This window comes from Crinia signifera, chromosome 1, assembly GCF_055691185.1.
Source record: "Crinia signifera chromosome 1, ASM5569118v1, whole genome shotgun sequence".
NCBI classification, from domain to species: Eukaryota; Metazoa; Chordata; class Amphibia; order Anura; family Myobatrachidae; genus Crinia; species Crinia signifera.
In genome coordinates this window covers 335,332,379-335,476,557 of record NC_139217.1, presented here as the reverse complement: position 1 = coordinate 335,476,557, position 144,179 = coordinate 335,332,379, and the positions used below count along the sequence as shown (strand labels likewise).

General features: G+C 42.5%; 4 protein-coding genes across 6 annotated transcripts in view; 1 reads left to right on the top strand and 3 right to left on the bottom strand.

Annotated features, from left to right (window-relative positions):
* The window catches only part of MTMR3 (myotubularin related protein 3), a 70,413-nt gene extending 57,541 nt beyond the window's left edge, over window positions 1-12,872 (top strand). The window contains exons 17-21 of one of the 3 annotated variants that reach the window (XM_083145324.1): window positions 2,278-3,598; window positions 4,393-4,503; window positions 6,211-6,299; window positions 6,379-6,486; window positions 10,878-12,872. In XM_083145324.1, coding sequence (XP_083001450.1) covers window positions 2,278-3,598; window positions 4,393-4,503; window positions 6,211-6,299; window positions 6,379-6,486; window positions 10,878-11,034 — 1,786 coding nt within the window. In that variant the 3' untranslated portion in view covers window positions 11,035-12,872. Of the gene's footprint in view, window positions 1-2,277; window positions 3,599-4,392; window positions 4,504-6,210; window positions 6,300-6,378; window positions 6,503-10,877 lie in introns of all 3 variants that reach the window. The other 2 variants (XM_083145326.1, XM_083145325.1) reach the window with 2 other exon arrangements.
* A 15,418-nt stretch (window positions 12,873-28,290) lies between these two features.
* LOC146006621 (acyl-CoA dehydrogenase family member 11-like) lies at window positions 28,291-121,769 on the bottom strand. The gene is made up of 15 exons (XM_083145322.1): window positions 121,648-121,769; window positions 110,079-110,355; window positions 60,858-61,090; window positions 43,035-43,134; window positions 42,761-42,878; window positions 42,531-42,673; window positions 41,661-41,810; window positions 41,171-41,265; window positions 40,999-41,098; window positions 38,117-38,257; window positions 37,946-38,038; window positions 37,755-37,862; window positions 37,299-37,470; window positions 36,221-36,290; window positions 28,291-31,397 (listed from the first exon to the last, which is right to left on the bottom strand). Exons 1-15 carry the CDS (start codon window positions 121,662-121,664, stop codon window positions 31,271-31,273), a joined length of 1,944 nt encoding a protein of 647 aa, XP_083001448.1. The 5' UTR covers window positions 121,665-121,769; the 3' UTR covers window positions 28,291-31,270.
* LOC146030724 (uncharacterized) lies at window positions 63,018-72,288 on the bottom strand. Its single transcript, XM_083158414.1, has 8 exons — window positions 72,185-72,288; window positions 72,009-72,108; window positions 71,603-71,728; window positions 71,260-71,367; window positions 70,856-71,074; window positions 70,616-70,654; window positions 70,003-70,398; window positions 63,018-63,382 (listed from the first exon to the last, which is right to left on the bottom strand). The coding sequence occupies exons 1-8, from the start codon at window positions 72,188-72,190 to the stop codon at window positions 63,018-63,020; spliced, it is 1,359 nt and encodes a 452-aa protein (XP_083014540.1). The 5' UTR covers window positions 72,191-72,288.
* Window positions 121,770-133,803: 12,034 nt separating the features above from the next.
* Window positions 133,804-144,179, bottom strand: part of LOC146030253 (acyl-CoA dehydrogenase family member 11-like) — a 13,912-nt gene continuing 3,536 nt past the window's right edge. The window contains exons 5-9 of the mRNA XM_083158400.1: window positions 142,694-142,769; window positions 138,109-138,280; window positions 136,363-136,432; window positions 134,138-134,162; window positions 133,804-133,896 (exon numbers count right to left, since the gene is read on the bottom strand). Coding sequence (XP_083014526.1) covers window positions 133,804-133,896; window positions 134,138-134,162; window positions 136,363-136,432; window positions 138,109-138,280; window positions 142,694-142,769 — 436 coding nt within the window. The remainder of the gene's footprint in view (window positions 133,897-134,137; window positions 134,163-136,362; window positions 136,433-138,108; window positions 138,281-142,693; window positions 142,770-144,179) is intronic.

The following is a 144,179-nucleotide window of genomic DNA, read 5'->3' as shown; positions in this document are numbered from 1 at the left end:
CTGGAGACTAAACACGAGCCCTCTTACCTATTGTGGAATAGAACATTCACAGCAAACTGAAGCATTTTGTTTTAGCTACAAATTGCTGTATCTACATCTGATGCACAATACTCTGTATTTTGATGCATCTTCTGCTGATAAGGTGACTGTGGTTTATTATTAACCCTAGCAACTACAGCCATTGTGATGGGGCAAGTTCCATTTTCCCTAGTTCACAGTCCAACAGTTTTCTTGTAAATATATTACCTGTATTACCCTTTCCTATCCATAGATTCCTTCAGACGTATCCCGACTTCTAGTGAAAGTACAGTCCAGCCGGACATGTTGGCTCTATTTTAGATGCTATTACCCATTTAAGAGTGACCACATTTTCTAATGGAACATGCTTTCCAGATGTCTACCCAGTAATTTTCATTACTCAGTAATAATTCCTTCATTAATGGTACACGGAACATCCTTCCCCTAGGATTCGGCTCCTCAATGATACCTGCTCCAGGAAGCTTTTGTTACTCAATAAATTCCTATAGACGTGAATGCTTTAGTACAAGTTGCACATAATCTGAATAACGTTTTCGTGGTTGTTTCTGGATTCATCACTAAAGGAAGCATCCAGTGCAGCTGAATAATCCTGTTCTCAGAAGCTACACCTCTAAAGGTCTTGAGTTAAATGAGACACATATCTGATAACACCAACATTTATATTCTATTTTGTAGCCAATGCATTCAGCTCCTTATTTTTACTCTGATGGCTGCCATAAATGTTCCAACACTTGCAGCATAAATCATGTGAAATGGTATCTTCTTCCTTACAGACTCTACAAGTACTAAAGACAAAATACTACTATGCTGTCCAGATTTCATAATAGTAGGACCACAATGGGCCTTGCCTTGATCGGTTTACCATCCAGGGGCATATCTAAAACTACCTGTCTGTACCTAAATAGACCACAGCTGCCATGGAGTATGAAGGAGAAATTAAGGAATAGCTGAAGTTTCTTTTAAATTAACCTTTTCTACACAAACTCATGCTCCACACTCACTGCCCGTTTTATATGTACCACTTCTGGTGTTCTTTTCTATGTGGAACAACTCCAATGATTTTCCTGGTTAACACCAAAACCCAACATATCAATTACACCCGTGAAGCTTGAAATAGTGGCAAAGGTGGACGTAGTGGCAAATCGGCACACAACCTTTACTAGGTTTATTTTTATTTATTACGTTTCTTGTATAGCGCAGCATATTCCGTTGTGCTTTACAATAAGAGACAGTGATGCAACAAACTGGGTATTTACAGTCAAAAGGTAGGAGGGCCCTGCTCGAAAGCTTTCAATTTATAGATTCACCATGCTAGTGAATTTCCTATGTTTATCTGACATAGTACAGGGAGGGTGAGGAGGACAGAAGACACACAGGTGGTAGAAAATCACAATGATGTTTATTAGTAAACATGAACAACTCTGGAATAATAAACACAGAATTATTCGACAAAATGGCACCCTAATTGGCAACTCAGAAACAGACACCTGCCCGAAATGCGACAGTCCTAACGCAACATTCCATCACCTCATGTGGGATTGACCTATTATCAAACTTTTTTGGAAACCGGTCCAGGGATTTTCCACTACATTCTTACGAAATCTTCTTTCCCTGTCAGTAGAATGGACGCTTTCCCGACGGGAACCCCAATTCAACAGGAGAACAAAAAAATGATGCTCATCATATCAGTAGTAGCCCGCAAAAGTATCCTACACCAATGGATACATAAGAACCTTCCTTCTATACCTCTGTTGTTGAGCTAAGCTATTCCATAGGGTGGAGTCATCCCTCCAAAAAGAAGAGCGCACAGAAACGTTCTTCCAACTATGGGAGGGTTTTATTGACTCACTGTCCAATGATCTGAAGTCACAAATTCATAAATGCTTCCGTTCCACTCAGTGGTACGAGACTCGTGTCCTCACTGGACCCAACCTAATAGACCTCCCAAAGAGCGTGACCGCAGGAGGTGCAGGTATATAGTTTTAGGTTGTGTCCACCCGCAGATGGCAATGTTTTCAAACTATACACCTTGTCACTGTTTATTGTGTTCCAACTCGCATACATTTAAAATTATTTGTTTTGACTGTATTGATTTCGCAGGTTTCACTGCAATTGTAAATGATGTTGTACATATGCGCAATCCTTAATAAAAAGTAATTATAAAAAAAAAGAAAATGGCACCCTATTTTAAAAATGTGGCAAAATTAATTATTTTCTTATTTGTAATTGTCTCCTTAGGCTACCCAAGACCCGATCATATGATGACCTCCCCACTTCCTGTGATATAAGTGTGCCCTGTGTGAACAGGCGCAGCAGCGATCCCAGCTTGAATGAGAAGTGGCAGGAGCATAGGCGGTCTATGGAGCTGAATGGCTTGGCAAATCCTGCAGAAGAATTGCAAGAGGGGGAGAAACTCTTAGAGGCACAGCTCTCCATGGCTGCTGGTGTTGGTGAAGGGCAAATAGAAAATATTCTGCAAGAGGCTAGCGAGGAGGGAGTAGGTGAAGAACAGGGAGGGAAACTAGTGTGTGTGGAGGAAGAGACTGAGTTTACAGGACAAACACAAAAAACACAGGAAGAACCAGAGAAAACAGAGAATGGTGAGGAGGGTTCTTATTTGAACAGCGAAGCAGAAAAGGGTGAGAGTAACCAGGAGAAAACCAATGGGGATGCTGAAACACTGAGCCCAATTCCAGGGCACCTGTGTGCAGAATCTATCCAACCAGATTCTGAAATTAGCATCCCCATCCAGGTAGTACCAGAGATATGTGCTATTCAGGTATGTGAGGATGAAGGAAAGTCTAGCCTGGTTGCTCAAGAACAGTCCTCAGATTCCTCTGAACCAAAAGAGAATGAAATAAAGGAGTGTGACTCAACAAAGGAGGCAAAAGAGAGTTGTCCCAGTTCTGATGCCCCTCATATTTTGCCATCCGAGTTTGGTCTTGAAGGCTCTACAGACACTTTAACAGATGACCTTTCAGTTTCATGGCCCTGCAGACTGGACCATGTGACTGCAGCACTCGAACTATCTCAGAAACCAGAACAGGGGTCTGATGAGGGCCTAATTATGGTGGGCTTGCAGGGTTTGCAGAGCCAAAATGAAAGGACGTGTTCTTCTCCCCCTATTCATAGTGCCTTTACCCCTACTGAATGCAACTCACAAAATGTGTATAAAATGGACCAATCTTCTCCCTCTGTCTCTGATGGACCATGTCTTAGTGTGGATAATAGTCAGAAGAAGCAAACTCTGTCACGGCAGAATTCTAGCTCAAACAACCATCAGGTCCACCTCAGAAACCTCCAATACAAGTGCCCATTGCACAATTGTGGACGACACCGCATAGGGAGCACCCCAGAGCAGCCAGCCCGCAATCACCTGGATGATGATGGGATGCCCTTGTATGTGGATGCTATCCAGCAGAGATTGAGGCAGATGGAGACTGGTCATCAGCAGGAAGTGGAGACTTTGAAGAAACAAGTGCACGAGCTGCGCTGTCGACTTGAAAGCCATTTTCATAACCGCTCATTGTGTTTCAATGGGGAATTTGCAGATGAAGTGGTGAGTTCTATTTATCAGATTAGATTTTCTGTCTTGTCAATTTAAGAGTGAAATATGTACATGAGTGGTATAATTGAAACTGTCGCACATTTTTTCCCCTACAATAAATGACACGACTGTATGCAACAGAGATTATTACAATGCAAGGGAAAAAGTGAAAGAATATAAACCCTGCCACCTAGATGGCAGAGCCTATTGGGTGCTTGAGGAGATGTGTAAGAATTGCCAAGCTGCTCACACCTGGGGGTGGTAGGTCCCCTATATGGCTATGTCTAGAGAAAATAAAAAATGGATGGTGGAGCGCTAACTATTTTTGGATATACTTGATTTATAAAAAATTATATTAAATTAAAAATGTTGACCAATTGGGTATTACAATAATTATTTTAATATATTCTATCTCGAGAAATTACACATGACACAAATAAAACACATCTAAAATACAATGTGATTAAAATTCAATAGGACAATAATCACCCCAACATGGGACCTCAGTGGGGAAAGTTTTGAAATGTGGATATATCTCACTTGTTCCTGGTGATACTCTCCTGTGGGATAAATGAATATACTGGATTGGCGGGTGTCCATAAACCTCGGGATAGAATATATTAAAATAATTATTGTAATACCCAATTGGTCAACATTTTTAATTTAATATAATTTTTTATAAATCAAGTATATCCAAAAATAGTTAGCGCTCCACCATACATTTTTTATTATTACAATGCAGGTTATGGATGATGGTGATGTTGTCTTAATTTATGAATGTTCTCTCATGTTCTTGCCCCGTACAGACCTCCATCCCAGATTCTGAAAGTAACAGGGATCCCAGCTGTTTGTCAGGCTGCAGTACAGAACTGTTCTCTGAGGCCAGCTGGGAACAGGTGAACAAGCGGGACACAGAGGTAAAGCCACATACTGCTCTCCAGACTGATCTCCATCATCACCCATCTGAGAGAATTCCAGATTGTATTATATTCAGTAACACTACACTTTATGTACTTTCTGTTTGTTATCAAAAGAAAACACAGTATTGAGGGTTATCGGAGTGTCCAGCATACAATGTGTACTAGTTGGGATAGACTGTTCTGATGTTTAGCCTATCATGTTGATAATCTTAGAGCCTAGACTCACAACTAACTCCTGTGCCTGATACATCCCAATAACAGGTACAGGTTCTTCCCTAGAAACATGAATAATGGCATGCATACGTTTCTAGGGAAGAACCTGTACCTGTTATTGGGACGTATCAGGCACAGGAGTTAGTTGTAGGTGTTGTGAATAATGGAATGCATACAACACCCACAACTAACTCCTGTGCCTGATACGTCCCAATAACAGGTTCTTCCCTAGAAACGTATGCATGCCATTATTCACAACATACACAACTAACTCCTGTGCCTGATACGTCCCAATAACAGGTACAGGTTCTTCCCTAGAAACGTATGCATGCCATTATTTACTACACCCACAACTAACTCCTGTGCCTGGTACATCCCAATAACAGGTACAGGTTCTTCCCTAGAAACATATCCATGCCATTATTTACTACACCCACAACTAACTCCTGTGCCTGATACATCCCAATGACAGGCTCAGATAGCGGGCCAGATGCACTAAGCTTCAAAAAGTAATAAAATGCAGAGTGATCAACAACCAACCAATCAGCTTCTATTTGACATTTTTCAAACACAGTCTGTGACACGGTAGTTAGGAGCTGATTGGCTGGCTGTTTATCACTCTCCATTTTCTCACTTTTTGAAGCTTAGTGCATCTGGCCCTGTGTCCTTAGTCTTCAAAGATTAGACCTACATCGATCAGGAATTGTTTATTCAGCAAGCACAAAAATTAGCTCAGCTGTTTTTTTTAATGGGTGATCCTCCTACTTTGGGTGTCTAGTTGTGCAGGCATTGTAGGGTTGCATCAGCAATACAGACGTGCACACTTGAATCAATTGTTTTTTAATACAAAACAGATCATCGCTAAACATTAACCAGCTACATCTAATTAAGATGGCTGCAATGTTCTGTGACGGAGTAGATAGAAGGAAATGATTACCATGTTTTGCCTGCACATAAATACATCTATACATAGGGAAATCTACAGCTCTGATACAGCCATTTGAATGTCCACGCTGCTTGGTAAAATGAACATACCGGCTGCATTGTAAAATGTTTAAGTAACCTTCTCAAATGCTGCTATCATTACTTTTAATCTAATTATGTTATACAAGATGGGTTATAGAAGTTTTAAACTAGCAAATGGTGATTTGTAAGATAAAGATTATGCAGACTAATATGCAGACTAATGCATTCCACTGTGTCAAATTGTGCAGTTTCCGTTCTTTATTGAGATTAGTTCTGTATTGAGCTAATGGAATGTTACAAGTGTTAGCCACACCAACTGCCACTCCATACGCTGCCAAACATCACCAGCCGGGACTCCCTGGCAGTTGGTAGGGATCCCCTATTTGAATTTTGGGAATGCTGTAGCCCCACCTCTGGAACCACCACTGGTTACTTACATGTTATCAGTTACAATTGCAGTTTGTCTCTGACAACGTAATGTTTTCAGCAGGCTTTGAACAAAAGATATGTTTTCTATTATTATAGGTGACCAGATGGCTTCCAGATCACCTAGCAGCAAATTGTCATAACTGTGACGGCAAGTTTTGGTTGGCAAGTCGGAAACACCATTGTAGGTAAGAGTAGAAGTATGGTAAATTTTCTGAGAGTCTCTTCTCTCCAACCACTGACTTCTCATTCGTATTTTAAATATAGCTCAGTTCCCTCATTCTCTAGAACAAATATACAGCAGCACTGGAACCTTCCCCCATCTCAGCCATGTTACGCTGCTTGCAGGAATACGGAGGCCGTGGCCAAAACGTGGTGAGCTTTTGTTGAGGTCGGTTTGTCCGTTTGCAACCGCCAAAAACTAACAGTGTCTACCCCTTAAACCCTACACTACCACCACCGCCACCACCTTATGCCCAAATAAAAGATGGAGGAAGCAGAATAAATAACACTGGGGAATTTGCACCTCCAGGGTAACAAGTGCATGTAGAATTATAGAAGGTTAGGCTATGAAGATGTATACCATGGAAACACGAAACAAAATAATGGCTGGTAATAGCATGTCCCTAATATGTTATATACATTGATTATTTTATTATCCTTCAATTGAAAACCTTATTATTCTCTTATGATGACAGAGATACCTTTTAATAATATAACTAATGCTATCTAATGGTAATTATCCCTGACCAGGGGTTACCTAGCTAGTTGTACTGTTAGGTTTGTAGTGTAGATTACTTTAAAGGACGATTAACTAGCATTGCTCAAAGGTGCTGCAGTGACTAAGCAGTCAACCAATCAGGCATATTCTCCCATTAGCATTGATGCAATATTTGACAAAACCCAAAGCACCATATCGGCAATTAGCTTTTTTCGGACTAATGTATGCTTTAAAATGAAAACCAATATCTAATTGGTTGCTATGGTTTAGTAGAAATCTTGCACCGAAGTGCAAGTGATTAAAGAAGGCCTAGTGCTTCTGGTTGCGTTTACTGGGTCACTGCATATGTGCCCCAAAGTAGCCCTCAGTGTTTTTTAGTTCAGTAAAACTGAGTAGATGCATTTTGTGTGTTGAGTGTCCCTTTCCTTTAGCTTAGTATATCCATGGCTCAGCACAGATGGTAAAACCTCTGGCTTACTGTATAACAGACGTTGAGTCAAATGTAACACCTTTCAATTTGCCAAAAAAGGCCTTTTGTTTGCGCTGTTACAAGAGATTAGTAATTTTTTATAAGGAATGGGGGTTGTTCGTACACCCCTCCATTTTCCTTTGTGTCCATGGGATCTCCATACTGTCATCCCTGAAAACAGTGCGGTCCTTTCTATGTTTCCATCGTTTATCTCTTAAGATTTTCCCATGAAGAAAGAGCTGGCCATTCAGTCCTTCTGTCCTCCCATCATTGCCAAGGGTTTGTGTGCACGTCCAAGGAAGCCGCTTTTCACTCCATGTATGTAGAGCAGTGTCTGCCAATATATCTGTCCAGGATTAGGAGTTCTGCTATTCCCTTGCTGTATATGGCATGTGCTACACACTGCTTTCTTAACTCACAACATATTAATAACCGTATTTACTGTAAAAAACAAAATATGCCAAAAGATTACCCAATTTTAAATAATTTTGTGGTGGCAGTTATGCCTGTTTAGCCCTAAAGAACACTATTGTGGGCACAAAGTAGAAGTCGTCAACACTCCGTCTTTTGGGCTTGCATGTGAGAACAAGCAAGCTCTAGGTATGTCCAACCTGCTATTAGGGAAAGTTAAAACAGGTTGGACATGCATGCTCTAGCGCATTCTCAGTGAGCCCGGGGAGGAGAGACACACAATGCATCAGCAATAGGCTAATGAGTTGTTGTGGCTGACAGGCATTGCCAAAGGATGATCCACTCCACATGCCGGTGTATGGGATGTAGACAGTCACAAAATAGATGCCGGCATCCCTACTACCAACAAGAGACTAGTGGCGGAATGCCAATATTGACTAGAATGCCAGAGCTGGAATCCTGACTGTTTTCATCCTAACCATAAATATGCAGGGATTGGAAGTGTTAGGCACTAGGTGGGGTTTCTAAGGGTTAGGCTGCGGGGGGGGGTTAGGCATTGGGATGGCGGCATCAGTATTCTGACTGCCAGTTTAACCACATATGGTCATCTGTATTTATCCCATCATCCATCGGCAAATCTATTGGTATTGCTTCCTGCTTTGTCTTCGTGAGAGGCACAGCAGGAAGAGAAACCCTGGCATGTTATGTGCCTGTATGATACATCCACCCCTATGTCTGGAAATTACATATGGCCATCAGTTTGTGCTTCCTATATTTGCAGTACACAATACAAGAAATATTGCTGCTAGCTGTTTTGTATCGATATAAAATAAAGGTTAGAACTTTCGGTACTTGTTTCCTAGCAGGGCGCCCAGATTTCCTACATACGCTCAGTAGTTAATTTATTCACTGCACCCTGAGTGAAATCGCATCACATGGCCCTTTTTTTGTGGCGTGAGATGAGAGGTGAGATGAGATGTGAGATATGCGATCTCAGTAGTTCATATGGTAAAACACCACCACTCTCCACGTCACCCCGAAGTGTGGCGAGTGCAGCGGAACGCGTCCTCCGACCTTTTCATACCCCCACTATCCACGCCGGCGTGGAGTTTATTTTATATAGTGTGGAGAGCGCAGCGAACCACCGAGCCCAAAGCGTGGCGAGCGGACGCTGAATACATGTAAAGTAATCCGCGTACCCTCGCGGGGATCGCTGCGCTCGCCACACTATATAAAATCAACTCCACGCCGACGTGGATAGTGGGGGTATGAAAAGGTTGGAGGACGCGTTCCGCCTGCGCTCGCCACGCTTCGGGGTGACGTGGAGAGTGGTGCTGTTTTAGGTATTTTACCATATGAACTACTGAGATCGCATCTCTCATCTCACGCGATGTGCGATGCGATTTCACTCAGGGTGCATTGAATAAATTAACTACTGAGATCGCATTGCACAGATCGCAAGGCACAAAAATCCATGCGATGCGATTTAGCTTAGTGCAGGGGTGTCAAACTCAAATTCATCGGGGGCCGCATCAGCAGTTTGGTCACCCTCAAAGGGCCGGTTGTATCTGTAGGACTATGTGTCCACTCTTTATTATCACAATAGTGTCCTTCATACAAGTATGTCCCAAATAATACCACTGTAACTCAGCAGTAGCATTCCCTCCTGCTTTTGCTGTGAATTGCAGTTCATTAGGGCACACGCTGCCTGCATAGGGGGGCAGCACTCAGTCTTAGGGCACATGTCCTGCTTATTATCATGGGCTGCAATGTGCCAGTGCACACACACACACATAGGCAGAGAGTTTGACACTTACCCGCTCTGATGCGTCCACTCCAGTCTGAGCTGCTCCACCACCAAGGACACAGCTGCGCTCTCACACAGGCGCATTTCCCCCTCCCTCCTGGGAGTAGCGCTCCTCGCACTATCTATCCAGGAGTGGGGGGCAGCGGGCTCCTGGTCACTGTGCAGTGCACACTCAGCAGTAAGTGACCTGGAGCGCACAGCAGCAGCAGCACCATTCACCACGATGGACCTGCTCTTTCCTCTCTCTGGCTCCTATACAGCAGGTGGGAGCGGAGGAGGGGTTGACGACCGGCGGCACTGCGCTAGAGGGCAGACGTTCTCTGGCTTGAAGGCTGCCGCGCATGCGCTGAAGAGGCAGCTTTCTTGTTTAAAAAAAAAAAAAAATCGAGATTAAAAGGTGAAGGCTGGCGGCGGCTACGCGGGCCACATGAAGAGGTCTGGCGGGCCGGATTTGGCCCGCGGGCCTTGTGTTTGACACCCCTGGCTTAGTGCATTACTATAGACTGCATTGTGTGCAGTCTTTCACCTTCTACCTTGCATTGCCCCGGTGTCTGTGTTTATATGTCATAGGTATCAATGAAATGCATATAATTAAAAATATCCTGCATTAAGGTCACCAGACTCTGCTTTAGTCTACAGGTGGACTAAATAGCAAAGTCGCTGTGTATTCTGCAATTCTACAGTGCTCCCTCTTATTGTTCACCCTTTATAAGTCCACTCTCCGTTGTAATAGAGGCAATCTGATTGGTTACTATGGTTCCGGTACATTTTTCACCAACGTTAATGGTCTGTTTTATTTGGTTTGGGAAAATGGGTCTGATTTTAGTTTCGCACCATTCTGAATGTGACTGAATCTAGACCATTGTGCACAACGATCTGCAAAATGGAATGGAAGGGCATACCAGCATGTGCTGTACTTTTCCGAAAGCTTTGCTACATAATTCTGAAGATAATTTGCTGAATTTCTATATAACAATAATAACATGCTACCATTACCCATAGATGGAATATTAGTAAATAATGCGTGTTTTACAGCATGCACTCAAGCTAAGGGATTGTGTGTGCTATTTCAGTGCATGTGCTCTGAGCCCTGTACTTGCATGTATACCCTACATCTGCATGCTTATAAGACTGTTCTGTTATCTTGTGCAATCCACAATCTGCCGTTTTCTCCTGTTATGGATAACACTTCATACGACGTTTATTATTCCCTACCCTTAATGGTTTGTACATGAGTTGATAGAAACAATTTTTGATTTATTGTATTTATTTTAAAGCTTTTCCTTCCCATAAACAAAGCATGTGTTTTTATAAATTGTAAGGGCACCTTTTAAACTTTCTCTTTCCCCCGATGACAGGAATTGTGGAAATGTTTTCTGCTCAAGCTGCTGTAATCAGAAGGTCCCTGTTCCAAGTCAACAGCTGTTCGAGCCCAGCCGAGTCTGCAAGTTATGTTACAGTAATATTCACTCCAGCCTGGAACTGGAAACTCCAATTACAGCTTCATCTAATTAGGCAATCATCCTCCCAGGAAAACGAAGCAAGGCTGGACTTGTCCACACTTAATCTGCTGGAAGACGCTATAGAAGATGGCATACGAAGACAAATCTGTTTATTTTCCCCCCTTTGTATATTTTCTCCATTCTGCACACTTAGATTTTCTTTTGTGTTGGAGCAGTGTTTGGGGTTTGGCGATGAGACGCATCCATATAACCTGGCCCTCCATTCTGGCTTGGAAAGCTGCGGGAGTTTTACTTCTCAAAAGATTGAACTGATGAAAACTTATATTGTTCATATACGTGTAATATATATGACTTGTATGCACATATGGGGTGTTCAGTTGTATATGGCAGAGGAAAATCACGCTAAGCATGATATCAAGGTGCCCAAAGCCGGCTTTTGTTCATTGTGTCCCTACTTATCCAGCAGATTACAAGAGTCTGGTATGAAGTAGGGGCATTCTTCATATAGAGCTAGCCTAATGCACTCCCAGGCTGTGCTGGTTCAGTCATGTTTTTCAGGACACAGTACTAGGCTCACATATGATGTACTGTACACATTGTATGACATAAAAATGACCAAGCTTATTGTCTAATTTTTGCAGCCTTTTCAAGTCATTAAAAAAAAAAAAAAAAAGGTCACTAATTGGTATATATTGATCCAAACACGGGTTCTAAATGGTCCTGTGTGTTTACATTTGTTAATGCAAAATGTCCGATCAGGCTGCACGGGGTACAGGAGGCTGAAACAAGGCTTGGCATCATTTTGTGTGTCTGCAAATACATTCTGCAATCTGGCAGTTTTGTTTGTATACTTTTCCGACCTGGAAATGAACATTATATAAGTGAGATAACGAAGAGCTAATGATAAACTATGGCCACATCCCTGCCCTGTGGAGTTTGTGTTACACAAAAAATACCTTTAAGCACCTTTTAACATAGACTACTCCACAGAGGGATGACAATGGAAGCCATTTAATCAATAATACTTATTGTCCAATGACACAACCCTATGCTTGTGTTTTTTCAAAATAGTCCAACCTGTATTCTAGTCACCGGAGCATACAGCGCAGAAATACTATCTAGAACTTACTAAATATAGCTCTTAATCTTTCAGCGCTATATAAATTAGAACACATGGACATAATATAAGTATTTGATGCTAATACATGAAGCTTTTTAGGGGATGTGTTCTGAAAAAAAAATTTTTTTTGCACTTTTTCGATTTTTTTTTTTTTTGTACAAATATTTATTTTTGTTCTCTCCCTCACTCGAGTGCACTTAATTAGCAAACCCGCGTGGTAATTTTCCCTAGGAGGCAGCCTAAGGGGATGCGATGGCTAATGAATTATTGAGTGGGGCAGTAAGGTAATGTTGTAATCTCTACTGCAGTGCAGCAGGGGCCCAAATGGAAAAGTTCTTTTTTAAAACAGGGGAGACCGTGACCAGAAAATGTGCTGTAATAGTTGTTAGAAATAAGAAATTTCAGTCATATGTAGTTCATAATAAACTTCCAGAACTGAGGACTAGATATTATAGGTTCTCTATAAGAACATCTTCAAGTTTAGTAGCTAAACATTAAAATAACATGGTGCATTATGAGCGAAGAGTATGTCTTACGTTGGCAGCAGCTCTGATGGTAGAACACAGCCAAGAAGGTACTAAACATCAGAGGAAGTTCTCAGAATATTGGGCAGCAGCTGATCTGCAGAGATTTTAAATCATGAATACTTTTTTTTCTCTGAGAGAAAAGGAAGACCTACTTGGTCTGGCTATACAGTGCACCATTTATATTTTTTAAAGAATAAAGGATGTAATTGTGAAAATAGTAACAATAAAAATGTTATACCTCCAGATGGTGGTAAGTTTTTGGAAACATCTGATGAACGTTGGGAAGTACAGTTTAGTTCTTCTGTCAAGACCAACAGCAGTCATCAAAAGGCTGCACTGGTCGCAATGAGGCTTTGTGACGCTCCTGCTGTTCTCTCTCTCCTGTGAGTAACATCACTGGTGTCGGACTCTGGTCCATAAAGCACTTTTTTTTTTTTTTTTACCCCTTTCACTGTTCTTTTCTTTGTGCTGTATGGGAACTGATTTGTTACTTAGATTGTGTGTATATATATAAATATATATATAAACTCTATCCCTTCTAACGAAGCAGATAAAAGAGCTTCTATATTTTTCTTTTTGTCAAAGCAAGAAGTAAATAATTTTAGCATTGTTAACTATATAAATAAACGTAAAATAAAGTTCAGCGTTCACAGTACTGTTTGTAATTAGATCTTTCGGATCACTGCACAATTTATTGCTACTAGCTTTGGTCATTCATTTACATGGGGATGTTCATGGTACAAGCTTATCACTGACCACTAGAGGGTGATAGATTTGCATTTTTTTTTTTGCTTTATATCAAAAACATTGAATGACAAAAATGAATTATATATAAAAACGTGGGTACTTATGTAATATCTGGCTCCCGTTTTTCTGATGAGACCGCGTCCCCTCGCGGGGCTCGCCACGCTTCGGGCACGGTGGCTTGCTGTGCTCGCCACACTATATAAAATTAACTCCATGCGTAGTTGGATAGTAGGGGTGTGAAAATATGGGGTGCATTTAACATGGGAGCCCAGATAATACAGAAGTACCAAAACGTGTATTGCGGCAAATACTGATACATGGGTAACATTTACTGCACTCATCTTGTAAACACTTTCACTAGGTTTTTGGAGCGAGGGGGGAATGGTGTGTGCGGCCGCTAAAACAGTGAGGCCCACGGCTAAATGCCGAGGATTCCCCCGGAACATTGAGTACGGTGAGCGTTCGGCGCAGTTGTTAAACAGCGAGGATCATTTGTTTTCGGCGATCGCTGCCGTTTAAACCCCCTCACTGGCCGCATTGAATACATCACTATGTATGCAAAATCTAGTTCTAAGGACAGGAGTATAATCATAGTAAGCCAAACCTACTGAAATGTCAATAAGGGATATGGTCTGTCAAATAAATATAAATGTAATAGAAACTAGGGAAAAGAAAAAGGGGATGGAAAGAGTAGGAAGGAAATAGAAAGCAGAACGAGGATGTTGGGTGGTCAAGGCCTGCCAAACCAATATGAAGGCCTTAAGAAACCATAAGGTAGTTTATTGGGGCTCAGCATGGAAGTGGTTAGTCCATGGCGACCAGATTCTAACAAATTTGCATTGGTGTTATGCAGCATGAGACAAGGCATGATGGGACGTGTAGTTTTACAACAGCAGGAGGGCCATAGTTTGGACATGCCTGGTGTAGAGGAAGGCATAAGAATACCAGTAATAGATTCAATAGATCAAGTTGTGAACCTCTTGCCAGAAAGGGCAGGCAATTGGTCAAGACATCAAACAAGCAGGAATGCCCCTCTTTGGCCACATCCTCTCCAACAGAGGTCAGAAGTTGTAGTCTATATCAGGGTTGCCGACCCTCCCGGAATTTGCGGGAGTCTCCCGAAAATCGGGTCCTTCCTCCCGGCCCCCGGAAGGGTGGGCAACCCTCCCGGAATCAGGGGGACCCCCACTGAGCCCCGATCGCGGCATTTATATGCCGCAATCCGCGGGTCTCAGGGGAGGGGGCGGAGCTAAAACGGCACGATCGTGCCGTTTTAGCCCCGCCCCCTCCATGGATAACTGTTATTTCGACTATTTGTTGAAATGGGGGCGGGGCTTAATGACGTCACAGTTAAGCCCCTCCCCAAAACACGTAATGCAAGATTCCTCTCCGGGCTTCTCCCGGAGAGTATTTTTTGAAAGTCGGCAACCCTGGTCTATATGGCACAAAGCCTGGTAAGGAACTTTATGCCACTAAAAATATGCTTTAAATGCATTTTCTTTAACCAGAGAAGATATAGAGCAGGCATGTCCAACGTTGGCCCTCCAGATGTTGTGAAACTACACATCCCAGCATGCTTTGCCACAGTTTTGCTATTAGAGAATGCTAAAACTATTACAAAGCATGCTGGTATGTGTAGTTTCAAAACATCTGGAGGGCCAACGTTGGACATGCCTGATATAGAGTATTTTGCAATTGCCAGTTTAATTTTTAGATAATTACTCAGGACCTAGGGGTAGGTGTATGAAGCAGTGATAAGGGAGAAGTGATAACGTGCCTGGTACTTTATCATCAGCCAATTAGTTCCTAACTGTTCCTTTTTAAACCCATACTGTAACTTAAGTCAGGAGCTGATTGGACAGTGATAAAGTAACAGGCACGTTATCACTTCTCCCTTATAACTGCTTCATACAGCTACACCCTAGTCTCTCTCTTCCTCACTCCCTCCCATTAAGTTCATTATTTTATTTTAATGATGGATTATGGGATAGGAGTTTCTGGTAGATGCAGAAATAAGTTTATTGGTTGAGTGGGAGTGTCGACAGGGATTCTATAGGATGACCTGAAAGCGAGGGGGCTGCTGGTAAGATAGTATTATTAGAATGACAAAGCTGCAAATATTTATTAAAGACTCGACGAGGGAGCGAAAATCTGGATTGGATAGAGGCAAAGTTGGAAGATAAGAGGGGCAGTTTTAGATTTCTGTGATTAGGGTAGTGATATGGGTGGGTTAGTCAGGATCTCATTATGTGCATAGGGAGCGATTTTATGGTCTGTGGAACTTAAGGTGCCCACACACTAGAACGATTTTTGGGCCGATTGGCCGATTTTCGATAATCGGTCGAAAATCGGCCGATGCTCGCTCCCGTGGATCTTTTGCTAAATCTTCTGAGGTACTTATGTAGTATCTGGGCTGCCGATTTCTAAATCGGGTACATCGCATCGCATGCGACCATCGGATGCGATGCGATGACCCGATTTTTCCATAGGAATCAATGTTAAAATGGACTGAGTCCATTTTAACATGGAATTCAATGGGAAAAAGGGGTCCTTTTCATACCCCTACTATCCAAGTGGGCATGGAGTTGGATATAAACCTGTGGCGAGCGTAGCGAGGCGAGCCCCGCGAGGGGACACAGAATACCGTCCCCTCGCGGGGCTCACTTCGCTCGCCACGCTTCGGGCTCGATATCGCATCGCATCTGATTGTATGCCTTAACTTAAGGCATACAATCAAAAAATCGGCAGCCCAGATACTACATAAGTACCTCTTCTGATCTTACGTGCTGCACAAAAGATCAGAAGATTTAACAAAAGATCCATAGGAACGCACACGGGATCTTAAGAAAAATCTTTGGTAAAGATGTGCACTTGCCTGAAATCTTTTGTCCAGATCGGACAAAAGATTTGAAGGCTAATTTATGCGCATATCTTATGATCCCAGATCTTTCTAGTGTGTGGGCACCTCTAATAATGTTGAATTCTAGAGGCAAACTACTCCATGACTATTGCAAATAATTAAGATAAGGGCATCCTTAGTAGGTACAGTGTCTAATTTGAAAGGGTTCTAAACCCAGGCCATTTAACAAGACTGGTGATAAGGGATTATGATATAAAGCAAGGATACCATCAAGAAAGAGGCCCCATATAGAGAAGAGTGTGTTGAATAAAAGACCAGGCCACCCTATTGAAGGCCGCCTCGGCATCAAGAGCCACTACCAGGGTTGATTGAGACTTATTGGCCAGATAATCAAGTCATGAATCACCTAGTAATATCTGGGGCTTCACTATTCGTAATAAAGGTGACCTAATCGGGATGGATCAAGGCAAGCAAAAGAGAGGCTAATTTCCATTATGGAAATACCCATATCAGAGGTGATATTATAGAGAAATGTATAAAAAGAGATAAATTGATTAACCATTGATTAAGGGTTATGTGTAGTTGAGCGATCAGAGCATTTCAGATTGTGTATATGATTTAAAGTTCGTTTAGCTTTAATTTGATGAGCAAGTAAAGAGTAAGCCTTATTGGAATTCTCATAAAACATTTGATGGGAGAGATTACCAAAGTTCAGCTGATGACATTGAGGCTTTTCTTTGCACATTTGAGCGCACTGCCACACGTTTAAAATGGCCTGAAGAGGAATAGTCTGATAGACTGGCTCCCTGTTTAACAAGAAGGGCGCAGAGAGCCTTTGTGGATGTGACTGTGGCACGCTCCTTCCCTGGCCTTAAAAAGGCTATACTCAGCAGGGTTGGGGTAACCGGCCCCAGCAAAGCCCAAGAATTTCATGACTGGTGACTGGATGCCTCTGAGCCTCACAGGATTCAGCTGGCCAAACAAGCCAGGCTAGCTAGGGCCTGGTTGCAGCCAGATAAAAAACTATGCATTTCAAATTGTGGAGATACTTGCTTTCGACCAGACAATGTGGGTATTAGAATGGACAGTACAACAATGGACCCCCAAACTTTTGGGCAGTTTGCAGTGGTGATTGAGTGGCACCCTTGGAAAGTTGATGGAAGCTAGACAAGTGTTTGTACCTGTACCAAAGCTCAGAACCCAGGTACCCATCACTAAATCAAAGGCTCCGCCTCCCACTCTATGCTTTGAATGTGGCGAGCCTAGTCCTGTATGACAGACCGCCCAAAACAAGTGGAGATGATCGATTGCTGCTCAGCCTGTGGCTGGCATGGCCGCCGCAAACATATCCCAAACAGGGACAACCCTGTTCCGTGTTCTGGTACATCTGAGAGATTGGCACACTGGTTGACACTGGCAGTGAGCTTACCATTGTTAAAGAAGAGATGATATATTGTGCGTGACACAATGCAGCCCTGAAGTTATAGTTCCTGAAATGTCAACTACACTTCAATCTCAAAAAAATTATAAGCTTACCATCTGCCAACGTGGTTACTCCATGAGCTGACGAGTCCTGCCCCCCCCCCCAGTCAGAATCTTGTGTATCCATGGTGATGTTGAGTGCCCACGGGTGTACCTAGCCCTGATAATTCAAGGACGGTGAATAAAGGTGGTAGCTGCAGTTAGCTCCAGACTACGTTATTTGCTGATCCTGGGCTGTGACTTTCCCATGTTGCCAGAGCTGATTTGGCGACATGATGTCAATAGACACTTGTCAGCCGATGCATCTCAGAAGCCAGAGTTCAGAGAATATCAAAGTTTGGCATCCGAGGGAGATACTGAAACACCCCAGGAAATAGAGGCTGGAGCCCTGTGGGTAAGAAAGTCTCATTACAGGACTTTGGGTGATACCAATGGGAGAATATGAATCTGGTGCATGCCTTTTGATAATGTGAAAGTGGTTAATGGTAAGGTGGTTGAGGCTTTGCCACAAGAGGGTGTACCCTATTTTGTTTTTAAAAATGATTTACCATATTGGGAAACCACTTTACAGGGGAAAAGAGTAGACCAATTGTTAGTTCCCCAAAAACCTGAGCAGTTGGTTTTGGGAGCTGCGTATACGCATCTGTGGGGTGGCCATTTAATTTTATGCATTGGAGAGAGTTCTTCTCCCCTAAGATTCTTTTACCCAAGCATTCATGCCACAGTCAAGAGGTATTGTCAGGTATGCCCAATGTGTCAAAAATGCCACCCGGCCAGAATTTAGGGCTCCAGTAGTACCGCTTCCTATTATCTCTCTGCCTTTTGCGAGAATTGGTATGGATTTGACAGGGCCAGTGGAAAAATCGGCTCGAGGCTATATACTTGTGGTAGTGGATTATGACACCTGATACCCAGAGCTGTGCCACTGTGTAATATAAAGTCTAGCAAGAATGCTAAAGAGTTGTTACACTTATGAAAACTCTATGCTAGTTGTTAAAGGTAGATAACATTACTTCCTCTGCTTATCACCCACAAACAGATGGCCTGCTAGAAAGGTTTAATCATACCCTTAAACAGATGATAAAGAGGATGGTGTCTCAAGAAAAAGGGATTAGTACTTACTCTTACCGTATTTAATGTTTGCAGATAGAGAGGGTTCCCCAATCTTCTACAGGGTTAAGTCCCTTTGAACTCCTCTATGGGAGACAACCCAGAGGGATTCTGGAACTGTTAAAAGAAGGCAATAACCATGCCAAGAACCTAACATTGTTCAGTTTGTGTCCCAATTGTATGGCCAACTATGGCACCACTCAAACATATGAAAGGGCTCAACAGCGTCAAAACCAGTTATGATATCACCTCAGTCAACCATTCATTTAACCCAGGAGACAAGGTTCTAGTGCTTGTACCCACTACAGAAAGTAAAATGTATGCACAATGGCAGGACTCTCATGAGATTATAGAGGCGGTGGGACCGGTTAATTACAAGATTCGACAGGAGGGTAGTACAAATCTACCATATAAACATGTTAAAACCTTGGAAGGAAAGCGCCAGCCAGCCTGTGTTTTCTGCCACTCTGGAAAAAACACAGATCATTCAACAAGATGGTGTGACTCCGCTCGGGGTGGTAATTACACAGAGGCTGTATCGCATACCGAAGCAAAGCAGGCAATGGTAATTTAAGAGGTGGAGGAGATGCTATGCCTAGGGGTCACAGAAGAATCAACCAGCGAGTGCAATAATCCCATTGTCTTAGTACCTAAGCCTTCGGGTGCTTTAGGATTTTGCAATGACTTAAGCTAAATTAAGTTTCTTGCTTTTATTCGTAACCTATGTCCCGGGTTGATAAGCTGGTAGAAGGTTTAGTTAAGAGTCAGTATCATACCACCCTTGATTTGACAAAAAGGTATTGGCAGATTAATTTGACAGACACTGCTAAGGCAAAAACAGCCTTCTCCTCCACAGAGAACATATTTCAGTACAAAGTGTGGGCATTTGGTTTACATGGTGCCCCAGCAAGCTTCCAGAGAGCTATGAACAAGTTGCTACGGATCCACAGGGAATATGCAGCTGCATATTTAGATGACAAATATGGAGGCCAAAGGTGGAGGCCGTATTAAAGTCTCTATGGGCACACAGGTTTACTGCCAACCCTGAGAAATGTGCCATTGGTATGGTGGAAGCAAATATTTGGGGTACATTTGTCTAAACCCATATTTAAATCACAACTTGGAACATTTCTTGGTCTGGTGGGATACTACCATAGGTTCATATGAAATTTTACCACTAACCGAATGTCTTCAGGGTGGTTGAATCTGAGGGGGGAGGAGTGAGGCAGCAGCAGTAAGGTGATTAGATCCAGTCCAGCTTTTCTGATACCCCTTTTACACCAGAGGTTGGAATCGGGATATTGCCTCTCCAGTCCGGGGCGGGGCGTGGTGTAAATGGGCTAAAAAAAAATAACCCGGGTCCTGTTTCACGGGGATCTGACCCGGCAAATGTTCAGGGTCGGACACGGGGCTTATCCGGGGCTCAGGGTGGTGTAAATGGTCATTATCCGGGTTATTTAGCAGGGAGAAGGCCACGAAGAGCTGATTGGTGCTTCTACTGCTCTGGCAGATGATGTCATCTGCCAGAGACCCGCACAGGGCACATGGAGCAGCAGCAGAAGCAGCGTTACAACGCTGTTTGCAGCCTGACCCTACACTACAGCAACATTCTGTGCTGGAAGCACTCTCCCCAGTGAGTTTACAGCCTCAGCTGCAGCAACACACGCTGGCTGTCACACAGTGTGTCCCAGTGTTACAAGTTTGTATTCATACGCATCTTCATCTTTCTTTATGAGAATGCATTACATCTATAAAGATTCCAATGTATGATGATTTTATGCATATTTTCAGCTTAATAAAGCAAAAAAATTGAAGAGTGTCATGTTCCATTTGTTGTGACCTCATCATCAACAGACCAAAAATCCATTTTTTAATGACACCAGCAAGGAAAGGCAGGGCTGATCCGTTCTCAGTGTAAAAGGGCATTACCCGGGAATAACCTGGATTGAAGTGCAGTGTAAATGGGGTCTGAGGCAGGGCATGCCCTGGCAATTTCCCGTGTTCAATTTCCCGGGTCCTACCCGGCATTCTGGTGTAAAAGTGGTATGAAAGAGGTTGTCAAGGTTTGGCTTTCTGTTTAACCTGTGTCCTGGTCAGAGGGTAAAGGCTCCTGATGGTGGAATAGCCCAGGTGCAGGCTACAGTAGGGCCATTGGAAGCTGTGAGGAGTATGGTAACTTTGCTGCTGACACCTGTATGCTGCTGTACTGTACCCCTGTGTACATACTGGAATGCTGTTGCCTGCTACAAATAAACATTCCTTGTCACAATGTATTTATAATCCAATGATTATAAATACATACATACATACATACTCTAGCAACCTCAAACACTGTCTGCAGTATGGGGGCAGCCATTTTCCGAATGTCACTTTTTTTTTTATAAGCAGCAGGAGTCGGGAGAGTCAGGACCCGCAAAACAGAATAGCCGGTGACAGGAGCAGACAGCAACGGCTAACTAAAGCTCCGCAGCCCCCCGGCACCCACACCTTCTCAGCGCCTCCCCACCACTGCGTGGCTATTAGTTACGCCACTGCTACGTCCATAGCGTCTCTAGAAATATACTGCCTTCTGTGTGATATCTGGGCCATTTATGAAAGTCTTTTATCTGTGCTTTATTAGTTGTAAGATATCATTTATGCAGTTTGTGAAGTGTTTGCTACAGATGAATCTGGCCTCGTTGTTGCTGGCGATCCGCCAGCAACACGGCGCCTCTAGCTGACTGAGACGCGCGTGCGTCCCCCACGCACTCGCGTCTCAGTATCCGGGCGGTGAGGCGGACGCAATACTGTCCGCCTCCCGCTCGAGGGGGCTGGGGGGGACCCGAGGCACTGCGGGGGGGGGGGGTGTGTGCGGTCGCCCGGTGTGGGCACCGGGCGACCGAGGGCAGCACCGTCGGAAGGGGACGCGCGCACACACCTCGTGCGCGCGTGTCCCCTTCCGGCATACAGATGGCGGCGGGGCAGGGGATGGCGATGGCGACGCCATCACCTGCAAAGATGAATCCCGCTACATCTGTATCATATTTATCCCATAATGTGTGTCAATTTATTTGTTCTCCTACCTGTGCAACAGGGCAAGGAAATAATCATCCCATAAAGGAGGGAAGCTTGGTAAAACATTTCACTTTCTGGTTGCCATAAGCTCACAATCTTACTAGGTTATTCAGTTAGGATCTCAAAATTAAGTTTGTTCTAAAAATGGGCAAAACCTTGTGCACCGCAGTTGGGGCAGATTAACATGTGCAGAGAGCGTTAGATTTGTGTGGGGTGTGTTCAAACTGAAATCTAAATTGCAGTGTAAAAATAAAGCAGTCAGTATTCACCCTGCCCAGAAACAAAATAACTCACCCAAATCTAACTCTCTCTATACATGTTACATTTGCCCCCTGCAGTGCACATGGTTTTGTCCATTAGAAAAACATTTTTATTTTGAGATCCTTACTAAATAGGGAGCAGTATGCCGGTCCAACTGCCAGGATTCCAACGGTCAGTATACCGACATCGGAATCCCTGGTAGTCCCTGGTAGTCCGACAGAGGGGCGAGCACGCCAAAGTCCCTTGCAGGCACCTACACTGGATCCCAATTGTTGGGCTCTTAAAGTCAGGATTCTGATGTCAATATACTGACCATCGGAATCCTGTCTGCCCTGAGGTCATCCGGCACCCACTGAATAACCAACATAATTTAGTAATAGTGAGAAGAAACCTTCGTATTAAGTGTTAGCTTAGCAAACCTAACATGTTGGCAAGCAACTTAGTTTTAGGTAAGATGTTGTGGCTGGAAAGTGAAAAAATGGGTAATAAATTAAAGAGGTTTTCATCATGTTTATTGAAAATGGTTCAAAATAGATGTAGGAGACTCTGATGTTCTTACACTTTTGGTTACATCACATCTTAATTAAAGATGTCCACACACCATTAACTTTTACCAGACGGGCCCCATACATCAGCAATCACAATTAATGGATTTCCAGATCCAGGGATTTTTTGGCCAGATAAATGAATTCTACAATCTATTTGATTTGCCCACACATTACAGATTTATTTCAGTGATCGGCAGATTTTTCCATCTAAAGATTGCATCTTCATATCTGGAAATTGCCCAATCGATTGTCATTTCAGCTGTTCATAATGTAAATAGATAAAGAAGACTAATTGGGAATGCCCAGACATATAAAAATGATCCGCAGATGATACAGATTATTAAACATGTTTAAAATCTGATAAAGCAATCGATTGGCGATCCCTATTAATTTTTGATTGGGATTGCCAAAAGGGGGATCCCACACATCTAAAATTAATTGTGGCAATCATCTCCAGATCTCAGGATTGTCACAATTAATTGCTGATGTATGGGGCCCATAATGTTCCTTTGTGGAAACTACAGTCAGGCTTCCAGAATCTGGTAGCCCATAATTTTTCATACGCACACAGACTGTAGGTAAAAGTGTGCCCTGTAATAGCCAAGGCTCTGAAGGGTCCCGACCTGTCATCTCCCTGTCCTCCTGTTTCTGGAATACAAGGATATATGCCAACCATATACACCTCATGGACTGCATGGGAGGCCTGAAAAGCTTCTACAGAACCACACATTACCCTTATTGTCCATAAGTTAAAACCATACATTTACTGAAAGCAGTCCCATATCTGTAATATAATTGTGGACAATTGAAACCGTTTTCTAAGCAATAACAAAGAAAGCTGACCATAAAGATAAAATGGGGACCGTGGGCGAAGGTTTGGAAGGCCACCTGGTTCCCATGACTGATCTATTAATAACTTACTTTGTTTTGCTTTGTACTGTGTCCAGATAGAGAGCATGACAGGGGTAACTGCTTGCCTTGCTTTTGTGTACCCTCAGGATATTCCCTGTACTACTATCCACTGCCACATGCATGTGTTACAATAGGTTGGGTAATAAATCTCAATGCTCAAAGACAGTACTGTTCCAGGTTCAAGGGTTCCCAACGCCAATCCGTGAGACACACTACCAGGCCAGGTTTTAAGAATAGCCATACATGAGCATAGGTGACTTAATTAGTACCTCTCTTATTTTGTTTTAACCATTTGTACTCAAGCATGGATAGTACTCAAATTTCAACTGTTAGTGTGCCTTGAGGACTGAGGTCGCGAAACACTGGTATTAAGGCTCAAGAAGCCAAAGAATGGGCCTGATTCAAACCTGATCGCTGCTGTGCGAATTACCAGCGGCCTGCGATCAGATAGTTGCTGCCCAAATAGGGTGTAAGCATGCCCTGTGCAAGTCAGGAAATGAAAATATCTCTGATCGCCGAACAGCGACTCATTCATCAATTTTTATTTTCCTAGTCTGTGCAAGTGTGTGTAATTTTGACCCTTCCAAAAGTCTGCGACAAAGACAGGCTGATCGAGGCTGGAGCAGACATCACATATCCTTCCTGAAAATACTGGGCAAGCCTGCGTTATTTCCTGACACTCCCAGAAAATGTCAGGCTTCCACCCCTAAAAGTCATCGCTGATTTTTTAACGCGGTTTGGCCTCGCGCATGTGCGCTACGGCCCCTATGCATGTGCAGTCATTCGATAATTGATCGCCTTGCAAATTTGCACAACAGCAATCAGCTCTTAATAACCCCAATATGTTAACTCCATTGACCATATGCTCCATGAGAACTTTTACATCTCTCTGCCCAAGTACACATAGCGTGGAAAGGAGCTTATGCTGCTTTCCCACTGCCAAGCCGTTTAAAGAACCGGTATTTTTAAACCGTATTTAAAACGGTATTAGCTTTCACATTGCAGTAGATTACCATTTTAAATACCTTTTAAGTACCATTCACATCACAGTGAAACCGTTTAATCCCCTCGTGTCCCCTGGTACCTGTCCTGCCCCCCCTCGTACCTGCCAGCTGGTACCCTCGCTCCCCCCCCCTGCCCTGGTACTCCCCTCCCCTGGTACCCCCCTCCCCCCTGCCCTGGTACCTTGCTCCCCCCCGCCTCCCCTGGTACCTGGCAGCAATCCATCCGGGCAGCGGGGCAGTGCAGTAGGAAGCCGCATGCCAGGGCTCCTAGTCGGCAGGTCGCCCACTGATGCAGGAGTATGATTCAGGAGGAGGCTGCAGCTGGTGCGCAGACAGCAGGGGGCACTGGGGATCCGGGCAGGTCCGTGCTCAGGAGGAGGAAGCGGAGAAAGGTCTATTAGGAGATTGTCATTTCATTGGTGGGGGTCCCTGCCGCGAATGGGAAATTACATATGCACATATCTAATGAAAAAAGCAACAATCGATATCGAGCGCTGATTAGCTTATTCTACACTGCAGCTGCGCCAAAAGGGGGAAATTACCAAACCCCTTAAAGGACCAAGGCAAGGAAAAAAGAAAAATGGTGCAGTGCTGTGTTGAATAGAATATAATGAAATTTTATTAAAAAATATATAAAATAACAATTATTATGGCCAACATGGACAGACAGGACTCACAACATATATAAACTTGATTAGTCCATTCCCATCTCAACCAACTGGATTTTAGTAAGTTGTTAGATGCATGCAATATTTATAAATATATATGAATACTCCTAATTGTTAGGGATCAAGAGTCAATACTTTGATGTGCACATGCAGATTTAGAATTTAGAGTATACTCATGTTTATCTCCAGTTCTGAGGCAGGGATGGGGCTTTCCTTAAGGCTTTAGGTGGGTGTCGCGCTGCTGTCTCCGACCGTCGGTGTAGATGTTTTTACCCAGTCATATCCAAATACAAGCGCTGAATGTCTGTCGCCAAATGGTGTCCCCTCTGACCTCTCTACGCGTTTCTCCGCCTCGTTATACGTATCAGCGGCTTCCTCAGGAGTTACACCACTCCTGAGGAAGCCGCTGATACGTATAACGAGGCAGAGAAACGCGTAGAGAGGTCAGAGGGGACACCATTTGGCGACAGACTTTCAGCGCTTGTATTTGGATATGACTGGGTAAAAACATCTACACCGACGGTCGGAGACAGCAGCGCGACACCCACCTAAAGCCTTAAGGAAAGCCCCATCCCTGCCTCAGAACTGGAGATAAACATGAGTATACTCTAAATTCTAAATCTGCATGTGCACATCAAAGTATTGACTCTTGATCCCTAACAATTAGGAGTATTCATATATATTTATAAATATTGCATGCATCTAACAACTTACTAAAATCCAGTTGGTTGAGATGGGAATGGACTAATCAAGTTTATATATGTTGTGAGTCCTGTCTGTCCATGTTGGCCATAATAATTGTTATTTTATATATTTTTTAATAAAATTTCATTATATTCTATTCAACACAGCACTGCACCACATATCTAATGAGCCGAGTATTAAATGTGCGCATATTTAATGAACGGCTCCGCTATTTCCCATTCGCGGCAGGGACCCCTGCCGATGAAATGACAATCTCCTAATGGACCTTCCTCCGCTTCTACCTCCTGAGCACGGACCGCGCTGCCCGGATCCCCAGTGCCCCCGCTGTCTGTGCACCAGCTTCAGCCTCATCCTGCATCAAACTCCTGCATGATGCTTTCATGCATCAGTCTGGGACCTGCCGACTAGGAGCCCTGGAATACCCGCTGCCTACCATGCTGCCCCGCTACCCGGATGGATCGCTGCCAGGTACCGGGGAGGGAGTTGCGGGGGGTACCTGGGGGGGGGGGGGGTACTATATGAAAGGTACCAGGGGGGGGGCGGTACCAGCTGCTAGGTACCAGGGGGGGGGGGGGGGTACCAGCTGCAAGGTACCAGGGGAGGGGGAGGGGGGGCCAGGACAGGTACCAGGGGAGGGGGAAGACTAGTGTGGCATCCTAAATACCGTTTCAGAGCCATTCTCACTGCATAGAAAACGGCTCTGAAACGTGTAGGACTCTGCTTTTTAAACGTGTTGAAATACCGGTTATCTTTAACCGGTAAATCAACTCTGGCGCTTTCCCACTGCAGCCTTAAACGTTTAGAAATGGAAAAAAAACGTCAATTTACTGTTTAAGATCTGCAGTGAGAAAGGGGCATTAGACAGCTGAATTACAGAATCCCATTGGCCAAAGTTTTTTAAATGTTTACACACAATGGGACAGATGCACCAAGGTTCAAAGAGTGATAAAGAACCAGCCACCAATCAATTCCAAACTGCCATGTCACAGGCTGGGTTTAAAAAATGACAGGAGCTGATTGGCTGTTTTTTTTTATCACTCTCCAACACTCTAGCCCAACATCCTCCAGTATGTTAGTAATGGAAATACAATTTAAGGACTCTTTATGGTACATCTTCTATGGATGTGTATTTCAGCAGATGATCTCATTAAGATATGGCAAAGGTGCCTATTAGGAGCAGTGGCAGCTTTTATCAATGAGCTGCAGGATTGCAGCCTACTCACAACTGTAGAACTCACAACTTCAGTGAGCTCAGCTGAGCTGGGTTGGGATCATTTGTTCTACAGCATGATGGTCAACAAGCATTAGGTCGATATGGGTCTAGGTCGACAGTCAAAAGGTCAACATGGGGTTTTTCACTTTTTTTTTTACCTGAATTTCGACACAGTTGACATGGACACAGTTGCAAGTACACCACATCAATATCTATGCTTCGGGCACACTAATTTTCCCACCACGCCCTAGTGGATGGTAGGGCATGAAATACCTCCTTTCAGCACGTCGGCTCAAAAAACAGTGAAAAATCCCATGTCGACCTAAAGCCATGTCAACCCAGACCCGTGTCGACCCAATGCTTGTCAACTAAATGACTGTATCCCACTGAGCCAGGTGCAGTCTGTGTGACTGCACTGGCTCAGTGGCTTCACTGTTATTGGTAGCGATTTCTTATTGGATGTCCTACCTGCCAGTCACCCGCAGGACAGGCAGTCCCATTGGTAGGTGTTTTCTCCCTCTTGGACTGCCAGGCTGAGGCAGGGCTCTAATTAGAGGAGAGCTTCCTGTAGGTCGCCCAATCCTGCTTCTATGGGCTGCAGGCGATGTAGGTGCTGAATTATTAAGGCCGGGTAAAGTGATATTGTGGCTGGTACTTTATCACTGCTAATCAGTTCCTAATTGTCATTTTTAAGCCCAGCCTGAAACTTGATAGGAGCTAGTTGGCCAGTGAAAAAGTCTACCCCACAGTCCATAGAAGTGTGGGTTTTGTGCATGCACAGTCAAGCCTCCACTTGTGCCGGTCGGGACTGACTATAGCTTGCTCTCTCCAGCAAGGTAGGGGCAACCACCATACCCAAAAAAGGTCATTCAGTTTACGTATGGAAACATTGATACCTATCCTGTGTCTTGGTCATATTTTGGGGTCCACAGTGGTTATAATAGCACAATATATTTTCTCTATTTGTCTGCACTTATAATTGTACATTTAAAACAGTTCTTCTTATTTATTTATTAACTAACAGTTTCTTATATAGCGCAGTATATTCCGTTGCGCTTTACAATAGCAGACAGTGATACAACAAAACTTCTTGTAGATTAAGTCACATCATTTATTTCTTAGAATCAAGTTGTAGATAATGGACAATGAACAGATTAGTAATAAAGGTTCTCTGACCAAGCAGAGAGTTAAGGCAATTTACAGTATAAAAGCAGCAGTGGTTTATAAGGCGCACAGGGCTTGATTCAGACATGTACACTACTGTACTCCCAGCTGCCGTACTGTACGCAGCAGATGTGCAGAAACATGTTTATACTGTAGCTGCCTGGAAATGGATTGAGACACCCAGCAGCAGCCTTGCAAATATCAGCATCTGCGCACACACACACAGTGGTGCTTGCATATATCCACTATTGTTACGCAGAATGGCTGTGGTAATATGTTTTTTGCGTACGAGCTTGAAGATGTAGGCTGAGACATTTCCCCAAATTGTTCACAACACATCTGCGTTGTTGTTGCCACTTCCAGGTCTCTGACTAACAGTCACTATACTAAAAAGTACCTTCCAGCGTGCATAGTGCGGCACAGTGCATGTAGAATCAGATGATAATTGCTCAGCTGTAGAAGCATCAGCGCTGTGTACATATCTGAATCAGCCTATTGTCCAAATACTGTGTCCCTGTGTCCATTGCCAGAAACATTTGTGCATCTGTGTATGCCGATCAGCAAACAGCAGTTATTATTAACAGTTTGTTATATAGCTCAGCAAATTCCATTGTACTTTACAATTGGAAACAACAGTGATAAAACAAAACTGGATAATTACAGACACACGGAGGTAGAATGACCTGCTCACAAGCTTACAATCTATAGGTTATAAAAAGTATTAAGCACCTTTTTCATATCCAGTTCATTTTCTCCCTGGATTTCAAATTATTTGGGGGAGGGGGGATTTTTTACCACCGATCAACACAAAATGCTGAGTAATGTCAGAAGGCTTGCTTTTGTCCTCTTACAAAATGAGCAGACTGTAGAATATTGTATATGCCTCCCCCTTTGTTGTAATACATGGTATAAGCATCACATGGGATGTTGCTATGGGCAACCAATCAGAATGTACTTATTATTTATTTAGCACCTTCTAGAAGATAATAGATAGTATCTGGTTGGTTGCCCATGTTGGTAAAAATCACTTTAAAAATCCTTTTGAGCCTATGTTGAATGTCCAGTGCTTGCTGTATTATGTGCTATGTGATGAATTATCTCTCAGCCCCATGAAATGTAATCTGGGGCAGTCCCGTGCGCACTAGACCCGACCATGTGGTCGGACCGGCTGGCCGTGCGACCACCCGTTCTGGGAACTCCCTCCAGGAAGCTAGGCGGGCGGGAAGCAGGGACGCATGCGATCCATCACAACGGATCGCATGCGTCCCTGCTGCCAGGGTATCGGGTGTCTGAACACTGCTGCGAGATGTCGCAGCAGTGTATGTACACCTTAACACTGCGTGCACATAGGCACAATATACTATTAACAAGGAGGCACGATAAACTCACTGTGTAGTTTCTAAAGGGAGACAAACCTCCTCCTGTCCTTCTTTAGAAAGTTTGATACATCTCCCCCAGAGTGGCCTATTTCTCTTCTCTGTCAGGACGGCAGTATAACTTTGTAGCCCAGGTTCCAAAGCTTTCCTCAAGATCTATATTTAATATGGGAGTCACCGCTGACAACCATTACTCAGGTTTTTATAATGTCATTAAAATAATTAAAAAAAAATTAAAAAGAAGATGGGCTGGTCTCTTATTTATCAACCTTCTTAATTATCTCTCAACCATACATTATTGGTGGTTATCACTATGCTAGTTATAAAAATGATAACCTGTCATATTAAATGCTCCTGAGACATAAAAGGAGTATATTATAACTAGATTAGCTGGCGCAATGCACACATCTTTAGAGGACAATACAAGTATCGGTACTTGTGTAGTTTCACGGCGGCACTTCCCAGCGGATCGCATGCAAATCGGATACGATATTTGTATGCGATTTGCATACGATTCGATTTGCGATGCGATTTAGCACACTCCCACATTCCACGTCAGCCCAAAGCGTGGCAAGTGTAGCGAGTAGTGTGGCCAATCCCGGGATCGGGATCAGCGGGATCTGGCCTTAAAAACACCGGGATTTCAATCCCGGGATTGGAGTTTCCAATCCCGGGGTTTTGGGATTAGACTGCGCATGCGCAGTCTAATGCCGGGCAGCGTCTGAGCCTGAGCCTGTGCTCAGACGCTGCCCGGATTCTCCCGTTCCGGGCAGCGTGGCTCTGCGTAGCGCCCGCGCTCCCGGCATCCCTCCAGCCCTCCCGGCTGCTGCTGTGCCCGCCCTTTCTCCCGTACCAGCCGCCCTCCCGTACCAGCCGCCCAGCTCCCCGGCCACACCGCCCATGTAAGTATATATGCGGGGCGGACGGGGCGTTTTTTTTTTTAGGGAAGCCAATCCCGGGATCCCGGGATTGGGCATTTTTCAATCCCGAACTCCGGGATTGAAAAAATGCTCCGGGATTGGCTTCCCTAGTAGCGAGCCCCGCAAGGGGACGCAGTACACGTCCTCCCGACCTGTTCATAGCCCCACTATCCACATCGGCGTGGAGTTGATTTATAAAGTGTGGCAAGGGGACGCGGAATACACGTCAAGTAATCCGTGTCCCCTCGCCGGGCTCATTTTCCGTGTCTGCTCGCCATGCTTCGGGCTCGGTGGCTTGCTGCGCTCGCCACACTTTATAAAATCAATTCCACGCTGACGTGGATAGTGGGGGTATGAACAGGTCGGGAGAACGCGTACCACATCCGCTCGCCACGCTTCAGGTTGATGTGGATATTGGGGGTGTGCTAAATCGCGGATCAAATTGTATGCAAATCGTATATGATATTTGCATATGATTTGCATGTGATTTGCATACAATGCAATCTGCAGGGAAGTACCGCCGTGAAACTACACAAGTACCCAAGTATCAATCTACTGTATATGGTTAGAGTGATCATCAGGGATTCCATATAGACAAAATGGAACAGGAAAATATGTTAGAGCTTCCCCTTTACCAAAGGGCTGTTCTCATACACTAGCTGTCTGTCCATGGATGCTGCATGTGAGTCATAGCACCCAGAGGCTTCAGCCTTACTCACAGGACACAGATCCTGTTCACTCCACCTGTAAGAGACCAAAAGCAATGAGGTTAGCGTTACTTATGATCAACACTCTTTTCTACTTCTAGATCTGGTATAAGTGTCAATGGACAGACTTTACTAAGCAGCGGGTTCTAAATCCCAGGGGTTTGGTGGAGTTTTTCTAATCTGACAATTTACTGAGGCAGCACATGGAAGACGCTCACATGGCTAGTGGTGCCGGCGTACGCTTCGCAGATCTTCCTCAGAGCCATATCAGCGCCGCCTCATCCTAAATCAGTGTCGTTTATCAGTCCTTTTAAGCACTCTAATGTAAATTGTGTATAAGACTGTGCTTATTCAGCCGCTGCACAGGGCCCCGATATTTATGGAAACCCCGGTCTGTGACTACTAAGCTGATTGTATCATGCAACCCAGTTTGTAAACCCGCAGTGATCTGCAGCAGCGGGTTATTTATTCCTAACAGCTATCTACACCAGGCAGTGCATACCTTTATAATGCTAATAACATTGTTTATCATGCCGCTATAAAAGCAATACACGGCTGTGCCCGTATTTACATTGTGGTTCTACAAACAATGAATCTTCAATACTGAACTATATTTGCACAAACTGCCCTGTTAGATTTTCATGAATGAATTGCGAAAGCAACAATGTATGTGATACACTACAGATAATTGCCACATAGTAATGTGTAGAATATCTCAAAACCAGCAATTTACAGGATCCAAAACAGCATGGGTTTACTGGGGGAAGATCATGTCAAATAAATTTTATTGACTTTTTTGACTGGGTGACTAAAGTAATAGATCAAGGTGGGGCTGTAGATGTAGCTTATCTAGACTTTAGTAAAGCTTTTGACACTGTCCCACATCGCAGACTGTTAAATAAACTTGAAAGCTTGGGATTGGATTTTAAGATAGTTGAATGGATAATAGCGTGGTTGCAGGACAGAAAACAGAGAGTTGTAGTAAACGGAATACAGTCAAAGGAGGGAAAGGTGGGATACCCCAGGGATCTGTACTTGGACCGGTGCTTTTTAATATCTTTATTGGTGATATTGCAAATGGAATTGAGGGTAAAATGTGCCTTTTTGCAGATGACACAAAGGTATGCAACAGGGTACAGTAGACACACCAGGAGGGGTAAAACAAATGATTGAGGATCTAGGTAGATTAGAGGAATGGTCAAGAGCATGGCAACTACAGTTTAATGCCAAAAAATGCAAAATCATGCACTTGGGTCTCAGAAATCCAAAGACTAAATATAGTATAAATGGCACTATAATGGAAACTACTGAGGAAGAGAGGGATCTAGGTGGCACTATTTCAGGGGACTTAAAAGCAGGTAGGCAATGTAACAAAGCAATGGAGAAGGCAAGTCAGATGCTTGGTTGCATAGGGAGAGGTATCAGCAGTAGAAAGAAAGAAGTAATAATGCCACTGTATAGGTCATTGGTACGACCTCACCTAGAGTATTGTGTTCAGTTCTGGAGGCCATATCTCCAGGATATAAATACATTAGAGACTGTACAAATAAGGGCAACTAAAATGGTGCATGGCCTACATCACAAAACGTACCAGGAAAGACTAAAAGATCGTAATATGTATACGTTAGAGCAGAGAAGGGAAAGGGGGGACATGATAGAAACTTTCAAATATATCAAGGGTTTTAACAAGGTACAGGTGGGAGACATTCTTCACAGGAAGAGGAACAACAGAACACGAGGACATGCACTGAAACTAGAGGGAGGAAGATTCAGGGGAAATGTGAGGAAGAATTACTTCACAGAAAGAGTAGTTGATAAGTGGAATAGCCTACCATCAGAGGTGGTAGACGCAAATACAGTAGTACAATTTAAACATGCTTGGGATAGGCATATTGATATCCTTAACAAAAAAATAAGGATCAAATATGGTTTGAGGTAACATGTTTCAAAAAGGGGCAGACTAGATGGGCCAAGTGGTTCTTATCTGCCGTCAAATTCTATGTTTCTAGTATAATATCAGCACTGTCTTGGTGCACCACAATGTGACAGACCATACCCTGTCCTACTTGATCCTATTAACTTTTGTCCTTGGTAGCACACCTCTGTATCCTCACTGATATCTCTACCTATTATTCATACCTAGCAGGGGGCCATATGTATATGTAACTAATTAAACTCTTATGGTCTTATGGAGACAGACCCCCAAAACCCAATCTGAATCCCTGGGAAAGTCAATACCCCCCAAAATAGGGTTTGACCTCCCATAGGACAACTAGCAGGCCAGGACTATTCCCCACACTCCTCTCCGCCTTGTAAGGTTTTGGGTAGGGGTTCCCATGTTTTTTTGTTTTTTCTTTTTAAATTATTTTTATTGCGTATTTCACATATTAAAATTCCATACATACATCGTACAAAACAAGGGTGTTAAAATACATATTCTTAGGCAGAGGAGGGAGGGCTTATTCTCCACGTTCCCTGCAATTTCCTCCCCATTCCTTTGCAGTTGACCTAAACTCCGTGTATCTTCCTTTACTTACAGCCTCCTCTCTTTTAGCTGTTAATATCGAGTGTCTCACCCTAACATCTAACATAAAACATCACACCACATAACGAACACAATGGGGAAGGGATGTGATAGGATTAATATCCTTGTTTCTTATTTGAGAGTTTTTTTTTTTTTTTATTATTGTTATTATTATATTGTTTATTCTTTAGATTGGGTTCTGCTTACTCTTGTTGTTGCCCATCCAGGTGTGTCATTCGTCCCTTAATTCAAATGTATTCCTATACCATTGAGTTTCCTTAAAGGGGTCTAAGATTTGTTTCTGGGTTTCTCTATCTAACGTATCTATAAAGATCCCCCAAGTCTCATAAAATCTTCTACCCCCCTCTTCCGTTTCCAGCACTGCGTTATATTTTTCCATGTACAAGGTTTTCATCAAGCTGTTTCTCATGGAGTTTAATCTGGGGGGTGCTTTGATCGTCCAATTCTTTAATATTATTTTTTTTGCTATTGTTATAATTATTATTAGTATTGGTTTTACTTTCCTCCTATCCTGGCTTATATTCCACTCGGAGAGATCTGCCCACAATAATGCCTTGTAATCCAATTTTACATGTATTTGAAATGTGTAGTTAATAAAATTTATCACTTTGTACCAATATCGTTTAATTTTTATACATTCCCAAAAATTGTGTTTAAAAAGTGCGTTAGGTGTATTGCATTTTGGGCATGTGCCTTTTTCTTCTGGTGTCATGTGCTTACGTTGGCCTTGTGCAATGTAGGCTCTATGTGCTGTGCGGAAGTGGACCTCTTGCAGCATAGCAGAGGGCATTATTTTTAGTGTTTTCCCTATGTGTGTGAACATCTCTTCCAGTCTAGTCTCTTCTGGAAAATCTTTTTGCCAAGCTTTATTTAGTGTTGCCCATATTTTTTGTGTCTTCCCCGTGAACAAATCCCAATATAGAAATTTAGTTTTATAGGGAGTGTTAATTTTTAATAAAGTCTCTATTTTCCCACCTCCATTATTATTTGTATTTGTTAATTGTGAGCCCATTATACTCTGAACATAGTGTCTTAGTTGTAAATACATGTAGAATTGTGGTTTTTCCAAGTTAAATCTCTCCGTTAGTGCCTGGTAGGTGTACATAATGCCCCCTGGATCGTATACATCTTTAATTTCCATGATCCCTTTCTTTGCCCATTCATTAAACAGTACATTCTCTATTGCAGGAATGAAGAGGGGGTTTCCTTGTAATGATATATACTTGGATTTGGTAAATAGACTTTGTAGGTATTTGTGTGTTTTTATCCATGCTAAATGCGCGTTAGTAAACAGGATATTAGATTTTACAATCACCGGTATTTTGTTCCTTGGTGTGTGTAGCAATGCGTTTAATGTAAATGGTTTTACTAGTGTCTCTTCTAGTTCAAAATTTGTATATATTGATTTTCGTTGGATCCAATCCGATGTGTATCTAAAGGAAACAGCCAAAGAGAACAATTCTATGTTTGGTATTGCCAGTCCCCCTTCTTCTCGTTTTAGCTGGAGTTTTTTTAAAGCTATTCTTGATTTTTTCCCTGACCACAGGAATTTCGAGAAGGCTTTGTTACAACTTTGTATGTCTCCCTTTGAAATACTCATCGGTAGCATTTGGATCAAATATGCTAGTTTTGGGAATATCACTGCTTTGATTACTGCTGCCCGGCCCAATAGGGAGAGCGGGAGATTATTCCAATCTACTAGCTGTTTTATTATTTGTTTAATTACTGGTGTGAAATTATTTTTATATAAATCTGTCAATCTTGGAGTGATCTTCACCCCCAGGTATTTCATTGCCTTAGAAACATAGTTAAATTGTGCATGGGCCTGCTGGAATTCTGCGGCTATAGCCCTTCCTCCTAGGCTTAGTATCTCAGATTTACTCTGGTTAACCTTGTAGCCTGCAAAGGCTTCATATTGTTCTATTGTCTCATAGATTTTAGGCAATGAAACATCTGGGTCCGAGATGAAGAGCAATAGATCATCGGCAAACAGCGATGTTTTAATCTCTTGATTTCATGTTTTTTTTTTGTTTTAAACGATTTGTATCCTTTTGAACAAAAGGAAGCTTGCCCATGTTATAGTGATCTGTTCAGCTTCTAATGTACCATGTTTTCACTAGAAATTGCAGTGGATTAGAACAGGTCATGGTCAGTTGTCATTTAGAAAGCACCAGGGTTGGATAGGGATTTTAAATTAGACATTTTGGAAATGACAGACAAAGAAATCGGCATCAGTTTGTGGCGGTTTCTAAAGGATACTGCCTCTATTGCTTAGTAAATTTAGCCCAATTTTTCAAAGCCTTCTACATAATTACCTTTGAGCACAATATGCTGATGTTACGTCAGTTTCCCCTGCCCATGCCGCGTGGTCCACTAAGAGAGAACCTAGAAGGACACATAACAATAATGTGAGACTCGAAGCTCAGCCACAAACATGTACTATTTAAGGTGGTACTGCATGCATCTGGGGTATAGAGCTTTATTCAAATACATGTAAGCCAGGGTCTGGTACATAATGATGCTGTTCTACAAAATAACAGCAGAGAGCTTTGCAGACACACAAACCATAATGGGGCAGATGTATCAAACTGCTGATAACGGTTTTTAAATAACGGGTCCCGCTTATCCAGCTTGGATGCGCTTTCCTCCCCCCTGCCGGCTAAACACTGGGGGGGATTCCAGGGGACAGCCCCGCCGAGCGTAACTCGGTGGGCTGTCACCTAGTAGGTAGGTGCTCTAGTGATACACTAGGCTAAACATAATCCCCCCAGTTAACCAGCATTAAGTGCATTTCTGAACTTAATGCTGGTTCATACATCTGCCCTTTTTTACTTTACAACCCAGTATGATGGGAATTGACAAAAGTAGGTGTCATTGGGATAGATGATCCCGACAGCAGCGTAATTTTACAAGCCATAATTTTGGCAGTGGGTAACAATTTGCAGTAAATCCATGCTTAACACTTGTACTGTGGAAATATTTATAAGCCAAGCATATATTGTTGGCTGATATGTCATTTAACAGAACCATCCTATCCTACCCAATTACATCCCCTCTATACAGGCCACAAAAAACTTTACATAAACCTATATAAATGTGAAGAATGGCTGACCCAAGAGGTGTATGATCATTAAACACAAACACCCCCCCCCCCCTAACTTAGTAATATTTTTATTTTACCTATAAAGTGATACTACAGTAAGTTGTAGTACATAGTGAAACGCGCTGTCTGTTCCTTGGTTTCAGAACAGATGAGATTAAATCATTCCAAAGTCCTGTATTGCTGCTACCTAGATGCTGTGATATGACTCGTGATTTCCATAGCTAAGCACATAATCAGATAATACTATGTATTGCTTTATGCTCGGGTAAATCTGGTGTCCTTATAGTTACCTATGTAGATTTTGGCCAGGCTGTAAGAGAAGTCTCTTGCAGCCAGCTCCAAGAACCTGCTTCCTCTCACTCCCGCCTGCTGTGTAAAGGCTGTTAGCTGCTGTAGCGCTTGCAACAAACGTGAAATAGGCTGAGACAAACTGGGAACATCAGAGGCGGCTTCCAGCTTTTCCTGCACATAAATAAGCTGCTAGTTAGTATACCAACATTTGAACATTCTTTGACAGTGAAGTTGAAACATAATTATAAGTAATAGACATATGTTATACAAGGCACTATACCAATGTAACTACAGTAGCTCACATCCATTTCTGTGTTTAGCAGTAAATGATAAGACAGTGACGCGCTTCATCCTACACAATGTGGAAAGCTTGGTAATCATTATATGGGCTGCCACCAGCTGTGGGAGTTGGTGGCCCTGATATGTCGCGTACAAGCAGAAATGTGTCAGTTTACCTGAGTGACAGAGAAGAATGCACTCAGCACCTGTCCCTGGCTCTTGGTGACTGAACGCAGGACATCTAGAGACAGGATGTTGGTTGTTCCTTCCCAGATTGTCAGTACCTATGACAATAGTAACACAAAGTGGTCAACACTATGCTCTATGGTCCCTATTTATACGCTGTCCCTCTATATTCAGCTCTTACCTGAGCATCTCTGAGCATAGCTGGCAAACCTGTGTCCTCCATGTAACCCTGCCCTCCGAAGCATTCCAGTCCTTCTGATATAACAGCGACAGCCTACAGTGTAAACAGAGCTACATGAGAGATATCCCAGACTAATGAGCAGGATGGGATGATATATGTGGCTCAGTGTACCTGTTTCCCGGTGTAGAGCTTGGCAATGGGAGTAAGTAGTCGGAGTAAGTGCTGGTCCTGCTCTGTTGCCATATTCGATTCTTCTAATCCCAATAAGCGGGAAACCTCCATTAACAGAAGAAAAGCGCCACGTGCCTCAACCTAAGGGAATCATGTAGAACATGCTGATGGGCCTGCAAAATACTCCCAGTAATGGTATAGAATAGGTTGTCTGTCATCCCAGGGACATCTGCAGCAATGTTTGGTGGCAAAGTATGTTTTCTACAGAATGCAGTCATATACAGTACATGGTCATATAATGGTCTTAACAGTCCATATAGAATGTCTTGGAAAAAATCACATAATGCTCTGGTAAATTTCACCAGTTTCTATTCTCACTAATTTAATATTTCTTTAAAGTCGAACAACTGTGCGTGCGCAGCATTTGCATTGCACAGAACTGTGCCTATTTTTCTCTTATTAGCAACTAGTAGACAGTCCCATACAAGACAGTCCCATAAGGACAGTCTTGTAATCTGATGGGACAGCCATGCTATGGAATTCTATCCTTTGTATTCCTCATATTATCCCTGTAGATTGTAAGCTTGCGAGCAAGGCCCTCCTACCTCCATGTCGGTTTGTATCTACCCAGTTTGTTTAATCACTGTTGTTTACAATTGCAAAGCGCAACAGAATATTCTGCTCCATATAAGAAACTATAAATAAATAAATAAATAAATAAATAAAATAAACTAGTAAGCTCGTGCAAAGCAAATGCTTTGAAAGCTAGTAAGGTAGAAAAAGAGATGTAATCTCACTTGCTGACAACGGGATGCAGTCAATTTCCCGGCGGTCGGAATCCCGGCGCTGGAATCCCAACCGCCGAAATCCCGACCGCCGAAATCCCGAAACTTTCTCCCTCCGTGGGAGTCCACGACACCCATAGAGGGAGAATAAATTAGTGTGCTAAGCGTAGCGAGGCACCGGGCCCGCTGCGTGGCTCCACGTCCCCCCCCCATGTCGGGATTTCGGCGGTCGGGATTCCAGCATCGGGATTTTGAACGCCGGGATTCCATACCGAATCCGCTGACAACACATGGCAGTGTTTTGGTGACACACAGACACTATGGGTGAAATTTAATAGGATGAAAGATTTAGAAAGTGAATCTGGTAAGAAATCTCCAGTTTTTTTTAAAGCGGTTTCATTTTGCAGTGTAAATGATTGCCACTTTAAAAAAACTATATATATATATATATATATATATATATATATATATATATAAATAAATAAATGATCCAAGATAAATTAAGTCCATTAGCCGCAAAAGGGAAACCAGTAATGAGCAAAGCCAGCTAATGCAAAATGAGCTAAAGAAACAATACACTTTTTGAGCCACAGGAGAAGTTACAATTACACTGGCTGATTAGGGTTTTTAATAAAATACAATTGTCGTTGATTTGATGAGACTACATTACCCCACAGTGCTGTATATATACTTAGAAATTGTAGTTGTGCTCTTGAATACTGTCACACAAATGTGTCCATAAGGGGATATGGTCACTAGGTCTACAAGCATTAGGTCGACACCATTAGGTTGACAGGGTCATTAGGTCGACACAAGCATTAGGTCAACATGGGGAAGGTCGACATGTTTTTTTTTTTACTTTTTTTTTTGAGCCGACAGGCGGTATTTACAGGTCTACAATCCACTAGAATATGGTGGGAGAAAGCGTAGCGAGGCACCGTGCCAGAAGCATGGCGAGCGCAGTGAGCCATTCAAGGGGACGTGGTGCTACGTTTCAGTGTCCATGTCGACTGTGTCGAAATTCAGGACATTTTTTTGAAAAGCCCCATGTCAACCTCTTGACTGTCAACCTTCCCCATGTCGACCTTATGCTTTTGTCAACCTAATGACCCTGTCGATCTAACCCATGTTGACCTAACCCATGCGCATATACCCACCATTGGAGCCACTGCAAATATTCTGGTCCATGGGAACGGACCAGAATAAGGCCCCGAATTCTAAACGCAATGCAGGAGCAATTACACACAACTTGTGTTCAACTGTTAGTCACTACAGTAAGTGTGTGTATGTTGGGAGCTGTACCAACTTGGTGTATTATGTGAATTTAAAACACAATCTGTGTTATTTATTAATCTGTGGCTGTTTAAGTACATCTAGTGTATGGTGATTTTTTTTTTGTGGCTAGTTGTTCTAGTGGTTTACTGCAATCCACTGGTTTAAAAAAAAAAAAAACATTTATCATCTTTACGGATTCTCATACATTTTAAGATATGCTTTTTGAAGGGTAGATCTGTCTGCATCTCATATGTCTGGTCCAAGTATACAGTATGTGGTAATGATGATGGCTCTTTATTAAATATCTGGCTTTAAAATTGTGCAGACAATAAGATTTCAGTTTAAGCTTTTTGTGTGCTTACATTTTAGCTATCAACGTTCAGATGCTGTACACCCTTTTGTAAGCTGTATTGTACATTTTGATTAGCTCGTTACAAAACAAATGCGGCTTGATGTGCTTATTTACTCTGATAAATTTGAAAACAGCACAAAGATGTACATCAAATTGAAGTCTTGCATTTTGATAGTATAGCACAAAAAAATCGGCACACCCTTCCAGCAGTGAGAGAGAAAATGTAAAAGTCCCCATGCATTGCAGCGATTGCCCCGAAGAAGCCGCAGGGGAGCTGCCCAGGACTTTTCGTACCCGGAGGGTCCGGTGCGATGCACAGGGGACCGCACATTAAATCGAACCTGCTGTGATTTACCTGCAATTTAGGCTCTTTTCCTGTGTATGGCTGCCCTTAATACAAAGACCCAGTTCATAAACATTTTATCAGTGTCATTAATATTGTGAAACGGAAGACAACAAAGAGCTCTCACCTCCATTCGCGCCAAGGTCTGTGTATGCAGGGGGTGGTCCTTTATCACCTGGCCAAATACAAATCGTTTGGATGCATATTCCCTTGCCAAATTAATTATTCTGCATTGAAGGTAGAAAATATAAATCAGTTATCTAACAGACAATGGATAGAACATAGATTGATTATATTACCTCCTCATGCCAGCTGCTGCACTGATGGTATTGTGAATACGAGTAATTGTTAACATGCTGGAGATTGAAGCAACACCGCGACCTTGAGGTGAAATCTGAAGTTACAAAATTTTTTTTTACCAAATACACTTGTATAAAAAAACCACTTTATGGGGTAAATGTAATAAGGTCGGAGAAGCCAGTGGTAGCGCAATTTGTCTGAGAATTATCGTATTTTTAATACAGCAGTCATTTAGGCATACTGGGAGACAAAATGTCAACACACCGTTAACACAGGAAATATTGCTGCATGACAGGTGAATTAGAGAAGGCCTATTTTCTTTTTCATTCACTAGGGGGCACAGTAGGCACTACAGTGGAACATCCAAAAATGCAGATACCCTACAGACCATAAATTAATTTTTTATATAAATGTTAATGCTACATATTGCTTTTACTAGTCCTTGCTGATGTATAGAATATGGTGTCGTATTAAATCAACCAAAGTTACCTGCAGAGCTTTTACTCCATCCAGCAACAGTTCTGCTGTTGGCACCTGCCGAGTGCCCAATTTATCCTTAAGCCGCTGAACCTCAATTCCATTCAGCTTCCCTTCATCATCATGGACTTCCAAGTAGAAGAGCGACAGACCTTTAGTGCCCTACAAAGAGTACAGAGACTGAGGGGTAAATGTGGGTGCCGGACGGGGTCCCGACAGTCATTTACCCGACGTCGGGATCCCGACTGTTAAAATACCGACGCATGGGTTCCCGACAGCCACCGGCTATTCTCCCTTGTGGGGGTCCAAGACCCCCATAGAGGAAGAATAGAATAGGTAGCGAACCACCGTGCCCGCAGCATGGCAAGGGGCTTTGTTGCGCTTACTACGCTGTCTGAGTCTGGCCAGTCGGGATCCCGACTGTCGGAACCCTGTACCACACCTGTAAATGTATGAAGCTTGGATAAGTGGTATCTATCCCCATAAAGAACATTATGTGCAAGGTGAAAATGTACCAGCCAATCAGCTTCTTATGGTCAATTTACATATTGGAGCTGATTGGCTGATGCATTATCACCTTGCACATAACGTTATTTATAGGGATAGTTATCACTTCTCCAAGCTTCACACATTTAACCCTGAGTAACATCTCTATGGTTGGAGAACTGTTCATGTCAGCATTCAATGACAAATGACAGAATGCTATTTTATAAATTATTATGAGCATTTAGAACCACATAGTGCAGAATTAGTCATTACCTTAGTAAATAATACAAGTGATTTATGACCTTTCAAAGGATATCCTGTGACCAGTATATGGGGTGACAGATATTAGCTAAGATTGCTGGACTAGCTTTGGCATTATACATCTTGTAGACTTACCGGCACTGTGTGTCCTTGTGCACCGACCACTCTGCCTAGAGTCAGACTCATATCGGAGTCTGTGGCTGAGGTAAACCACTTGTATCCATATAGCTTGTAAGTACCATCTGCTTGGGCATGTGCCACTGTCTCTGTGCCATGTGCTGCAGTAAAAAACAATATAGAAATTTTTCTTTAATGTCTGAATTTTGCGCCTACTTAACTAAGGAAGTAAGAAACTTGTCACCCACCCACATCTGAGCCTCCTCTACGCTCTGTCATCCACTGTCCAGAAGTCCAAAAGCTGCTAGGATCTCGGGATGTGAGGTGTTTAAAGGCATCCTGAACTCCAGCTGGGGTACCAAGTGCCTGTCAATGGAAAGTGCTAATAATGGCTGCATCACATTGAGAATCATGCATAACAGAAGTAATCAGTGAATCAGTGATCATGGAGATGCTTAATATTTTTTAATTGAAAGTAAAATATGATCTGGCAATACCAGGTGCAGTCATGTTTTGTCTTACCTCGAAGACCTTGGCTGCACCATCCGTCATAGCTAGAGGGCAACTGAACAACCCAGAGGATGGTGAAAACAGATAGTTCTTAATGACCTGAACTGGGCGGCTATGGAATAAACAGAGAATGGTTGAATTGTTATAAGATCCCCAATGTGTAAAGTGGAGATTTGCAGATCCTAAAATGAACTGATGCCAAAGTTCAGAAGATCAAACCCTATGGATTGTAATTATCAATAAATGCTAGTTACAAAAATAGACTATCTTATTACCAATGCAAAAGCGATGCATCTTAAATGTGAATATCTATATTCCAATAATTCACAATGTAAGCCTAAGGGCCCTTTAAAGTAATTGGCAAAAACTCTGGTTTCTCCTCCGCTATACCCGAATGTTCCACTGAGCTGGTGGTACCAGCTATAAGCCAGATCTATGTTGAAGGATTTGTATATCGCCAAGCATTAATGGGTAACTAGCTGGCTCCCCAAAGTGGAGTCATCGGAATCCTGAGAAGCTTTCCCATTTTGGCTCTCAATTTGGTAGCCTTGATCCATATGGGTCTCAGTTGATAACGCGATCAGTGCAAGGTCTTCTGCAATGTCCCCTTAGCTGTAGATGGTAATGACTGCCACCACCTCTTAAAGATCAAGGAAGAGACATCTACTTATGCTTTTCCAGTTGCAGGAGTTATTAGACTCTAAATTGTCCTCCCAGAAGGAAGGTAAGAAGGTGGAGGGCTTGGACCTTGACATTTACTCATGAACCACCTTTGTTTTGAAACATTTTATGAGGTGGAGTCCAATACCTAGACAATTGCCTTCCTATTAAGTATTTCCTCATCTTCCATGAATCAGGAAATTGTGATTCCGATCTTGGACAGGGACAGGACTCCAGATAAATGACTCTCTTCTTTCTATAAATATTGTCAGAGCATTAAGGACCGAAGGGCCTGATTCAGCGATGGCCACAGTTTATATACAGAAGAAAAAGAAACAAAAAAAGTCTGTTTGTGCGCCACAAACAGACTTTTTTGTTTATTTTTCTTTTGTGTATACTGATCATTGTCTAAGGCTGCTCCCCCTCAGTGAGGATAAACAACCTGAAATGAATTAACACAAATGAGGGGTTCGTATATTTTTCTCTAATCCCAAATTAGAGAAATCAATAAGACCTAGTGCGGTAGCTTCAATCTCTACGCTCACAGTTTATATAGCAGCTATGTCTTTGGACGTGACTGCTGTAAAAAAAAAAAATCAGCAAATGCTGCAGGAGGTGCATTGTGAAATGAGATGGCTCTTGATGTCGGTCTGTGATCTGCTGCATCGGACCACACTGCATGAACATCGGCCATCTGAGTATCCTTCAGGTTACTTAGGATGGATGGAGAAGTCACTCTGCTTGGGTCAAGAACTCTGCATTGGAAGATGCAACCCTTGCCTCAGCACACCTACAAAATGATGGTTAAGGTGCCCATACATGGTACAATATTCCCAAGCATTTTTAACTAGATTGCATTACATGCGATTTTCGTGCGATGCGATCGGAACCTAGTTTAAAATGCATGGGCTGCAGAGAATTCATGTACTGTGCAATGGGATGCCCGCGGGAGCGCGCATCGCACAGCACCCTTGCACCGTGTATGGGCACCTTCACTTGTGTAAAATGTCAGCTGCACGTCAATTATGCTGAGCTACAGTGAGCATTGTGTGCGGCAACACAGGACCATTCCTGCACATGCACTATACAGGTTCTGAACATTCACAATAATAAAAACATTAGCATAATTAATATTTTTCAGTTGATTTTGGCATGTCCTTAAAGATGACAGAAATGGGACATTGGCCTATTCCTAAATATACTGCCTTTTGTACCTTCCACTGTTTTTCAGCATTATCAATGGAGCTAATAAAAACATATAAACGTATGTTTGTTGTATCACGGTCTCCTTTTGTAAAGCGCAACGGAATATGCTGTGCTATATAAGAAACTGTTAATAAATAAATAAATACTAGTGACAGTGCTAATAAAAAACATATGTGTATTAGTATTCATTCTAGCACCGAGTCTTCCAAAATCCATGCAGTTTCTCTTCCGTGCCTTTGGTGTCGCTCTCTGTTGTGGCGCTATTAGCACAGGTCTCGTTTGCATATCAGTACTGAAATATAGATCACTCTGCTAGCAGCACCACAGGAGAGAATGACCCCCCAGGCTGGGAAGAGGAACTGCATGGATTTTGAAAGCTGCAGGGTGCTAGAATGAACACAAGGGGTGAAATGTAATAGGATGAGAGAATCAGAAAGTGAAAGATTTGGTAAGCCATCTCCAGATTTTTTTAAAGTGGCAATCATTTACACTGCAAAATCAGTTTGATATTGCAGTGTAAATGATTGTCACTTTAAAAAGACTGGACTTACCAAATCGCTCACTTTCTGATTCTCTCATCCTATTAAATTCCCCCCTACGTATACTACTTCTTTTAATGCATGTTTAAAGCCATAAATGAAGCTGGAACCAGCAGTATTTCAGAAGACACAAGGAAAAGTCACAATAAATGAAGGTGGTGGATCTAACGTAATAGTCGGCTAGACATTGGAGCGATAACTTTACTCTTTCTACAATGGTTCTACCTAAGAGGCCAACAATCCTGCAACAGAGTACAAATTTGAGGACATTTCACGACTGGAATGTGTATGCTCATAAAGGCAATCACAGGTGCAGAACAGCTCTATATGTGCAAATAGAATGTATGCTCAGATTCTGCATGCAAGTCAGGCCGCTGATTTATATATATATATATATATATATATATATATATATATATATATATATATATATATATATATATATATGAAGAAAGGGAAAAAGAACAGGGTGCGCTTCCAGACATGAATTAACACATTTAAAAGTAACAATCTTATTTAATGATAAAAGATGCTCAATGAGTAATAATAACATACACAATAAAAATGTATTTTGGCACAATTTGTTATCAAAAGAACTGTTGATTGGACTTCCGATCGTCAAAGAGATTCCCAACGCGTTTCGTCAAAAAGACTTCCTCAGGGGCAGTGGAAGCAGCATATTATATGAACAGTTCACACTGTAAGTCACAATACATAACAATAAATGTACATATAATGATACAGATAATTATTACAAATCTATGTATAAGATCATATAGCCAAAAAACAAGGGAGAAAAACGTGCTAACGGTGAAAGAGTTGATATGGAGAGAAGGACAATGGAGAGGGGAAGCAACATGAAATTCAATAGGATCTACGGTGAGTCTCTAGATCATAAGGGCAACAAGTGGGCCATCCATGGGAGAAGAGACCAACAGTTCTCCACCAAACCAAGAGATGTGAACAAAAAAATGGCCTGCACCAAACAAACTCAGTGAATGTACATCATACCGTATTCTGTAACAGGAAAGTACGGAGAATTTTTTTTTCCCTTTTTAAATCAAGGAATCCTAAAATTGTTCCTCCAGAGTGGAATATTGCCACCATTCAGATATAACTGATGATAGAGGAAAAGAAGACCAATTCCCCTTAATCACAGGCTTATAAGATGTTAGACAATTAAATAATGGGTCTAATGACCATAGTTTACATACCATCCAACAAGCATATATAGGGAACACAAGTGGTAAAGATGGCCCAGCGATAGTATAAGGGTTCCACAGACAGTCAATAGAACAATCAGAAACTTTGCCAGAGTGTCTAAGGGGAATCACATTACAGCATATATAATATACATACATAATAGGGTTATGCTACACTGATCAACTGCCAGATAGAGTTTTGAAAGTACTTACAATGGACCACAATAACAGGATGTGCAGTGCAGGAGTTCCAAAGCTGGAATGATGCTCTGGGGATTGAGTGAGCTCTTATAGGGCTCTAAGTCTGACATCACTTCCTATATTTTCAGACTAAGAACAACCAGGTGGATGAGATATCTTAATTCCACATTGGTTCAAGAAACCCAATAATCACATATGCGATGGCCACTAACACTGGCTACAAAGGGCCCGAATCTGCAATTCTAACGACAGAATAAATAGTATAAATTCACTTAATAAGTGCCCCATTATTGAGAAGCTGATGTGAAGTGATGTAATGATTATATTAACGGGTTAAATTTAGGATGTATTATCAAAATGAATAAATAAATATTTTTTTTTTTTTAATAAATAAAAAATAAAAATAAAATAAAAAATAAAATAATAATAATAATTTAAATAAATAAATAAATTAAATAATAAAAATAATTAAAAAAAAAGGGGGGAGAAAGGGGGGGGGGGGAGTAGGTGATCTAACCTGAAAAGTTAATCTTAACACATAAATAGGGTTTTAGACTGCATATGCAGTGTGAGGATATTAATATGTATTGTGAAAAGGGTTTAATATGGCCTATGGATGAATGTGATTACCCGGGAATAATATACCTGGGAATGTTGCTAATTCAGATAAGTGATATTGATAGGGTAACCTACTATTTAAGGAGTGCACCCCTATTAATTGGGGACTGGTGCCAGCAAACTTAGGGTCTGTAAGTTAATCACTGTGGCATTTACAACAAAGTCAAAGTTCAAATACAGATATACATCGTCTCGACAAAGAAAAATTTATAGTGAAAGGGTGGACTGAAGGGATTCATATAAAGAAAGTTTTCGGAAACCAAAAGAGGGTACAGAAAAGATCTCTAGTCGGGAACCTATAAAATCCTAAATAAAGGCCACTATGTCCACTCCCTCGTTCAGACCCTTAGGGGCGAGTGTATTTAACGTAAAGATCCAATAACTTTCCTTTTTAATAAGTTCTTGGCCTCTATTACCACCCCTTGGGTTTAGGGGGACATGCTCAAGGATGGTGAACTTGAAATTTTCCTTAGTTACGGAAGAGCTGTGTAATGTCTGGGGAGACTATGGACTTTCACCTTATTCTTGATGTTCCGCATATGTTCCTGGATTCTCAATTTGGCCTGTCGTATTGTCTTGCCAATGTAGTTGAGTTTACAGCTACAGGTGATCATGTAGACAACATGGTCAGAATTACATGTGACTGCGTGATTGATGCTGTACATCCTTCCATTGGCGAGGGTATGGCTGAATTGTGACTTAAGCAAAAAATGGAAAAAAGAGAAAAGATTGTCTTCTTTTTTTGGCGCACAGAAGAGAAAATAGAGTATTTTAATGTTTGTTATAATGTTATTTAAAATTTAACTTTTAATTTTTCTGTTTTAAAACTGCTTTTTATGCGAAATATTGATGCAGTAAACAAAATTAATAAAATCGGTGTCAGTGTGTCTTTTTTTGTGTTGATTCCTTGATTTAATTCTTATTCAGAGATATGTGTTGTAATTAATCCTTGGGTATTCAAAATACTTGGTTCTATCTCATATATGATACACTGTTTCCTTTAATCATTTATAATTGTATCAAGGTTCCTCTTATTTATTCTTCCTCTATGAGTATATTTTTGTATCAATCTCAGAGGAGTACAGGATAGACAAGTATGGATAGGCAGACTTTTATATATTTTAGCTGTCTTATCTTGTTTTACCCATTTGACAATGTATCAGGTTAGTTTTAATAACACATGTGACTCTGATTTTTGTTTTAGTTGATAATTTTTTTAAAAGGGGATTCGTGACCTTTTTTCGGCATCTATATTGCACCGTCCATCAACTGGTATAGTGTGGTTGCACTGTTATTGTTAGTTTGTAAGGAAAACTGCCCTCATCTGAATTTGCTATCACCAACACGCCATCAATTAATGGTGCAGTTATTACCAGCGACGGGCATAAATTAAACTATGCAACGCCACTAATTAAGGAAAGCTGCCCTTATTTGAATTTGCTGCTACCAACAATTTACAGCGCAGCTAGTACCAGCGACGTGCATAAATTAAACTATGCAACGCCGTCATTAATGACAAAAAGCTGCATCCATTCGAACTTGCCATTAGCATACCACAAGTGCAACACAGCCATAGTGCAGTAATTACCCAGCGGCGTTTGTAAATTAAATTACAAAGCGCCGTCAGCTATTGAGGAAAAACTGCATCTGCTGCTAGTCTGCTGTGAATTAACAACGCAGCAGTCATTCATTAATGTGCATTGAGTGAACTACACAAACACTATTACCTATTGAGCAAATTGCACCTATTTGAACCAGCTAACAGCCCACTGAGAATTGATGGCATTTCTGCTACCAACGGCGTGTATAAATTAAACTACGGCATACACTGCCAACACTATCTGAAGGAAACCTGCGTCTACTCCAAACTACTACTAGTATATGACAAAGCAACAGCGCAGCTATTACTAAAACGGCGTCTGGAAATTAAATTACATAACGCCAACACCAACTGTGTAAATACTCATTGCTAGCACATTATAATTTAATAGTGCAGACACTATTGAAACTAAACCATATAACGTTGCCCTCTAATAGAAATAAGAGTGCACTTATGTGAATCTGCCACTGGTTTGCTACAGATCAACAAAGACAATTGTTATCCAGCGTTCTGTATAAATTAAACTACATTAACGCTGTCACTTACTAAACAAAACTATGCACACTTAAACTTGTTGCTGACACAACATAAAACACATCTATTTAGCGATGTGCAGAAATCAATTGATTTATTAATAATAAAAACTGCACTCACAAATATTGAATAATACTGCAATCCCAAAATATAATCAATAAAGATATACAGCATACTAAGGGATTGAAAGATAATTATTCAATCAACAATTCAGCGTCTTGTATAAACCTAACTATACTAACGTTATCACTTATTAAATAAAAAATTGTGTGTATTAAAACCTGTTGCTGACACAACACAAAACACATGTATTTAGTGATGTACAGAAATCAATTGATCTATTAACAATATAAAACTGCACTAACAAATATTGAATAACACTGCAATCCCTAGATATAATCAATAAAGGCATATAGGGATTAGCAGAAGATTATTCAACTAACAATAACAGTGCAACCACACTATACCAGTTGATGGACGGTGCAATATAGATGCCGAAAAAAGGTCACGAATCCCCTTTTAAAAAAAATATCAACTAAAACAAAAATCAGAGTCACATGTGTTATTAAAACTAACCTGATACATTGTCAAATGGGTAAAACAAGATAAGACAGCTAAAATATATAAAAGTCTGCCTATCCATACTTGTCTATCCTGTACTCCTCTGAGATTGATACAAAAATATACTCATAGAGGAAGAATAAATAAGAGGAACCTTAATACAATTATAAATGATTAAAGGAAACAGTGTATCATATATGAGATAGAACCAAGTATTTTGAATACCCAAGGATTAATTACAACACATATCTCTGAATAAGAATTAAATCAAGGAATCAACACAAAAAAAGACACACTGACACCGATTTTATTAATTTTGTTTACTGCATCAATATTTCGCATAAAAAGCAGTTTTAAAACAGAAAAATTAAAAGTTAAATTTTAAATAACATTATAACAAACATTAAAATACTCTATTTTCTCTTCTGTGCGCCAAAAAAAGAAGACAATCTTTTCTCTTTTTTCCATTTTTTGCTTATAAACCCATTGTCTTTGGCTGCACCCCCACAGAGATTACACACAAATTGTAGAACACTGTCTCGCTTGGGGCCTCATTAGGTGCTATAGCACCAACCAGTGCAGACTTCCCAATTCCCCTTTTCCCTTTTTTGACTATGAATTGTGACTTATCCAGAAATGAACAGCATATCCATTTATTACAAGGTGTTGTTCCTGGTCTTTTATTTAGAAAATTCGTCCCATTAGGGTTAAGAGATGGTACTGGTTTGAGATTACTTGGCGCTAGTACAGATTTGAGGTTACTAGCTCTGCGGAAAACTAAGTTGGGTCTAGATGGTAGGTGTGGGCCCAGAATCGGATCCCTCAGAAGCAGACTCCAGTGTTTCTCTAGAGTTTTTCTGATTAGATGGTTTTCACAGTTGTATTGAGTCACGAACGGCCGACACTTGAATTCAGTTTTTGGTCTATCTGATTTGACCAACAGGCTGTTTCTATCTCTAAGGGAGGCTTTTGATCTGGCTTCTTCAATGGAATCCTTTTTATATCCTCTATCAAGGAACCGATCCCTAAGGAGTAGAGATTGATGCCAATAATCGTCATCATTACTGCAGTTGCGCTTAATTCTCAGGAACTGCACGTAGGGGACATTATTTTTCCAAGGAGGTAAATGACAGCTAGTGGCAGGTATGAAGCTATTTGCATCAACCGTTTTGAAATGAGTTCGGGTGATGATTTCTTCACCGGGGTTGCCTTCCAGCTCAAGGTCAAGAAACTCTATCTTTTGGGTATGAGATTTGAAGGTGAATTTTAAATTGAAATCATTCACATGTATATAAGAGATGAACTCTGAGATGCTCGATTCGTCACCGCGCCAGATGAGGAGGAGATCGTCTATATACCTCTTATACACTACTATCTTCTCCTCAAATGTAGAACCGTAAATGAATTGTTCTTCCCAGGCCCGCATATGGAGATTCGCATATGCTGGAGCGAATTTAGTCCCCATAGCGGTCCCCTGTTGCTGAAGAAAAAACTCCCCGTTGAACTGAAAAAAATTATGTTCAAGGATATGTTTCATACTGCTTATTAAGAAGGAGATCTCAGCCTCTGACTTGTCAGGATCTTCCCGTAGGATATTCTCCACAGACTGAAGTCCCTTATTATGGGGGATAGACGAATACAGTCCTTGGACGTCAATAGTCAGCCAGCAGTATTCAGTTGACCAGATTTTTCCTTTTAGTAACTGTAGGACTGATGAACTGTCCTTCAAGTGCGATTTATTTTGTAAAACATAAGGTTGAAGCTTTAGATCTTTTTCCCTTTCTTCATCTCTAAAAAACTGGGTCTCGTCTAACAGGAGACCTTTCAGTGGTGCTGCTTTTACTTTACCCGGGCGCAGATTGGGGTTTTCCATTCCTATCTATCTGTTTTCTGTTAGTCACCCTGAACTTGCAGCCCCCGCCCTTCATAGGGAAGGATGCCTTTATTTAAAGATAGGACCAAGAGGTCTCTCTATGTAAAGAATATGTTTTCGGAGGAAGATTTCGAGTTGGATATGGAGGACGATGGAGAGGATTATTATAATCATCTTAACACCTTGGAGAAACTGGCAACTAAGGAACTCAAAGGATGGTACGATATCGTCACATTAGAGAAATACCTGGAGGTGGGCCGAATCCCCAGAGGTCTAAGACTACAAAAGACCCCCACGTATGGTGGCGATAATCTGTTTTTTCAGAAAATTGGGAATACCATTCTTGATGAGTGCTCTGGAAAATTAATGAGCGCCCTAATCAATGAACGTAAGAAAGAACTAGTAGCCCTGGATAATGAAATGGGGAAAATTGAGGGCCTTCTAACCAAATTTGAAGAGAGTGAGGAGATCAAGAAAGACATTTTAGATCTACAGACTAAGTTAGATCAACTTGAGAAAGAGATCATTCAAAGGAAACAAAGGAAGTTCATCAGAGATAAAAGAGATTACATCAGTGGCCAGATACATACTTGGCCCAATGACACCAGAAATCAAGATCCATCCCAAAGAAAACCTAGATTTGAGAATCACAGGGAGCCCATCTGGGAGAGAACAAGACGAAATTCCCATCGTTTTAATGACCGCGAAGTTCAGAGGAATAACTCCTACTGGTTGGGTAACCGCAATCCTCAAAATAACTATAGACAACCATACCGATATCAAGGGAGACCGAGGCGGTACGAACATAGAGAGGATCACCCACAACCAAGAAGGAACTACAGAGGGAGGATACCATCCCATTACGATGATTATTACCGCAATCGCGGTGAAGTTTTCAGATCTCCATCTCCCCTAAGAAATCAACATCGCAATTTTTTGGACGAAGGCCAAGACACAGACCCCCCCCCCCCGACGTATAACAAGGGAAGAACTACATATACGGTTAGACTCTCCCCATGGTCACAGTGTAGAGGAGGCAAACAACTCTCCCAAAAAGAAAAAAGGCCCGCAGACTTCACTCCTTCCGGGACAGGAATCATCAATGCTTCCAAGAAAAAAATATCTGCAGCCGAGACTTCGGTATTAACCAAGGGCTTTAAATTCGCACCTGATAGTCATCTTAATCATTTTAATCTCTTTATTGACCTGAACAAATACATCCGAAACCTTACGGTACAGAGGCATTTCCTGAAAAATCCCAACAATCCCAGTAAGATTTCAGAGTCAAAACCCTTAGTCGCCCCACCTTCGCATTTCTACCCAGTAGAATCTCAAGGCAGTCACTTAGATGTTTTTTTTAGGAAGCAGTCCGCGAGGATCTACGCAATCTGAAACCGAAAAAACACTTTGCAATGAATCTGAGTGTACCAGAAAAGGCCATGAAAACACTTAAGATGGATGACAATACCATTATAAAGGCGGCCGACAAAGGAGGAGCGGTGGTGTTACAGGACAGATCCAGTTATCTAACCGTGGCGAACAAAATTCTTAGCGATGAGTCCACTTATGTCAAACTACCTAACAATCCCACCACTGGTTTCAAGGATGAGCTTAAGACCCATTTAATGTCTGGCTTCCGAATGGGAGTGATCTGCAAGGAAGTGCTGGAATTTTTGGATGTGAAGCACCCTATGTTGCCCATCTTTTATCACATCCCAAAGGTGCACAAAGATCAGTCACACCCACCGGGACGCCCCATAATAGCGGAGGTTAACTCTCTAACTTCGAACCTCTCTCATTATCTTGATCTAAAGCTTTAACCTTATGTATTACAAAATAAATCGCACTTGAAGGACAGTTCATCAGTTCTACAGTTACTAAAAGGAAAAATCTGGTCAACTGAATACTGCTGGCTGACTATTGACGTCCAAGGACTGTATTCGTCTATCCCCCATAATAAGGGACTTCAGTCTGTGGAGAATATCCTACAGGAAGATCCTGACAAGTCAGAGGCTGAGATCTCCTTCTTAATAAGCAGTATGAAACATATCCTTGAACATAATTTTTTTCAGTTCAACGGGGAGTTTTTTCTTCAGCAACAGGGGACCGCTATGGGGACTAAATTCGCTCCAGCATATGCGAATCTCCATATGTGGGCCTGGGAAGAACAATTAATTTACGGTTCTACATTTGAGGAGAAGATATTTATTTATTTTTTATTTTATTATTATTATTATTTTAATTTATTTATTTTTTATTTTATTTTTTAAATGTTTTTTTTTTTAATTAATTTATTTATTTATTTTGATAATACATCCTAAATTGAACCCGTTAATATAATCATTACATCACTTCACATCAGCTCCTCAATAATGGGGCACTTATTAAGTGAATTTATACTATTTATTCTGTCGTTAGAATTGTAGATTCGGGCCCTTTGTAGCCAGTGTTAGTGGCCATAGCATATGTGATTATTGGGTTTCTTAAACCAATGTGGAATTAAGATCTCTCATCCACCTGGTTGTTCTTAGTCTGAAAATACAGGAAGTGATGTCAGACTTAGAGCCCAATAAGAGCTCACTCAATCCCCAGAGCATCATTCCAGCTTTGGAACTCCTGCACTTCACATCCTGTTATTGTGGTCCATTGTAAGTACTTTCAAAACTCTATCTGGCAGTTGATCAGTGTAGCATAACCCTATTATGTATGTATATTATATATGCTGTAATGTGATTCCCCTTAGACACTCTGGCAAAGTTTCTGATTGTTCTATTGACTGTCTGTGGAACCCTTATACTATCGCTGGGCCATCTTTACCACTTGTGTTCCCTATATATGCTTGTTGGATGGTATGTAAACTATGGTCATTAGACCCATTATTTAATTGTCTAACATCTTATAAGCCTGTGATTAAGGGGAATTGGTCTTCTTTTCCTCTATCATCAGTTATATCTGAATGGTGGCAATATTCCACTCTGGAGGAACAATTTTAGGATTCCTTGATTTAAAAAGGGAAAAAAAAATTCTCCGTACTTTCCTGTTACAGAATACGGTATGATGTACATTCACTGAGTTTGTTTGGTGCAGGCCATTTTTTTGTTCACATCTCTTGGTTTGGTGGAGAACTGTTGGTCTCTTCTCCCATGGGTGGCCCACTTGTTGCCCTTATGATCTAGAGACTCACCGTAGATCCTATTGAATTTTATGTTGCTTCCCTTCTCCATTGTCCTTCTCTCCATATCAACTCTTTCTCCGTTAGCACGTTTTTCTCCCTTGTTTTTTGGCTATATGATCTTATACACAGATTTGTAATAATTATCTGTATCATTATATGTACATTTATTGTTATGTATTGTGACTTACAGTGTGAACTGTTCATATAATATGCTGCTTCCACTGCCCCTGAGGAAGTCTTTTTGACGAAACGCGTTGGGAATCTCTTCGACGATCGGAAGTCCAATCAACAGTTCTTTTGATAACAAATTGTGCCAAAATACATTTTTATTGTGTATGTTATTATTACTCATTGAGCATCTTTTATCATTAAATAAGATTGTTACTTTTAAATGTGTTAATTCATGTCTGGAAGCGCACCCTGATCTTTTTCCCTTTCTTCATCTCTAAAAAAACTGGGTCTCGTCTAACAGGAGACCTTTCAGTGGTGCTGCTTTTACTTTACCCGGGCGCAGATTGGGGTTTTCCATTACTATATATATATATATATATATATATATATATATATATATATACATATATATACACACACACACACACACACACACAAACACACAAGACCTGCACTCTCACCCTCTCTTAGAGAAAGCCGCTGGGGTGCCGTATAAATAGCAGAGTATAGAGCACACTGCTTTATAAATACAGAAACTCCCCAATTGGGGAAAACAGCACTCACCAGACTTCATTTCAATGTAGTACTCAGGGTTAGGTCCCACTTAGTTTTATTCACAAGGAGAATCTGCCGACATTTCGGTCCCTAAAGACCATTCTCAAGGCAGCAACAAAAGCAGACCGCATCAACAGCAGTAGTATGTGGATAACAGGGACAGGCTAGCGTTTGCCTGGTGCCCTGCTTATATAGGGGAGTGTGACCTCCCACCGCCGATATGCGCTCCAGCTGGTGGAGCGCATTACATCACTTCCGGGTATAACCCGGAAGTGCGTGTCCGCGGGTGTAATTGCAGCACTGATCGCTGACTGACAGGGATCAGCAGGCGGCCAGTGTTGTACTATGGTCCCGCACAGTGTGGTATTGCGGGGACATATGGTGTGGGCACCGGGGCATCATCACACTGAGTGTGTGTGTAAACTGTCACATGTCACTGTCACATGTCACATTCAGCCTCCTAAGCTCATTGGCTGTAACATGTCATGTGTGCTATGTTTATGTTGTCAGCTGTCAAGTGAATCGCAGGCACTGTGCAGGAACCTAGAATTGTACAACACTGCAAGCACGGGGACGGGAGTTATGCTCCCGAAACATGTCGGGAAAAATGCCAATAAAAGAATCTACTTTTGAAAATCTGACGAGTGCCGCCTTACTTTCCTGCCTATATATATATATATATATATATATATATATATATATATATATATAGGGTAGAGAGGTGCGGCACTCGGTTCTTTCATAAATCAAAAAAGACGACAGGACATGTCGCATGTCGACGTGTCAATGTTTCAGTGCTTTATTCGGCACTATCTTCAGATAGTGCCGAATAAAGCACTGAAACGTTGACACGTCGACATTGTGCTTATTTAAAGCTGTGGGAGCACCGGTGGAAATTACTTACAAGCATTTGGGAGTGCCAACATATATATATATATATATATATATATAAAAGTCTAGTGTCCATGAGTCTCGAAACACTGCCATCTGCTGTCAGAGAGTGAAACTACACCTCTCTCACACATGCACAAATACAGAAGGTAGCAGACTAGCTTTCGAAGCTTTTGCATCGAGCAGGCTTACTAGTAGTTTATAACATGCCATGTTTTTTTTTTTTGGACGCTATCACAGACAACAAAAATGTAAGAATTAATGACTATTTTTGTTTTACTCTGCTTTATAAATGTTTATCTTAACAGAGATACAATCTTACGCAGTAAATGTTTGGCATGCTTTTCTACGAAAAACATTCAGTTACTGTTCTGCAGTTATATGATCGGAAGTTGATTATTCTGTCATGTTTTATGTCCAAGATAATGAGATAAGGATTTTTTATGTGTGATAAGATATACAGTATGTTATGGCAACAAAACAACGTAAACCAGGATTGGGCAAATTCCAGTCACCAATACTTCAAAAATGCGGCCTGGTCCCCAGAGCAGACGTTCTGTGTTGTGCTGCAAACTCCTGTCTCTCGCTATGAGCTGCTAGACAACCGCCCCTTCCCCATACATTACTCAGGAAAGGTTAGGACTGATCCCTGAACTGTAGAATGCCTAATAATAGAGCCATAATACAGTTTGCTAATATAACACTTAGACAAGTATTCTTTAGAAGAATTCCTGGTGAGACAGTAACTAACAAAGTACTGCAGCTCTGACCTAGACAAGAGCAGCGAGTCCTATACCACTGTGTCTAATGGCCCCCTCACATTATGCGATTTGGGCACGATTTTGCCCGATTCGGATGAATCGGGCCGCGAAATCGTCCCAAATCGCATATGGTGACATCCCCTCCGACCCGATGCGCGGCCCTGTGCGCATTGGATCGGAGATGGGAGGTCGGACGGGCTGCACATAAGATTTGCTAAATCTTATGTGCTGCCCGGAGCCGTGCTCCCCCACAACAGGGGACCTACCAGAGTCAGGCGCAGGGAGCCGGGCAGCATCAGCGGGAGCAGGGGGGCGGCGCAGAGTACCAGGGAGCCGGACAGGAGAAGACGCTGCAGCAGCAGCACTTAAAAAAAAAAAGGGCCATACAAACGCATAGGAAGCCATTCATTGGCTGAGACCTCTCTCAGCCAATCAGCGATTGGGTGAGACCTCTCTCAGCCAATCGCTGATTGGCTGAGAGAGGTCTCAGCCAATCAATGACTTCCTATTCGTTTGTATGGGGTTTTTCTTTTTTTTTGGAAGTGCTGCTGCTGCATCGTGTTCTCCTGCCCGGCTCCCTGGTACTCTGCGCCGCCGCCCCCCCCCCTGCTCCCTGCCCAGCGGCTTCCTGCCCGGCTCCCTGCACCCCGACCCCCCCCCCTGCCCACTCTCTGTTTGCGGGCATATTCCTGCTGCTGTCCCCCGCTCCCATTGTCCCTGCAGCTCCCCGGGAGTGGCATGTGATAAATCACATGCGATTTATCACATGCAAAACTTGGCACATGAAGTGCCATCGCATGTGATCCCTCCCGGGGAGCTGCTGGGACAATCGGGTCCGACTTGTCGTTATGACAAGTCGGACAAATGTAAGGGGGCCTTTAGAGTCTAAGTTATCAGTTACTGATTTCTTTATTCTTTTTTTAAAAGTTTTTAAAACAGCAATAGAGACAAGCCACTGGTATTTAAAACAGAAAAACTATTAGTAGTATACATAAAATCAAATATAAATCCATGGACAAGAACTAATTTGAACTATATAAAGCGTTGTGCTGTTTCCGAAAGTAAATAACAAAGAAAAAAGGATAAATAAAATAACAGACAATGAAAAAATTATATGTTGGAAGCTTGGGGAACATCAGGAATTTGGGAATGGAAAAAGGAGGAGGGGGGGGGGGGGGAGTCCAAAGGGTACAATTGTCTCTTTAGGAAAGTGCAAGGGCTATAGAAGATCACAGAGCAGATAGTGGGGGTGATTCAATACCATACGGTCCCAATGCGAATTAGCGCTCGGGGCCTATGGTGCAGCTCTGCGCATTTCCGCATGTGGAGGGCCAGTGTACGAATACCTTTGGCGACTATCAGTCGCCGTGACATTCGTATGTGCAGGGGAGGGATGGGGCAGAGAAATGCCCAGCGTTTTATGGGTGTCAGTTCAGACTGACCATCAAATAATTTCTCCTGCTAGCGGACGTATGCAAGGGGATGTGTTAGCGAACACATCCCCTTGCATGGTATTCAGGGGTGGTGAAGCGGTGTTTCACAGCTCGGTAAGCAGGGAATTTCGCTGCTTCCTTAGCCAACCAGAATTATGCCCTATAGGATCAGGCTACTGTGTTGGTCTACTTGTTGTATGAGATGTAATATTTTATGTTGCTATTTATTTAATTGGGTACTAGTAGAGATATTCTAAGCCTTGGAGAGAGATAAAGTGGAGAGAACGCCCAAACAATCACTGAACGCGCCCAATCACCCGAATACCCAAGCTTTCCAACGCAATTGAACAACTGAATACCCAAGTGCCCAAACACTGAACGGGCAAATGCGGCCAAACTCCAAAATATACAACAGCGAGATTACTCCCAAGCTCTACTGAGCATTTGAATGCGCCCAAATAGCCGAGTGTACAAACACGCCAAACACTAGAATCCATGAGCGCCCAAACTTATCCGAACACCTGAGGACGTGAACACACCAGAGCCAACAGAATGCCTGAGTGCCCGAAACCGCCCACACGTCTGAACATCCAACATGAGTGCCGAAACGCGCTATAGTGTGTGGGCACCTTATGAGTGAGCGCTCCACTCTTTTGGTCTAACTTGTCTTCTATGCTTAAGGTACACATACACGGCGCGATGATCGCACCCGTTATGGGCTGATGGGCTGGATCGCATTGCATGCATTTTGCATGCGATGTGCGATGCAATCAGAAGGCAGTACAAAAAGTATGTGCAGCACATACTTTTTGTACTGTACAATGAGATGCCCGTGGGAGCGCGCATCGCATTTCACGGGCAAATGGTGTATGGGCACCTTTAGGCATGTCTGGATGGAAGGAGATCAGTCCCTGCGTTAGTTCGTTGTATGTCGTCTCATGTACAACCTCCAAATCAGGTGGCACTACAGAGATATTGTACAGATGGGTCTTGTCCCATCTTTGCAGGGGATGGCGCTGGCGTCGCCAGCCGCCATCCCCCGCCAGCGCCATGGCGACGGTGAGAAGCGGACGCGCGCGCACGAGAGGCGCGCGCGTCCCCTTCCGACGGCGCTTCGATGCGTTCCCCCGGGTCCCCGCCGGCTTGCCGGCGGTAACCCGGGGTCCCCGCCGCCTGCCCGCACCCCCCACTAACCCCCCTAGCCCTGTCCGTCTCCCTGAGGCGGAGACGGACAGGGTTTCTGTCGCGCTAGCGACGGAGACTGAGACGCGCGTGCGCGTGAGACGCACGCGCGTCTCAGTCTCCTCGCTGGCGAGGCTGCTGGCGGGTCGCCAGCGCGTACGTTCTGGCGACCCGCCAGCAAGGATGGCAAAAGACCCATCTGTATAGCTGTTTCTATACTTGCTTACTCGTTTTGTGTAAATATATGCATGAGACTAGTAAGTGTTTTGATAGCCATCATAGACACCTGCATATGTGATTGCTGCCATATCCAAAAACATTAAAATGTTTTGCTACATTTTCGGACCATTTTCAATAAAGCTGTCTTATGAAGAATGTACAGTGTGTAAGATTTTATCCTCTTGGCAGGTTACTTGTTCAAGTATTACAAGCTGTAACAAAAATATGGTAAAGGAAAGCTCAGGATCTGGGAGCTTGAAGGGAAGGCTCAGAGAGGAGCATGTCACCCATAGGGGCCACCTGTTACCCCTCACTGAGCTGAATTCTGCATTCTATTCCAACAAGAGAGACACAACAAACTCTTATATGAAGATAAAAAAAAAATCCTTCTTAATGACTTTACATTTAGCTCAGTAAATAACAAGTGTTACTAAGTAGCTTGTGACATATTTACCTCCAACTGGAGTATTTTCTCTCATAAGCTTCTGCTATCACACCTTCTTCTGCAGAGATTGCCTTCATTCTCTTCCAGGCAGAACAGGTATGGATGTGATCAACCCTACGGCCCCAGGAGTCATACTGCTGCAGCTGCGGGAGATTTAGTTCACACTCTCTACCAAGGTGGTCAATCTCCTCCACTAGGCGGTGCCCAAAGCGCTCAAGGTCCTGACTAACTTCTTCCAACACCTGCACAAGAAACAGAACTAAAGTGAGCCGCCTCATTTCCTGTGAGTACCTGGAGAGCAGCAAAGTCATATTACTGAGCACATATAAAGAAGGTTCTTCTGGTTGTTTTATATGAACCATGTCAAAGGCAGTGGTATAGACATATAGCTTCGAAATAATATAGAGGAAAGCATACATACATCAATATAATGATTTGTATCCCTTATACCTGGAGCCGGGATCGCGACTTACAGGGCTAGTCTCCCTCTTGGAAGTCCACGGCCCCCAATAGGGGGATAATAGAACCTGTGGCGAGCGCAGCAAAACATGGAGCCTGCAGTGCTGCGAGCTCAGGAAGCCTGCAAGGGGCTTTGATGCGCTCGCTCCTCTGTCGGGGTACCGGCAATCAGGATTCCAACATATGTCGAATGCCTGTAGGACCCCTATACCACACCTGATTCAAACATTTTATTAAGTATATATGTCTTGCAGCTACCTGTGAGCTTGAGTAATGACAAGTAATAATGGCAATTTGCCATTTCACACTGCTTTTTTTTTTCTATTTAAATCATTTTTATTGAGTTCAAATGTAACTTGATACTAAAACAAATACATACAATTAAAATAAATACTTCAAAAGGAACAAAATCCAACAATATGTGTGCGGTCTCCAACAATCATACATTCTAAAGATGAGAAATAAAAACGTGATTTTGTACAAACCTTTTCTCCGGGTTCACAGATGTCACTGGAATTACATTGGAAAGAGCATGGGCACTTTAAATTAAAAGTAGTGTGGCCAACTCCTCCCCTTCTACTTCCCCTCCGAGGCAGTCATAAGGATTGTGCCCGGAGGGAGCTGGAAGAGAGAAACACACTTCCGAAGAGGAGGTTAAGCAAAAACATACAATGTAAACACAGACATAACAATAGAAAAAGTATGAAAACCCAAGAAAACAACACCAAAGACCAACCACACATAAAATATAAGGGAGTTCCATCAAACATAACCGGAACCAACCCTAGGAAGTAAAAATACCCGCAAAAGTATCAAACCATTTAAACCTGACAAAGGTCTGACGGCCTGAAAAAGTGGAGACCCCACGGGCAGTTGCCCAAGAAGGTCACTCAGAGCGTGTGGAATGCGCAAATATAGACAAACCTCTTGCTGTCTCAAAGATTTATGGAGTTGAGCCACTACAGCAAAGAGAGACATGCCTGAGAAGACAGGGTCACTCGTTGATGAAGGCATAGAGGAGAGCTGGACCATTGATGGAGAAGACAGAGTTGGAATGGTCGAGAGCGAAATCTACTGTATTGCACCAACTCAAATGTGGCCACCATCTTCCCAAGAAGCCTGGTGCAGAGGTGCATCGACACCCGCTTGTTTTGAAGAACTGACTGAACCAAGAGTTGAAGGGAGTGGATCTGGTCTTCCAGCAAGAAAACCCGCAACTGCACAGTATCCAGAATCATCACCAGGAACTGCAGCTGCTGTGTGGACTGAAGCTGAGAGTTCGGGAAGTTCAAGATCCACCCATGTTCTATGAGAGTGGACTGAGTCAGATGGAAGTTGCTTTACAGAACCTTTTTTGAGGGGGCCTTCAACAGGAGGTCGTCGAGGTAAGGGATTATCATCACACCCTTTGACCTGAGCACCTCCATTATAACTGCCATGACCTTGGTGAAGATCCTGGGGGGGAGGAGATGTCGAATCGCAAGGCCTGAAACAGACAATGAAGGTCCAGAACTGTGAAGCGAAGGTACGCTTGATGCGGAGGCCAAACAGAAACATGCAGGTAGGAATCCAGGGACATCAGGAACTCCTCCAGGTCTAGACCAGCTATCACTGACTGCAGGAATTCCATTTAGAACTTGACAGATTTCAAATAAGAATTCAGGTCCTTGAAGTTGAGTATGGGACGAGTCCAGCCATCCGGTTCTGGTACTAGAAACAGACTTGAATAGAATCCCTGGGAACAGGCACCGCCTCTCTGGCAGTCTGAAGTTTCTCTTTGGCAGCATGCAGAAGATTAACTTTTTGTGGAATAGCTGCCAAACCTGCTGTGAACAACCGCTGAGGTGGAGGCAGCCGAAAAAGGATTTTGAAGGCTATCAAATCCCTGACCCAAGCATCATGACAAGACTGAAATTGCACGTCTTTGAAGTCCCGCAGACATGCACCCACCCTGGGATCTTCCAGATAGGATAGAAGTCTGTCATGTTGTAAGCTTGGTGGAGGTTTTGGCCTCATGGTGGGCAGAGGAAGCACCTCACCCATGTCCACGGGTACCCCTATGTGAACCAGGACCGCTTTTGGAGCAACCACAGAATTTACTGGTCAGGTGAAAGGCCCGAAAGGAGGGTCCTTGAAAAAGTCCAACAAGGGGAGTAGATAAGGCACACTTTTTCTTCAAACTAATTGGTTTTGACAGGTCCACGCCCCTTTTATACAGGTTGTCCACGCCCCCATTTATACAATTTGATATCAAACTTGATACGATCGTATCGCGTTTGATATCAAAGTAGTATAAAATTAATATTAAACAGTATTAAAATATAATTGGTTTGAGACTGTAACTTCATACACTGATATTGACTATGTGAAATAACACATATATAAAGCTCGCTTAATGTTATCTTAACCAGCTGGAAGAATTTCTAAACATAATGCTAAAAAAGTTGTTAGAAAAATATGGTATACAACAGATATATAATTCGTAGAAATGTAGATCTTGTTTTATATCAAATTTGATTTGTGTAGGATGTCGCGCAAAGCCGATCATCAAAACAGCCGGCTGAAAGCCAGTTATTATAACGTATTAAAGCCGGGGAGTTTTTGCGGTTTTGATAAATATTATAAAACTTTGAAAAATAAATTTAAAAGATCCGATGTGAGAAAATGGTTACAAGAGCAAGACGCGTACACATTGCACAAACCGGCTAGAAAAAACTATAAAAGGAATATGATATGTGTATCGGACATAAATCAACAGTGGCAATGTGATTTGGTATCGCTCATAGATCTGGCAAAGCACAACGACGGCGTAAAATATATACTAACCGTCATCGATATATTCAGTAAGAGGGCCTGGGCTGAAAGTCTGACTGCTAAGAGCGCGACGACTGTCGCTAAGGCTTTTGAAAAATTATTCCAACAGGGGGACGTACCGAGGAAACTACAAACCGATAATGGTAAAGAGTTTCTAAACAAAGTCCTAAAAAAGTTGTTAGAAAAATACGGTATACAACATTTCACAACCAATAATGATGTGAAAGCCGCCGTTATAGAACGCTTCAATAGGACTTTAAAAACACGAATGTGGCGATATTTCACGGCGAATAATACATACCGATATATAGACGTTTTACAAGCGTTCATTACCAGTTATAATAACACATACCATAGAACGATTAAGCGAGCTCCGAATGAGGTGGATGGCTCTAATGCGCTGGATGTCTTCAAGACGATATATGGCGATTACTTTAGAAGTAAGAAAACAAAGGCTTGTTTAGCGGTCGGGGACCACGTTCGTATCTCAAAATATAAGGATATATTTCAGAAAGGTTACGAACAGAGTTTTTCTGAGGAAATATTTGTAATACGCGGCGTGAACACTAAAGGACTTAAGCCGCTTTACACGTTGGAGGATCTCTACGGGGAGGCTATAACGGGTAGTTTTTACCCCGAAGAACTTCAAAGTATACCGAAAAACTATAATAGGATTTACAAAGTGGAGAAGATTTTAAAAAATAAGACGGTTAGAGGGAGGAAACACGTATTAGTCAAGTGGCGTGGATACCCCACAAAATTTAACAGTTGGGTCGCTGCATCGGAGATAAAAGATATATAAACAAAGAGGAAGATGGATGACAAACCCTTCTACATAACATTGCCGAGTAACGCCTCAGCCGATACATTTCCACAAAATAAGATTTCTGACTATACCACAAAGTTAGCAAGGCCGATAGACTTAAGTGGAGATTGGGAAGTAGCTCTTACAGAAATACAATACCCACACACCTGGAATACAATCGATGTGCGTGATTGTGTGTTGAAAATAACAAAGTGGGATGGGACGAGCGGTACAGCAACGAGGGTTTGCGTTAAACCGGGGTTTTATGAAACCATCGGGGCGTTACTGTTTTCTTTCAACGCTGAAATTGACCGACATAAACTGGATGGTTTAAAACTATTGTACGATCCGCTTGAACGAGAGATAATCATCGACAACAAGGCGATGTACAACATCACAGCCGGTCCTAAATTGTCGAGAATACTGGGGTTATACCCGAAAACTAAGTTTTTAAAACCGTGCGCCGACATCAGCGGAGGGCAATATACGCTCTTCGTGTACACAGATATTATCGAACATCAGAGGGTCGGTGATAGTTATGTCCCCTTGTTGCGCACCGTTGAAATAAAGGGCCGTAACAACGAGATGGTCACTATACGGTATGAGAAGCCCGATTATGTTCCGTTGTGCAAGACGCATTTTGACACTATAGCCATAGAGATAAAGAATGATCAGAACGAAAACATGTCATTCAAGTTTGGGAAAGCGAACGTGAAACTACATTTCAGACGCCGCAAATCCGAATTTTATTAAAGACAATGGTGGCCGTTAAAAATTATGGTGACCCGGGGCTCTACGCGCAATATTATAAAACACAGGCCGGTAATGGATTACCCGGTTTTCACGGCAGCGCGTATATGTACGGGTGCGGTTTAGGTGGAATTTTTCGAAGCCTGTTCAGAAAAGCGGTACCGCTTTTCCGAAGAGGGCTGGCGATAGCAAAGCCCCACGTGAAGAATGCAGCACGCAACATCGCGAAAGACGTCATCGGACAAGCCACAGCGGCGGTTGTGAGCAAAATACACGACGCAAATCAAGCGAAGCAAGATGGATCAGGTTTAATCTATGCCAGGAAAGGGGCGGCTAAAAATAAACGGAAGCGGGCAATACGACTTCCGACATGGTGCAGACCCCTTTTAAACAAAAAACGGAGCAGACGCGGCTTAATTAAAAAAAGGAAACCGAAGCGAAGGGTCGGTGATATTTTTTAAGCATGTCTTTCATACACAATGAATCCATGGAATGCGCAAAATCTGAACTTGACCTTTTTGACGTACCACCGACGCAGACCAGCGTAGAGAAAAGCCTCTACGTCGAAGTTCAACCTTTGGCGGCATTATCCGAGACCGCGCCGCTTGAATTCTACATAGCGGCCAGCGGGGAACACTACTACGATCTGAACAACACGTTGCTGTACGTGACCTGCAAGATCGTACGGCCTGATAACACTGCTATACCTCAAGACGCCAAGGTCGCTCTTATTAATTACCCCATAGCAACTTTATTTAGCCAGGTTGATGTCACTTTGGGCGATAGGCTCATATCGCAGTCCAATAATCTTTACGCTTATAGGGCCTACATAGAGACCATACTGAATTATAGCTCAGATGCGTTATCCACAAAACACACAACTGGATTATTCTACAAAGATGTGGCTGGAGAACACAACACAAGAACCCTGGATGGCGTAAACACTGGGTTTATAAAAAGGGCAAGAACAACGGCACAAAGTCGAACGGTTGAATTATTGGGGCCGCTACACTGTGACCTTTTTCATCAACATAAACTAATATTGAACGCCGTGGACTTGAAGATAAAACTCATCAGTCTCCCTCATTTTCTTCCACTCACACCCCCACATCTCCCTTATCTGAAATCCACACCGTTTAAGGAATTGTATCCTTAACTGTGTCTTGTGCCGCAGTTGACCGTAGGTTGTTTTAGTCAGATTGTTTTCATCATCGGCTTTGTAACAGTTGTCACAACCGTGATAAAAACACCCCTGGAATTCAAAAGCTGTTGGCACGCCGTTAATCACGGCGTAACCATCCAGACTGTATCTACCGACTTTCTTCTCACCACCTTGTAAAGCGTGTTTTATACTCACACCTTCTTTGTGTTCTATGTACATTAACCACTGTATGGCTGGTGTTGAGTAACGCTTCTGGGTCTTGTGATAGTTATCACCCGGTACAAGAGCCAATGTGTTTGCCTGTAAATATTTACAACGATACATAGCCATACAAACCGACGCTAAAGTCGTCAGTTGGAATGGATCAACGTGACGTTTAACGGCTACATCTTTTTTCTCAGCAGCTATTACAAACTCCTGTTCTGTCATGTCTATAACGGCTGATCTGAAAGCTGCGCACCCTTTTTGCAATATTCTGACATCCTCTTTACAATATCGTATTAATTCTTTTTGAAAATTAAACACCTTGTGTTTGTTTTTTTCGTACCACTCTGTAACATCAGCGGCCTCCTCAGGCATCATGTGTTGTAGGCCAAAATATTCTATTGAGGGCATGCCCCCTATGTAATTTTGGTTATCGGCTGTGTTAAAAAAATGCGGGAAATGACCTTTAACGCCATCAAATCCCATGGCCTTTGGAAATCTGCTCAATTTCATGGGGAGAAAATTGAGAGAGTCTATAAACCTAATCTTCAGATCTTTTATTGTGATACACATTATGTTTCCGCCATTAGAGATGAGGGATACTGTATACCGTTCTTTGATGATCTTGTTCAATACAAAATACGCATCATACCGCCCAGCGTTATGGGCTATGAATGTGTAATGCGCAAATTTTGGTTTCATGAACGTCTTTACAAAATCGTCGATACAACCTTTGCCCTTAAACTCCCAGGATTTCTCACCCATTAATGTGAGAGCGTAACAGTAGTTTGGTATATGTATACCTGTCTCCTGCATGCATTCGAAATCAAAAAAGATGTATTTGGTGGTGGGTTCTTCCGCTTTGATGGGCTGTATGTAACACAAATGATCCGCAAACCCATCAACATATGCCTTGCAAGTAGAACACTTTAGCCCCTGACACTCATGAGACCTGCGACGGTAGAGACAACACCTGTCGCAATAAACATGTTCAAGACAGGATATTTTGCGATCTAAAGCTAAGGATTTGTGCTCCTCTAAACATTCACGCGATCTGCAAAACACCCTACAAACCGAACATCTTAATGCGGAATCCCCATCATCAGCGCACGCTTGTCTGTGACAAGCCTTACAAAAGAAAAGACAATCGTGGCTATTTTTGCGCTCATAAGTTCGATTACATAAGGAACAGAAAAATCTCGATCCGAGAAATGCGCAGATATTAATCAGGCCATAATAGTGTGAATCGTGATATAATACATACAGGGTATCACCGTAGCGCGAATCTGAAGAATAGTAATGCCAAGAACGATTATTATGATATAATATTGTAATTTTTGTTTTTAAGTGTTTTTCAAAAACAACAACGTCGCTAAAGCTGACTGCTTTATCGATCGATAGTTTCAAATCCTTATGAATTTGAAGCGCCCGATCGTGTATTTCAGCGTCTGTGGCATTACCTTTATCCAGAAGTTTGCAGATCGATGCCGCAAAGCACAAATAATTGTGCGTATTGTTGAAATCATACAGGTGTCTTCTGCGCCTTTCTATAATTAAGCTGTATGGAATGCGTCTAAGGCCGCGACCAGTTAGGGCCCCACCCGCTCTATTTCTAAAAACAGTGATCACAAACCTTAAACCCGTGCCTAATAAGAATTCAGCGTTACTTTGAAGAGTGTTTGTAATTTGATTCAAGAAACTGACAGCGTCTAATGATTCTTGCGGCTTTCGGTGTGAGTAGATGGCGTTGTGTAAACCACCCCCCTCCAATCTTAACTGTACACGATCATTAGGGTCAACACCAACCATGAATTCATCAATCATAACCTGTATAGCGTTGTGTACGGCTTCAACACCCTCTGCAAATGATGTAACTCTTTCCAAATTAACAAATTGAAAATGATTATGATACTCAATAGCTCTGAAATTAGGATGGTGTCGCTCATACCTGTTAACCGCTTCTAAGTACACATCTCGCCGACCTTCACCATCACCGGGTGGCGCTCTCCCATCTATGTCATTATGCCTGGGCGTTGCGGGGTGTTCAACATTGTCAGGTGACGCAACGTCACCCGGTGATGGTTGGTCCGGCGATTTGTCAGCCTGTGCACCCGGGGTTGGGGGTGTGCCTCGCACCCTGTGTTGTTTACGCTTTCTCAGCCTGTATATGCATTTTAAAGCCTGTTTTATTTTCGAACGGCGAAATAAGTGTGAGATTTTGCACGGTACATTTGCTTTAATTCTTGGGGCTTTTTTACACACATGTAAATTACGTTTCAACCCATAACCCACCATGCCTAGTCACGGATCCGTTTCAATTATCTCGGCAAAATGATACATGTTCGCTTTAATAAAATCCCTAGTCCTCACGGTCTCTGCTATATGATTTGATGTTACATTCATGTACATTTCTACAAGTTCTTTAATGATCTCTGGCTTCTTTTTTGAACCATAAAGCTCATCTTTTATACGGTTCAACATGGTATTGACATTTCTACGCATGTACCCTATATGCTCACGCATCCTCCCCATGACCGCGTAGTATTGTATTTCCGCATCTTGTCCTAATTGTTCCACATTCTGACTCCCATCAACTATGTCTGTCGATACCACGGTCGGCGGGGCATCCGCACCGCCCGATGCGGTTGCCTCGCCGACCGTGGTAAAAACACTGGGTAGTTTTGTGTAATCATCACCCATTACTTTATCAGGGATTCCGGCTACAGATGTTACAGCCTCATCATCATTCTGTGGTGTATCTGAGACTGACTCTTCACTAGGGGTGATAAAAAATGTTTGCCCATTTAAGTCCTCATCATTAGCGGATAATGTATCTGCAGGCGTGTTACTGACTACGCTTTGCGTTTCTGCAGTATGATGTTCCTGCGTGTCTGAAATCACGATGACATCATCATCCGTCAGCGGCGTGTATATCTCTCTTGACAGTCGTAAAGTTTTACGAGTCTTCACAGTCTTTGTATTACCGGCAATGTCAATGTCGGTTTCAGTAGGTGTTGCAGGTGTTGTAAATGCGTGCGGGTAATCCACATTACTCACGGTTGGCACTGTTTGTAATGCAATTCTTTTTCTCACGGGTCTACCTTCCGAATATTTCAATTTTCTTTTAAGGTCTGATAAATCGGCCTTGTTTTCTTGACCGGCTCGACTTTTTGTAATTCTCCGCTTGCTTGGCTTGAAATCGTCGCGCTCGGTGGCCATGATCTCGGCCCTTGATACATTTTCTTGACGTTGTGGGTCGATCACCGTTTTAGCTGATTCACCCCCATCCATTTCAGCATTGAGTGGTTGAGCAACCCCAGCCGCGGCTATCATTTTTGCGAATCGTCGCGGATCCGCTGTAAATAAAAAATAACAACGTTTTAGTTACACATTCGCGGACACTAAGACAACCGCTTTATAAAACCTTCAGACCCGCCTCCCAAAACACCCACCCCATCCATGTCGGTTTGCATCTACACAGTCTGTTTAACACCTGTGGTTTCCATTTGTAAAGAACAATGATGAACGCGGTCCTATATAAGAAACTAAATAAATAAACATTACATTACACACCTGAATATTTGCCAGATCTTTCCATCGGCGTGGTTCCTACTGTAATAAAAATCACACCGTTTTAGTTACACATACGCAGCCACAAAGACAGTCGCTTTATAACAACTTCAGGATCACCTCCCAACCCCCACCTTCCTTGTCGGCTTACGTCTACACAGGCTGTTTAATACCTGTGGTTTCCATTTGTAAAGAACAATGGTAAATGTTGTGCTATATAAGAAACCAAATAAATAAACATACACGGGTATTTGTCAAAGGTTTGCGCCGGCATGGTTCCTTTAAACAATGACCAGAAAGCTTGATCGCTGATCTGGGGTCTTTTTGCTCCTTTAGCCAATGAGCTGTTGGGTTGTTTGGCGTTTGATCCAACACCCGATGTCGGTTCTCTGTATCCGGATGGTCCCGCTTCACACGTATCGGCCCTAGGTACCGTAGGTTCATACCGGCTAGCTATGTCATCTGTAATACATATATTATCAATTAACGACACATTCGCTGACTTGAGAAAAAAAAAAAAAAAAAACGTCATTTAAGTCATGATAACAACAACTCCTGTGGACACTATTCATGATTTTGCGGCGATATGCAACATTTAACACAAAAACACATTATAAAAACACCGCTAGCCAATCGTCAAAATTCACCTTGTATAGCCGGGGTCTGGTATAGCTGTTTATAGTGTTTTGCCGATGGTAAATTCCAGAGATCATCCATTATGTGTTCTGCATCAGATTTCGACATAATCGGCGATACTAACAGAGAACAAATAACACATTAATATCACAGGCGGTATAAAAATGAATATAACAGGATATATATATATATATATATATATATATATATATATGAGTGAGAACGTGAGAGTTCGCGCGAGATAGCGTGAGAGAGAGAGAGAGAGAGAGAGAGAGAGAGACATATTTTTGGAAATAATAATATATCACATTTTTTAACATACATCACATTTTTTGACGGCTTATGAACACATAAATTTTTGCGATTCGGACAAATCAGAGTATGCTGCGTATGGGTTTTCGAATGTCGTCAGATCCGGACCGACTGTGAAATCCGAACCATATGATCCAACTTCAGATGCGTCATTTGTGACATCTGAAACTGATTTATGGGATTAACAATTTAATAAAAAATAATATATACATAAAAAATAAAATAAAAATTAACACAACAATTTTGTAGAACGAAAAATACAATCAACACGTGTAACATTAATACCAATAGGGCGCTTGTCTTAACAGAACCTGTGACTAACACATCTGAGCCTGGTAATAATAATTAACACCAACAGAGTAACATTTATAACCACCGTCAATAGCCCCCTGTGCCTTAACAAATCATGCCCTAGCAACAACAATGTGTCTTTGATCTTTAAACTTACATGTATTTGTCTGCTCATTTGACGGCTGTTGGAAGCTGGGTAACTCTTGAAAATCTCTGAGACTTATTTTATTTGCATTAATGGTTTTGTATTCCTTTCTCTGTAATAAATAATAATAAGTTGAAATAACAATACAATAAGATATTGTTAAACTATTGTAAATATCATATACACACCTGCATGTTGATGTTTTGTTGATAGCTTAAGTTCAAAGTCAATTTCTACAACAATCACTGTTGATAATAAAAGATAACTATAAGCAAACATAACGAAATTTGCGTGCACAAAATCACATAAAACTATTAACGCTCTCACAAAAAACCTCATCTATGTAAATTTATTACAGGGGATCCAACAAAGCTACAGCAGCACCCCCATCATATCACATGCGTAGTCCGCAGACAACACATATAAATGTGATAACTAGCTCATTATTTTAAAATCATTATGTATAATACAATGATACAATATTAAAATGAAGCTATTTATAAATATCAAAGCCGTAATACCAAAAAACCACATCTACTGACATTGTATTCTATAGATCATTCAATAAAAATTAATTACAGGTGATCCAACAAAGCTACAGCAACACCCCCATCATATCACATGCGTAGTCAGCAGACAGTACATATAAATGTGATAACTAACTCATTATTTAAAATCATTATGTATAATACAATGATGCAATATTAAAATGATGCTATTTATATATATCAAAGCCGTAATACCGTAATCTGCGATGACTAACATTAACGAACTGTAAATTGTAATAACACAATATACTGTATTTTTAAAAGCAATATGTATAATGTACAGACCACAATACACTAATCACTGCACATACAAATGGACAGTTAAAGTACCATAGGCTCAATATTTTTCTTTCCTAAATAAATGTTTAACAACAAGCAGCCAGTATGCCTGTATGTACTCCCAATACATTACAATACAATGCATGCAGCAACAAACTATATTTAAAAACCCCCACCCTACCACTAAATAAAACATTTTGCTATGTATATTATAAAATATTAAAACTATGCTATTTAGAAATATTGTATATATATATATATATATATATATATTTATTTAGAAAATTAAAATAGACTCACCCCCTTTCTGGAACAAAATCTTCAAGTATTCTCTGAATATTTCTGGAACAAAATCTTCAAGTATTCTCTGAACAGTGTGTGGACAAAAGTTTCAAGTTCTCTGCCTTCAAAATGTGTGGACTGGTTCCTCATGGAGAACATATATATATACTCAGCAGTCAGTTAGCACATCTGTGTTGCATTTGTTTCATTTGAATATTCATGAGTTGTGTTCCAAAGTTATAGACAGGCATAACAAATATATATATATATATATTTGATTTAAATAATATAGCATATTACCCAAAACACAGCTGTTTTCAGAATATATTGCTTGATAAAATAAAACCAAAATGTGATGTATAAAATCCTTATCCTTATTATTAAATAAATGACAGTTATGTTTCAACATCAACAGCATACATAAGACCTATATATACATGTGTATGCTTTTTAATTTAAAATATATACCTTATCCACCACCCCTGTGTAATTTGATTGAGATATATATATATATATATATATGATTTAAATAATATAGCATATTATCCATATTTTATTCATCACATAATATAATGATACCATCACATTACACACATATATATATATATACTGTATATATATATATATATATATATATATACTGTATATATATATATAAGTTAATTCTGTAGTCTCTAGCTCCGTCTGGAACTTGCTTGCAACTGCAATACATGGCCACTAGATGCCACTCATGCTCTGTTGCAAAGATTTCATGGCCTTTCTTTGTACTGTCTAAACTAATTAATCTGCTAGTCGTGTGAAAATGTTTTTTTCAGAGGTATGAGCTTTCTAATGAATATAATTGTTACCAACCCTGCTGTGCTGTCTACGCTAATTGCGTCATACGTAAATATCAACGTCTTCAAAGACTATGGAATCCGGTGTTTAAAATTACTTTTGAAAATTACAATCATCCGTCATATCTGATGTCTTTCTAAAAGTAACACTATACTTCTCACGCTGTGTGTCTTTAAATTTAAATGCCTACAACATGTCAGGCCCAGACTGACTGTCTCCTGTATCTTTAAATGCATAACAGATGTATACCCAGACCTCTTTGTTATCTCTGATATTTCATTTTAAAAGCAAGATGGACCTTAGCTGGTGTGGAAGTTATCGTGTGGAGTATAACTTTTTATTTTTTATTTTTTGATACACGCTTGGTCAGGCACTTCGTTGTAGTGCTTTTTGGATCGTTCTAAGGTAAGTGTTATTATAGTTGGTAATGATATGTCTGTATTATTCGCCGTGAAAGATCTATGATCGATACCAATTACCCGGCTTTAATACGTTATAATTATATACGTTATATGTTTTGATGATCGGCGTTGCGAGACATCCTACACAAATCAAATTTGATATAAAACAAGATCTACCTTTTTTAGCATTATGTTTAGAAATTCTTCCAGCTGGTTAAGATAACATTAAGCGAGCTTTATATATGTGTTATTTCACATAGTCAATATCAGTGTATGAAGTTACAGTCTCAAACCAATTATATTTTAATACTGTTTAATATTAATTTTATACTACTTTGATATCAAACGCGATACGATCGTATCAAGTTTGATATCAAATTGTATAAATGGGGGCGTGGACAACCTGTATAAAAGGGGCGTGGACCTGTCAAAACCAATTAGTTTGAAGAAAAAGTGTGCCTTATCTACTAAGGGGGAGAAGGAGTGGCTGCAGAGGGTAGAAAATGTGATTTTCCTCTCGCAGCTTGTCAAGTTCAGGTCCGAACAAGACATCTACAGTAAAGGGAAGTGCTTACACAGCCTGTTTCAATGGATATGGATCATACCTAATGCTTGGGTCTACAATCATTAGGTCGACATGGTGAAGGTCGACTGCCATTGAAGGAGCCACAAGGCCTTTCGGGTAGACACAGAGAGAGCAGAAATTCAGGCCGCAATGATGCAGATCTTAAAGGAAGTCTCAACCAAGTAATCCGAGGCTTTGCGGATATGCTCTGCCAACCCTGCTAGGTTGTCTACATCAGGGTTTATGCGCAAACCCTTAGTGAATGTGCAGACCAGACCCCATGGCTTTATTCACCCAGCATCTCACAGGATGCTGCAACACACCCCAGCAGCCGTATAAATGGACTTAAGGGTAATTTAGAGTCAGAGGGGTCTCTCAGAAGAGGCCCCTGGGACAGAAAGCACCATTTTTTTTGGAAAGATGTGAGATCGATGTAAGTAGATAAGGCACACTTTTTCTTCAAACTAATTGGTTTTGACAGGTCCACGCCCCTTTTATACAGTTTGTCCACGCCCCTTTTATACAGGTTGATATCAAACTTGATACGATCGTATCGCGTTTGATATCAAAGTAGTATAAAATTAATATTAAACAGTATTAAAATATAATTGGTTTGAGACTGTAACTTCATACACTGATATTGACTATGTGAAATAACACATATATAAAGTACGCTTAATGTTATCTTAATCAGCTGGTAGAATTTCTAAACATAATGCTAAAAAAGTTGTTAGAAAAATATGGTATACAACAGATATATAATTCGTAGAAATGTAGATCTTGTTTTATATCAAATTTGATTTGTGTAGGATGTCTCGCAACGCTGATCATCAAAACAGCCGGCTGAAAGCCTGTTATTATAACGTATTAAAGCCGGGTAATTGGTATCGCTCATAGATCTTTCACGGCGAATAATACAGACATATCATTACCAACTATAATAACACTTACCTTAGAACGATCCAAAAGCGCTACAACGAAGTGCCTGACCAACCGTGTATCAAAAAATAAAAAATAAAAAGTTATACTCCACACGATAACTTCCACACCAGCTAAGGTCCATCTTGCTTTTAAAATGAAATATCAGAGTACATAACAAAGAGGTCTGGGTATACATCTGTTATGCATTTAAAGATACAGGAGCCATTCAGTCTGGGCCTGACATGTTGTAGGCATTTAAATTTAAAGACACACAGCGTGAGAAGTATAGTGTTACTTTTAGAAAGACATCAGATATGACGGATGATTGTAATTTTCAAAAGTAATTTTAAACACCGGATTCCATAGTCTTTGAAGACGTTGATATTTACGTATGACGCAATTAGCGTAGACAGCACAGCAGGGTTGGTAACAATTATATTCATTAGAAAGCTCATACCTCTGAAAAAAAACATTTTCACACGACTAGCAGTTTAATTAGTTTAGACAGTACAAAGAAAGGCCATGAAATCTTTGCAACAGAGCATGAGTGGCATCTAGTGGCCATGTATTGCAGTTGCAAGCAAGTTCCAGACGGAGCTAGAGACTACAGAATTAACTTATATATATATTATATTTAACTGAACATTATCAATGCTGATAAATAAAGGATTTATATATATATATATATATATATATATATAGCTATATACAGTATATATATATATATATATATATATATATACAGTATATATAAATATATATGTGTGTAATGTGATGGTATCATTATATTATGTGATGAATAAAATATGGATAATATGCTATATTATTTAAATCAGATATATATATATATATATCTCAAGGAGCTAGAGACTACAGAATTAACTTATATATATTATATTTAACTGAACATTATCAATGCTGATAAATAAAGGATCTATATAAAGTATATATATATATATATATATATATATATATACAGTATATATATATATATATGTGTGTAATGTGATGGTATCATTATATTATGTGATGAATAAAATATGGATAATATGCTATATTATTTAAATCAGATATATATATATATATATATATATATATATATATATCTCAATCAAATTACACAGGTGTGGTGGATAAGGTATATATTTTAAATTAAAAAGCATACACATGTATATATAGGTCTTATGTATGCTGTTGATGTTGAAACATATCTGTCATTTATTTAATAATAAGGATAAGGATTTTATACATCACATTTTGGTTTTATTTTATCAAGCAATATATTCTGAAAACAGCTGTGTTTTGGGTAATATGCTATATTATTTAAATCAAATATATATATATATATTTGTTATGCCTGTCTATAACTTTGGAACACAACTCATGAATATTCAAATGAAACAAATGCAACACAGATGTGCTAACTGACTGCTGAGTATATATATATGTTCTCCATGAGGAACCAGTCCACACATTTTGAAGGCAGAGAACTTGAAACTTTTGTCCACACACTGTTCAGAGAATACTTGAAGATTTTGTTCCAGAAGGGGTGAGTTTATTTTAATTTTCTAAATAAATATATATATATATATATATATATATATATATATATATATATATATATACAATATTTCTAAATAGCATAGTTTTAATATTTTATAATATACATAGCAAAATGTTTTATTTAGTGGTAGGGTGGGGGTTTTTAAATATAGTTTGTTGCTGCATGCATTGTATTGTAATGTATTGGGAGTACATACTGGCATACTGGCTGCTTGTAGTTAATCATTTATTTAGGAAAGAAAAATATTGAGACTATGGCACTTTAACTGTCCATTTGCATGTGCAGTGATTAGTGTATTGTGGTCTGTACATTATACATATTGCTTTTAAAAATACAGTATATTGTGTTATTACAATTTACAGTTCGTTAATGTTAGTCATCGCAGATTACGGTATTACGGCTTTGATATATATAAATAGCATCATTTTAATATTGCATCATTGTATTATACATAATGATTTTAAATAATGAGCTAGTTATCACATTTATATGTGCTGTCTGCTGACTACGCATGTGATATGATGGGGGTGCTGCTGTAGCTTTGTTGGATCACCTGTAATTAATTTTTATTGAATGATCTATAGAATACAATGTCAGTAGATGTGGTTTTTTGGTATTACGGCTTTGATATTTATAAATAGCTTCATTTTAATATTGTATCATTGTATTATACATAATGATTTTAAATAATGAGCTAGTTATCACATTTATATGTGCTGTCTGCTGACTACGCATGTGATATGATGAGGTTGCTGCAGTAGCTTTGTTGGATCACCTGTAATTAATTTTTATTGAATGATCTATAGAATACAATGTCAGTAGATGTGGTTTTTTGGTATTACGGCTTTGATATTTATAAATAGCTTCATTTTAATATTGTATCATTGTATTATACATAATGATTTTAAATAATGAGCTAGTTATCACATTTATATGTGCTGTCTGCTGACTACGCATGTGATATGATGGGGGTGCTGCTGTAGCTTTGTTGGATCCCCTGTAATAAATTTACATAGATGAGGTTTTTTGTGAGAGCGTTAATAGTTTTATGTGATTTTGTGCACGCAAATTTCGTTATGTTTGCTTATAGTTATCTTTTATTATCAACAGTGATTGTTGTAGAAATTGACTTTGAACTTAAGCTATCAACAAAACATCAACATGCAGGTGTGTATATGATATTTACAATAGTTTAACAATATCTTATTGTATTGTTATTTCAACTTATTATTATTTATTACAGAGAAAGGAATACAAAACCATTAATGCAAATAAAATAAGTCTCAGAGATTTTCAAGAGTTACCCAGCTTCCAACAGCCGTCAAATGAGCAGACAAATACATGTAAGTTTACAGATCAAAGACACAGTGTTGTTGCTAGGGCATGATTTGTTAAGGCACAGGGGGCTATTGACGGTGGTTATAAATGTTACTCTGTTGGTGTTAATTATTATTACCAGGCTCAGATGTGTTAGTCACAGGTTCTGTTAAGACAAGCGCCCTATTGGTATTAATGTTACACGTGTTGATTGTATTTTTCGTTCTACAAAATTGTTGTGTTAATTTTTATTTTATTTTTTATGTATATATTATTTTTTATTAAATTGTTAATCCCATAAATCAGTTTCAGATGTCACAAATGACGCATCTGAAGTTGGATCATATGGTTCGGATTTCACAGTCGGTCCGGATCTGACGACATTCGAAAACCCATACGCAGCATACTCTGATTTGTCCGAATCGCAAAAATGTAGGTGTTCATAAGCCGTCAAAAAATGTGATGTATGTTAAAAAAATGTGATATATTATTATTTCCAAAAATATGTCTCTCTCTCTCTCTCACGCTATCTCGCGCGAACTCTCACGTTCTCACTCATATATATATATATATATATATATATATATATCCTGTTATATTCATTTTTATACCGCCTGTGATATTAATGTGTTATTTGTTCTCTGTTAGTATCGCCGATTATGTCGAAATCTGATGCAGAACACATAATGGATGATCTCTGGAATTTACCATCGGCAAAACACTATAAACAGCTATACCAGACCCCGGCTATACAAGGTGAATTTTGACGATTGGCTAGTGATGTTTTTATAATGTGTTTTTGTGTTAAATGTTGCATATCGTCGCAAAATCATGAATAGTGCCCACAGGAGTTGTTGTTATCATGACTTAAATGACGTTTTTTTTTTTTTTTTTTTCGCAAGTCAGCGAATGTGTCGTTAATTGATAATATATGTATTACAGATGACATAGCTAGCCGGTATGAACCTACGGTACCTAGGGACGATACGTGTGAAGCGGGACCATCCGGATACAGAGAACCGACATCGGGTGTTGGATCAAACGCCAAACAACCCAACAGCGCATTGGCTAAAGGAGCAAAAAGAGCCCAGATCAGCGATCAAGCTTTCTGGTCATTGTTTAAAGGAACCATGCCGGCTCAAACCTTTGACAAATACCCGTGTATGTTTATTTATTTGGTTTCTTATATAGCACAACATTTACCATTGTTCTTTACAAATGGAAACCACAGGTATTAAACAGCCTGTGTAGACGTAAGCCGACAAGGAAGGTGGGGGTTGGGAGGTGATCCTGAAGTTGTTATAAAGCGACTGTCTTTGTGGCCGCGTATGTGTAACTAAAACGGTGTGATTTTTATTACAGTAGGAACCACGCCGATGGAAAGATCTGGCAAATATTCAGGTGTGTAATGTAATGTTTATTTATTTAGTTTCTTATATAGGACCGCGTTCATCATTGTTCTTTACAAATGGAAACCACAGGTATTAAACAGACTGTGTAGATGCAAACCGACATGGATGGGGTGGGTGTTTTGGGAGGCGGGTCTGAAGGTGTTATAAAGCGGTTGTCTTAGTGTCCGCGAATGTGTAACTAAAACGTTGTTATTTTTTATTTACAGCGGATCCGCGACGATTCGCAAAAATGATAGCCGCGGCCGGGGTTGCTCAACCACTCAATGCTGAAATGGATGGGGGTGAATCAGCTAAAACGGTGATCGACCCACAACGTCAAGAAAATGTATCAAGGGCCGAGATCATGGCCACCGAGCGCGACGATTTCAAGCCAAGCAAGCGGAGAATTACAAAAAGTCGAGCCGGTCAAGAAAACAAGGCCGATTTATCAGACCTTAAAAGAAGATTGAAATATTCGGAAGGTAGACCCGTGAGAAAAAGAATTGCATTACAAACAGTGCCAACCGTGAGTAATGTGGATTACCCGCACGCATTTACAACACCTGCAACACCTACTGAATCCGACATTGACATTGCCGGTAATACAAAGACTGTGAAGACTCGTAAAACTTTACGAATGTCAAGAGAGAGATACACGCCGCTGACGGATGATGATGTCATCGTGATTTCAGACACGCAGGAACATCATACTGCAGAAACGCAAAGCGTAGTCAGTAACACGCCTGCAGATACATTATCCGCTAATGATGAGGACTTAAATGGGCAAACATTTTTTATCACCCCTAGTGAAGAGTCAGTCTCAGATACACCACAGAATGATGATGAGGCTGTAACATCTGTAGCCGGAATCCCTGATAAAGTAATGGGTGATGATTACACAAAACTACCCAGTGTTTTTACCACGGTCGGCGAGGCAACCGCATCGGGCGGTGCGGATGCCCCGCCGACCGTGGTATCGACAGACATAGTTGATGGGGGTCAGAATGTGGAACAATTAGGACAAGATGCGGAAATACAATACTACGCGGTCATGGGGAGGATGCGTGAGCATATAGGGTACATGCGTAGAAATGTCAATAACCTGTTGAACCGTATAAAAGATGAGCTTTATGGTTCAAAAAAGAAGCCAGAGATCATTAAAGAACTTGTAGAAATGTACATGAATGTAACATCAAATCATATAGCAGAGACCGTGAGGACTAGGGATTTTATTAAAGCGAACATGTATCATTTTGCCGAGATAATTGAAACGGATCCGTGACTAGGCATGGTGGGTTATGGGTTGAAACGTAATTTACATGTGTGTAAAAAAGCCCCAAGAATTAAAGCAAATGTACCGTGCAAAATCTCACACTTATTTCGCCGTTCGAAAATAAAACAGGCTTTAAAATGCATATACAGGCTGAGAAAGCGTAAACAACACAGGGTGCGAGGCACACCCCCAACCCCGTGTGCACAGGCTGACAAAACGCCGGACCAACCATCACCGGGTGACGCTGCGTCACCTGACAATGTTGAACACCCCGCAACGCCCAGGCATAATGACATAGATGGGAGTGCGCCACCCGGTGATGGTGAAGGTCGGCGAGATGTGTACTTAGAAGCGGTTAACAGGTATGAGCGACACCATCCTAATTTCAGAGCTATTGAGTATCATAATCATTTTTAATTTGTTAATTTGGAAAGAGTTACATCATTTGCAGAGGGTGTTGAAGCCGTACACAACGCTATACAGGTTATGATTGATGAATTCATGGTTGGTGTTGACCCTAATGATCGTGTACAGTTAAGATTGGAGGGGGGTGGTTTACACAACGCCATCTACTCACACCGAAAGCCGCAAGAATCATTAGACGCTGTCAGTTTCTTGAATCAAATTACAAACACTCTTCAAAGTAACGCTGAATTCTTATTAGGCACGGGTTTAAGGTTTGTGATCACTGTTTTTAGAAATAGAGCGGGTGGGGCCCTAACTGGTCGCGGCCTTAGACGCATTCCATACAGCTTAATTATAGAAAGGCGCAGAAGACACCTGTATGATTTCAACAATACGCACAATTATTTGTGCTTTGCGGCATCGATCTGCAAACTTCTGGATAAAGGTAATGCCACAGACGCTGAAATACACGATCGGGCGCTTCAAATTCATAAGGATTTGAAACTATCGATCGATAAAGCAGTCAGCTTTAGCGACGTTGTTGTTTTTGAAAAACACTTAAAAACAAAAATTACAATATTATATCATAATAATCGTTCTTGGCATTACTATTCTTCAGATTCGCGCTACGGTGATACCCTGTATGTATTATATCACGATTCACACTATTATGGCCTGATTAATATCTGCGCATTTCTCGGATCGAGATTTTTCTGTTCCTTCTGTAATCGAACTTATGAGCGCAAAAATAGCCACGATTGTCTTTTCTTTTGTAAGGCTTGTCACAGACAAGCGTGCGCTGATGATGGGGCTTCCGCATTAAGATGTTCGGTTTGTAGGGTGTTTTGCAGATCGCGTGAATGTTTAGAGGAGCACAAATCCTTAGCTTTAGATCGCAAAATATCCTGTCTTGAACATGTTTATTGCGACAGGTGTTGTCTCTACCGTCGCAGGTCTCATGAGTGTCAGGGGCTAAAGTGTTCTACTTGCAAGGCATATATTGATGGGTTTGCGGATCATTTGTGTTACATACAGCCCATCAAAGCGGAAGAACCCACCACCAAATACATCTTTTTTGATTTCGAATGCATGCAGGAGACAGGTATACATATACCAAACTACTGTTACGCTCTCACATTAATGGGTGAGAAATCCTGGGAGTTTAAGGGCAAAGGTTGTATCGATGATTTTGTAAAGACGTTCATGAAACCAAAATTTGCGCATTACACATTCATAGCCCATAACGCTGGGCGGTATGATGCGTATTTTGTATTGAACAAGATCATCAAAGAACGGTATACAGTATCCCTCATCTCTAATGGCGGAAACATAATGTGTATCACAATAAAAGATCTGAAGATTAGGTTTATAGACTCTCTCAATTTTCTCCCCATGAAATTGAGCAGATTTCCAAAGGCCATGGGATTTGATGGCGTTAAAGGTCATTTCCCGCATTTTTTTAACACAGCCGATAACCAAAATTACATAGGGGGAATGCCCTCAATAGAATATTTTGGCCTACAACACATGATGCCTGAGGAGGCCGCTGATGTTACAGAGTGGTACGAAAAAAACAAACACAAGGCGTTTAATTTTCAAAAAGAATTAATACGATATTGTAAAGAGGATGTCAGAATATTGCAAAAAGGGTGCGCAGCTTTCAGATCAGCCGTTATAGCCATGACAGAACAGGAGTTTGTAATAGCGGCAGAGAAAAAAGATGTAGCCGTTAAACGTCACGTTGATCCATTCCAACTGACGACTTTAGCGTCGGTTTGTATGGCTATGTATCGTTGTAAATATTTACAGGCAAACACATTGGCTCTTGTACCGGGTGATAACTATCACAAGACCCAGAAGCGTTACTCAACACCGGCCATACAGTGGTTAATGTACATAGAACACAAAGAAGGTGTGAGTATAAGACACGCTTTACAAGGTGGTGAGAAGAAAGTCGGCAGATACAGTCTGGACGGTTACGCCGTGATTAACGGCGTGCCAACAGCTTATGAATTCCAGGGGTGTTTTTATCACGGTTGTGACAACTGTTACAAAGCCGATGATGAAAACAATCTGACTAAAACAACCTACGGTCAACTGCGGCACAAGACACAGTTAAGGATACATTTCCTTAAACGGTGTGGATTTCAGATAAGGGAGATGTGGGGGTGTGAGTGGAAGAAAATGAGGGAGACTGATGAGGAGCTTCAGGTTTTTCTGAAAGGTTTGGAAATCCCTGACCCCTTGGATCCTTGTGATGGTCTTTATGGCGGCCGCACTAACGCCATAAAACTTTATCACAAGACAGAGTGCGATGAAAAAATACACTATTTTGACTTTACTAGCCTATACCCATTTGTCAACAAGACCAAAACATATCCTATACGTCACCCACGCATCATTTATAAGGACTTTGATGATGTCACAAAGTATTTCGGTTTTGTTAAATTAAAAATTAATCCTCCGCGAGGCCTTTTCTTTCCAGTTTTACCGGTTAAAATGAATGGCAAGTTAATGTTTCCGCTGTGCCGCACATGCGCCGAATCTGGACAGTGTGAGCCGTGTGTTCATGACTCAGAAAACCGCGCCCTAACCGGTACATGGTGCACAGTGGAGATAAATCTTGCTATAGAAAAGGGGTACAAAGTGTGTAAAATCTATGAGGTGTGGCATTTTGATGAGAGATCTGATGATTTGTTTTCAGGTTACATTAAAACACACCTCAGAGATAAACAGGAGGCTTCTGGTTACCCTGATTGGTGTACAGACTCTGTGAAACAACAAGAGTACATAGACGCGTATCAAAAAAATGAGGGCATAGCTTTAAGACACGAACACATAAATGTCAACCCCGCCAAAAGACAAATTTCTAAATTGTTTTTAAACTCATTATGGGGTAAATTTGGTCAACGTAGCAACATGCCCAATACTTGTCTAGTGACAGATCCTGATAAGCTTTTTGAATATGCCTTTCAACCACACTATGAGGTGTCTGCTTTAGACTTCATAGACTCAGAAACTGTTATGGTCAACTGGAAATACGCCAAAGACCATTATACCAGGTCTTCAACAACAAATATATTTATAGCAGCATTTACCACAGCGCACGCCCGCGTCGAGTTGTACAACCTATTGGATAGATTACAAGATAGATGTCTGTATCACGATACAGATTCTGTAATTTTTGTCAGCAGGCCCGGTGACTGGAATCCGCCATTAGGCGATTATCTAGGGGAGTTGACCAGCGAACTACCAGCTGGTACGCATATAACAGAGTTTGTTTCAGCCGGCCCCAAGTCATACGGCTATAGACTAAGCAACGGCAAGACGAGCCTCAAGGTCAAAGGTATAACGTTGAATGTTTGTAATGAGCAGCACGTTAACTTTGACAGTCTGAAAGAACTGGTCTTAGATTATCCTTTAAACCCCAAAGGCGAGGATCAGAAAAAAATTGTGACCAGGCAGCCCGGTATAGTACGTGTGAAAAAGTACTGGCAGATTGAAACCCGTATGCTGCAGAAAACGCAAAAGTGCGTTTACACTAAACGCAACCTCACGGATAATTTTACAACCCTACCATTTGGTTATTAAGATGGATATCCGTTTTCAACACCCCTTCTCCTGTATTTTAGCCGGGCCCTCCAATTCGGGGAAAAGTTATTTTGTGAAAACGCTAATACAACACGCATCCACACATATGACGCATGTACCTGATAATATTGTTTGGTTTTACACCTGTTGGCAACCGATATATGACCAACTTCTGAGTGCTCACCCTGGTATGCGTTTTATAGAGGGGTTGCCCGAGTCATTTAGCGACGACCAGCTTTTTCCCCCTGATAAGATTAATTTAACGGTGATAGATGACTTGATGGATGCAGCGAGTAATAATTCTGAGGTTGAGAAAGCGTTCACAAAGTATGTGCACCATCGTAATCTCAGTGTCATGTACCTTGTGCAAAACATATTTTGTCAAGGTAGAAAGAGCAGGACTATACATTTAAACACAAAATATATGGTCCTGTTTAAAAACCCCAGGGATAAAATGCAGGTTAGCATTCTGGCTAGACAAATGTACCCATCAAAATATCGTTTTTTTCTTGAAGCCTATGAGTCCGCTACGGAGCCTCCATACGGTTATTTACTGGTTGATTTAAGAAACAATGCCCTTGATGATTATCGTTTACGAAGCGGTTTATTTCCCCCCGACACACCAGTAGCTTATGTTGTTAAGAAGCGGGGTTCTAAATAGCTATAACCGCGCATCCTATAGTCATTCATTACCACTTCTAACAGCTGTGAACATGTCGACCAGGATAAGGCGTAATTGGGCCCTTTTAAAAACCCTCATTAAAGCCAAACCGGCCCAAAGAAACGCTATATTATCCAACGCTTCAAACGATTTGGTGACAGCCATATGTGAGATTGCTCTCAATACGCTTAAAGGTAAAATACCCCTGTCACAGCGCCAGTTGAACTACCTTAAAAAGAAGAGGTCCCTTATAAAATCGCTTTGTAATAAGAAATGCGCCATTGGGAAAAAGAAGAGGTTGGTGAAACAGTCGGGTGGGTTTATCGGATCGTTGCTAGGATTTGCCATTCCATTAATTACCGGACTACTGTCTAATCGGTGATGGAATACTCTGAGAAAATGTATCTGGTCCCCCAGCAACAGATAGACCGTTTAAACAACAAACCAACCAGCGATGATATACGCAAAACAGCCACGCAAAGCCTAGATGCTGAGATCATAAGTATACTACATAATAATGCTTTATCAGAGTATGAAAAGGCAAAACGCTACACAGCTGTGTTACAGAGATACCTGGTGTTGAGTAAACAAACTGATAGAGAAATGTCAACTTTAACGCTTTTATCACCCGGTGCAAATGCTGTTGAGGATACAACTAACCCTACACAAGACGATGCTACCGACGCTGTTTACCACGATGTCTTGAACAGTGTTAATGCGCGGTATAAAAAGAACTGTGAAATACTAATGAGTAAAATGGTTCGCTCTAAAGACATTGCGAATTGGGACCGCAAGGGTGTGTTTATGTATAAAGGCGTCACAGTGCCAGGATCCAATGTGTTAGACTTGATAAGGGGTATCACGCAAAATCACAGCGTGACGAGTCATAAAATGCCTAACGGCTGGATTGAATTTATGCGCGCTATGGCTGAGATGAATATCCCGTCCACTGTAGTTGGTAATGCATCAAACAGATTACAGTTAGATCGCTTAAAAGCTGAAATCTACGATGATGAAATTGGCAATGTAAATATAGCCTCCCCAATACACAACATTAAAAAAAGTCGTATAAATGTTTTAAATTCCCCCGGGTTAACAACGCCACACGGATACTTACTACCGAGGAAAAGATCCGTAAATCTGTTTCAGGATTCGCAGTGGTTGAACCTTTAACATATAACTAATTTATAATGTTTTTATACAATGTATTTTTGTGTGTTTAATTTGTACGATGACGTTTAATTTGTAATGTATCATGTATTTATTGTATTGTTTTAACTGTAAAGTTTATCGTGTTATTCGTGATTATTTTGCTGTAAATACATTTTGTCTGTACCAATAAAATATGGTTATGATTTATAAAATGCTGTTTTGTTCTTTGATTCTAACCAGTTTGTCTGCAAAAATATGCAATCACACGATATAAAGTTCAATAAGCAAGATTTTTTAATAGAAAGTAACCATAAGCAATGTACATACAGCATTTCAATCACAACATTAGTTACAAGTTACACAAACAATTTTGTATTACACATTATTTTTATCAAACACATGTTGGTTACTGGTGACACAGGACTGTATACAGTTACCCGTATATCGACTCAAACAATGACTTCTAGGGAGACGTCTTACAAAGTTTGATACATAGCGATCATTACGTTTTGTATCAAAACTAAAACGGACCAACACATCTGTATATTTGTAATTTTTACACATGAAAAATATAAAGTATATACAATATTGTCCACAAACGGTACTGTTAAAACCTTGCAACTGCTTATTTTGGTGGTAAATTCTTTTTGAATTTGAGTTTAAAAAATTTATTATGGCCTTTGGGAATAGGGGGTTGTCAGGTTCTAAACCGTAAGAGTCCAAAAAGTAACACTCGCGCTGGTTGTTAAAATAAATGGCCAACCAATGCTCCCCCGGTTGGGCGCTGGTGTGTGTGTTGATTACAAACGCGCAGGGGTATTGCGATAGTTTACCGCTCGGAAGCATATCACACGGGTAGGTCCCTTTAAAAAACAGGCGCGTCACCGGATTAGCGTACAGTATACAATTTATCTGTAATGTGTTCATATCGCTGATGGGGTGATGAATATTGGTAAATATATGATAAATATAAAAATTATTTATTTCATTTATAGATAATCATACAGCACATCGCGCCGCTGGTTGATCTCGATGATATTATCAAATAATGCGTATATTATTATGTTGACTGTCCGGTCTAGTGCTCCTGCAAACCGGAATTCAGCTCGTAGATTACCGGTTCTGATTAGAGACAGATGCTCCGCGCATTCCTGTTCAGGCGACAGATCAAAAGCAAATAGTGTGTAGCCGTTGAGGTACTCTTCACGGTCAATTAGTATACCCGAATCTGATTTCTGCTTATTTGTGATCTGAATGAGCGACATATACTCGCGAACCGCATTACCGTGTTCAAAGTCTGGTTGAAATGGTTTGGCCGGATGCGGTGTTCCATCCAGGTATAGGGATGCGAAGTTTACATTTTTATGTTCAAACCGTAGAGGGTTTTTGTCATAGGCTCCTGAAAACGCTTCATTATCTACAAAAGCGGCTATAACGGTTTTTGGCACCTGTCCTAAAAACAGATTTTCTAAATTAAATACGCGACTCCCCGTCGGTATGCTATAGATCTTCATGCCCACTCTATCGATCGCATATTTGGCGTTGGTGGTCAGTAAGGCCTGGGCGTGTCCAATCCGGACTGCGGGTGAGACCTGAACCCTTTTCACAAACAGGGACGCTGCAACAATCTGAATTTTAAAGGCCTCCGCTTCAGCAGACATTAAGCAGAAAGCATCTTTGTTTCTGATGAGTTTTATCTTCAAGTCCACGGCGTTCAATATTAGTTTATGTTGATGAAAAAGGTCACAGTGTAGCGGCCCCAATAATTCAACCGTTCGACTTTGTGCCGTTGTTCTTGCCCTTTTTATAAACCCTGTGTTTACGCCATCCAGGGTTCTTGTGTTGTGTTCTCCAGCCACATCTTTGTAGAATAATCCCGTTGTGTGTTTTGTGGATAACGCATCTGAGCTATAATTCAGTATGGTCTCTATGTAGGCCCTATAAGCGTAAAGATTATTGGACTGCGATATGAGCCTATCACCCAAAGTGACATCAACCTGGCTAAATAAAGTTGCTATGGGGTAATTAATAAGAGCGACCTTGGCGTCTTGAGGTATAGCAGTGTTATCAGGCCGCACGATCTTGCAGGTCACGTACAGCAACGTGTTGCTCAGATCGTAGTAGTGTTCCCCGCTGGCCGCTATGTAGAATTCAAGCGGCGCGGTCTCGGATAATGCCGCCAAAGGTTGAACTTCGACGTAGAGGCTTTTCTCTACGCTGGTCTGCGTCGGTGGTACGTCAAAAAGGTCAAGTTCAGATTTTGCGCATTCCATGGATTCATTGTGTATGAAAGACATGCTTAAAAAATATCACCGACCCTTCGCTTCGGTTTCCTTTTTTTAATTAAGCCGCGTCTGCTCCGTTTTTTGTTTAAAAGGGGTCTGCACCATGTCGGAAGTCGTATTGCCCGCTTCCGTTTATTTTTAGCCGCCCCTTTCCTGGCATAGATTAAACCTGATCCATCTTGCTTCGCTTGATTTGCGTCGTGTATTTTGCTCACAACCGCCGCTGTGGCTTGTCCGATGACGTCTTTCGCGATGTTGCGTGCTGCATTCTTCACGTGGGGCTTTGCTATCGCCAGCCCTCTTCGGAAAAGCGGTACCGCTTTTCTGAACAGGCTTCGAAAAATTCCACCTAAACCGCACCCGTACATATACGCGCTGCCGTGAAAACCGGGTAATCCATTACCGGCCTGTGTTTTATAATATTGCGCGTAGAGCCCCGGGTCACCATAATTTTTAACGGCCACCATTGTCTTTAATAAAATTCGGATTTGCGGCGTCTGAAATGTAGTTTCACGTTCGCTTTCCCAAACTTGAATGACATGTTTTCGTTCTGATCATTCTTTATCTCTATGGCTATAGTGTCAAAATGCGTCTTGCACAACGGAACATAATCGGGCTTCTCATACCGTATAGTGACCATCTCGTTGTTACGGCCCTTTATTTCAACGGTGCGCAACAACGGGACATAACTATCACCGACCCTCTGATGTTCGATAATATCTGTGTACACGAAGAGCGTATATTGCCCTCCGCTGATGTCGGCGCACGGTTTTAAAAACTTAGTTTTCGGGTATAACCCCAGTATTCTCGACAATTTAGGACCGGCTGTGATGTTGTACATCGCCTTGTTGTCGATGATTATCTCTCGTTCAAGCGGATCGTACAATAGTTTTAAACCATCCAGTTTATGTCGGTCAATTTCAGCGTTGAAAGAAAACAGTAACGCCCCGATGGTTTCATAAAACCCCGGTTTAACGCAAACCCTCGTTGCTGTACCGCTCGTCCCATCCCACTTTGTTATTTTCAACACACAATCACGCACATCGATTGTATTCCAGGTGTGTGGGTATTGTATTTCTGTAAGAGCTACTTCCCAATCTCCACTTAAGTCTATCGGCCTTGCTAACTTTGTGGTATAGTCAGAAATCTTATTTTGTGGAAATGTATCGGCTGAGGCGTTACTCGGCAATGTTATGTAGAAGGGTTTGTCATCCATCTTCCTCTTTGTTTATATATCTTTTATCTCCGATGCAGCGACCCAACTGTTAAATTTTGTGGGGTATCCACGCCACTTGACTAATACGTGTTTCCTCCCTCTAACCGTCTTATTTTTTAAAATCTTCTCCACTTTGTAAATCCTATTATAGTTTTTCGGTATACTTTGAAGTTCTTCGGGGTAAAAACTACCCGTTATAGCCTCCCCGTAGAGATCCTCCAACGTGTAAAGCGGCTTAAGTCCTTTAGTGTTCACGCCGCGTATTACAAATATTTCCTCAGAAAAACTCTGTTCGTAACCTTTCTGAAATATATCCTTATATTTTGAGATACGAACGTGGTCCCCGACCGCTAAACAAGCCTTTGTTTTCTTACTTCTAAAGTAATCGCCATATATCGTCTTGAAGACATCCAGCGCATTAGAGCCATCCACATCATTCGGCGCCCGCTTAATCGTTCTATGGTATGTGTTATTATAACTGGTAATGAATGCTTGTAAAACGTCTATATATCGGTATGTATTATTCGCCGTGAAATATCGCCACATTCGTGTTTTTAAAGTCCTATTGAAGCGTTCTATAACGGCTGCTTTCACATCATTATTGGTTGTGAAATGTTGTATACCGTATTTTTCTAACAACTTTTTTAGGACTTTGTTTAGAAACTCTTTACCATTATCGGTTTGTAGTTTCCGCGGTACGTCCCCCTGTTGGAATAATTTTTCAAAAGCCTTAGCGACAGTCGTCGCGCTCTTAGCAGTCAGACTTTCAGCCCAGGCCCTCTTACTGAATATATCGATGACTGTTAGTATATATTTTACTCCTTCGTTGTGCTTTGCCAGATCTATGAGCGATACCAAATCACATTGCCACTGTTGATTTATATCCGATACGCATATCATATTCCTTTTATAGTTTTTTCTAGCCGGTTTGTGCAATGTGTACGCGTCTTGCTCTTGTAACCATTTTCTCACATCGGCTCTTTTAAATTTATTTTTCAAAGCTTTATAATATTTATCAAAGCCGCAAAAACTCCCCGGCTTTAATACGTTATAATAACAGGCTTTCAGCCGGCTGTTTTGATGATCAGCGTTGCGAGACATCCTACACAAATCAAATTTGATATAAAACAAGATCTACATTTCTACGAATTATATATCTGTTGTATACCATATTTTTCTAACAACTTTTTTAGCATTATGTTTAGAAATTCTTCCAGCTGGTTAAGATATCATTAAGTGACCTTTATAAATTAATTTATACAGCTGTGGTTTTATTTGACATAGACAATATCAGTGTATGAAGTTACAGTATCAAACCAATTATATTTTAATACGGGGGTTAATATTATTTATTCATTATGTTTAGAAATTCTACCAGCTGATTAAGATAACATTAAGCGTACTTTATATATGTGTTATTTCACATAGTCAATATCAGTGTATGAAGTTACAGTCTCAAACCAATTATATTTTAATACTGTTTAATATTAATTTTATACTACTTTGATATCAAACGCGATACGATCGTATCAAGTTTGATATCAACCTGTATAAAAGGGGCGTGGACCTGTCAAAACCAATTAGTTTGAAGAAAAAGTGTGCCTTATCTACTGATGTAGGAGGAGTCTCACATCATTTCCTACTATCAGCAGACAAAGAGTAAGCAGACAAAAACCTACATGAGACTTTTGTAAATCCTTTTGTAAATGATCAACTAATTACTCAGACAGAGGAAAAGGGAATGTCTGCTTATGTCATTTACCAAATAACTAAGGGCGCGGAGGAGCCTGATCTCCCTCGTCCACATTCAAGTGCAGCTTGACCATCTCAATCAAATCCTCTAAACCTTGAGAAACCCATTCTGGTTCCTCCTGTTCAGCCTCAATGTCTGACTCATCAAACTCGCCTACCTCTACGGCTGGCATATTCCCATCGGAGTCACTTGACTGTATAATGTGAGGAAATAACTTCTTCTTTTGTAAAAGAGGAGGGGGTGTCTGGTTAGCAGGAGCAGGTGCCAGAGCTCGGGTAAGGCCCTCCACAGCCAAAGCTAAACTAGCTTGCTTTGATCTAGAGGCATCTCTGTACCTTTGAGATGCTGATAACTTAGAGGACAATTGTGACATAACCTCAGTGAGCAGTGAGGCAGAGGCAGGGGCATCCCTTTGGGATGTTGACACAGGGGGATCTGGTGCACATTTATCACAGAGCAGAGTCCCCTTGGCAGAAGGTGTAAACTTATTTGAATTCTTTTTGCAAACTACTTTTTGGAGCTTCCACCTGCCATTATACCCACACAAGAGTAGGTATAAATAGCCAGAGACAGAATCACTGGTTAGGAGAGACAGAATAAAAGAGGAGCTGCCACAGGTCACCAACAGTGCTATGGTATATACCCTCAGGGCGCTATGACCTAATTTATATACAGCCTATACTGTTCCCACATGCTCTATACCCCACTATCTGACTCACAGAACCTAGGGGAGCAGCTGCAGCTGAAAAAGCGGTCACATGGAGACCAAGACACGCTGGGGCACAGGATCTGGCCTTGCAGCAGCAGTCAGTAGCCTCCAGTCACATGCAGGGGTGCCAAGTTAGTGTCAAAATGGCCGCCCGAGGCGCATGATAACTGAGGAAGCACCGGGGCCGTTGGGAACAAACCCTGCAGTAAACTCCACCCCTCCCGGCCAGCTTCATCTCCTTACAATGGCACCTCTATTGAAAAGTGTGCCAAGGGCTTCTGTTTTTAAAGTTACCTGACCAGACTGGCTGGTGGTGATATGGCTGGAGAAGGAAAGGCACGCACCGCATGCAGAGGCATCCATTACAGCTCCAGAGACTGCGGTCTTAGCAGCCAGGGACCGGGCGTGAGCCGCATGCAGCTGCAGCCAAGTACCCCGGCAGCTCTAACGGCCGGAGCAGGCAGTGGCAGATGCTACCTGCCCAATCCTACTGATAGAAGGTCTTTCTGTCAGCTTGTCTCTATTAAAAAACCTAGCCCAGTGAGAGAAGCTGGAAGTGTGACCAGCTCCCGCTGGGCACAATCTAAGACTGCCTGGGAGGGGAAGTAGAAGGAGAGGAGTTGGCCACACGAATTTTAATTTAAAGTGCCCATGCTCCCTGCAGTCGCCTTTCTATTCCCCACTGTAATTCCAGTGACACCTAGTGGATGAAGGAGAAAAAAAAAGAAATACGTTGTATGAAATATTCAGATTGAGTATCCTTTATCCAAAATGCTCAGGGCCAGAAGAATTTTGGATAATGGATTATTCTGTATTTCAGAATATTTTTTTATTTCAGTGATGTATCTTGAGGTATATTGCATTTATGTTGTACAAACACATGAAATACACACAAATATATATATATATATATATATATATAGGAACGGATCTAACCGGCACTCTGCTTGTGTAGTCAGATAACTTGCTGCGGTGCCATCCAAGGAACATAGGTGATCCAATATACAGTGGGAAGAAGGCGGCACTCTCACAGGCTTGATTCAAAAGTTAAAAATCCTTTATTGCAGCGGTCCTACGCCGTTACGGAGTTACCTCCGTCATCAGGGACACAATGGCATACATAAAATTCAGACAATAAATACAAAAAACAAACATTTACCCCACCCCCCATGTCACACCCGATTGGTCACCTACTCACCCTCCCCCGTCAGAATCCCGCCGCACACCTGTTCGCCCATGCCGCGATCAGCCCGCAGTAACACACCGGGCGGGGAGCACGTCACTCTCACTGACCTGCTTCTTCCGCACCACGTGACCAGACGGACCGCATCGCGCCATTGGACAACATACGTGCGCGTCATCGATATGGGACGGAGGATGGACGTGGTGCGGAAGAAGCAGGTCAGTGAGAGTGACGTGCTCCCCGCCCGGTGTGTTACTGCGGGCTGATCGCGGCATGGGCGAACAGGTGTGCGGCGGGATTCTGACGGGGGAGGGTGAGTAGGTGACCAATCGGGTGTGACATGGGGGGTGGGGTAAATGTTTGTTTTTTGTATTTATTGTCTGAATTTTATGTATGCCATTGTGTCCCTGATGACGGAGGTAACTCCGTAACGGCGTAGGACCGCTGCAATAAAGGATTTTTAACTTTTGAATCAAGCCTGTGAGAGTGCCGCCTTCTTCCCACTGTATATATATATATATATATATAAAGTGGTGTTGCAGGATGGCACTCAACAAGCGTAATACAGTCCTCCGGTGCCAGGAACTTAAATGGATAATAAAGAGCACTTACCCCCTTTCCTTACGGGTGAGGATTGAACCGGCACACAGATGTAGAAGTGAAGAAAAGACGTTTATTGTACAGGCATGGTATGCACAGACAGTCAGCTGTAACCTAACAGCCGTTTCAACCACTTCCTAGTGGTTTTTTTATCAGAGGTGTAGTCACATTACAGTGTGCTGTTTAAGTAGCATAAAATTGCGCCCAAATTGCTCCAGAAAGAGGCCAGTCAGACCTCCTATGACTTCAGCTAGCGTCACTAACAGTGAGTGACAGCGGGGCTGGAGACTAGGGGAGTGGTAAGCTGGTGAGTCATCAGGGTTCTCCCGCAGCGTCAGCGCTGGGCTGGCTAAGGGAGTTCCCTGTGTAATGTTAATAGACTACAGTGCAGGTGACTGCGGGGTACAGCAGCGGGGCTGCTACAAACTCGCACACCAGGTAAAGCGGTGTGCTGGGGTGACAGGGTGCGCACGAGCGGCTGGCTTGAAGAGTCAGTCGCTAGGACGCAAGCGGCTGGCTGGAAGTGTCAGCCGCTGTGACACACGGAGGAGTGAGGAGGGGGGTGTGTTCCCAAGGAGGTCTGGTTGCCCTGGTAACCTAACAACAGTGTAAAACGGACATAATACCAATGTACAAGTGGGGGAATCATGGACAACAGTATATACACGGGAAATGTAATCACAGCAGTATGTACCAGATGGTAGAAACAGCATGCACGCCAAATTTATGCGCTGTCGACTGGCGCCGGGGTATTCAGCATACAGTGGACATGTCAACAGTTTGTACTGTCGACTATTGCTACTGAAAAGATGCAGGAGCAATTTTGTACATGGTGTGTCAGATAAGCATGCAAGTGACTGATCAAAACATCATAGTGAGCCTCCAGTCCAGTCTGATAGGCACTTTATAATATGACAAGTGTTCCTGTTTATATCAGTGATATGGCTATGTTGCCAGCTGCATCACCCATGTACCATAGCCAATAGTGTCCTATATTTCCCGGGATCGACATGGCTCTATGTCGACCGGGTGGACTGGAGGCTCACTATGATGTTTTGATCAGTCACTTGCATGCTTATCTGACACACCATGTACAAAATTGCTCCTGCATCTTTTCAGTAGCAATAGTCGACAGTACAAACTGTTGACATGTCCACTGTATGCTGAATACCCCGGCGCCAGTCGACAGCGCATAAATTTGGCGTGCATGCTGTTTCTACCATCTGGTACATACTGCTGTGATTACATTTCCCGTGTATATACTGTTGTCCATGATTCCCCCACTTGTACATTGGTATTATGTCCGTTTTACACTGTTGTTAGGTTACCAGGGCAACCAGACCTCCTTGGGAACACACCCCCCTCCTCACTCCTCCGTGTGTCACAGCGGCTGACACTTCCAGCCAGCCGCTTGCGTCCTAGCGACTGACTCTTCAAGCCAGCCGCTCGTGCGCACCCTGTCACCCCAGCACACCGCTTTACCTGGTGTGCGAGTTTGTAGCAGCCCCGCTGCTGTACCCCGCAGTCACCTGCACTGTAGTCTATTAACATTACACAGGGAACTCCCTTAGCCAGCCCAGCGCTGACGCTGCGGGAGAACCCTGATGACTCACCAGCTTACCACTCCCCTAGTCTCCAGCCCCGCTGTCACTCACTGTTAGTGACGCTAGCTGACGTCATAGGAGGTCTGACTGGCCTCTTTCTGGAGCAATTTGGGCGCAATTTTATGCTACTTAAACAGCACACTGTAATGTGACTACACCTCTGATGAAAACCACTAGGAAGTGGTTGAAACGGCTGTTAGGTTACAGCTGACTGTCTGTGCATACCATGCCTGTACAATAAACGTCTTTTCTTCACTTCTACATCTGTGTGCCGGTTCAATCCTCACCCGTAAGGAAAGGGGGTAAGTGCTATATATATATATATATATATATATATATATATATATATATATATATATATATATATATATATATATATATATATATATATTATTTGTGCTTAAACAAAGTTTCAAAACATGAAACAAAGTTTGTACATTATCTCAGGCACTTAATTTAAATGCCAAGCAATCATTTTCTTGCACATATTTGGTGCTAGTTACATATCATGTCCCCAGTAGTGCTGTTACATATGTCCTCAGTAATGCTGTTACAGTCAGATGTCCCCAGTAGTGCTTTTAGCAAGAATTTTTTTTTTTCACTTTCTGGAATGTATGGTTTTTGGAATAATTTGTATAACAGACAAATTAGAATGGCCTAATCCTGGTCAGCCATTCTCATTTGTCTTTTAGATGGGTGAATACTTAAGTGTCCCACTATTGTCTTTTTCTTTTTTGATTCTTTGCAAACCAGTCCACTAGTCAATTAATGTTGGACAAATAAATTGGTTCTGTTAAGGCACCAGACAAAGCTGACATTTGTTATTTGGAGTGTCGGTCCCCAGCAATCAATAAATAAATATAAATATAATATATATATATATATATATATATATATATATTCGAGAAGAAAGATAGAACTCACCAGGGCTTTTATCAATATGCAATTGTTACTGCTGTCTTTATTCCATCAGCAGGGTACACATCAGTACAAGTTAGTCAGGTCGACGTTTCGGCCACAGACCGTGGCCTTAATCATGACCACACCAAAGACAGACTGTCTGTCTTTGGTGTGGTCATGATTAAGGCCACGTTCTGTGGCCGAAACGTCGACCTGACAAACTTGTACTGATGTGTACCCTGCTGATGGAATAAAGACAGCAGTGACAATTGCATATTGATAAAAGCCCTGGTGAGTGCCATCTTTCTTCTCGAATGTATTGCATGGCTCCGACGAGGGACCATTAGACTGCCACCCCAGGCATACACATTTATACAAGCGAGTGCCAGCCTGTTCCAGGATATATATATATATATATATATATATATATATATATATATATATATATATATATATAGATAGAATCCCAGTGAGAGCGCGGCACTCCAAATAAATCATATGGCGGTGGGTAGAAGATAAGCACTTTTATTATGCAACGTTTCGATGCTACGCAGGCATCGTCATCAGGCTATATAACACAAACATGATAAACAACATACCTTATATACAAAAGCACCCGGTGTAACAGCGCGCGCCAGGCCCGGAGGCACAGCATATCCGGCGCTGATCTGTGACGTCAGCGGCAGCCGCCGCAATGACGTTCAGATCACTGATAGGTCGTGCACCCATCACTATAACAACAGTAAAAAACAACAATAAGACGTGGACAGACACATACAGCAGAAAGGATCAAAACATATTAGTAAAGAGCACATACGAGTTCAGAAGTACAAAATACTTATGCAAAAGTAAACACTATACAGCAGGGTTGGAATCCACACACCAATGTGGACTTAAAGCAGGGTAGAAATACCAGTGTATTCATTCAGGCCATGAGGGGCAACAGTGCCCAATCGGATGATCCACCTCGCCTCACACCTAAGGAGGGCAGAACCCCGATCGCCGCCCCGAAAGGTGTGAGGCACATGGTCAATAATCCTATATCTAATGGATGAGACACTGTGTTTACATTTGGCAAAATGGCGTGCGACCGGTTGGTCGCTGGTACCCACAGACAGCGCCTTTTTTTTTTTTTTTTTTTAAATAGTTTTTATTTGGTTTTTCAAATTTATATAGTTGTACAGATATTTTTGTAATTACATACATATATCAAGTTTGGATATATAATGAAATGCGATACCCTAATTAGGGCACAAGAGACAAAATAGAAAAATACAAACGTTTCCTAACTCTTTCCCCACATTGGCCTGGTCCCTGTTGGAGGCCTCCGAGTGGAGCAAACCAAGAACAAATAAACACCTAGGTTCCTGGGAACCTTAGGGAATTGCCAGTATGTTGTCCCGTGTCCTTTGCGTCAGTTAGTGTAGCGAGACTTTCGCTGGACCGTTAATTGTTGAAAGGTATCCACACATAGCGTGGTATGTAATATTATGCATTCTGTATTGATTGTAAACAACATTTGTCGTCATAAACTCAATAAAATTATATGAAATAAACCAGTTGTTGAAAGAATTTTGTAAACTGGGAAGGAGTGGGGGGGGGGGGGGGTAGAGGAGGGGGAGGGACATAGGGTTAAGATTAAGTGCTTCTGACTATATCACTTCGTTCGATGCTCTACTAACATATTTCCAATATTGCATGAAACTGTGGGAGGTTTGTGCCATCTAGCATATATTAGTCATTCACAAGCGGAGAAATCACTGGTAGAGTAAGCTGGCGATAAGTGTTCCACGTTGTTGAGTCAAAAATAGACATAATTTGATTTTGTTGAGTTGTGTCTAGCGCCTCAATGTAAGGTCCCCACTTTCTATAAAAACGTAGACCACCCTCTTCTATATTAGGCATAGTAGATTGCCTTTCTAGATATAAAGTTTTAAGAAGCTGGGCACGCATTGAGTCGATCCTGGGCGTAGACCGGACAGTCCAGTTGGTTAAAATTAGTTTTTTACCTATCGTAAGGATTAAGCACAGCAAGGGCGTTATTAATTTCTGTTTACCTTTAAGGTGCCAGGTAGAAAAATTTAGCATTAAAATTGCCAATGGGTCAAAGGTTAGATGTAGTTTGAAGGTGTCATTGATAAAGCTCAATAGCTTATTCCAAAACTTTTTAATCTTTGGGCAAGACCAAAAACAATGCATAAACAATGCTGATGGGGCACCACATTTTAAACATTTTGAGGAGGTATCTGGTACCATGTGGGCCCGTTGACCTGGTGAGATGTAGGCCTTGTGTAGGAAACGAATGTGTGTCTCCTGCAGCCTTGCCGAATGTAAAAATTTGAGTGCATTGGTGAGATCCCAATGTATATCTTTGAGCACCAGTGGCCTGCCCAAGTCCGACTCCCACGTCGACACTCCGCGCGCCCAAAGCTTGTTAGGGCAAAGAGACAGGAAATCCCAGTATAGAAAATTAATTTTGTATGGAGCTAATGAGATCTTGGCGGTTAAAGAGGTGAGTGGGTCTAAGGAAAGTGAATTATCAAATGGGGGGGGTAACGACTGTATATAGTGCCTTAATTGCAAATACATGAAAAAATCTGAATTAGGGATTTGGTACTTCTCAACCAGAGATTTAAACGATAAAATGGTGCCCCCTGGGTCAAAGACATCCTTGACAGCTATGATGCCCTTCCTTTTCCATGTAGCGAACTTTAAGTTGGTTTGTGCTGCTGGAAAACAGGGGTTACCACAGAATTGTAAAAATCTAGAGTGGGATGGCTGTCTTTTCAATAGTATGTTACCAGACCACCATGCCGTGTATGTGTGCCAGAATAGTGGATGTATTTTCGCTTCCAAGGGGAGTTTGGTTTTGGGTGTATGTAGGAGGGCCGCTAGTGAGTAAGGGAGCATCGATTTTTGTTCTAATTCTAAATTGGTGTATGTTGATGTGCTCAGGAGCCAGTCCCAGACATATCTAAATGCTGTGGCTTTCGAGAAGGCTTTAATATCAGGAATTGCCATGCCCCCCTCACTTTTTTTCAATTTTAATTTGGGTAGTGATATCCTAGATTTCTTTCCCCTCCAAAGGAACTTAGCAAACATTTTCTCACAACGTTTAACGTCAGCTGTTGTGGGGTACATTGGGAGCATTTGTATAACATAGGATAGTTTTGGAAAAATAATACTTTTCAATATTGCTGCTCTACCTTGTAGGGAGATTGGCATGTTAATCCATGATTGGAGGAGTGTATTTATTTTGGTGAATACAGGGGTGTAATTTAAGTGATATAGTTTACTTATCTCCGAGGGCAACTGCACTCCCAAGTACTTCAGTGATGGGCAATTAAGCTTGAATTTAGAGACTGCCGGGGGAGGCGGGGAAGCTATAAGGCGAGTTGCGGGTTTGTTTAGAGGGAGGAGTTCTGATTTGTCAGCATTAATTTTGTATCCCGCAAAGGAGCCGAATTCATCCATTTGTTTCATTATGGCCGGTATGGAAGTCAGGGGATTACTAACAAAAAGGAGCATATCATCCGCAAATAATGCGAGCTTCAGCTCCTTTGTGGCGACTGATATACCCGAGAATTCAGATAGTCCCCTCAGGGCCACTGCTAAAGGCTCAATGGCAAGTGCGAAGAGGAGTGGGGATAAGGGGCACCCCTGTCGTGTTCCTCTGTATAATTGTATAGGGTTCGATAGATATCCATTACATATAAGTCTAGAGGTGGATCCGGCGTAAAGTGATTTGATTAAATGAATTAGATTTGTAGGGAAATTGAATTTTGTGAGTGTAAGAAAGATATGGTCCCACGAGACCATATCGAATGCCTTTTCGGCATCTACTGCAAGCAAGTAGGAGGCATCCATGTCCTCATGGGTGGCTATCCAATGCATGGTTGATAGTACTTTTCTGATATTGGATGTAGAGTGCCTACCTATTATAAATCCTGTTTGGTCCGTATTCACTATGCTGGGAATGAGGAGTTTGATACGGTTGGAAATTATAGAGGTAAACAATTTGTAATCCACATTTAAAAGGGATATAGGCCTGTATGAGCCTGGTAAATGTGGATCACGGCCCGGTTTGGGGATAAGACGGATAATCGCGTCATTAAAGTATTTTGGAACGCTTCCAGAACTAATAATGGCGTTAAATGTTTTAGTAAGTTGGGGTTTTATTCTGGGTAGGAGCACTTTAAAGAATTCTCCTGACAGGCCATCCGGACCTGGGGATTTAAGTGGTTTTAATTTTTTGATAGCCTCTTCTACTTCTTGGGGATCAATAGGGGCACCTAATAGTGTGGTATTCTCTTGGGCAAGTTGTGGAAGGGATATAGTGTCCCAGAATGTCCGCTCATTAACTGAGTTGCGAGGGGGTTGTGAGTATATTTCAGTATAAAAGGAGGATAGTAATTCAGCTATGTCTGAGCCAGACCCTGCCAGAGTACCGTCCGGCCTTCTGATTTTTTGAATAATAGTTGGTGGAGCATTGGCTTTTAATAAGCTGGATAAGAGCCGACCAGTTTTGTTGCCGAATTTGTGGAATCGGTGGTCTCTGTAGAAGGAGTGTCTGTCTTCCATAGCTGAAAGGAGGGCGTCGAAACTATCTTTTGCTGTATTATATAATAGCTTATTTTGGGGTGTTGGGGTTTGTTTATAAATTTGGTAGGTTTTTGTTAAGTTCGATTGGAGGGTCTTATATCTGGTGATGGACTCCCTTTTATGTCTTGAGACGTACTGGATGATTCGTCCTCTGATGACAGCTTTCGCTGTCTGCCAAAATAAAGCTGGGTCATCATCCATAACCTCCAAGTTATCCATTTTGTATTCCTCCCAGAACGTGTCTAACTTATTTCTAAAATCAATGGAGGAGGTAAGGTGAGAGGGGAATCTCCATAGGCGGTATGAGCCTATATCTAATGAGAGGGATAAGGAAAACCATATGAGGGAGTGATCAGAAAGACACATTGGTTCTATTTGTGCTTCCGTGCAGTTGGGCAGCATACCCTCAGAGATAAGCAGGTAATCTATCCGGGATAATGTCCCATGTGCTGCCGATTGACAGGTAAAATCCCGGTCAGTAGGATGTAATGCTCTCCAGGTATCTATGAGGGTAAGCTGCTCCGCTAGAAAGGGTACTCCTATTTTCGGGGGTTTCCTGGATATTGATTTTGAGTTCGTGTCCAGATATGTAGATGATATGACATTAAAGTCGCCCCCCAATATTACTTGATGAGGCGTATATTGAGCTAAAATAGTAAGAATATGCTGGAAAAAAATTTTCTGGTTTGCATTAGGGGCATACACATTCATAATAACATATCTAATACCATGTAATTTTAGATCTAACAAAACATAACGCCCTTCTGGGTCTACAAGCGTTTTAGAAATCTCTATTGGGAGACGTTTTCTAGCTAAAACAGTCACCCCTCTGGCTTTTGACGTATAAGGAGCCGATGCCAAAACACGCCAACCCAATATGTTGAGTTTGGCATATTCGGGCTCAAGTAGGTGCGTTTCTTGTAGCATTACCACATCTATTGCATTTTTGTTTAGATACATTAGCAATTTTTTCCTTTTTACTGGTGAGTGAATGCCGCCCACGTTCCATGAAGCAACTTTGATCATAGACATAGCATCTGATAAATGGCATTATTATCTAGCATCAGAAGCACATTACACATATCAATATGAGGAAGCAAAGGGGGGGGTGGGAAAAGAGGGGATAGGGAGTATATTGAACATAATTATACCGAAAATTCTTCTTATAAGAACTCCCAACTTTTCTAGACTCTAAGTGGCTTCCCAATGTGCTGGGAATTACTTATAAAACACAACGTAAATCAATACAACCTTGGCGGTGGCTCCGCACCTTCCCCGCCGCAGCAACATTTAAAACTTTAAACAATTTTGCCCAGGGGTAATCCAGGCCTGGATCGCCCCTGTACCTTAGCACTTTTTCCGTTATGCACCTGAACATGTGCGGTTAGAATATAAAATAAATCAGCCCTTCTTCTTCGTAACATAAATGAGGCTAGCCGTAAACAGTAGGAACTCTTGTTGCCAGAGTCACAGTTAGTGATATCTTTAGGTTCCTGCATATGTCTGTAAGTGGGTACACCGTTCCCTTGTATTATTTATGTGCAAGAGTAAGGTAGTCATTTTCAGACTGTATTTCCAAATATGATGTTTATTTTATATTTCCCACTAGGTGTATCCGGTGTGAAACGAGATTGGACAATCAGCATCTTTATATTATGCATCTTTCTGCAGTCTAATGTCCATAAATGACCGTATTCAAATATTTAGAGCACCTATAAAGCGTCTTTTCTGACAATGAATTAGTAAGTGCTAGGCATCGACTCATTCATTTTCCTCAGCTTGAAGCTGCAGGTTTTGCTCTTGAATGTATGCCTCTGCATCGCTAGAGTTGGTGAAATCTTTAAATGTAGATCCCATGAAAATACGGAGTCGGGCCGGGTAAAGAAGGGCAAACTTCCTCCCAGCTTGGGCCAAAGTGGTGCATGCAGGCTGGAATGCCTTTCTTGCCCGTGCGAGTTCAGGGGAGTAGTCCTGAAAGATTAGCAGCTTAGCATCATTCCACCTCAGATCTCTCTTACGGCGTGACGCTACCCATATCGCCTCTTTATGGACGTAGTTGAGGCATTTAAACAGGACTACTCTTGGTTTGGCGCCATTGGAATCTGATGGTCGACCTGTTCTATGTGCTCGTTCAATAACAAGATCGTTGCATAGCTCATTTATTTCTAGTAGCTCCGGGAGTGTCTGCCGCAGAAATATATAGAGGGCTGGGCCTTTAACCGTTTCAGGGATTCCTACAACCCGCAGGTTGTTCCTGCGTGATCTGTTTTCCAGATCGTCTAGTTTAGCCCAAACTTGCATATCAGATTTTTGTAGGGCGGCTGTGGTTTCTTGTAGTTCAGCAACAATTTTAAAGTTCTCCCCCGCTACATGCTCTACATGGGTTACCCTCTTGATCAGTTGCTTGTGCTGGCTTTTAATGTCTGCCACTGCTTGCTGCAGCGCTGCAGCGTTTGTCTGTGCTTGTTCAGTCAGCATAGGCTGTACTGTCTCTCTGATAGCCTGCACAATGTCATCGTATGTGAGCGCTTGGTTGGGAGGTGTTTTGCGCTCTGGCTGGGGTACTTTGTGTGTCCCATGTGGGAGAGGGGTATTTGTCTGTACCTGAGGGAGCGTGATGGTCGCGTCCCTTGGGTCTCTGTATGGTTCGGCCGCCATCTTTGATGTCTGCGCGCGGTCACCTTCTTTGGCGCCGCGCTGCTGTTTACTCGCCATATCGGGATCTTCACTGCGTCTGCAGGTTTCCCAGCGGTGCAGAGAGGGTCGCGCTGCTGTTGGTGCCAGGTAGGGTGAGCCTTCAGGCTCTAGCAGGGTATTTGCGGCGGGTTGGATACGGAGCTGCGGGGGGACGCGTCCTACATCCGCCGCACCGGAACCGGAAGCCATCACAGACAGCGCCTTTTTAATCGCCGATCTGTGGGCCGCCATACGCTCCTTAAAGGTGCGTTCTGTTTTGCCGATGTACGACAATCCGCAGGGGCAGATGATCTGATACACTGTATATTGGGTATTACATGACAGTGTATGGCGGATGTGAAGCTTCTGGCCTCTAGTTCAGACGGACCCCGATATTGGTATCCATAAATTCAGACTACTTAATAGTTATAAAAGATCTAGGAACCTTAAAGATATCCTTGTCAAGTCTGATGCTGCTCCCATTAAAATGGCCCGCACCACACGCCATTTGGGCTGTGTCCGCTGCCCCTGTGTCACATGCCAATATTTGATACCTGGCTCTACTTTTTGTCATCCCAGGTCAGGCCAGAAGCTTCACATCCACGGCGATCGGGGTGCTGCCCTCCTTAGGTGTGAGACGAGGTGGATCATCCGATTGGGCACTGTTACCCCTCATGGCCTGAATGAGTACACTGGTATTTCTACCCTGCTTTAAGTCCACATTGGTGTGTGGATTCCAACCCTGCTGTATAGTGTTTACTTTTGCATAAGTATTTTGTACTTCTGAACTCGTATGTGCTCTTTACTAATATGTTTTGATCCTTTCTGCTGTATGTGTCTGTCCGCGTCTTATTGTTGTTTTGTACTGTTGTTATGGTGATGGGTGCACGACCTATCAGTGATCTGAACGTCATTGTGGCGGCTGCCGCTGACGTCACAGATCAGCGCCGGATGTGCTGTGCCTCCGGGCCTGGCGCGCGCTGTTACACCGGGTGCTTGTACGTTGTTTATCATGTTTGTCTTATATAGCCTGATGACGATGTCTGCGTAGCATCGAAACGTTGCATAATAAAAGTGCTTATCTTCTACCCACCGCCATATGATTTATTTGGAGTGCCGCGCTCTCACTGGGATTCTGTACGTATACTTAGTGCGGGCACCCAGGAAGCTGATTAAGAAGGAGGCTGTGCCGGGCAATACCCTGCTATATATATATATATATATATATATATATATATATATATATATATATAAAATATACACTGAACATCGGCACTCACCTTTCCTAGTTTTGGGGTGCCCTGTGGCTTGTGACCACATTGTTTAAACAGACATTTTAGGGGCTCTGCACACACTAAATTAACTGATAATAAATAGTGGAGATTTGGTTCATGAATTGATCAATGCATTTAAGCCTGCAGCTCCCTTCACAGGACCCCACTTTTCTGCAGGTCCTAACACTATCGCTGAAAATGGCTACATATATATATATAAAATCCACTTGGGTCCAGCGCAGCTACTTCGTTATCGGTTTTCTGGGGGATGGTGCCTGTAATCCGGCAATAGTACAACAGTAGCGGCACTCCATCCACTTGCAAAAAAAGTATTTATTCCACGACCAAACACAGCAACATTTCAATACATAGGATGAGCCTGATGAAAATATATCCTATGTATTGAAACGTTGCTGTGGAAAATATATATATATATAATTTCATCCAAAGGATCGAAGACTATCGAGCTGAAATTATACGCCAGCTTCAGGACCAAGAGCCCAATACCAGAGGGAACTCTTTGAAGTTTTTGATCAAGCACATAAAGAGGGGAAACTACCATCCAAAGTGCTGAAAGCCATCCGTGTCCAACATCCCAAAACTCCAGTCCTGTATACCTTGCCGAAATTACATAAGGACTCCACTAGACCCCCAGGGAGGCCGATAGTGTCGGCAAGAGATTCTTTACTTCAGCCAACCTCGCAACTCCTGGATAGCATTTTGCAACCCCTACTGCCACATCAGCCTACTTTCCTCAAGGATACAACATCATTCCTTGTAAAACTACAGGCATTCGATACGATTCCTCCAGGAACTCTCCTCTGCAGTATCGACATGTGCAGCCTGTACACCTCTATCCCCCATGAGGGGTTCCTCTCGGCCATGAAGAAATTTCTACTAGAAAACTTGGACAATGCCAAGTTTGATCATGTACTGTTCCTGCGTCTTCTTGAGCTCACGCTGAGACGAAATTACTTTTTATTCGATGGAAATTACTATGTCCAGCATAGGGGGTGTGCCATGGGGTCTTCTGTGGCACCCTCCTATGCCAATATTTTTATGTTCCTTATTGAATTTGATTTATTCCTCTCTGACCCGTCCACTAGGGGACACATGTTGATGTATACCAGATACATCGATGATGTGTTCCTGATGTGGACGGGCGGGGAGGAGCGTTTTGTTCAATTGATGAGCAGGACCAATGCTAACAGTCCATTTATCAAGTTCACTTATGCCTTTGATTACAAGTGCTTACATTTTCTTGATGTTGAGGTACAGGTGATAGAGGGTAAAATCCACACTAGAGTTTACAACAAACCTCCGGACCGCAATACACTATTGCGGTCATCTAGTTTTCATCCACCATCCCTTAAAAAGGGCCTACCATTGTCACAGATGGTCCATGTAGCACGGATCACCAGTGACAAGGAAGAGTTACCTTCTTGTCTTGACCTGGTGGTTGAGAAGTTTCAGACCCGTGGATATGATAGGAAAACTTTACTACAGGCGAAGCAAAAAGTTCTGCAGAGGAACAGATCGGAGCTTCTTGGCTCATAATGCAAATATAATTCCTTTGGTCTCTGAATTTTCCACAGTGCATCCCATCCTACAAAGAGCTAGCAAGGCTCTGTGGCCTATAGTAAGCACGGATAAGGATTTACCAGTATTTAAGGACAAACGCCCCATTCTAGCATTTACCAGGGGTAGGAATCTTAGAGACCGGCTGGTCAGATCAGATATTACAGGTATGGGGAAGAATATTCACCCAAATGTGTACACCAAACCCATGGGGTGTTACAGTTGTTTCAACTGTATCACTTGCAAATTCCTCATGCCCTGTAAAACGTTCAAACACCCTCATGTTGATAAGATCTACAATATCAGATTTGTCCTTACGTGTGACACCACACACGTGGTATTTATTATCAAGTGTCCCTGCGGCCTACACTATGTGGGCCAGACCACCTGCAAATTCAAGCAAAGGATGGCGGGACACAGGTCGTCAATTTCCCTGGCTTTGAAAGGCCGGGAGCTGGACCAACCTGTGGCCAGGCACTTTAGGGAAGCTGGCCATTCCCTAGAGTCAGTGAGATATTTCATTATAGACCACATCCCAGTATCCTTACGAGGTGGTGATCGAGCCAAGGCTCTACTCCTGAAGGAATCACAGTGGATTGTACGCCTTGGAACTACAAGTCCAGGCGGTTTAAATGAAAACATTAACTGGAATAGTTTACTTTGAGGATCCAGATTAAATGTAGAGCTTATATATCTGCACATCGTGGCTTAGCTTTCATGATAGTGTAGACAGCCATTTAGATGTTGTACGTAATTATTGTTCTTGATTTTCCATGTTTTTTCTTATGTTTTCCAATGGTTATTTCTTTATTTATATTTTTTTCATATATACTTCTTTCACATATTTCTTCTTATATGTTTTGTTTTATGCCTTTCTTTTTGGTTTTGTATTATCTGTGACCAATGTATGTCTTTAAGCTTGCTTATGTGGGCATTCCTTTGCCTGTATTGTGGCATGCATATATATGAATTTTTACGTGTATTTATCTGTTCTCTCAACAGGGCTTGGCTCCGCATGACCAGAAGGGGTCGCCGTATCGTCTTGGGAGCCTGGTTGGAGTAGCAGTTCGAGTGAACCGCAGGGAATCTCCGGCTGGAACGCAGGTGACACGCTTCCGGCCGTGACACCTGCGCAACCCGGAAGTGTGCGCCCCGGGACTTCCGGAGATGGAGGCGCCCGGGGGAGGAGACGCCTGCGGTGAACAGAGAGGTATTTAGAGGGATGAGTACCTATGCATCTTGTTTCTCTCCAGTGTATTAATGCCCTGAGGACGGGGATATTCCCCGAAAGCGCTTGGCGCTATAATACACTTTGCTTATTTATGCTTATTTGACTGAATTGACTTTCTTCTTTTGAGTGCCGCCCCCCAGCTGGAAATTGTATTGTATTTTTGGGAAGGCACCTGTTTGTGACTTTATTTATTTGAGTCCTGGCATATTGTAGCAGTATATATATATATATATATATATATATATATATATATATATATACTGTATATATATATATATATATATAGCATGTATGTCCGGCACTCCATTCTGCAGTCCCCTAACTAGGGGAGAAGTCACTGGCCGGGGTGCCTACCTGTCAGGCTTGGATAAAGAACAGTTGTATCCCTCAAGAAACTCAGGTTGGCACTCCTCGGACTTTGTATAAATGGTGTTCAAAGGTTTATTGTGGCATCATATCTATGTTGATATGATGCCACAATAAACCTTTGAACACCATTTATACAAAGTCCGAGGAGTGCCAGCCTGAGTTTCTTAAGGGAAACAACTGTTCTTTATATATATATATATATATATATATATATATATATATATACATACATACATACATACATACATACATACACACACACACACACACACACACACACACACCGTGTGATTGCCTCTGTGTTTCTGTATGTCTGTAAGAGATGTAGTTTCACTCACTGCCAGCAGATGGCAGTGTTTCAGTTACACACAGACACTAGACACATCATTATATATATGCAAAACCATTTTGCACTGCAGGCGGGGCAAATGTAAAATGTGCAGAGTTAGATTTGGGAGGGGTGTGTTCAAACTGAATTCTAAATTGCAGTGTAAAAATCAAGCTGTCTAACCGTCTGTGGGCTACATGCAAGAGCAAACAGTATTTACCCTGCAGAGAAACAATATAAATGTATGTGCTCTCTTGAATAGCAACATGGTTTGTTTCCAAACAATGCTTAATCTTGGTCTTAAATTAGTAACTCAATCAATTGGATTTAATCATATTATCCTTAACACTTGGACTGTAATGGTGGAGTTTGAGGCATAGAGAGCAGTGGTGAAGATGTATTATACCAACCTGGTAAAGTAATAAAGTGGTGATAAAGCGGTGAAAAAGTGGAAGGTGATATGCACCAGCCAATTAGCTGTGTTTGATAAATTACAGTTAGGAGCTTAGCGATAATGAGCAAATATACACAATAGTCATTTTTTCTCTGTGTACTACATTGCTTCCAGGTACACATGTACTGCTCACCTGGGGAGGAAGATGTCTTTTCAGGTAACTCTGGAGAAGGGCGTCCTCCAGGAACTGGTTCCCCAATATGGGCTTATCTTGGAAGAAGTTTCCGATATAACCACGGGAGAAGGGCATCCTCAGCTCCTCCAGTACTGCATGAGGTTGGCTGTCTTCATGGTTGGCGTTGAGAGATGCAGCACTTTTAGTACACATGGCACAGGCAGGGGGATACTGTTTATGGGTAAGGGAACCTCGGCTTGGCCAGCGATCCAATAGATGGTTGGTTAATTTAACCCTGCAATACAAAAATACTAGTTACAAATTAAAACACAGCTATATAAAGACATCAGCAACATGTTTATTTCTTTGTAAATCTATTATGCAATGAACTTGTAAAACTACAATAAAGAATTGCACATGCACGAGGGGAGTGAACGACTGAAAATGCATATGGATCGTAATCCTCTCGCAGTTTGCCCCACAAGAAGGCGATGCTTAGGGGTGGAAACCTGATGTTTTTTGGGTGTGTCTGAAAAAACACAGGCGTTCCCACGTGTTTTAGAGGATGATCTGTGATGTCAGCGATGACCACTTCCACCCTGTCTCAGTTGCAAATTAGTGGAAGCCTCAGACTCATGCTGCCCATACACTTGTGAGATATTGCATGCAATCATTTGATTTCGACCACATCTGGCCGATAAATCGAATTGATTGTATGCACAAAATGAGCACCATTTGACGCGATGCGAATGTCGGGTCTCACAGTCTTATGTGCTGCACATTATATTTATCAGATTGCAGGAGCAATCGCATGTGGTTTTTAACCACATGGAATGCTCGAATGCAAAATGCTGGTGGGGGGGGGGGGGCGGAGGGAATGCTTTTTCAGAGGCGTGGGACTGGGGAAAGGGGGCTGGAGGGACCGCTGGCGGAGTGGGAGAGGGCGCCATTGTAGCTGTAGTGCTAGCGGGTGGCGGGGTTCAGTCAGCAGTGGTGGCAGAAGTGTTTAAAACACTGGGCAGCCCTCTGATTGGCTGAGATAGCTCAGCATATCAGCACCCGATGTGCCATCTCAAGATGGCATGTGACATCGGGTGCTGTAAGGGTGCACCACAAGATGCGATCTGGGTTCGATGGACATCGCACTTCGATGTCGCATCGAATCCGATCGCAAATGTGTATGGGTAGCATCACTCTCATTTGCACAGACTGTAAAATCCTTTCAATGGTGACTTTTCTAATCTCAGTCAGTGATTCAGGGAGTCTGAAAAACCTGTTGAATTGTCTGTTACTTTATACCCCTTTTCCACTAGAAGAAATAACCCGGTAATCTCCGCGGGGACGCGCTTCTACCCGGGTTTTACTGCTAGTGGAAATGCTCCCTGTCAAATAACCCGGTTTGGATTCCCCGGCAATCCTACCCAGGTCATGATCAGGGTAGCACCCGGTTCGCACCCGGCTTCAAGGGTAGTGGAAACGCTCCCTAACTGGGTTATTTGACTGAGCATGTAAAAATCTTCACTGATTGGTGCTGCTGGGGCGCTGGTGAGTGATGTCATCACTCAGAGCCCCGCAGACTGCGCACATAGCACGGAGGACAGCGTTGTGTGCACATGTGCTGCATGTCTGTCCTGCTGACTTTCCCCTGCTGTATCAGAGGCTGCTCCAGCAGCCACCTTCCTCTCTGCCGCCAGCACCACAGGCTGCCCCAGCGGACACTGCTAATCATCCCGCAGCACAACTTCATTATGGCTGCCAGCAATTGGTCTGATGCTGAAGTGAAGGAGCTGCTGCTCATTAGGGCAGAGGAGGAAATCAAGCGCCAGGTGACTGGTACCGTAAAAGACGCAATCTTGTACAGAAATATTGCCCAGATGCTGGAGTCTAGGGGGATACACCGCTCTCACCAGCAAGTGCTTAACAAATTGAAAGCACTAAAGAGGCAGTTCACCAAGGTCTGTGACCAGAACAGGAAAAAAAGCGGTGCCGCACGTGTCGAGTGGGTCCATTACGATCTATGCTGCAGGGCATTTGGCAACACAGCTCTGATTAATCCTGTGGCACTGTCATCCTCGTTGGCCAGCCAGATGGAGAGTAGCCAGGAGCCACCAATGGAGAGTAGCCAGGAGCCACCTGACACACAGTCCACCATGGCAATGTCACCGGGCTGCCCAACTTCTCCGCTCCTGATTTCGGAAGATGGCTATGAAGAGTGCAGTATACTTGATAGGTCTGCTTTTTCTGACACCGCACAGTCCATGGTGGAGGAGGGGTCCGAAACAGCAACGGAGCAAGCGACTGAACATCAAACACCAAAACTGCGTTCAAATAGTAAGTAAAAAAAACATTTATCCCAGTAATCAACGGTATATGTTGCAGAGTGCCGCAAGTGTGCAGGTGGGATAGGGCCGCAAGCACAGGGCTGCAAACACCTCTGCTATTTAATGTTTATAGTGTATTTTTGTTTGTCCCACTTGCAGTTTACAAGGTGCCTCCAAAGAAGAAAAAAGCAAACCGTTCCGATCAAGCAGCGAGAGCTTTCTCTTCAGTAGTAATAGATCAACTGCGTGAAATGGACTCCGACATGCAGGCCAATGAGGATGCTCGTATGGAGACGTTTTTAGAAAATGAAAGACAGATGCAGCACTCTTTCTTGGATCAATTAAAGGACATGCAGGACAGACAATTGTCCTTCTTGGAACGGATACTTAATCGTGGGTATATGCCACCTCCTCATTATCCAATGTATCCGCCACATGCTTCACAGGCCCCAGCATACCCAGCACACCATGAGTATGCATATGGCCAATACAGTAGAGGGCCAACTCCCTCCGCCCCTAGCACTTCGTGTGAGCAACAGCCACACCGAGAGCCTCAACCATATAGAGGCCCCAGTAGCCACGCCCCCAGCACAGCAATTAGCTACCACCCCACCACTGGTGCTAGCCATGCACCCAACACTTCCACTAGCTATGCCTCCAGCACTGCTACCAGTGCCCCACTAAACCCAGAGTATAGTGAGGCAAACACCACTAGCCTTGACAACACGCTGCTGCCAAACCTAGACTCCCCTGAATTTACGGTATATCGTAATTTGTCCTAAGAAATACTTGTTTTTTTTTCTTCTAAGTTCTTTATTGCATTATTGCAATAACAATGTTGAATACATTTATAGCATTCAGTCGCCTTGTGGGCACAGTTTGGTTAAAGCCTACATCTTGCACTTTTAAAAATTCTTATGGGCACTTGTTTTTTAACATGTTTACGTGCACTTTTTTCATTGTTAAGTATGCATACCTCCCAACTTCTGTCTGTATGAAATAGGGAAAAGGGGGCGGGGCGTATGCAAATGAGGGTGCGGCTTATGCTAATTAGCCGCGACCTCATTTTCATACGAGAATAGACGCTGTGCGCATGCGCACAGCGTCTCTTCTACTAGATTGGGGGTCTCCCAACTGTAACCCCCCCGCAGCGGGACAATGCCTGCCGCGGGTGGGACAGCGGGACAGGACCCGAAAATCGGGACTGTCCCTCTAAAATCGTGACAGTTGGGAGGTATGAGTATGCCAAAGGCTCAGGTGTATGGCAAACATTTTACCTGACTCTGTTTGTTACCCTTTTTTGGCATGTCTTTTCTTGTCAATAGGTTTTTTGGTAAGGAATAAGGCACTACATCAGATTCCTTACCAAAATACCTATTTGCATTGCTTCTATTGGGGCGAAGAAGGAATAGCCCTCAGGTTTAGACCAGTGGTTCCCAACCCTGGTCCTCAAGTACCCCCAAGAGTGCACAATTTCCAGGTCACCCGGCAGGTGCACTCATTATGCAGGCACATTTGAAAAGATCCACAGGTGGAGCTAATTATAGCACTTGTGATTCTGTGTGGAGACCTGCAAAACATGCACTGTTGGGGGTACTTGAGGACCAGGGTTGGGAACCACTGGTTAAGGCAAGGCAGCATAACACCAGAAAGAAGCACCCAGGACTCTGTTTGTTACCCTTTTTTGGCATGTCTTTTCTTGTATTGTGTGAAGAAACTTTTAAAAGTTCCAAATATTTAATATTTTACAGTAAAATATTTAAAATGTTATTTAAAAAGAAAATGTGTGGTCATATTTGCCAGTAAAAAAAAAAAAGTTATTTTAAAAGAAATGAGTGTGGTAATATTTGCCAGTAAAAAAAAAAGTTCTTTTAAAAGAAATGAGTGTGGTCTCTTCTTCTAATATGGTAATATTTTTAATGGTGGCCCTTTTGGTGTAATGGTGGCCCTATTTTGTGACCTCCCATGGTAAAGCCCTTTAAAAAGGCTTTTTCTTATGTTTATCTATATGGAAAAAAAGGCCTTACCCGGGTTAAGTGTAAAAGGGGATGATCAGGCAATTTACCGGGTAGCACTGTAGTGGAAATGTGTCTCCTACCCATGTCCCACCCGGGTTCGAACCGGGTACAAATTACCGGGTCCGACCCAGGTTGCTAGTGGAAAAAGGGGTATTATACTGCTGTCACATCGCAAACCCTGCTCTAACCTGGTATTTGAAAACATTTCTGAAATGGGTCTAAACAAGCTTAACCCCTTATTATAAACCTGGTTTATTACTGGGTTATTACCAGGTTGGTGCCTTTCACACTGAACCTGGTTCACCCATAGAAAACACTGTAATGTCATTTGTAATGGACTTTATGGCTCACATATTTGTATTATAGATAAAAATAACAAAAACAGATATTACGCACTAAAGGAAAGAATGTGTCGCTCCAACTGCTATCTAAAATGGGATCATTACTCTCAATATAGAAGACAAGAGATTGGTAAAAGACAGCGCTACGAGCAAATACAAATTAAATTACAGAATTAATTTAAAAAGATAATTATATTTTATATCAACATGAAATAAGGCAAGAAAATCCATAGACATACATAAAAATAGAAATAAGATTAAAAAAATAATAATAATTCATAGGTACCGGTCGATACAATAACAAAATAATAATAACAAAAAAGATATGTCTATAAAAAGGAGAATTTTTGATCCACTGATGGTAATTTAATTGATTAGTAAGTAGATAAGGTGCCCATACACGTTACAATTATTGTATACAATATTGTATACAATATCGCATCTCATCGTATCTCGGTTTTGCGATAAGATGAGATGAGATCTAGTACAAGTATGTGCAGCACATACTTTTTGTACTAGATCTCATCTAATCGTAAAACCGAGATGCGATGAGATGCGATATTGTATACAATATTGTATACAATAATTGTAACGTGTATGGGCACCTTAAGATGTTTTTGTTAGTGAAGTAAGTATAAAGGCAGTCTGTTTGAAGTGCAACCAGTGACAGAAGTAATGGTAACAATGTAACAGATTAGATGGTCTGATGCAGTAACAGATATAGTTACCACTCATGGGATCTGTTCCAAATGAAGCACAGGAAGATTTGAGCACAATAACGGCTGCAGAGGTAATTAATCATCAGGGTGCTGCTGTGGTCCTCTGCAGAATCACTGTGTAATTTGAAACCAACCTCTGATGTGTAATCCAAACTACCATGTGCCGTCGGCCATTGTTGGATGGCGCAAATTTAAGGAACTGACATGTTTCCCTGCTTACGTCTGTCAGCGTCTTTTCAAAGATCAAGTGTAGGCATATTCTGTTTGCTCCCATTAAGAAGGCCGCTAGGTTTCCAGTATGTGTATAGTTCTGGTCATATGACCGGGAGTCACTTAGCAGCGTATCAAGTCTCACTGTCAGTTGCATCTCTGATTGGAGCTTCCGCATACTGGTCACATACTTTTTGAACTGTGTGATGGGATGTGTGCGGGAGCCACACCCACAAAATGCACCATCATACACTGCGCATTTTTGTGTGCGATGCACGCTCCCACGCACATCCTATCGCACAGTTCAAAAAGTATGTGCTGCACATACTTTTTGAACTAGCTTCGGATCGCACACGATGCAATGGCGTTCAAAACGCATGCAATGATCGCACTGTGTATGGGCACCTTAACTCCACTAACAAAGAAGGCTTACTACTTACTAGTCAATTAAATTACCATCATTGGATCAAGTATTCTCCTTTTTTTCAGCTTATTTTATTTTTTTATTATTATTTTTTTGATTGTATTGGCCTTTTTATTATCTTATTGGTATTTTTATTTATGTCTATGAATTTTTTTTGCCCTAATTCATGTTGCTATAAAATACATTTATCTTTTTTAATTAATTCTGACTGGCTTTAATTTGTATTTGCTCCTAGTCTTTTACCCATCTCTATTGTTAGCTAAAAATAAACTTGTTTGTTGGTGTTTATGTACTGTACTGATTACAAATGTTTTTATATATTATACCCCTTTCACACCGCACTTGTTAAACGGTATATTGCAGTTTTTTCTCATTTCAAAATGTTTAAGGCTGCCGTGGGAAAGCACCAGAGTTGATTTACCGGTTAAAGATAACCGGTATTTAAAAACGTTTAAAAAGCAGAGTCCTACACGTTTTAGAGCCGTTTTTTATGCAGTGAGAATGGCTCGGAAACGGTATTTAGTAAAAACAACAGATTACAGACCTGTGATAGGCTGTCCCCTGCATTCTGCCTTGAAACATGTTCAGGGGATTAAACTGGTTGACTGATGTGAATGGTACTTAAACGGTATTTAAAACGGTAATCTACTGCAATGTGAAGGCTCAGACCCGTTTTAAATACCATTTAAAAATACCGTTTTTTGAAACGTTTTGTCAGTGTGAAAGCGGTATTAGAGAATCCTTTACAGTGCCAGTGATTATTGTCTGATGGGGTCCCAGAGCAAAATAGTTTGAGGACCCCTGCTCTACTGCTACCATGATATTTTCATTACCAGCTACTTTCAGAACCAATGTGCATTTTCCAACAATCTATTGGTGCCACTGAGGTCATTAAATGGGGCTGCTTTTGCTTGTTACTTGACTAGTGTTGGTAGAAGGATAATGAATGAGGATATGATAATGAATGAGGATATGAAACTCAAGAGCTTCATACTTTTCTTCTGCAGTTAAACAATTACAGCAGTAATGTGGGTCCATTGAGCCTAATTTAAATCAATAATAAAAAAATAAAAAACATGTGATTTAAATCAAATTGAGTCAGCACACTGCTGCAAACTCCTCCCTGAGCAATCCTGTAGGAAAGAAGAAACTACAACATTCTTAAGGCCCCCATACACTATGCAATTTTTGGCCGATTTCATCCGATTTCGGCCCTTTGGGCCGATAAATCGGGTGAAATCGGCACAAAATCGCATGTGTTCGACATCTGATCTGATGCGCGGTCCCGCGCGCATCGGATCACGGCGTCGGACCTACAGAACATAAGATATATCGGAATCTGAGCCATCATGGGTGCTTTTTAGCACCCACGATGTTCAGATCCGATATATCTTTATATACAGCCCCCCTGTCTTACTAGCAGCAGCACCCCCCCCCCCCCGCATTGATGGCTCCCGGCGGAGGTAGTGCAGGCGGGGACCGCAGGCGTCGCAGAGCAGAGACCGTCGGCGCGGCGGGAGAATAGGAAGAAATCCTATTCAAAAGACCGGGCGGCCGCTGATTGGCTGAGCTCTCAGCCAATCAGCGGCCGCCCAGTCTTTTGAATAAGATTTCTTTCTATTCTCCCGCCGCGCCGACGGTCTCTGCTCTGCGACGCCTGCGGTCCCCGCCTGCACTACTTCCACAGGGAGCCGGGAGCCGTCAATGCGGGGGGGCGCTGCTAGTAAGACAGGGGGCGCTGCGGGGGACACAGATTTGGCAGTAACAGAGCCGGGCAGGAAAAGCTGTCAGCGCTGGGAAAAAAAAGCCCATACAATGAATGGGCAGCCTGTGATTGGCTGAGCGCTCTCTCAGCCAGTCAGGAATTGGCTTAGAGAGCGCTCAGCCAATCACAGGCTGCCCATTCATTGTATGGGCTTTTTTTTCTAGCACTGACAGCTCCCGCCTCCCCCTGCCCGGCTCTGTCACTGTCCCCCGCAGCGTCCCCTGCACGCTGCCTTAGCAGCGCCCCCCACCAGCAGCCCTGTTCTGCAGCCCCCCCCTGCTCCCTGGGTTTACATGTGATAAATCGAGACGATTTATCACATGTAAAAAATGGCACATCAAGTGCCAATCTTATCAAGCTCCCCCGGGGAGCTGCCGGGGAAGCTCAGGGGGAAGTTGGGGGTGTCCTCAGGACAAGTCGCCCTAGTGTATGGGGGCCTTAAATCTTAAAGAGTAATTAAATCAAACACATGTAAGAGGCTATACACAGAGAAACACCTCAGTTTATTCTCCTCCATGTCTATTTCAATTCAAAACCTTCACCCTATTGAGATGTCTCTGAGGATACCGTTGTATGTTTTAATATGTTTAGTCCAGGGTTGCCGACTTATAAATGCTCCTCTCCGGGAGAAGCCCGGAGAGGAGACTTTCCTTACCCGATCGGGGGGCGGGGCTTGACTGTGACGTCATTAAGCCCCGCCCCCATTACGGGAAACAGGAAAAATGACTGATCTCTATGGAGGGGGCGGGGCTAAAATGACGCGATTGTGCCATTTTAGCCCCGCCCCCTCCTCTGAGACCCGCGGATTGCGGCATTTAAATGCCGCGATTCGGGGGACTCAGGGGGGTCCCCCAGATTCCGGGAGGATTGCCCACCCTTCCGGGGGGCCGGGAGGAGGACCCGATTTTCGGGAGACTCCCGGGAATTCCGGGAGGGTCGGCAACCCTGGTTTAGTCTATCTACATATATTCAGATGCATTAGGAATAGTGGGCCTTATTCAGACCAGCTCACTACTGTGTGCAACATCCCATCTTCAATAGAACTCCCATCTTAGTAAATGTGCCCCTATTTGTTCATAGCAAACAATTAGGCACACTTCAATAAATATCCTCTTATTATCTGTTAAGAGCACATCTGTACTTGTGTGCACCAGGCATCCAGGCATTTCTGTATATTGATGACCGCCTTGGAACTCCCTTATGTTTGAGCGATAATGTGTTCTAAAGCAGTACAGCAGTAACAAAGGAGCTGGGACTAGGGATGGCCATCAATCATCAATGATTTGAAATCATCGATGGTTTATGGCTGATGTCGAATACTTTTGCCATCGATGTGGGAGAACCAGATGGTTTTACTACATCGATGGAACAGGAGAACCTATGTTTTTTTTTGTTCCAAGGTGCCAGGGCACAGAGCATAACTCCGCCCCCTACAACACAGAAGCCCTGTTCCCACATTCTGATTAGCCCACGGGCCATTCAGTCAAAGATAATAGATGACCATCGATAGCTAAAACTATTGATGGTTTTCCATCACATAGTTTATGACTATCGATGGCTGGTTGCAGTTTTGCCATTGATGGCAAATGCACCGATGGTCATTCCTAGCAGGGACTCAAATGTAGTAAAGGAGTTTCAAGCAAGTGAGTATAATTTGTGTAACAAGTACTCTGCAGGGTGTGGATGAGTATGAGGTAATGGCCAGACCCTGGGAGTCAGGAAAATATGCATATTTGGATAAATGAAGATGCAAGTGGATGAAGGTATCATGTAACAATTTTCTGAAAACCCAGCGTTTTTTAATAAATTAAGGTGTTATTATTTCTAGGAATCATAGCAACTATGTTCTTTTAAATGTTGGTAGTCTATTTACTGATATATATTTTGCGGATAAAAATGCAATTACTAATTATTTTTGTATCGTAGTGTGACATCACCTGTCCCACGCTGAACATGCAGTCTTTGACAACGTCAAAATTTGACTGCATAATTAGAGGATGGAGGATATTGTTGGTAATGAGCCTCAGGAGTGAGCATCATTAACAATATAGTGTGTACACACTCGAGAAAATGAACTATATATCGTTAATTAAATTTTTATCGTGCTTTATATAAACAATTTGTCATATTGTGTGTATGTACTTATTCCTTTGAGAGCACTTATGACAAAGGGCCCACACCCAATCATCCAGACGGAAGCAGTATGAAATCCTGGCGGTCGGGATCCCGGCGTTCAAAATCCCGACCGCCGGAATCCCGACCGCCGAAATCCCGACAAGGGGGGGGGACGTGGATCGCCCCCCCCCCTTGCAGGCTCGCTGAGCTCGCCACGCAGCGGGCCCGGTGCCTTGCTATGCTCGGCACACTAATTTATTCTCCCTCCAGGACACCCCAGGAGGGAGAAAGTGTCGGGATTTCGGCGGTCGGGATTTCGGTGGTCGGGATTCCGGCGTCGGGATTCTGAACGCCAGGATTTTAACTGCATCCCATCCAGACCTTCCCCTCTCTGATCAGCACTGCCTGTGATTCAGCTACCTATAGTACTACAGACAAGGCAGAGGTACCATTACTCTCTGCTGGAAAGGACAGTGATCCCTGGAGTTAGTCGCTTAGAGACTGGGGCCCGGGGCATTGTGTTACTGCCCCCCCTCCCACTAACACGGCTCTGATCATGTGTCTCCTGAACTGACTCCATGACAGGAATAAAGTCACTAGGTCGGCATGCATTGGGTCAACCACTGAAGGTCGACAGGGCTTAGGTGGACACCTGAAATAGTTTGACATGATTGGAAGGTCTACACAAGTATTAGGTCGACAATGGCTCGACATTAGTTTTTAAGCCGACAGGCGGTATTTCATGCCCTACCATCCACTAATATGTGGTGGGAGAATAAAATAGTGTGCCAAGCATAGCGAGACAAAAACAAAGGTGAAAAACTCATGTCGACCTTCCAACACTGTCGACTTTAGCCATGTCGACCTTAAGTGATCAACCCAATGCATGATGGCCTAAATAGGGTCGACCCAATTACCCATCCCATTTTATTTATTAGTAAATAAATATCCCTGTGGCTATTATTAAGTCTTTCCAATACGTTTCGGGTCCTGGAAGCAGATAAAAGGTCAATTTAGGTACTTGTATGTTAGTTGGGCGCCCACTAAGCTATTTGCTTAGTTTTCCACGTACGCTTGCCACGCTTTGGGAACCGTGGCTCTCCGCACTATATAAAATCAACTCCATGCCGACATGGATAGTGGGGGTATGAGCGAACTAACTATAGTGGGCGCCCAACTAACATAAGTACCAAAAAAAAAAAAAAATCTGCACTTATTTAATAAACCTGAGAACATTTTGTTTATACAGTGTAAAGCAACAATATATGTGATAATTCTATTTTAATATGCTGAATGCTAGACATTCATTACAGGTGAAAATTCAGACCTTTCCTTTTAGTACAACCTACTATTACAAGGGAATCCTCAAGCATGCATACAGATTGTGCACATATTCATTTTACACATTGACTTTTTTTTTAAAGTAATAGACATACGCATTATTATACTGTAATCTATATTTTTGGTGTTTACTTATAGTTCAACATTCTATATACAATGCCATTCCCAAATCTAGATTTGATGGGGAAAAAAGAAACATATACGGCCGCAGTACATAGTTTGCAGACATGTTTCCAGGCCATAAACAAGCAGCAACACAACATAGCTCTATTGCTGAATATTGATTGGGCTTCCGCCCTGTCAGACACCCCCGCACCCTATCAACTGCATTACCCTAAGGAGCGTGACATTGCAGACCTTCACGTAAAACCTTGCACACCGGCTGATAGGGGTCAGGTCACGTGATTAGCTGAGGGCCGGTGGCGAGGACACGTGATCACACTGCACTTCCTGCTATGCCTTTTACAATGGGATTCCGTACATGGTGAATGACGTCACCACAGTAGAAGCCGGGTAAATTATATTCAAAGTCTGCATAGTAAAATATTTGGGTAGTATTTTGTGCGCGGACAGTTTTTGGAAAGAAAAAGACGCTGTGATACATGGTTATTTATTATAGAATAAAGCTTTTAGTTCTCTACCCCTAAAATAAGAAAACATGGTGTTTTGTAAAATGCTCAATCTTACAGAATATGTAATAAAGGAGGGGAAAAAAAACTAATATACTTTTATGGAAAAATACGAAGTGAATCTAAGATCTTTTTTGTTAATATGTAGCTAAAATTGCTTTGTATAAATTCCTAATACTTTTTCCAATCCCAGATTTTTAATAATTGAGTTGTAACTTGTAAGTGACAATAAATAAATCTAGGTGTGTACACGCACTTTGATTTTGACAGGTTTTTGATTCAATTTTGCTTATAGAAGCAAACTCGAAATCAAATGGTTTTTAAGATGCTTATCCATTTTCTCTATATCGAAAAGAAAAACATACTGTTCAGAAAAGGATATATCAAATTGGATCCAGTAAATGGATGTGTACACTGTGCCTTAAATGCAAATCAAATTCGATATCGAATGCAAAAGTGCAGATTGAATGTGAAATCGAATGGAAAGCAAATGCCAAATCAAAAGGGGGTGGAATTGGGGAAATTGAAAGCAGATTGAATAGAAATCTAATTGAAAGTACATCGATGCGTGTGTACACACCTTAAGAAATCAGCAGAAAATGACACACATGAACCCAATAACCAGGATTGTTGATCACCGCAGTTCTTATTTATTTTAGAAACAGTCTGTGGCTCATGACCCTATCTTAGGGGTATCCGGATCGATAAAACATCAAAAGTCAGATTTTCATGATTTAGGGGGGAGATTCTCTAAACAAGGAATGCGGTAAAAACCCCGTTATCGGGGTTTTTACTGCATTTTGGGATGCTGTAAGCATCCCCCGCCGGGTTAACGCAGCGGGGGGCATCGCCAGAAAAATCTGGCGATGCCCCATAGAAGCCAATGGGCTTCTACCGCATCCCTCCGCCGCCCCGCGCCGACCCCCCGCCGCCCCGCATCGCCCCCTCACCTGTGTCCGGGCAGCACAGAGCTGTGCTGCCCGGACCTGTGACCTCCTCCCTGCACTGATCCTCTTCCGGGTGCAGGGAGGAGGAGAGCCCGGTGCAGCAGCAGCAGCAGCGCCGGGTGTGTGAGGGAGGGGGGAGCCGCCGGGACCTGCTGGGACCCAGCGACTCCCACCGCAAAGGACAGCTCTTAACGCAAGAGCTGTCCTTTGCCTTAATTATCGCATATGTTACAAGATATGCGATAATTAAGTATGCGATGGGCGGCGAAGGGGGGCGGAGATTCTTAGAGAATCTCCCCCTTAAGCTGGGTACACATATGTACAATTTAATTTTTCTTGCGACCGTTCGATCGACCGAATACACGTTCGGCCGTCTGAAACATACGACCGATCTGCGCGTACACATATGTACAATTTTACTTGCGACGTCCGATGTACTCCCGTCCAAACAATCGCAAGAAAAAGATTGTACCACCGTACACACTCTCCCGTTCTGGCTATTCGCACGATAAAAATGTACACAACATTATCATAATGGGCTGGATTTAAAAGAGCATACCAAAACGAGGCGTGATCACGGAACAAAGAATCGTTCGTGTAGTACAGTGAATAGAGCCGTGACTATTCAGATCATTGCTAGCTGTACTGGATATACGTACGTACGTTCGTTCGTCTATCGGTGCATTTGGGCCTTTTTAATCATGAGCTTGAGGAGAAGGAAGGCTCGTGCGTGCATTTTGGCTGCTATGGCCATTAGATTGCGGGCTATTAAAAAAAGAAAAAGGACCAAGAATCGGAGCTGCTGGACCAGAGACTGGCTTCTGAGGAGAGACACCTTCTCCCACATGCCATTGCTACAGGAGATACGGGAGAACAATCCTGATGATTTCAGGAATTATCTCCGTATGGATGACGCTACCTTTATGGAGCTGCTGACACTGGTTACCCCTTTAATAGAGAGAGAGGACACCTATTTCAGGAGGCCCATTTCTGCAGAGCAGAGACTGGTGGCAACGCTGCGTTACCTGGCAACAGGCAGGACCCTTGCCGACCTGAGATTCACCACCGCAATATCATCTCAAGCGCTGGGGTTGATAATACCAGACACCTGTGATGCCATCGTCCAAGTTCTTCAGGACAAATACATGAAGGTAAATATGGAAATTACATACATGTCCCCCATATGTATAGCTGTGCACATACCTGTACCCTATATGTATATCTTTACAATGCCTGTTGATTTAATCTTTTACACCAGTGGGTGGGGGGTCATTTTGAGGCTGCAATGGGGGAGGGCTGATGGGTCTAAAATCAACCAAACAGATTATTAATACGCATATACTTTTATATTGCAGTTTCCATCGACCAAGGAGGAGTGGCAAAATATTGCACGTGATTTCCGTGATCTATGGAATTTCCCTAATTGTGGTGGAGCTATCAATGGCAAACACGTCAGGATCATGCCCCCTGCAAAGAGTGGATCTTTTTATTATAATTATAAGGGGTTCTTCAGCATTGTTCTAATGGCCATCGCTAATGCCCGATACGAGTTTGTATTTGTGGACATTGGGAAAAATGGTAGAGTTTCAGATGGAGGAGCCCTGGAGAATACCTTTTTCCACGACCAACTGAAAAAAAATGAACTGAATCTGCCAGAGCGGACTGAAAATGAGCACGGTTTGAACTTTGTTTTTGTGGCGGATGAGGCCTTTGCATTGCACCCTAATGTCCTTAAACCCTACCCACAAAGGGCACTGAACAGGGAACGACGCATTTTTAACTATCGCCTGTCACGTGCCAGGCGAGTGGTTGAAAATGCGTTTGGGATTCTGAGTAATAAATTCAGAATTTTTCACAGTCCCATCAATCTGCGCCTAGATAAGATTGACAAAGTGGTGCTGGCCTGTTGTGTGCTGCACAACTACATGCGCAGAAAAGCGGTGCACACACAACAACTGGGGGCTACAGTGGACGACAGCCAAGTTGTTGACGAGCCTATTGGTCTGACAGCTTTGGCAACTAATTTAAACACCAGAAATGCATCAACGCAAGCAAAGTTGTCAAGAGACGAGTACTTGAATTATTTCAATGGTGTTGGGGCTGTGGAGTGGCAGAATGACATGATTGCTTAAAAATGTACCTTTTTGTCATTGTAAATATATTGTTTTTTGGTGTGTAATAATCAATATTTTGCCAATAAAATTTGTATACTCACAGTTCCGCACAAGTTGTCCTCTGCGTCTTCTTGCAGCAAGGAGGGGGAGGTGGAGGCCGAATCACGGCAAGTGAGTGGTAGTACTCAGGTGCCAGGCATTCCTGGAGGGCACAATGCCACGGCACCTGGAGTGCAGACTGTACCCAGTACTGGTGTTTATGTACTAGCAAGTAGTTGCTCCACCACACCTATTTCTATGCCAATTTCTCCTGGTACTTTGTACGTATGTATATCTGTGCCCTATAGTCACCCTGCATGGTAAATGATATTTTCACACGGACACCAACTAGATTACAGAATTTTTAATTTTTATATAAATTATTAACTTATAAACTTATAAAAAATATAACATAAATAACAAGTAAATAAATAATAAAGAAATACTTAAACATAAAAATATTTAAAACAATAATGCACTTAAATAAACTATATAAAATATTTACATATGGTGGTAAACTTGTCCCACCCCATAATCCCCTGTATCCATCGGTGGTTGGGAGGGAGATGGACTTTCCAATAAACTCTGGAAGGGGCCACCAGGTGGACCTGGTGGGAGCGTATTAGCCAACGTTGCCGGTTGGTGCTGCCTTTGCCCAGTTGGTGGCTGTAAATGTTGATACTGGGGATATTGCACCGGGTGAAATACCGCTTGTTGGGGTATAGGAGCTGGGCTGATGGGTTGAAATTCAACCCTAGGCAGAGGGGTCTCATCGGTGAGACGTGTGTTCCGGGACAGAGTCCCCACACGGGCCCGGTACAGCGTCTCATAAAATATGCGCTCTACCTCCACCCTTGTAGCCGGGTCCAACTTTCGCAAATTGTCAGCTAATACACTCCCCACCCGGTCCGCATCATCCTCATCCATGCTCATCAATCTGTTGGCAGACTCCAGGATCTTGGTGGTTGCCACGTCCGCAGCATCTGGAGTCTGCCTCGGCCTTTTGCGCCCTCTTCTTGATGGCGCTTCTGCTGGAGGTTGAGCGCTTGTTTGCGGTTCAGCGCTGGTCATGGCGGTTGGTGTGGGGGTGGAGCAGAGGGCCGGTGAAGGCAGCTGTGATGCCACCTCCAGCGATGCCGAAGATTCATCCTCGGCAAATAGCGATGGCTGTAACAAAACAAGATGACAATGATGTATCACTATCGATTTTTAAGACTTCCATATATTTTTATATCTACGCAGAAGAACGCAGCCCATACACCACCATGTTGCTGCCATGGATGAAAGTGAGCTAGTTGAAGAGGCGTTATGACTGGCATCTCTGGAAACTAATTATTTAGATACCAGACATACCAAATACTAATTTAAACACCAGAAATGCATCTATGCGTGCTAAATTAACAGGGATGAATACATGCAGTATTTTATTGGTGTTGGCGCTGTGGATTGGCAGAATGATATTATTCCGTTAATTTTAGACAACAAAAAATATTACAATAATCCGCGCCAGAAAGACTACAACAGTGTAGATACCAGGGATTACCAATGCCAACCAAAAGTTCCAAATACAAAAAATGTGGTAAATGCACTTGCGATGTCTGAATATTGATCACTGTGTTCTCAGGCGGATAAGAGTATAGCTCCACTACTGAGAAGAACCAGAATTAGGGCCACAGAGAAGGTCAAATTGACGATGTATAACCAAAAGGGGGGGGTATCGCCCCCTGCAACTGACCTCTCTGTTGTGCCCAACAGAGAGGTCAGTTGCAGGGGGCGATACCCACCCTTTTAATTTTACATGTTCACAATTTTTATACTGTACTTGCTGTTATATTTATCTGGTTTGAAAAAAAAATTTAAAATAAAATCCGTCTACTTACTGTGCCGCAAATGGTGTCATCAGAAACCTCTTGGTTGCACGCGGAGGTGGAGGGGGCAGGCTGGTTCCTTGAAGTGTTGCTGACCGAATCCCTGGGCAGCTCCTGGTCCACCGTGAAGGCCAGCAGGTCGTAGTACCACAGCCTGGGCACATAGACTTGGTCTGCCCCTGCCCCAGACCGCTTTGAGGACTCCACCTTATTTAGTTCCTTTTTAAATACGGTCCTCATATTAGCGATCCGAGTCCGGACCCACTCTACATTTGCTGTGGGGTAGTAGGTCTGGCTCACCCTCACCAGCTCCTCCAGAGCAGATAGCCTCTTCTGCCGATTGGAATGGTCTTTGGATTTGGTATTCCAGAGACAATTCTGATCCCTGTAGGCCTCAATGAAGTCCTTCATAAATTCGACATTTTTTTCTGCCATGGTTGAATTTCTGTTCCAAAAAATAAAATAAAAAGGCATATTATTTTCTTGATACACAAAGCACACCATAAACCATTTAATGTACAGGTGTTCAGTCTGTGGGCCACTAGATATACTGTAGCTATAGTACAGGAGTTGAAACTCTGTGGGACATAGGATACACGGTCACTACAAGCCCCAGCATACCCATGGCCCACAGATTGAAGTCCCTGTCATAGAAAACTACACATTTTGTTTTAATACTCACCGAAATAAATGTCGATACAGTCCGGAAAATTCGCTGCGCTGCTCCGATCAATCCAACAGCAACGACGGAATATTCTTTCGTGCTGAACGTGGCTTGAAACACAGTGATTGGATGAGCACACGAATCTCCGCCCCACTCACGTGCTTCGCGTCACACAGACACGGGACATCGAGGAGCCATGTCGGAGGGTCTGGCGCCACCGCATATGGGGGAGGCCAGTACAGAACCTACAGAACCTTTGTTTTCCAATTCAGCACTGATAACAACAGATAAAGAAATCGCTGACAACAAGGAGAAAAAAGTGACGCGCGCATCCGCCATGTCATCTGCAGAGGTGGAACTGATGGTCAAAATGCTGGATAGAAGGGACTACGATTGTTCGAGAAAAACATACCCCAAGACAAATTATAGAAAAGAAATTATTATGCAGCGTGTATGCAAGGAGATAAAGGAGAAGTTTGGGAAAAGAAGGTCCAAATACCAGCTCCAAAAACGGTGGTCGGACCTGAAGCACAAGGAGCAGGCCAAGCTCAAGAAAATTCGTGGAATTATTAAAAGAAGTGAGTCCAATGCCCTAGGTAGCTTTATTAATATACTGTCATGATCCATTACATTTTGTGTGTTTTGCTGACATGTTGCTTGTTTTTACTCAGAGGAAATCCATCCCAGGAGAAGACATGAGGAAGGCAGAGACAGGGCCTCCAACCTAAAAATAAAGAAGGAGAGTACAACAGGTAAGGTTTTGTACCAGCACACCAACAGAACAACACATGTTTTATACACACAACAAGGGGTAGTAATATGTCACTTTACCTTGTCACTATAGATGATATCCAGGCTGCGCAGCCGATGGAAGGGACCGCAGAGGGCCACCAAGTGATTGCGATCACCAGCAGTGTAGATGGTGAGTGTATACTGCAAATCATCTTTATGGGATAGTGACGTATCATTTGTGGAAAGGTAAACCTTTCTTTATCTGTACTTATTATAGATATCATCGAGATTTCAGATGTCAGTGCAGAGGGGGAGAAGAACACACCATCACCTGACACGTCCAGCGACGAAAGCACAATGCAAGAAAACATGACACAAGTCCATAAATGTCTACAAGAACTAAGCGGAAAAGTCCATACCGTAGCCCAAAAAATTTCAAAAATCCAAAAAGGCGTAGCAGTAGTACACTCTTTATATGAGAAAATTTACAACGGTTTGCATTGTAAAGTCAAAAAATAGTTTGTGTACTTTATTTAACTTTTTTTCTCCTTCTTGTTTATTTGGAGGCCAGAAGCATGGTGCATGTCGTGGCAAGCAGTCTCACGGCAGCAACGCATCCCATGTGAGCAGGCCGGGATGTTCCCATGTGATGCGTTGCTGCCGTGGGCCCGCTTTCCACTACATACACCACCATGTTCAAATGTGTTTTTATGTTTTTTGGGTGGGTGGGCTTTCCTGCTACACCTTCACACGTGGCACTTATGTCATGGCAAGCAGTCCCACGGCAGCAATGCATCACATGTGAGCAGGCCGGGATGTTCCCATGTGATGCGTTGCTGCCGTGGGCCCGCTTTCCACTACATACACCACCATGTTCAAATGTGTTTTTATGTTTTTTGGGTGGGTGGGCGTTCCTGCTACACCTTAACGCAAGCACCTTTATAGAGAAAATATGTCCATTTGCACATTTAGATTTTGGCAGGTACCACAGCTGATATACTGCATGTTTTTTGGGTGGGTGGGCTTTCCTGCTACACCTTCACACGTGGCACTTATGTCATGGCAAGCAGTCCCACGGCAGCAACGCATCACATGTGAGCAGGCCGGGATGTTCCCATGTGATGCGTTGCTGCCGTGGGCCCGCTTTCCACTACATACACCACCATGTTCAAATGTGTTTTTATGTTTTTTGGGTGGGTGGGCGTTCCTGCTACACCTTAACGCAAGCACCTGTATAGAGAAAATATGTCCATTTGCACATTTAGATTTTGGCAGGTACCACAGCTGATATACTGCATGTTTTTTGGATGGGTGGGCTTTCCTGCTAAACCTTCACACGTGGCACTTATGTCATGGCAAGCAGTCCCACGGCAGCAACGCATCACATGTGAGCAGGCCGGGATGTTCCCATGTGATGCGTTGCTGCCGTGGGCCCGCTTTCCACTACATACACCACCATGTTCAAATGTGTTTTTATGTTTTTTGGGTGGGTGGGCGTTCCTGCTACACCTTAACGCAAGCACCTGTATAGAGAAAATATGTCCATTTGCACATTTAGATTTTGGCAGGTACCACAGCTGATATACTGCATGTTTTTTGGATGGGTGGGCTTTCCTGCTAAACCTTCACACGTGGCACTTATGTCATGGCAAGCAGTCCCACGGCAGCAACGCATCACATGTGAGCAGGCCGGGATGTTCCCATGTGATGCGTTGCTGCCGTGGGCCCGCTTTCCACTACATACACCACCATGTTCAAATGTGTTTTTATGTTTTTTGGGTGGGTGGGCGTTCCTGCTACACCTTAACGCAAGCACCTGTATAGAGAAAATATGTCCATTTGCACATTTAGATTTTGGCAGGTACCACAGCTGATATACTGCATGTTTTTTGGATGGGTGGGCTTTCCTGCTAAACCTTCACACGTGGCACTTATGTCATGGCAAGCAGTCCCACGGCAGCAACGCATCACATGTGAGCAGGCCGGGATGTTCCCATGTGATGCGTTGCTGCCGTGGGCCCGCTTTCCACTACATACACCACCATGTTCAAATGTGTTTTTATGTTTTTTGGGTGGGTGGGCGTTCCTGCTACACCTTAACGCAAGCACCTGTATGTGATACTCTGTTCAGGTCCGACCACCCAAATAAACAAAGTGTTCACAGTATTTTTTGTCAGTATTTCTTAATAAATGTTAAGTGTTTATGCAGAACAATGAACATCACATATCTATCTATCTATCTATCTATCTACTTCTATAACTATATCTGTCAGGAATGCACACACAACGATTATTTATTTCAAAAGGAATGCACACACAACGAATATTCTTTAACAGCATGGCGCGGAAAGTACGGGGGAGAAGACTTCCTGTTGTTTACATGCTGCGCTGATGGAGGGATGACGCAGCTAGTCAACACCCACATGGGCGTGCTGCTTTTGGGAGGAATGATCGCAGGAACGGGCTGCATATCGATCGAATGTGCGTACACATGTCACTTTTCTTTCGATATGGAGCCGTCCTGTCGGAAGAATATTAAGCAGCAAAGAACCTGCGACCGACCGACCGTGGACGGCCAAGAGCGTTTTTGGCCGTTTATCGATCGCAACGAAGGGATCGGGACAGCGTACACATATATACAATCGAACGGCCGTTCGTCCGCAGATCGGAAGAACGGCCCGACGATTGTACATATGTGTACCCAGCTTTATTCTGATGTTTCCATACCTCCCAACACTGCCGCAAGGCCACGCCCCTGTTTTCACCACTGTGAGGGTATGCTGAGCAGCTCCTCCGGCTGCAGAAATAGATGGTGTTCACATCATCTATTCACGTATGACAGGGGGAACTTACTCTTTAATCAGCCATTCTTGCAGATATACTATGCAGTTTACACTTTCTTATATGTAGACACAACTGCTATTACATCTGAAGCCGTGTACACATGGGACTCATTGCCTGACTCCCATGTGCATCAAGATGTAGTTAAGCTATCAGAGAGTCGGCTAACCACATCCTGCCAGCCCTGGGACCCGTGGGCAAATACAGTGTAGCAAGAATATTCATTACCATTTGCCCTGATGCCTGTGGGTGCCGGACGGCTCCCCGACAGTCGGGATTCCGACATTCATTCCTCCGACGTCGGAATCCCGACTGCTCCCTCGTGGGGGTCCACGACCCCTATAGAGGGAGAATAAAATAGGTGGCGAGCACAGCTCGCCACCGTGCCCGCAGCCTGGCGAGCGAAGCGAACCCGCAAGGGGCTTCATTGCACTCCCCCCCGCTGTGCAGTCGGGATTCCGACGTCTGAGTAATGACTGTCGGAATCCCGACTGTCGGTGAAGTATACCACACCCATGCCTGTATGTTCTGACATGAAGATCATTCATTACAGCTCCTGAAAACTACAGCTGTGATTAATCAGAAATCTCTACATTAATGAACACACAGGCTTGAGTACAAATGCCAGGTAGCCTGGCACATCTGTGTGTGATCAGTAGAAAGCAAGTCCTTTTTTTGTATTCCATTTATTTCCACAATGTAAAATTATTTTTGTGGACAAACAACATTTTTAAATAAATCTTTAGCAAAGGAAGGTAATAATTATGCACTCATTTATTAGCAGGTTGTTCTAGATGCAATTAAAAAAATCTTTAGAATAGCTTTTTATTGCATTACAGAGTATACTGTGTTGATTGTTGTTAAGAATCAATTTATAAATCCTTTATAAAAAATACCACAAGGAGTGAATGTTTTTCAATATTCACTGTAAATATTTCAATGTCTAGTGAAGGTTTATTCTGATGAATGTAATCTAGTACCAAAACACTTCTTACAGTAGTAAAGTGTATAAAACACAGAAAAAGAATTAGTTTTGGATTTCGATTTTTGGCTTTACTATTAGGGGTTGATCCTATTACGTGCAGATGATTCGTACTTGCGAATCATCGTGGCACCGAGCGCACTTGACGGCGGACTGAATTCGCTTAAAAGTGCTCCATAGGGGTGCAAGCAATTTTAAGTGAATTCGGCCCAGCGAAGGGTGCAAGATAGACTTAATTCGGCACCTCGCACCCTTCGGAGCTAATAGTATCGACACCTTAGTGTATGTAAGTCTCACACTTATTAACAAGGCGGCATGAAAAGTCCATGATACTCAATTGTGTCGTTTCTATAAGTAACCTTCAAAAGAGGACAAGTGGAGAAGTTGCCCATTGCAACCAGCTTCTTGCTGTAATTAAAGTTCATTCTATCAAAATAGATTTTGAAGCAGTTGGCTTCTATCAAAGCTTTTTTTCAGAGATGTATATTTATACTAGTTAAACGCCTGTCAAAATGACAGCTTCGTCCCTATGCTCTTTCCTCCAATCTCTGTATTCACAGCTCCATATCTGCATATCCAGCAAGTTTGAAACAGATTATTTTGCTTTCACTTTCTGTTCAGGAGTAAATTTGTCTGGTAGAGTGGCCTCTAGTGATCACCTCAGAAATGAGTATCCTTTTATATAGGTGTCACCTCTGACAGTCATTGCTCAGGTTTTTGTTACGGCATTTATCTAATACCCTTTGGTACTTGTGTAGTTTCATGGCGCCAACATAGCGTCGTCTGTCTGTGTCCAGCTGCGGGGCTGTAAACTCCATGCCAACATGGATAGTTTGTACCCCCACTATCCACGTTGGCATGGAGTTGATTTTAGATAGCGTGGCGAGCGTAGGGAGCCACCGAGCCCGTAGCGTGGGCGAGCCCCGCAAGGGGACACAGATGCACGGCACCATGCTGGCACCTTGAAACTACACAAGTACCTACCTTTTTATTAAAGAAGATGGGCAGGTCTAATTTATTCCAGCCTTCTTAATTATCTATGTAGCTATAAATTACTGGTGGTTATCAATTTGCTAAAGGTATGACAATGATAACCTGTCACATTAGATGCTAGATTAATTGGCACAATACACACATCTTTAGAAGATGATGCAAGTATTGGTTTACTGTATAAAACTGGCCATACATCTACAGATAAATTGTCAGATTGGGCTGGTTAGAACAAAATCCTGGTAATGGATGAGAGCAAATGACAGTTGACCATTTGCTTTGAAATGCTGGAAAACCGCCAAACTGCCATTCACATACTACCAGGTTTTTGTTCCAATCAGCCCAATCTGACAATCGATCTGTAGATGTATGGGCCCCATAAGGTTAGAGTGATAACTAATCAGGGGTTCCATGCAGAGAGAATGTCTTAAGCTGTGTACACACGGTGCAATATATTGCTCAGTGTCCTGTTTTCAACAGCGACTAGAGATGGTTGCTGATGAAAAGGAGACTCTGCCGGGGGAGCCGCAGGGAGAAATAGCAGCGACCATTAGGGGCTGAACACGGGAGCGCACACCCGGTGATTTATCGCCCACAGCACATACAAATCACTGCCAATACGGTCGCTCAGCGACCATATTGCCAGCGATATGTGCTTAGAATTGCCCCGTGTGTACACAGCTTTAGAGCTTCTCCATTATCAAAGGGCTGTTCTGATACACTAGCTGTCTGTCCATGGATGCTGCATGGGAGTCATAGCACCCAGAGGCTTCAGCCTTAAGGTGAGTACACACAGGGGCGATTTTGTGGAATATCACTGGAAATATGGTCGCTGAGCGACCATATTGCCCGCGATGGGAGTGTGGGGTGCGCGCTCACGTTTTTACCCCTGTAGTGATCGCTGGTCGCAGGAACATGCTCCTTCGACCAGCTGATTTCCACCATCTCTGGTCGCTGATGAACAGGAGCCACAGAGCAATATATTGCTCATCAATATATTGCTAGTCCTTAACTCACAGGACAAAGATCCTGCTCACTCCACCTGGAAGAGACAAAGGTTATGATGTTACCTATGATCACCTCTCTCTTCTGCTTCTAGGTCTGATATGATTTAATGGGCAAACTTTACTAAGCAGTGGGTTCTAAATGATGCTGTGAAACTGCACAGAAAGCACATTTTAGATTAAAATAGAACAGAATTAAAAATCAAAGCAGCAATCAATGTTAAAGACGAGGGAATAAAATAGAAACCTCTGATTTATCAAGAAAGTATTTGGGTTTGCCATAAATTGAGGAAAATCCACCCAAACAATAGAATTCACTGCTATAGCATTATCATTCCGGCTGGTCAGCCTGGTGTGAGTTATTGAGGAATAGGTGGAACCCCATATTACTTCACCCCCTATAATACAATATTAGACCAAAGGTCCAGGACTGTTTTTTTATTTTTTTTTTAAAGAACATGCCGTGACAGGTTGCCATTTAGAAACCACCAGGGATTGACAAAGGTTTTAGTTTAGACCAGTGCTCGAAGTGGGCTGGTATACAACGGTATGACATACCAGCACTTCGAGCACTGAACTTTTTTTTTCTCCCCTCTCTGCAGCAGAGGTGGAGATTCCGCGGCCATTCACTGCAGCACACAGGAGACTGTGTAGCTGCTGTCACCCAGTGATGGGGAAAGGTGGGGAGATGACATGCTGGGCTGGGGGGCCCCCCGCTGTCATTTATTTAAGCTCCATCACGGCTGCCCTCCCGTCCACCCACCCACCGAGAGAATGGCAGCGAGGTGACAGCCGGCAAAGAGCGGCGAACTGCACGTGCTGCCCGGCTGTCTTCAGAGCCGGTTGCGGCTATTTGAAATCTAGCGCAGGAAGAATGTTAGCCAATCAGTGGTCTCACAACCCAGCGCAAAATTTCAAATAGCCGCAACCTGCTCTGAAGACTGCCGGGCACGGGCAGTTCACCGCTCTGCACTCTCTTCTGGCTGTCACCTGACTGTCACCTCACTGCCATTCTCTCGGGTGGGTGAGCGTCCGCGACGGAGCTTAGATAAATAAATGACAGCAGGGGGCACAATGCACCCTGACCCCTGGCCCAGCCTGTCATCTCCCCATCTTTCGCTGTCGTCGGGTGCCAGTCTCCTGTGTGCTGCAGTGAATGGCTGCAAAATCTCCTCCATCTCTGCTGCAGGGAGGGGAGATAAAAAATCATAAGGGGATCCCAGCCACGCAAATCAAGGCATATTAGCACCCTGACCCCCGGCCCAGCCTGTCATCTCCCCACCATATCCCTATTGCCGTGTGCCAGGTGCAAAGGAAACTGCGGCACTTCCATTGTGGCGGCTGTCACCATGAAAATAAACTCCCTTGGCAACGAGCATGTAATACCTCATAGTAACAAGCATGACACCCTCTTGGCAACCAGCATGTAATCCTCCGTGGTAACAAGAATAAAACCCTCTTGGCATCGAGCATGAAGCCCCTGACATCAAGCATGAACTCCCTGGCATTGTGAAATAAACTCCTAGCAGTGAGCATGTGGGTAGGTGGCACTTACGTGGCATATTATGTAATGGGCATCACGGTGTGTGCCATAATGTATAATGGGCATAAAGGTGTGTGGCATCATGTGTAAATGGTATTACAGTGTGTCACGTCATGTGTAATGGGCATTACGGTGTCTGGCATCATGTATAATGGGCATTACGGTGTGTTGCGTCATGTGTAATGGGCATTAGTGTGTGGTATAATATGTAATGGGCATTACGGTGTGTTGCGTCATGTGTAGTGGGCATTACAGTGTTTGGTATAATATGTAATGGGCATTACGGTGTGTTGCATCATATGTAGTGGGCATTCCGTTGTGTGGTATAATGTGTAATGGGCATTACAGTGTGTGGCATCATGTGCATCGGGTATTATGGTATGTGGCATTCATGGCCACACCCCTATTGTGATGAAGCCACTCCTCTAGCTAGGTGTGTCCACGCCCCCTTTTACTTGTCCACGCCCCCTTTTCCTGGAGCGCGCACACTTTCGGCGTGCGCTGAACAACATTCTTAGCTTTTCCATACCCCCACTTCAAAATTTCCACTTCGACCACTGGTTTAGACATCAAAACCAACCAGTCATCAGTTGGACATACAGTGACAACTGCTGTTAACCAATGAAGGTTTTTAAAGCACAATACCAATACTTAGTAAATTTAGCCCAATATGTCAAAGCCTTCCACATAATTACCTTTGAGAACAGTACGCAGATGTTACGTCAGTTTCCCCTGCCCATGCCGCTTGGTCCACTAAGAAAGAACCTAGAACAGTGGTGCACAGGTGTACTAATTACTCACAGACACATTTTACAAGGTCCGCAGGTGGAGTTAATTATTTGACTTGTGATTCTGTGAGGAGACCTGCAAAACATGCAATTTGTGGGGTAATGAGGACCGAGTTCCCTGACCACTGACCTAGAAGGACACATAACATTAATGTGAGACATCTGGAAGTTCAGCTGCAAACATGTACAATTTAAGGTGGTACTGCACGCATCTGGGGTATAGAGCTTTACTCAAATACCTGTTTGGCAACTCAAACATAAGTTACCCAATTACACAGCCTCTATATAAGCCACAGATAACCTCACATATTTTCTATTTCTTCACTTTTACATCTCGTTGACCCTTGGCCAACATTGCCGTGTGTCTATATTATACAGCCCACCCACAACTTCTGCAATATGGATGGACCAATATCCAATAGGTAACATAGATTAGGTAGATCTAGATTGTAAGCTGCAAACAGGGGCCTCCTACCAATTCATCTGTCTGCTGCTACCCTGTCATGTTTTAGTATGGTTTTTCAATTGTAAAGCAAAATTAAATATGCTGGCACTATATTAGAAAGCAACTGTTAATACTAATAATTAAATTTGGCTACATTTTTAGATTCTAAGTTCCACCACAACAAATGCAAACATTATGGCCTTTATTCAGATCTGATCGCAGTACAAATTTGTTTGGAAAGGGGGCAAAACCATGTGCGCTGCAGGTGGGGTCAGATGTAACATGTGCAGAGAGTTAGATTTGGGTGAGTTATTTTGTTTCTGTGCAGGGTAAATACTGGCTGCATTATTTTTACACTGCAATTTAGATTTCAGTTTCAACACACCCCACCCAAATTTAACTCTCTCTGCACATGTTACATCTGCCCCACCTGCAGTACACATAGTTTTGCCCATTTTCCAAACAAATTTGTACTGCAATCAGATCTGAATAAGGGCCTATATGTGAAGAATGACTGATCCAAGAGTTGTCTGATCATTTCACAAAAAATACCCTTATTTTTATTTGACCTCTAATGTGAAACTACGGTAACAAGTTGTATTACATGGTGAAATGTGCTGGTCCTTGATTTCAGAACAGATGAGATGAAATAAATCCAGAGTTCTGTATTGCTGCTTCGTAGATGCTGTAATATGACTCTTGCGTTCCATAGCTATAATGGGATGCAGTCGTTAGGTCGGCCCAAGAAAGGTCGACACTCCTTAGGTCATCACCGGAAGGTCAACAGGGATGGAAGGTCGACAGGGTCCTTAGGTCGACCAGCTGAAGGTTGACAATATAGATGGTCGACACTATTTTTTTTTTTAAATGATCCCCACTGTGGTTCCAGAACAGGCGGTAGTTCATGCTATACCATTCACTAGGGCATGGAGGGAGAATAGAATAGTATGCCGAGCGTAGCTGGCATACACTTAGACAGTGTCCAGAACTAGACGTCTAGATCTAGACGCCTAAAAAAATGATCAAAAAATACATGTAGTCCTTCTGCATTGTTGACCTTCTGCCGGTCGACCTAAGGACCCTGTCGACCTAAGGAGTGTCAACCTAATGATCCAATTTGCTATAATTTGGGCTAAGCACATAATCAGATGATACCATGAGTTGCTTCATGCTTGGGTAAATCTGGTCCTAGTTGTCCTTATTGTTACCTATGTAGATTTTGGCCAGGCTGTAAGAGAAGTATCTTGCAGCCAGCTCCAAGAACCTGCTTCCTCTCACTCCCGCCTGCTGTGTAAAGGCTGTTAGCTGCTGTATCGCTTGCAACAAACGTGAAATAGGCTGAGACAAGCTGGGAACATCAGAGGCGGCTTCCAGCTTTTCCTGCATATAAATAAGCTGCTTGTTAGTATACCAACATTTAAGCATTCTTTAAAATGGAGATGTTATTAGAAGTGATATGGTGGCCCCACATCAGAAAGACAGGTCTTAAGCTAGGTACACATATATACAATCGTCGGGCCGTTCTTCCGTTCTGGGTCGAACGGCCGTTCGATTGTATAGGTGTGTACGTTGTCCCGATTCCGTCCATACTCGGTCGGTCGAAGGTTCAGTGCTGTTTAATATTCATCCGACCGGACGGGCCCATATCGGAACAAAAGTGCAGTGTGTAAGCACGTTCGATCGATATGCTGGCCGTTCTTGCGACTATACTGGCAAAATTGGAACGCCCATGTGTTCGTTCCATAGCTGCATGATCTCTCCTACAGCACAAGAAGCGTTCACCTCTCCCTATAGCATTTCAATAGGGAGTATATATATAAAAAAAAAATATATATATATATATATATATATGTATATCTGCTATGATCTGTTATCATATACGCGTGGTAAGTGTCTAAATTTTAATCAGCCGGCAGGGTGACTATGGTCAGACACGGGTGGTAAGCGTCTACATTTTAGTCAGCCGGCAGGGTGACTATGGACAGTCTCACCTCAGAAGCCAGTCTCTGGCCCAGCAGCTGCGATTCTTGCTCCTTTTTTTTTTATAGACTGCAATGTTGTGGCCATAGCATGTTTTTGTATGCCCTTAACCCAGCCCATTATGATAATTTTGTTTATATATATATCGTGTCAATAGCCCAAATCGAGAGAGTGTGTAAGGTGGTACAATCTTTTTCTTGCTACTGTTTGGACGGGAGTACATCGGACATCGTAAGTAAAATTGTACAGGTGTGTACGCGCGTATCGGCTGGTGTTTCTGGACAGTCGGTCGCATCTATGGTCAGTCAAACGGTCGCAGGAAAACAGGGATTGTATAGATGTGTACCCAGCTTTCATGATTGTGTCCAATTTCCCTTCAACTCCCCTGCAGTCCTTGGTGGTTTTTGGACACACAATGTACTCACAATCTGTCATACAATCCATCATACAATCCATCTGCTGCATGATTGTATGATTGAAGCTTCGTTTAAATAGAGGGCTAGCCTACTAGGATCAAAAGGATAGGAGTACCAAAAATCCATTTTTTTTATTTATTTATTTAATTTAAAGGGTGCCAGCAACTACCAATCTGCTCACATCTGCTGTGTTATGCCATGATTAAATAGCGCTAATGAAGCAATCCTTTGAAAACTGTTTTCAGAGTAGTGACAGAATTGTGCAAAAGGACGTCCACCGCTCTCTGCCACTTGGAAACTTCTGAAGCTCCCAGCATCTTCACTGCCACGGGCCGCCCAGAAGTTGCACCTCTCTTCTCTGCTAGTCAGGGAGGGAGTGTCACATGACTTGTTGTATGAGCCATCTATAGACAAATTGCATGTGCTTAAAAGCACATGCAATCTGCTCCCAATCCCAAATGATCTGATGTGCAGCACGTCAGATCAGAGAACCAATCCCCGGGACCGGCATTGTATGATTGTGTGCACACAATCTGCATGCAATCCATTTTACAATCAATTGAGATTGTATGATTGGGTGCAATGTCTTTCAGGTGTAATAAGAAACTATAACAATTTGCTGGGGGAGATCATCCCAAGCAAATCTTATTGACTTTGACAGAGTTGTAGCATATCTAGGCTTTTGTATGGTATTTGACACGGTTCCATATCACAGACTGCTAAATAATCTCGAAAGTGTGGGATTAGGTTATAAACAGTTAAATGGATAAGAACAAAGTTGCATGATAGGAAACACAGCTGTAGTAAAGAGAACGCATTCTATGGGGGGATGCTAACAGTGAATGGATTGAAAGTATGCCTTTCTGTAGCAGACACAAAGGTATGCAACAAGACACAAAAGGTATGAAATAGGATAGACACACGGTGTGAGGATAGACACACGGGGTGAAATGTAATAGGATGAGAGATTCAGAAAGTGAGAGATTTGGTAAGAAACCTCCAGGTGTTTTTTAAAGCGGCAATCATTTACTCTGCACAGCCAGTTTGATTTTGAAGTGTAATCATTTACACTTCAAAATCAAACTGGCTGTGCAGAGTAAATGATTGCCGCTTTAAAAAGCACCTGGAGATTTCTTACCAAATCTCTCACTTTCTGAATATCTCACCCTATTACATTTCACCCCAGGTGTGAATGATTGATGATATAGGAAAGTAGAATTCAGGAATGGTCAAGAACATGATAACTTCATTTTACATGCACTTGGATCTCAAAAACCTGAAGGCTAAATATAAAATCAAGGGTACTATGATGTAAACTACTGAGGAAGAAGGGAATTTAAGAGTCACTATTTCAAGTGAATTAAACGCAGGAAGCAATGTAATAAAGCGATGAGTCAGATGCTTGGTAGCATAGGGAGAGGAATCACTAGCAGGAACAGAAGTAATAATGCCACAGTATAGGTCATTGGTACGACCTCATCTAGAGTACTGTGTCAAGTTCTGAAGCCAATATCTCCAGAAGGATATAATCTCAAAACTTACATTGAATGACTAAAAGATCTTAACATAAAGTTTGAAGCAGAGTGGGCAAATGTGGGTATATGAGGAAAGTTAAGAATGGGATGTAACAACCACTTGTACATCCCGCCACCCAACACAATAATTAACAATGCAAAGGGCAGCTGCACTTTGCGATGGCCACTGGTCCCTGGATTTCCAGGTCTGAAGTTGATACACCTGCGCAGGTATATGTAACCAATATCTCTGAATTCTATTATCATGTAGTGTTCAAGATTGGTTACTAATACTATTCAGTGTGCCGGGGGAACCAATGTCTTTTTACTTACTCAGTATTAACCCCTCCCTTGCATGCAACTGACTAGAATTACTGAACTAATTTGAGCATCTACCACTATCTGTATGTATGTTGTGAGAGGCAGAGAGGAGCTTGTATTAGGCGGAGAAGCAGGTCCTGATATGCCACATGGAGTAGTCTGGGGTTGCTCCAAGGTAGGTACCTCTTAGTTCAGATATATCAAGTAAGGAGCCATTATCATGTGGCTCCTTCCTGGTTAATTGTAGACCTAACTTAGGGTAACAGTGGTATGGGGTGCGGTGCCCCTGCACTGGTTGGGCTGGGTGGCTTTAGTGCGGCATGCCCTTACATTCTATTAACACTTTTCCCTCACTAACACTAACTTTCTCTTATTTTAATTGCATTCCATTTTTTATTTTATCTCTCTCTCTTTATATATAGCTTTGGCTTCCTATCACTAATTATAACCACTATAGTATTTCACTGGCATGCTGCACTGGGCTTCCTAGCTTATGATAGTTTTTGGGGTGCCACACCCTGCACCTAGATATAGCGCTAGGGACCCCCAATATACAGAGAAGCCTTGATGTGGCTTGGGGGCATGTCATACACCTGCGCAGGTATATGTAACCAATATCTCTGAATTCTATTATCATGTAGTGTTCAAGATTGGTTACTAATACTATTTAGTGTGCTGGGGGAACCAATGTCTTGTTACTACTCAGTATTAACCCCTCCCTTGCATGCACCTGAATAGTAGTACTGAACTAATTTGAGCATCTACCACTATCTGTATGTAGTCTGAACTTGCATGGGCAGAGTAATGCAGGCAGCTGCAGGGTATGCTGTGGGATTCCTTGCACAGCGCTGCGGAAAAAAACCCACAGGCCTTGATCAGATAATGCCACTATAGCTGGTGTTACCCTCCACATTGGAGCCTTAGTGGCGGAGCATTAGAACATTAGGAAGTGCAGAAAAACCCTGAAAATAGGGTTTTTACCACATTTCTTTTGTAGTACATCTGGCCCTAAGGGTTTTAACAATGAATAGGAGGGAAATTATTAGAACCTGAGGACATGCACTGAAACTGGAAGGAGATAGGTTCAGGGGAAATTTAAGGACAAAATACATTGCAGAAAGGGTAGTGGATAAGTGGAATAGCCCCCTTCAGGGATGGTAGAGGCTAATACTGTAAAGCAATTTAAACATGCTTGGGGATAGGCATATGAATATAAAGCTCTTAGGATCAAAAAGGGTTGAGATAACCTATAGGATAACAAAAAAGGTGCAGACTAGGGGCCAGATTCTCTAAGCTTCAAAAGTGATAAAATAGAGAGTGATAAACAGCCAGCCAATCAGCTCCTGTCTGACATTTTTCAAACACAGTCTGGATGGTCCAAGTGGATTCTTATATGCTGTCAAATTCTGTTCCTACTGTATGTTAACAATGTGACTAGCTCACATCCCTTTCTGTGTTTAACAGTAAATGATAAAACAGTAATGTACTTCATCCTACACAATGTGGAAAGCTTGGTAATCATTATATGGGCTGCCACCAGCTGTGGAGTAGAATCCGTTTACCTGAGTGACAGAGAAGAATGCACTCAGCACCTGTCCCTGGCTCTTGGTGACTGAACACAGGACATCTAGAGACAGGGGGCGAAATGTAATAGGGTGCGTTTTTTTAGACTAAAAAAAAATCGCACCAAATCGCACCTTTAAAAATCGCGTTTTTTGCCGCGAATTCGCATATGTAATGAGATGCGAATTAGCGGCAAAAAATGCGATTTGCCGCGATTTGCCGCGATTTTTAGTCATGAAAATGTGCGCATTTTCAGTCATGAAAATGTGCGCATTTTCATAAATGCGATTTTGTGCTAAAAAAAAAAAGTAAAAAAAAAAATGGCGTGGGGTCCCCCCTCCTAAGCATAACCAGCCCCGGGCTCATTGAGCCGGACCTGGTTCCAAAAATACGGGGGGACAAAAAGCATAGGGGTCCCCCGTATTTCTGAAACCAGCCCCGGACTCTTGGACCGGTCCTGGTTCCAAAAATACGGGGGACAAAAAATCTGGGGGTCCCCCGTATTTTGAAACCAGCACCGGGCTCCAACAGCCTGCGGTGTCATGCCACAGCCGGGGGACACTTTTTATACAAGGTCCCCCGGCCAAAACATGAGCACCGTGGCTGGTCAGCCTTGGACGGGGTACCTGGAGGAGTGGGGACCCCCCCAATAAAGGGGTCCCCCCCAGGCTTCACCCGTCCAGGGCTGAAGCCCGGGGCTGTCACCGGCGTCCGTGGCCAGTGGACGCCGGCCTGATAGGGTTAAATCCATTATACATATCATTACATTGCTTTTTACCGGCGAACTACAAGTGCCAGCAGACCTCCCCCGCATGCTGGGACTTGGAGAACCACAAGTCCCAGCATGCAGGGCATTAATGGGCCCGCTGGGACTTGTAGTCCACCTGTAAAAAGAATGTTTATAAAAAACACACACACAGAGAAGTACAAGTTTATTACACACACACACCTCAATTTTACACCAGCGTTACTTACCATTCCTGGATCCAGCGCTGGTCTGGCTGCTTTACAGCCGGCTCCCCCCGCACTGACAGGCAGCGGGGAGAACCGCTTTCTCCGTTGCCTGTCACCGGCTTTCTCCGTAGCTTCTGTAGCTCTGTCCCAGTGCTACAGAGGCTGAGAGCGTGATTGGCTGAGCTACAGTATGCGTCTCCATGGAGACGCATAGCTCAGCCAATCAGGACTGAGCTATGCGTCTCCATGGAGACGCATACTGTAGCTCAGCCAATCACGCTCTCAGCCTCTGTAGCACTGGGACAGAGCTACAGAAGCTACGGAGAAAGCCGGTGACAGGCAACGGAGAAAGCGGTTCTCCCCGCTGCCTGTCAGTGCGGGGGGAGCCGGCTGTAAAGCAGCCAGACCAGCGCTGGATCCAGGAATGGTAAGTAACGCTGGTGTAAAATTGAGGTGTGTGTGTGTAATAAACTTGTACTTCTCTGTGTGTGTGTTTTTTATAAACATTCTTTTTACAGGTGGACTACAAGT

Excerpts from the sequence above, each read along its gene's own strand:
- LOC146030724 (XM_083158414.1), bottom strand. Across the intron at positions 71,368-71,602 it reads TTTGTCCGAATCGCAAAAAT|TATCGCCGATTATGTCGAAA; the intron begins TTATGTGTTCAT and ends GTTCTCTGTTAG. Across the intron at positions 70,655-70,855 it reads AACCTTTGACAAATACCCGT|TAGGAACCACGCCGATGGAA; the intron begins GTATGTTTATTT and ends TTTTTATTACAG.
- LOC146006621 (XM_083145322.1), bottom strand. Across the intron at positions 61,091-110,078 it reads AAAGACATCTTCCTCCCCAG|GTGTTGGAAGAAGTTAGTCA; the intron begins GTGAGCAGTACA and ends TTTCTTGTGCAG. Across the intron at positions 38,258-40,998 it reads AGACCTTGGCGCGAATGGAG|GTTGAGGCACGTGGCGCTTT; the intron begins GTGAGAGCTCTT and ends TGATTCCCTTAG.